We start from the raw sequence: 144179 nt of genomic DNA on the forward strand, positions 1-144179 counted from the left end.
CATATATTGTCTACAAAAGACTTTCCTGTGCTTCTAAGTAGCTGGACGAAAGATGTCCGAGGCAAGGACCACAGCGAAGAGGTGCCAAAAGAGATGCCAGGACGTGTCGTCTAGATCATGCACACGTTTCGCACATGGCTTCATCAGCTACATGTATCAAAGAAGTTCATAACAATCATACCAATTTCAAAACGGGACCAAAAAGGATTTCTGTAAGGTCTCCAAAGCATATGGGTTGTGTGAAAAAATACTTCCTTTTATCTGTTTTGAATCTCTCACCCTCCAGCTTCAGCAGATGACCCAGCGTTCTAGTATTATGGGAGAGGGAGAAAAACTTCTCCCTGTCCACTCTCTCCAAACCATGCATAACAGACAACAGACACCCCTGTGAGGTAGGTGGGGCTGAGAGAGTGTGACTAGCCCAAGGTCACCCAGCTGGCTTCCTGTGCAGGAGTGGGGAAACAAATCCAGTTCACCAGATTAGCCTCTGCCACTCATGTGGAGGAGTGGGGAAGCACCCTCATGTATTCCTTCCCATGCCTCAGTAGGAGAAAGCCTGCCAGGATATCTCTGCCTTCTGGGATAGTGCAAATGCCAATCAGAGGGCTATCTTCACTGCAGCACCACTCCTTGGGATGCTTTGCCAAGAGACCCTGAGTGGCTCCTCTCCTCCCTTCCTGTATTCAAGGGACTGATTAGGACTTTCCTTTTAATTATCTGACTGCTTTACTGAAGCTAATTATTTCTATGTTTTGCAGTGTTGGTATATCTTAAGAACGCAAGTCCCCTGTGCGATTGGACCACTCGTCCATCCTGTATCACACAACAGCTAACCAATTGCATAGAGCAGCTAACCTGAGCATAGAGGGCAAGGCCTCCTCTGATGTTGCTTCTTAGTACTGGTCCTCAGAGATTTACCGCCTCTGAATGTGAAAGTTCACCTTAGTCACCATGACCAGTAGCCGATCATGGACCTTTCCTCCAGGAATCGGTTTCAAACCACCTGTTCTCCTGGCCAGCACTATATCCACTGGTAGCGAATTCCACTACTTATGCATTTGTTAGGTAAAACTTTCCTAAATCCATTTGCCCATCAACTTAATTGGTGCCCCCCCCCCCAGTTCTATTATGACGGAGAGGGATCTAGTTTCTCCATCCCATGCATTACATTTATAAATATCTATTATTCCCCTCTCCCCAGCAGTTGTCCTTTTCTAAAACTGAAAAGCTCAAGACTCATTAGCCTTTTCTCTTAGGAAAGATGCTGCAACCCTCTAATCATCTCATTATGGCTTTTAAAAATTATCCTGTATATGTTTTATCCTTTATCAACCTCCAAGCTTCCACATAGTTTAAATTTGAAAGAAAAAATATTACCAGATATTCTATCATTCATCCTAAGCTTTTCAACATCTTAAGATTCACTAAGAAGAAAAAAAATATATATTTCAACCTCTAAGCCTCCACATCAGCTAGACTTAAAAAAAAATCTAATACCATAACTTCTATCAAATGTCTAAAACGTGTATATCTTATATGTCACTGTAAATTCTCTTATAAATTACCTTCTGCCTTATTAAATTGTTTATTTGCCACCTAAATAGTAATCATAAAAAGGCTGCCCTTTTCAACACAAAACCATGTTAACTTCATGTTAACCAGTTGCGTTAGTTTGGCCATCAATGCAGTGTCAGGAAGTTTGTTCCACTCTTTGATGTCGGGAATTATATTGGATTTCCAGTATTTAGCATACGCAATTCTGGCAGCTGAGATTGCATATTGATAAAGCTCTTTATGGGTAGAATTCAGTTGAGGGGGGATCATGCCCGACAACATATATTTGGGTTCTAATTCAAAGTCCCCCCCGAAGCATTTTCTGAAGTTGTTCCTTCAGCTAGAATCAGTATCTGAAGAAGTGCGCTGTGGCTCACGAAAGCTCATACCCTGCCAGAAAATATTTTTGTTAGTCTTTAAGGTGCTACTGGACTCTTGCCCTTTTTTACTACTGCAGACAGACGAACACGGCGACCCACTGTGAAATTTCTCTTAGAAGGATAGCTTTTCCTTGCTCCCTCCCTCTGTTGTGGCTGCTGTCAAAGAGGCCAGAGCGTGGGTGGCCCCAGTGTGTGCGATACGTGTCTAAGGACACCGTGCTCCATGGCTGCTCCACCTGCCACAAGCTCTTCCTGCTTCCTCTCTCTGCATAAATAAGAGGACCAAGCACAGGCTGTTTATGGACAGCCCTAGCAGGGGCCAATCAGAGCGCAGCAAGGCAGTTCGCACCGCATGTGCTCTTGTTTGCGTACGTGCAGAAGCCGGCTCCCAGCAGAGAGGGCAGGACTCCAGCCGGCCCAGAGGGTCTCTTCTTCAGCCGGTCACAGCTGGGCTCGCACAAGATGCAGTGGGGGTGAAGAGGCAGTGCTGAACAATTCCATCCCACCACAGCTCTGGCCCCAGTGCAAAAGGAAGGATGTTGTTACTGTTGGATGGCAACGTGGAGGTAAGTCTTGGAGCGCTTTAGCATTAGAATTCCAGAGGCTGACTTGGAGATAGCCAAAGTTCTCACGGTACCGCTGAAGATCAATGAGAAACCACAAAAGCGTTACCTTTAGCCCTCTTCTGGATTGAGAGCTGGCTGAAAAATAGGAAGCGGAGAGTAGGAATCAACGGTCAGTTCTCACAATGGAGGGATGTGAGCAGTGGGGTCCCTCAGGGATCTGTGTTGGGACCAGTGCTTTTCAACCTGTTCATCAATGACCTGGAGTTGGGGTTAAACAGTAAAGTAGCCAAGTTTGCAGATGACACCAAATTATTTAGGGTGGTTAAAACAAAATCGGACTGTGCAGAGCTCCCAAAGGATCTCTACAAACTGGAAGAATTGGCATTAAAATGGCAAATGAGATTCAATGTGAGCAAGTGTAAAGTGATGCATATTGGGGCAAAAAAATCCCAACTTCACATATACACTGATGGGATCTGTGCTGGCAGCAACAGTCCAAGAAAGGGATCTTGGGGGGTAGTGGATTGCTCGATGAAGATGTCAACCCAGTGTGCAGCTGCTGTGAAAAAGGCAAATTCCATGCTGGCCATAATTAGATGAGGAATAGAGAATAAAACTGCTGATATCATACTGGCCTTGTATAAATCTGTGGTGAGACCACACTTGGAATACTGTGTACAGTTCTGGTCACCACACCTAAAAAGGGATATTGCAGAGCTTGAGAAGGTGCAAAAATGAGCAACCAAAATGATCAGGGGGCTAGAACTGCCCTATGAGGAACAGTTAAAACGCTTAGGGCTGTTCAGCTTGGAAAGAAGGCTGTTAAGGGGAGACCTGATAGAGGTCTGTAAAATTATGCATGGTATGGAGAGAGTGGACCGGGAGAAGCTTTCCCCCCTCTCATAATACCAGAACACGGGGTCATCTGCTGAGGCTGGAGGATGAGAGGTTCAAAACTGATAATAGGAAGTACTTCTTCACACAACGCATAGTTAAATTGTGGAACTCCCTGCCCCAGGATGTGGTGATGGCTGCCAACTTGGAAGGCTTTAAGAGGGGAGTGGACATGTTCATGGAGGAGAGGGGTATTCATGGCTACTAGTAGAAATGGATACTAGTCATGATACATACCTATTCTCTCCAGGAATAGAGGAGCATGCCTAATATATTGGGTGCTTTGGAACAGAGGCAGGGCAATGCTGCTGCAGTTGTCTTTTTTGGGGGTTTCCTAGAGGCACCTGGTTGGCCACTCTGTGGACTTGATGGACCTTGGTCTGATCCAGCATGGCTTTTCTTATGCTCTAATGCTTGGGAACCTTGGTTTCAGTTAGTGTGAGTGTGATGTATCACTTTTCTGTACAAGCTGGACATTTTGGTTGCTTCTCCACCTTGCAGTCGGAAAGCCTGAGCCACCTGCTACAAGCAGGGACTGAAGTGAACACACCTGCCGATGCTGTGGGCCAGGATCCAGCTCACCTGGCTGCTCATGGAGGACATGCTTTCTTCCTGCTTTGGCAACTGCAGACAGGAGCCGATTTGAACCGACAGGTACAAGTTATTATGCTTTCTATTTCTTATTCCAGCAAGGCTTTCTTGTCTTTTATTTATTTGAAAGATTTATATCACACATATATGAGTGGTTACTGAGGTGGAATAGACCTCTATTGCCTGGCACTGCAAACAAGATGGTTTATTGTGAAGCTAGCTCTTGGAGCGGTGGCCTCTGATCTGTAGAACCGGGTTTGATTCCCCACTCCTTCTTCATGAGCGGCGGAGGCTAATATGGTAAACTGGATTTGTTTCCCCACTCTTCCACATGAAGCCAGCTGGGTGACCTTGGGCTAGTCACACTCTCTCAGCCCCACCTACCTCACAGGGTGTCTGTTGTGGGGGAAGGGAAGGGGATTGTAAGCCGGTTTGATTCTGCCTTAAGTGGTAGAGAAAGTCGGCATCTAAAAAAACCCCAACTCTTTTTCTTCTCTGCTGTTGTAGGTTTTACAAGCTCTGCTTCCTTTGCACTGAACAGACCGAACTTTGGGTTTTCATTTAATAGTCAATAAATTATTAAGAGGACAGCAAGTGACAGAGTTTTGTTACAGGAATTGACTCTGACACTGCTAAATTTTGTGCTGCCATGTTCAAAATTAGGTGCAAATTGTTGGGATGACCTGCCTTATTATCTATGTACATAGTAGTATCCTCTTAGGATTTTATGTACTCTCCAGTGTATTTTATACTAGGAATTCCTGGTTTTAATGTTTAATGTTCAAATGTTTTTTGTATATGCCTGGCTATGTGCCGTACCAATAAATGACTGACTCTCTGATTTGCTGCTCACATGGAAAGCAACAAGCCCAAATTATTCATGTTCTTAGTAATGGGTTTTCACTCACACCGGAGGAAGATTAGGAATTAAAAAAAGAAACACACACCCTTGCTTAGTCTTTCCGCAGACAGCTTTTCTACTTTTAGATAGTAATCTTGAATGGATGGGGTCTCCCTTGTTTAATTTTAAGAAGCAGCTAGTGCACTCCTAAAATGTAAGCTCAGCACCTTTTAAATGTACCCAAATAACATTCGGAACAGGTGCAGAAGTCACTATTTTCTTAGATCTACACTGAAACAGTACAAGAAAATCTGATTAAGGTATAGGTTAGGGGTGGGGAACGTCGGGCCCAGGGGCCATTTAAGGCCCGCGAAATCATTTGGTCTGGCCCTTTGTGGGTCCTGGCAGATCTCTAGCTCAGAAGGATCTAAGACTGGTGATCCGCCCCTTCCCGCGGACAGGAATAGCCTTATTCAAGGCGGGTGTGAGTTTGTTTTGCGGAGAAAAGGAACCTTTTCCCCCCTTGCAGAAGAGTCGTTAGGACCACCCAAGAAACTGGGTTAACCCTTTCCCATCCGGGCCGTGGAGAAAGTATTCCCTCTGTACTACAAGAGGGCTGGAGGCGGAAGTGGCTAAAGGGGAGCTAAAGTGGGCAGGGCCAGAATGCACTGGGACGATTTCTTAGCCAGTGTGTCCTCATTTCATCCCTGCAGGCGGAGGTAGAAGGAGCTGGCTGTAGAGCAGTAGCAACTCCAGTATGTGGCTGGGCGGCTACACCCAGCTAATGCAACAGACCATCCTGTGCCACCAGGTGGGCAAATGTACCACCGGTTGAATGCCTGCCTTCTTGCCCGTGCCGGGGGGGGGGTCATCTGGGGCAGCTGCCTGCTTGTGGCTTGGTCGGCTAATTTTTAAGTTGATAATTTTGTATAGCCCACAAATGATGTTATAAATATCCAAATGGCCCCTGGCGGAAAAAAAGGTTCTCCACCCCTGGTATAGGTATTTATCAGTGGACCTGATCCAGAGACCATCATGAAAAAGCCTGTCTCTGTTTGTTCATTGTATTGGCTGGATCAGGTTTCTGGTATTTAAGATTATGATGACAACATGAGTAACAGCAAGCTAGAGATCAAACCATTTCATTCCCTGGTGCTTTATTATCTGTTTATAACAATTAAGTGTGGCTGAGATTACAAAATATAACAATTACGTGTGGCTGAGATTACAAAATGCAACATCTTTTTTAAGGATTGGCTTGGGGAAGCTCCAATACACAAAGCTGCTAAAGTTGGGAGTTTGGAGTGTCTCGCCTTACTTGTTTCCAGTCATGCCACCATCGAGTAAGTACACCTTCTGCAATACTGATCACTAGCAGATAATTTATCCAAGCAACATCCTATGGTTTATGCTGAAAAACTGTGAATGAAGTATGTTTCAACATGAATTTCAAAGCTGGTAAAAATGTCGGGTTATCCCAGTTCCCTCTTGTACATATATGAATTTGAATTTCAGTTTACTTTACAAAAAGATCACTTACAAACTGGTAGAAGGAAGTTCCACATAGTTTTGGTAGAAAATGGAACTTTAGCCCCTGGTCAGTGGAGGACCTACATTTTTGGGACCCTGAAGCTTGAACTGTTATGGGGGGCCCTTCACACTCAGCAATAATAGGGCAACATCCAACAAGGTCCAAAGGGCCTTGCTGCCCTTGCAAGGACCTCGAGGCCCAAATGGCGGAGAACAGGGTAGTGGGGTGGAGTCTTTGAAAATAGGCCATACAGTGAGCCCCTTCTCACCAGCAATGAGGTCTGGGTAACCGGTTATCTTCTTCAGTAGGGTTGTTCTATGGCAGATGTATTAGTTCATTCTCTAATAGAGAGGCAGAAGATCATCATAGGGGGCTCTTTAGGATAAAGAGGTGAACATCTGATTTTTTTGTGTTAAAATGCAAAAGTGAGATGAGTGCAGCCTGAATTGAGAATTCAGATGTCCTTTTGTGGTTCCGATTGGCTCTAGCCTAAGGGCTGAGCTATAGAACTATTAAGCCATGCACCAACAAAAGATTTGAGGATCCAGCTGCCAAAATGTTGGCTATGAATAGATTCTGGCAAGCTCAGCAAGCCCATACAGTTGGGGGTTCAGGCATAGCAAGTCCCTGAGAAAATTTTGAAATTTGACCAATTACAGGGACATTTTGAGGCCATATGAAATCGGTATTAAAAACATATTCTAAGGTCAGTATTAAGTACTTCAACCCATTGGCTTAAAATAGTCTTATTTTAATAACAAACACTTTAAAATACTCCATCTGTTTTGTTGAAAAACCCACTCATTAAACAAAAGGGCCCCTGAACTTAAGCTTCATTAGTTTCATAGTAGATCCGCCACTGGCCTTGAGTCAACTAAAACGAATTGTTGTTAAGCCTCCCACTGAAATCAATGGCTTCATCTGATACTTTGAAAACAAAATGTTGGTATGAGAAATATCAGCCGTCAAATGTACTATATAGTCTTCATTTTGTATTCTAGTTTGCGCAATAAGAAGGGACAAACTGCAGAAGACCTGGCACTGGCTTTTGGATTTGTGGAATGTGCTCAGTTCCTTATGACAGTGAAAGAGACTCAAAATAGGAAAGCAACTGAACAAGTTTGTGATTCCCTCAGTAACAGGGATGGCTTGCAGAGAGAGGCAACAACAAGACGAAAACGAGCAAGTGAAAGCAAAAGACCTATAAGCAGGAAGACAATGAGATCAAACGGTACAGTGTTTAGCTATCACCAAACAATAGACTTGCTTTGAAAAGGCATCAGCTCCAAACTGCAGCTTTCAGTCAGAAGCTGCTTCAACATACAGAAAGTGTGTAGATCAATCTCTGCCTACTTCAAAGTGAAATTTCAGGGGTATCGATCAATGACAAGTTACCTTTTCTAGACACGGCCTACTTGTAGGTTCTGTTAGTTGTCTAGTAGCACCACCCATGCTCCTTAAATACAACATCCATTCAACTCTGCCCTCTCCAACAGAGAGATGTTCCCCTTTCAAAGATGCCTAAGCCATGCGGTGCTTCCAAGAATAGTCAGGACACCTCGAAGAATTAAGGAATAGGGCGCCTTCTGGATACCCAGGTTCTTGTGCATCTGCCCAAGCCAAAGCATCTCTCATATTAATGTCAACCTTTACTGCCACTTTCCATGACATTTTGAGAACACAGAGCCAAGACTTAACAAAATAGTTTAAATAGTTAAACCATAAGCAGGTGCACTGTGCCTGATTGTACCCAACTCACTTGTGTTGCTCAAAACCAACTATTCTGAACCATTCCTTCTGAGAAGGAGAGCAGTTTACTTCTTGAAGAAGATACCTTTTAAAACATTGTTGATTTGTGTACTAATAAACATGCATAAACCGTGCCTGGTCTTTTCTACCATCATTTCTACACACAAGAGTGTCATATTTAGTACTAACTGTGACGGTCACTCATCCCACTAAATAAATATGCTGAACTCACTTGCATAACACCTGCATAGGGAAGGCAGAGGAGATGGGATGGTGTCTTTAAAAAATAGGATATTGCTCATTAAAACAACTATGCATAGTCACAAGATTCTACTTTACTTCAACACAGCACTGGGCCCAACAGATACTTTTAGACAGTATTCAGGATGCAATAATGTATATCTTGAGGATCAGTGCATGTGCTGATCTGAACATGTGTATCTGCCTACAAATGTCATGGGACATCACTGGCAACTGTGATATACTATCCTCTGCTGTCACATCATGCGCTCCCATGAATGTTCCAATCGACAAATCTTAGGATCAGACAATAAACGCAGAAAAAAATAACTATTCAAAAATGGCAATGTTTAATACTCATTTTATTTAAAAGATCACCATATTCTTAATTTACACTCTAAAAATAGTGGAATTAACATTTATATACTGACTGGGCCTCTCAACAATAAGGTGATATTTTAAGTGAAAATATATAACCATTACTTAAAAGCGTGTACACATGTTTCTAGCTACCACAGCTCATTTTCCATTATCTTTTAAATATACATTCAGATAGTTTTTGGGCACTGAGGTAGACACAGGTTATAATATGCATCTTTGCTCCAGAAATCTGGGCCCTTCCATCCACACCATCCCTGTACAATAGAAGAAAGAAAAGTACTGTCAGATATATCAATTATAAAGGCACTACCTGGCATTTTGGTCAAACTGATACAGATAGTATATTAATGCAGGCTTTGATTAATTTTCTTTCGCTCTAGGAGCCAGTGCAAAAATTTAGGTGCCAGACTTAAGCTTTCAGCCTTCAGGGTTTTGTATTTTGATGACCATATTTTCTAACTATTGCTAGCACAGAACCTACTACTATGCAGTTCCTCATAATTTTATTCAAATTCTAATATGACCAAAGCATTGTGATATATGAATAAGGGGGGTAACCCTGGATGTCATAATAAAATCATTGCTGATATACTAGGCTACAATTAAAGTTTTAGGCAACATGGTGACCTGGGACTTGGGATTTGTTAAACCCTGTACTAACATCAAAAGCTTCAATACATTCTGTGATTTACAGACTTATACAAGTTACACAAAGGCTCCTTTGTTTACTCAACAGCTATAAAAACTGCTCAACTAGCAGCTTCAGTATCTGTTATGTATTTTCAAGGTATCAAAAATAACTATTTAATGAAATGGAAAGTTATGTCCAATTTGTGTCTGAATTTTATAACACTTGGCTTCCCTTCTCCCAACTATCACAGTATATGAAAACTTTGTAGGAAAACAAGAGATTAACCTATACCAGCGATGGTCAGCTTTTGCATTGTCATGAGCTAGTGCATGAAAGGCTGTGGTGGATCAATGTAGCAGAAAGGTTGTAACAGATTATAGTACCCTTATCGATCAATATTTGTCCACCACTGCTTCAGGTAGTAAATAAATCAACCATTCTGAATAGAATCAGAAAACGTATCTTAGTCTACAGTTCCACCCTCCACAAACATTCCACCTTCATACTGCAGAAGGTTCCATAGCTTCAGATCAAACATTTCCTGCACCTTACACTTGATTGGACAGTAGTCGACAATGCAAAAGAAAGCATGTTGAGGTTTATCAGTAAAATTAACAGGAACAGTCAGTTGGTCCTCTGTCCCTCCAAAAACACACACAGTCAATAGTTTTGTCTGCATGTATATATCTGTCTTGTTATCCGTCAGTTTGTCTCAGAAAAATGCTCCCCTGGATAGTGTCTACATGATGATATCCTGCACTGGGAGAAGAAAACAATGGAGGAAGCAGCTTCATATCTGCTGCCTTCCCTCAGCCTCTGAATGTATGTTTTTCACATGGTGAAATGCTAGCTTTGAAGGAAAGTCCAGAAAAGCAAAAGGAAGGAATGGTCCAGTATCTCAGAGCTCCTGGAGTGGTAATCCCTGAAGAGGCAGCTCTAAGCCTATCAGCAGTCAGTGTGGCTCTTCCATCCGCTGTCAGAAACCTAATCTCCACAACACAGCTTTTCAAAGCCAAAGATATAATTAAAAAGGCTGCTGATGTGCCAGACATCATTCCCAGACAGAGGGAATAAGTTTAAATTACACAAGCAAGCCAAAACCTTCACTCCAGCTGAGTTATTTCCTGTGCTAAAGCAGAAAATTGAACTTGATGAGGCAGAATGAAGACAGACTGACAAGCAAAAACTTCCTTTGCCTCAGTAATATGGGGTGAATTTCTATGACTTCACCTGCCATGGCAGATTTCTCTTGCCTGGAATCAAATGAGATTTAAATTGCAGATAACAGCGACCCGGAAGACATGATATATGTGGACTTTCAAAAGGCTTTTGACAAGGTACTTCACCAAAGACTCCTGAGTAAACATAGGAGTCATGGGATAAGAGGATGGGTTTTCTTATGGATTAAAACTGGTTAAATGACAGGAAGCAAAGAACAGGAATAAATGGACAGTTCTCATAACGGAGCGAAGTAAGATGTGAGGTCCCACAAGGATCGGTATTGGGACTGGCACTAGTTAATTGGTTTGCAGATGACACAAAATTATTCAGGATGGTGAAAACCAACGATGACTATGAAGAGCTCCAGGAAAATGTCCACAAATTGGGTGAATGGGCAACAATGTGGCAGATGGGAGTTCAATGCTGGTATGCGTAAGGCGATGCACATTAGAACAAAAAATATCCCAACTTCAAGTATAGGCTAATGGGGTCTGAACTTGCTGAGACTGAGAGGGGAAAGATCTTGGGCTCGTAATCGATAGTTCAATGGAAGTGTCAACCCAGTGTGCTGTAGCGGTGAACAAGGCAAACTCTATGTTGGGGATTATTACGAAAGGAACTGAAAATAAAATGGCCGCTATTATAACGGCCCCTTATAGATCTATGTTGCGGCCTCATTTGGAATACTTTGTGCACTTCTGGTCATGAGATCTCAAAGAGGGCATCACAGAGCTGGAAAAAAGTGCAGAAGGGGGCAACCAAGATGATTAGGGGGTTTGAACACCTTTCCCTTTCAGGAAAGGCTGAAGAGTTTGGGGGACTTTTCAGTTTAGAAAAGAGATGACTAAGGGGGAGACATGTTAGAGGTTTATAAAATTATATACGAGCTGGAGAGAGTTGACAAAGAGAACTTTTTCCTCCCTCTCCCAAAATACTAGAACTCGAGTATCTAGATAATTCAGTGTATCTAGCACATTTGATTAACCAGCAACCCCCATTCTCCATGACTGCAAGAAAATAAAGCTTTACCTGCATTTTGTTTCAGTTGTGAAATGAAAACCTGATGTATAATCAGTCTTACCTTTTCTAGTATAAGATGCATATCCTCTGCTCCTGTGTAATGTGGGTCAAGAACCAAAAATTTTATGTGTCCTGTGATCTCATTCCATGCTACTCCTAGTATTGTGTGAGCCAAAACTCCCCCACCTGAATTGGGAAAGAAATGTTGAGAAAACATGAAACACAATTTAAAAATTGGTAGAAAAGAGTAGGAGTCCAGTAGCACCTTAAAGACTAACAAAGTTACTGGCAAGGCATGAGCTTTCGTGCGCCACAGCTCACTTCTTCTGATACCCATCGTGATCTATCACAATTAAAAATGGTTCTCTAAAGCTAAGTAGGAAGTTTCCAAACATCTGAATATTCCTTAAAAAAATAAGTTCAACTTTTCATGGAATGCACAGCAGAATAATTCAAGAAATGGCTGAAATAAGCCAAAATCATACTCTGCAGAATATACACAATTATACATGGGCTTAGACTGGAGTAATTCTTAGGAATGCAAGGTAAAAGATATGATGGTCTATAAGAAAGATCTTCATAAAACAAAAGAAACCGGTGGTGTTTTGTGTCATCAAAAAGTGTGATTAGCATGCTGAAGGGATGAATAAAGAACAGACAAGCACGTTTACTGTCTGTGGAAGTTTGCATAAGAATTCTTGAAGTGGGCACATTAGAGTGAGATGTGGAAAATAAGAACTTAAAAGTTTGGCTTAAAGCCCAATTAATACATTATTTGGAGGAAAAATAAACTGGAACCTTATAGCACCTTAAAGATTTAAGAGATTTCATTCCAGCATAAGGCTTTGTGGACCCCAGTTGTTCAGATGTATCTGGTGGGGCTTAAAGTGCCGCTAGACAAGTGTATTTTTGCCGTAACGCAGCAAAATTCTTCACTCATTTTTTTGCAGGAGGGAAAATCATGCAAGTGGGGTAACTGCTGTCATATTTTTAACTCCATCCATCCTCCAAGAAGTCATGAGCTGTGTACATGGTTCATCCCTCCTCTATTTTATTCTCGCAACCACCCTATGAAATAAGGGTAGGCTGACAGATAGTCATTGGCCTCAGGTCACCCACTAAACTCAACTTCACAGTAAAGTGAGGATCTGAACCCAAATCTGCCTGGGTTCTACTCTGACACACTAATTACTACACTCTACACACTAATTGCTGGCTCTGTATGAAGCCAAAAGAGCTCTCAAGAGGAAGAAGAAGAAAAAAAACAAGCCAAATATTTCCTTACTACCTCTAAGATATTTCAAAGTGATCTGAAATGTCTGCTGGAGGACGGAGGCCATGATTCTCAATCATTTGACCCCAGAGATTTAATTAAAAAAAAAAAAAAGAATCCTGACAGTCTCAGCTTTCTCAGCTGTAACTGAGTTTCTAAAAACGATCAAGTACATTTCGAAGACTCAGCAATCAGCAAGATAAGAAAATTCCCTGCGGGTGCGTGTATTTATGCTCCCTCGTTGCTATTTTACTATGCCAATAAAGGTGTTGGAATCTGAATCTGAAGGTAAGAGAATGCAGTCCAGTCCTGGTTTTTCTAAGCCATGGATGGAGCCACATTAGACATTAGCAATTAACAAAAACAGAGCTCGGCTGTTGTCTTTTCCAATTGTTGTCAGTTAGGGAGGGCAAAAAAAAGAAAGAAAAAAAGATAAAAAATAGAAGTCTTTATTATTTCAAAATTAGTAGCCATATATATAATACATGGAATTGGTGGGCCAATTTAGGCAGATTTACTGTTCCAGTGTTCATATTCAGTAAAAGTAGAGAAAATAAACAGCACCCCTTGCTCTACGTGTCAAACTACATCTCATGGCACAGCACTCTTTCAAAATGCAAATGGAGGATCACACTGTCGAATAAACTCCCCTATAAAAATGCCTGTAGGAGGCCACTATATCAGCAGCAAGGGCTCTAGCCTAACCTTCCCCACGATGTGTAATTTTTCACAGGCATGGACTTTTTGTGCAGGGGAGCATTCAAGGGTCCACTTCCATAAGTGGCGCAGTCCCCGGAGGAAGGGAAAGGGAACATAAATCGCATTAGCCTAGGGTACAGAACCTCTTAAAAGTTCCAGAAAACATTTGAGAGAGAAGTCTTGATGATAAATACTTGTTTGGTCTTAAAAGGCTTACCGATCATAACTGGTGTCCCTTCGGTTTTGAAATGATTGGCAAGTTCTCTTCCCTGAGAAGCCAGCTCAGAGCCTTGGCTGTAAGGGACGGGGGAAATCACCATTAGTATTCTTTGCATTTCCCATCTGGGACAATGTTGCTATGAATTCAGGGATTCATGCAGCCCTGAGAACTGGCTCAATGCACATTATCAGCCATTCCGTCTCCAAGAGTCACAGCACAGTTCGCTTAGAGGAACCCATTTTGCCTCCAAGAACAGATGCATGGAATAGCAACCTTGTCCTGTCACCCATGACAAATAGTTACCAGGTGTTATCTTGGGTAAGTGTAAGATGGGCCTTAGGTTGCATGCATCCCATATTGTACAACCTGTATTTTGCACTGTGAAAACACATAAAACAACCTTTGGGCCTTCTCAAGAGTAAAATTTCTGGATTACTCAATGTTTCTCAGCACAAAAATACAACTGCTGTAGAGTCTTTATCTGTAAATATAAACTCCAAAGCAAACTGTATGTTACTTCTAACACTAGCTATAAAATGACATTAGAAAACAAATTGTTTACCTGGCATCAGAAATCACTTTCATCAAGATGGCATTTATTATTATCAAAGAAGTGGTAATGGTGATACCATGTGGTTCCAAATGAAACTGAATTCAATAAAATGTTCTCTCCCTTTAGAGATTACCGTCATAAAATGTACTTCAGAATCAACAGACTTTTATAGGATTTTATATAGTATTAGCATAACAAGATTCCCAGCCTCCTTCTACAGATGCCAGCTGCAAACCTTGCATATGAGCGCTGTTGACTGATCTGTGTTTTAATAGCAAATACAACTATGTACTCTGTATGAATCAGACTGAATAATGCACTTTCAATGCACTTTAACAATCATTTGCAAATGGATTTTGCCATTCACAGTAAAATCCAGCTGCAAAGTGCATTGAAAGTGGATTGAAAGTGCATTATATTGCATGTGTGAAAACACCCAAAATATTGTCAAATGCTTTCACAATCAGAGTTCATCGGTTCTTGTAGGTTATCCGGGTTGTGTGACCGTGGTCTTGGTATTTTCTTTCCTGACGTTTCACCCACAGCTGTGGCAGGCATCTTCAGAGGAGTAACACTGAAGGACACTGTTACTCCTCTGAAGAACACTGAGAGACACTGTCCTTCAGTGTTACTCCTCTGAAGATGCCTGCCACAGCTGTGGGCGAAACGTCAGGAAAGAAAATACCAAGACCACGGTCACACAACCCGGATAACCTACAAGAACCGATGAACACCCAAAATGTTCACCAGTTTTGTTTCCTTTGAGCATTCAGGATAGTACACGTACACACAAACCTGTAATCTCACAACAATCTTGCAAAGTAGGTCAGGTTAAGAGTGTGCGACTAACCAAAGTTTCATGGCTGACCTGCAATTTCAACCTGGGCCATCTTCCCGTTCGTAGTCTTTAGCAACCCGCCTTCACCAAGTTACTTTGGCATTACTATGGCTCCCTTTGAGATATCCTGTTCTTATCTGGATTCTTATCATCTTTGTCTCATTAGCAATTCTTTTCTGAAATAGTCTTACCTGACAAATAATATTTTTGAAGTTATCCCTAGTAGCTGGTTCAGTACAAGATGCACTTCAATAGAGCCAATCCACTGGCGCGATCCAACAAACAGCGGTGGCTTGTCTCCAATGTCAACAAGAGCCTTTAAAACCATCACCATGAGCAAAAAAATAGAAATAGCACTAATTTTAGTTACTATAGTTATCTATTTGAAACTGTTTTACATCTGATTTTCCGGAAACAAAACAGAGAATCATAGAGTTGGAAGGGGCCATACAGGCCATCTAATCCAATCCCCTGTTTAATGCAGGATCAACCTACAGCATCCTTGACAAGTGCTTGTCTAGCCTCTACTTAAAGACTGCCAGTGAAGGGGAGCTCACCACCTCCCTAAGTAGCTGATTCCACTGTTGAAGAACTCTTACTGAAATTCCCGCCCCCCCCCCCAATATTCAGCCGGTACTTTTACACCTGCAATTTAAACCCATTATTGAGAGTCCTATCCTCTGCTGCCAACAGGAACAGCTCCCAGCCCTCCTCTAAGTGACAGCCCTTCAAATACTTAAAGAGAGCAATCATGTCCCCCCTCAACCTCTTCTCCAGACTAAACATTCCCAACTCTCTCAGACTTTCCTCATGGGGTTTGGTCTCCAGGCCCCTGATCATCCTCATCGCTCTCCTCTGCACCTGCTCCATTCTGTCAACATCCTTTTTGAAGTGAGGCCTTCAGAACTGCACACAATACTCCAGGTGTGGCCTGACCAATGCAGCGTACAGTGGAACTATGACATCTAGACCAAGCATGGTACTTTTTTTCTTGGTAGGAATACCTCTTGGCCCCAAACAGGTATGCAATATCATTAACATGAGACATGCTGCAGAGAACATTTCTTAGGCTACAATGGCATGAGCAACTGATTTGTGAGATCACACACCAATTTAACACCAAACCTCTCCTTATCACCACAGTATAGTATTACTATTAAAATGGTGCTTTAACTATTATACGAAAAACCCACAAGTAAAAGGATTATTTTTAGATTTTATCACTTCAAGCCAATTTCCTTTTGATGTTGTGGAAGGATCTCCACTGTAATGCTGCTGCTGCTTCTGAACATTTATTTAGGCCAACAACATATCTGGTGCTTAACAAATTATGTACATTAAAAGGACCAATCGAGAGCAGGTGTTCTATATTAATACAGCTGAGTTAGCCTTTTATTCTGTCCTACAATTTGGCAAAGGAGAATCTTGCTGAAAATGATGCACTTTGTTCAACAGGGAGCAGAAGAGCACCAGAAAGTTCAGAAAGACCAACCATGGAAACAATCCTTCTATGGACTCCTTGATGCAAAGAAAGGGAAGGCCGTCTTGCAGAAAGAAGGGTCCCTGGTCCCCTTGGCGCTTTCCCATCTGGCTTTATGTTATGGAGGACTGTGTTCAAAATGCAATGGGCAGAGGTGGGCTGTCATGAGGGCCAGTCCCCCTCTGAAACAGGTGAAGCAGAACTGCATTTGGCACAGCATGATAGATACAGTGGATGAAGCAATGTGATTTCCCTGACTTGCCCACGGTGGCCTCCACCTCTGCCACACACAGCGTGGAAGGCAAAGGCAGAACTGCCTAGTGAAACATGCCCCCACCTCTGTTTGTTCCACAACACTGGTGTCCAAGCAATGGAAGCAGGAAGGAAGGACTACCATTAAATGGACATGCTTCACGCTAGTGTTCATATGATAAAGTTTTAGTGTTTTTAATACTAAAATGAACACTAATTTATTCTCGCTCTGATTGAGGTGGCACACCTGTATCTGGGCTGCACTGCTTCAGACTTCAGGTGTGGCCTCAAAAAGCTGTATGCTCCTTCATACAAAAAAAAATATCCACTGCACACAGATCACTATGTCAGGCCTGAGGGTCCAGTCTTAGCAAACCCCTAGCTGCAGAAGTGTGGTGGCCCAGACACAGGTTTACTACCTCAGTAAGAACTAGACCCCCAAATGTAGCAGGGAACAAAACACCTCTTCCCTTCAGATCACTCCCATGCTCGACAGAGGACTCCAATAATTGAGAAAAACCACAGAGTGGAAAATAAAAAATGTCAGGCCTGCCCTGACCCCTCTTAGACAAACTTCAGCAATGTGGAACCACAGTGCCCTGTAAACGAGAGCCAGCTAAATCAGAATAATCAATTCCATCAGCAGCTGTTTATTCCCAAAGGACCCATATTTGGAAGAGATCTTTACCTGCTGGATCTCCTTGTGGGTGGGTACTGATCTCTCTGTGTACCCCTGGTGCCTGAACCACGAGCATATAGTTTGCAGTGACCGATAGGCACAACCCCAGCCATTATCATCAACACGATCCTGCATATAATGATGATAACTGTATGTGCCATAAACCAGATAAACCTGTGATGAGAAGGGAAAAAAAGTCAACCCAGCTCATAGGTTTAGCATCATTTCTGCAAAGATTAAAATATGCTGAGTTTCAAAGACCAGAATAATTTAGTGGCCTGGAACCAATATTCCTCTAAGAGAGTTCTAGAAGAGCCAGGGATGTTAAAACTGTAATGTGAACTTCCACAAGGTGACACCCCGCAATCCCCCTTGGACCCAGTTTGGTATGAACCTACTTGTTTATTGAGCTAAGTGATGGAGCTGTGGATTTCTCATTTGTTTTAAACCGATTGATAGTTACCAGGAGCTGGTCAGACATACCTCCTTATTCGTCTGCTTCTACGGATTCTGTTCTCCTTATTTTTGTTCTATCAGTTACTCCATAAGATACAAATTAGAGTGAGAGCAGCACAAATGAAACTCACCATACCAAACTCTATGCCAGGTGGATTGAGATGTATATGTGGATTTCTGAGATAGCCATCTTTGAATGGTTCATCTGGAAAGTGATAAGCATTAGCCCGTCGAAAATAAGGTCTATCAAATGGCAGGTTAAACCGTCCGTGCAATTCCTATAAGCAAGGCAGAAAGTGAGAGTTTTGTTTCCTCATTAATTTCATTATTCCTTACAGTATTTTTAAAATAATCAACAGTTTTATTAGAGGCATATTGTTCCGCGCTCCATCAGCACTTAAGTGCCACACTTAGGTGATTTTCTAACAATAAGTACCACACCGAGGGACTTCTGTAACTATCAGAGAGTGCTTTGATTAGCTAGGCTCAGAACAAGCCCATGAATAAGAATGAGATTGTATGTGTGTGTGTAATGAAATCACATGCACACAATGTTAAACAAAGTTGAGGAGAAACAGGAAATTTACTGCATAGCACTTTTCTTCACCAAGAGTTTCATACACAGGGTCCGCGATCAGGTGGAAAGGCAGCATAAAATGTTTTAAATAAATAAACAAACACACACATAGGGGTTTCCTCATTCTCTTGGGATGGAATTGGACGATATGCTAAATATGTTTCTCTCCTCCCTCTTCCTCCTCCCTCCTCTAGTAATGCACTGGGAAAGAAAGTGCGCAATGGAAAGTTATCACACTCTTGAGTTGCCCCAGCAAGCAGCAACTTATGCCTTAGAGAGCAACTACAGAGAAACATCAAATGTGGTGGAGCCCATCATATTCTTTGTTTCCCTACACATTGCCCAAGGAGGGAGGGAAGAAGACTCAACTGAACTAGCAGCAACAGCCTCGCGCTTCTCATATCATGTGCTTCCAACATCAGTAACTGAATGCTCAGCAGACAGAATAAGGAATCCCTGTGTATACATGGGATTATTTGCCCAGATAAAAAAGAACAGGAAGTCCCTGCACATATGGGGTGTTCAGTCACAACCTTGTTTAAAAGAAGTTATGTAATATGCCAGATGTAATATGCCAGATGTAATATGCCACAGAGAGAAGGATGTAGGCTCTTTATTTGGGATACAGCAAAAATTAGAAAGACAGGCAAACACTGTATAGCACCTGTATGCATATAAACAGAAACTTCCTTAAAACAATGAACAGTTAAGAGAAATCAACAGAACTCTGTAAAAAGCATATTTAATACAATTAAAGACAATATAGATCAATACTTTATATTATTACTGGTTATTAATTTAAAAACCCTCAATCATCTACCATATTTTGACCCACATCATCCAATGTTTCAGCATAAGTTGTACCTGTCTGTAAGCCTCTAACTGATTGTCAGATACGCCTGTAGGATATGAAACTGTCACCAAGTGTTTTTTTCCTGGTAACATGAAATGAAATTGTTCAGGCACCACAACTGAGGTTCCTTTCATATATTTCAAAATGCACTTTTCCATATCAGTTAGCTGTGTGTGAATTGCATTCACCAGAAGACTTCGTACACTGCAAGACACAGAAGTAACAATTTAAGCACCAGGAAAAGAAATACCCCATCGCAAATATAGGAAAAGAAATACCCCATGCGCACACAATGGGCTGTGACTTACTGCCCTTCTGCTGGCTGAAGTGAATCTTTCCACACCTTCCCTCTTCCCCAGTAGCCCGCAGGCCTTTTTTGGGGGGAAGGGGGATACTCACAGACAAAAAGCCGCATGTTGGGGACCTAACCCTCTTCCATCAGCAGAAAAGTATCTATTTACTTTGTTTATGCCCTGCCTTGCTCCCCAAGTAGGTTTTCAGTTTATTTCTGAGTGCACATCATCTGCAGCAACTATGCTTGCTTGTGTTTACAGCTAAGGAGCTGCCATCTTGCTGGAGCCAACAAGAACTTAAACATAACAATCACAAAAACCTTAAAAATGCATACAGTCTTTCATCTCCTTCCTTCAACTCTCCAAACACGCTATTGACAGCTCAACACTATTGTAACTACTTCTTAACAATCTTCTGCTTTTTTGAGGGACAAACTTCTGAGTTACTCAAAATATATAACTGTATACTTATGAATGTTATAAAGTTGTATGCCATTGCCTCAAGAACGTACAGACAATCATACAATGGAAAAAAGTTAAAGAAAACTAATACATACATTCTTGTAGCTCTGATCTACTTACTTCCGCCATGGTTCCTCTGGAGACACAGAGACAACAGCATCAACAGGCAAGGTCATACTTATGTAGTGATGCTCTTTGTTCTCTCTTTCAATAATTGGAGCCAGGGCTTCCAGCATAGTCGTCATTTCCAGCATAAGATCTATATTTACTATAGGCTGCTACAAAAATAAATAAATAAATAAATAAATGTGCCAAAGTACCAGGTTCAAATACACATAAAAAGATGGAGAGAAACAGAAAGCCTAGGAATATCAAGAACAGTCACAGATGGCCGAGAGCTGAGCAAGGTTGAAAACACACCCCAGAAGCAGAAAACAAACACTTAAAATGTGACTGGTTGCAGAATTAGTGCAACTTTGTAGTAGCACTGCAGGAGTACTGTTACAGAAACGTGTGCTGGGGAAAAACATTTAAGTTTTGAAAGACAGCAACTGCATATTTGAATCTGTGAAGAGATCTGTAAATATCAACTTCTACACCTGTGCTAAATAGATCAGGTATTTATTTAACATGTCCGGATCATTTCCATTTTAAGAAACTGTTCTTTTCATACTCATCTCTACAAAGCCATGGTAAGGAAAAGCATACCTACCAAGTCTTGCAACTTTTTATCCTTCTTTTTCAAAAACCTGCGTTTAGTCTCATCTTGCTCAAATCTGGAAAATACCAGAAAAACACCATAATAAGGAATTCATGCTCTCAGAAAAAAGCCAGTTGCGTTCTTATTTTTCCCAGCCATACTCACTGAATAAACCGCAGTATCTCCTTACAAGCAGAGTCATCAGTAAGTTCTGATGAAACTGAGTTCGTTCCACTGTTCGGCCAAAGATACACCGAGCTACGGCAGATCCTGAACACCACCACGTCCGAAGCCAGTTTGGCTGAAAGGTCGCTGAAAACATATTTTAGTGCCTGTTTTGTTGAAGAATCTGAAATAAACAAAAAAGCGGAAGATTGTAAAGGATTTCGGGGGGGGGGGGGACAGAGGAAACAACTGCTCATTCTGTCAATTAATAGGCCAGGACAAGAAACAGTATTTTGGAGTTTAGTTAAACATTACGAACAACATTCAAACTAAAAGAACAGTAAAGCTATGGAGCAAACTGCCTGTGAAAGTTTTTCAAGCATCTACCACTTGAAATTTTCAACATACACATTTATGTCTGTGTGGCATTTAAATACTGTGATAAGATCAACGGTTAAGCACTGGGGGAGGGGGGAAACATCTAAGGTTGCTGCTACACTGGTATAGGGCCATGTGTTGCACTCCTGCCTCTGTAGCAGAGCTATTAAAATTCCCTGACTTACACAGTCTAGTTAAGATGACTACAGTTTTGCTGACACAATGATTTCAAAGTCACTTCAACATTGTGCAGTGACTTCAGAAAAATTACTAATATTATAATGTAACACACAAGATGTTTATAGACATACCATCTGTAGTGGCTAACTGAAATGCCAGGTCCAAGCCTCCTCTTATTCTAAACAGTATATCCATAGTTTCCAAGATAACCTATAAGGCAGGAAAATACAGTTGATGCTTAACATGAATTGAAATTCTGCTGCTTTAAAAAAGCACGCTGCCATGGGAACAAAGAATGGTCCCCACATCCTGGCAACCTAGTCCTCAGACCTATTCCTTGCGGTTTCTGCATGGAAATGAATTGAATCTTCTGTCTTTTATATCGACTTGGTTTGATTTATTTATTTACTTGGATTGTGTTGCTGATATGTTTTATTGATATTATTTGGGTTTTTATGTCTCTGGAGTCTTTCTTTCATTGCTGTGAACAGTCTCTCAGGAGGCAGCATAAAAGTTTTAAAAATAAAATACACTCTTATATTCATATGATAGCAATAATACAATTTCTTTTACTAGGGGTCCATCAGTATGTTGCAGCATCTACAAAGGAACAGAACTGGCCTCCAAGATACTTCACAAAAGCTAATATGAAATTCTAACCTTGGGGGTTACCGCACTTGTATATCCAGCGATGTATTAAGAGTTTGAAAATGTTATAAAAAATACTGTTCGCACTTTCTATGTATTCCCACCGATGTATTAAGAGTTTGAAAACATTATAAAAAATACTGTTCGCACTTTGTTTGGCCCCTTTAACTGTGAAGATGTCTTCCAACCATTTATAAGCCGTGGTATTCAAAAACCCTTTTAAAGCGATGTTTTTTATAACATTTTTAAACTCTTAATACATCGCTGGGAATACAAAGTGCGGTAACCCCCATTCAGTAATCTTGTATACATTTATATGTAATTCAAAAAGAAATTTACTTCAAACTAAAGCTGCTTAGGATTGTACATGTGTAATAACGTTTACTCAGATGTAGGCTCCACTGGACTGAAAGAGATTTACTTCCTAGTAACTATGCTTACATTTTGATTGCATGTATGTTTAACCAGAAGTAAATCCCGTTGAGTTCAATAAAATTCAGTCCCAAGTGTGCAAAAGTCTGCATCATGCCACACCCTCATACACTCATAAAGGTGGGAGGGGAATGTGGTCTAATGGATCCAAGAAGCGTTGTGCTCAAGACCTTTGGTCAGATGAGCCTGAAATAAAAAGAAAGGATCCAAGACGCCCAAGTTTAAACCCCTGTTCTGCCATTTACAGTTTCCCATCCTAAACTACCTGATAAGGTTGCTGTTTAGATAAGGAAAGTTGGACCATGTCACAAGGGCAGTATAAAAAATGTACTCAATACAGAGACATGTTTCAAGACATAATGGCAATAATCTCTTCCTCAAATAGGGTTGCCAGGTCTGGGTTGGGAAATACCTGGAGATTTTAGGGGTAGAGCCTGAGGAGGGCAGAGTTTGGGGAGGGGCTTCAATGGGGTAGAATGCCATAGAGCCCACCTTCCAAAGCAGCCATTTCCTCCAGGTGAAATGATCTCTGTTGCTTGGAAATCAGTTGTAAAAGCAGGAGATCTCCTGCCACCATCTGGAGGTTGGCAACCCTAGCAGTGAACATCCAGCCTCATGAAGAGTTCTGTGGAACTGAAGGGACTCCTTAATAATTATATTTCTACTATTGCTGTTCGGGGGGGGGGTTTCTTTGGACTCTGCCCACTCATTTAAAGGCTGCATCTGACAGTTGCAGGTGCTAACCCGGGACAAATAGCCAGTGACTCCATGCTATGGATAAGCGAGTCAATGTGATCACCTGAACAGCCAAGGTCCGGGGGTGGGGGGATGCTTCCTCTTTCCCACTAAATGAGACTATTTAATTCTTGGACTGGGGGAAATCAGCCACAACCTGCAATGCCCAAACAGCTGCAGCAGCAATGCAATGATGCAGAGCCTGGTACTATACTTAAGATTAACTTTACCAGGGAACACTGAAGGGAACTGATCAAGACCTCACCTTGCATATGACCTAGAGCAGAGGTTCTTAACAAGGGGGGAATTCCCCCCCCCGGGAGGAATTTTAGGGTTCCAGGGGAGGAATTGTGACCCACTATTCAGCAAAATGCATATTATTTGGAATGCAGCTTTTGAGACAGGCTATTTTGGTAAGGGGGGGGGGGATTATATTCTGAACAATGGCGAAAGGGGGGAACGGAGCAAAAAAGGTTGAGAGCCTTTTACGTTTAAAAACGTAAATATATGAATTAATTAGTTATATAGAATAGAGAAATATTGTTTATATCATATAATTATCTTAACGAATGATGGAAACTACTGTAATATAAAAAACAATTAAAAATGTTATTAAAAAAAGGTTGAGAGTCTAGAGAATTCAAACACAGAACTCTATGTGTTTCCTGCATTGTGCAGGGGTTGGACTAGATGACCCTGGGGGAACCCTTCCAACTCTATGATTCTACCTACAACGGAGCTACCTAGTATGTTGCGGAAGTAAAGGAAGGCCGGGACTAAGCTCGAGGATCCTGCGGGGCTCTGGACGGCCAGCTGCGGCCCTCCGAGCTCCGCAGTTGCCCGTCCCTTTCTCGCCGGCCGGAAGTAAGACGACGCGCGTCGTAGGAGACGCGTTCAGACGCTCCCTCTTACTGCACGAAGCCTCCCTCGGCCCTGAGGGTGACGGCAGGAAGAAGGGAAGGTCGGCGTTCCCTTCCTGGTCCCCCCAAGAGGGCAGTGAAGGGGGGGGGGAAAGGCTGCCTCACTTACGACATCTGTCAGCGGCGCGCTGAGGGCAGGCGACCCGGGCAGCTGCATGCTCCTCCGCCGCCTCAGGCGAGGCCGAGGTCGCTCCCCTGCGCGCGCCCACGGCCAACCGTCCCTCTCCGGCGACGCGCGGGGTGCGTGCGTGCCTTGGAGCCTCTCCCCTCCCTTGCGTCGAGCGACTTGGAAGGCCGGATAGGCGCTCGAACTACATTTCCCGTCGTGCGCGTCGCGTAGCTGTTTGTCCCCGGGCTGTACCAAATGGAGACGGGGGAGGGGGGGTAGCAATCCCCTCTTTGTTGAGCGTTTGGGCTTTTCCGAATCCAGGGAAACTTGGCGTCAACAAAAGACGCTCGCGGGGCGGAAAAGTTTCGCTAGGAGGAGCGGCTGGTGGTGGCGTGGGGAAGGGGGGTGGGCGGCGGAGGCGGCTGCTTGGGGGTCCACGTGCATTCGGTCTTGCTGGGGGAAGAGAAAGGGGGTGAGTGGATTGTTCAGAGGCTTCAGTAGAGAGTTGGGCGGTCTCTTTTCCAGGCGGTGTTGGTTTCTTAATCCCAAACATTTGTTTGTGTGTGTATATATACATACATATATATATATACACACACACACACACACACACACACACACACATGTGTGTGTGTGTACATCTATGTGTGTGTATATATATACATACACACAAACATATACATATGTGTGTGCATATATATATATATATGTGTGTGTGTGTATAAATAACGCTGGGACGGTAGTTATTAAACAAAGTAACAAACTTTGCCCTGACCTGGATGGCCCAGGCTAGCCTGATCTCGTCAGATCTCCGAAGCTAAGCAGGGTCAGCCCTGGTTAGTATTTGGATGGGAGACCACCGAGGAAGACCAGGGTGGCTGTGCAGAGGAAGGCACTGGCATAGCATACCACCTCTGTTAGTCTCTTGCCATGAAAACCCCAAAAAGGGGTCACCATAAGTCGGCTGCGACTTGACGGCACTTTACACACACTCAACAAACTTTATCTAGTCTATAGGGAAAAAGGTTAAACAGAAAATTCCTGATAAAATAATAAAACTCCTAAGCTCTACATAGTCGGCTTACTAAAACATTAGGTTACATACCAACAAGCAATTAGGCGCGGCCGGCAAGTGGCTATACGACTGAGTTACAAATTAGCCGTTTTACTAAAATCTCTACAGGAAACCGATTGAGCTCGTTAACCAACTCAAACAATGACATAATTCAAATTGGCAAATCAGTTTCTCAAACAGACCAAATAATACATAGGATTGGCTAGGATTATACTTTGAGGTCAGGTCTATGATGTTGCTAAACAAATACATTAACCCCATAATGACTAAATTTCGATTATGAGCCGGCCAAAGCCAGCTCAGAGCGGGTAACATCATATAAAAGCATTACTACATCAATATAAAAATCTAAACTTAAAATAATAAAATCCCAATTAAAACTTAAAACACAAAATTTCAAATGGCGCCTAACCACACTCGTATTCCTGGATATTTGGAGCAGGTTACCCCTCCGTTGACATTGATAATATAACAGGAAGGAGGGGGAATAGGGAGGCCAGCAGATGATATTTGCGGCTGTCCTCAGCCTTGGTTCCAGGCATCAGCTCTGAAGTGTGTGATATGTATTTTCTTTCCCTAGATTTAACAGCCACTGGCTATCCATCAACTGCTTCACACTTCAAAAAAGGGGAAATGAAATTTAATTTTCCCTTGGCACTGTAAAGAGAAAAGTGGCCACATCTCTCACGCAATTGACTAATCTATTTGACAGCAGATAAGGCTGTATCCGCTTCTCAGAAAGTGTCTTTAGCTGTGTTATCCAGGGAGTGATATATTTATTTCGTGCAATATTATTTTGTGGACATGCTAAAACAACGTGGGCTAGGGAATCTATTTGATCCGGTCATAATGGGCGTTTTCATTCTTCTGCAGTAATTTTATTGTATCACCCTTGTGTCTCTGCTGAGTCTAGGGCATTACATCTTGCCAATAAGAAAGCTTGTCTGTGTGATATGTATTTATTTCAGAAATTTATTTATATTCTGCTTTTCTCCCCAGTGGGAGAAGAGTCTGAAATTTAGAAAGCAGTGCACAGGGCAGGTGGGCGGGACTATATGGGAGCAGCCGAGCCTTTGGGGTACCCTGCTTCCAGGATGAGAAAGCCTTGTATTGAGAGTAGAAATTAACAGTATTATATACTATTTGTAGTCCACCCCAGCTAGCAGTCTTGCTGCTGTGTTAATGGACTAGTTGTATATTTTCTGAACCATCTTCAATAGCAGCCCCACATAGAGAGCACTACTGTAGTCTAACCTGGAGGTAACGAGCATGGATTGCATCAGCTGCTTGAGGAAGGGTTGGTGGAACAGCTGAAGCTGCTTATAGTGCAGGATGCTACTGTTGATTTCAGTAGTCTGAAGTGTGCCTGTGCATATTCTTCATGACTAGGTAAAGTCAGCCTGCACACTACTAAAGCATGCCGCTTGCCCTGAGTTGTGGAATTCACTGCCAGTGGGGCAACGAGCATAGATTGCTCGCAAAAGGGGCTAGACAGATTCATGGAGGAAAGGTCCACCAATTGCTACTAGCCATGGTGACTGCCTCTATCTACAAAGGCAGCAAGCCTCTGAATATCAGTGCTGGGAGGCAGCATTAGGGAGGGCCTTGGCCTCTATGTCTTGTTTGTTTGATCCTCCAGGGTAATTGGTTGGCAGCTGTGTGAAACAATATGCTGTACTAGATGGACCAGTGGTCTGATCCAACAGTGATGCTCTTGAAAAACCTTTTGCTTTCTTCACCAGTGGCTCAAACAGCACTTTGCAAGTAGATGAAACAGAAATTCCTCAAACCCAAAGCAACAATTCTAAGACTTTTGAAATGAAGGCTTATTTTTAATTAGTAAACAATCCCCTTCTTTAATATTATGGCGTAGGCAAGAGTTGCAATTGCTGACAATGTAGTTCTCATAAGGCCTCCCTGGTTCCTATGACGGGACTGTGGAGTTGTTGTAGAAACAGGCGACTTTAGGTTTTGCATTTTGGAACAAGGCATTTCCCCCCTTTTTATGTTATCTCATCCATCTGCTATTATACAGAAGAAACACCAGTGCTTTTTCAGACCCTCTTGATCCCCAGAGGGCATATATTAAAGCATTAGGAGTCATGAACACAAGGCTGGCTTATTGATTTCAGCAATTGAGGAGCAAGTGGTATTTCATAAACCAAGTGGTATTTCATAAACGTTTGGGTCTTTTTGTACTCTGTGCCCCTCTTCCAGTGGAAGACTTCCACTGAGTAGACAGTAGGTGATATAATTGCTGATCATTGTAAAGAAATTGCTAATCAATCAGACGCTTTAAATTTTAGTTTTTTCTTGTGTGCTTTATGCTTGAATTCTAAACTGTGTACTGAAACCTGAAAAAAACCCAAACAGTATATTTTAAAGATCGATAATGATGATGATGATAATACTACTTAGCATCTTAGCATACGTACTTCTCTATGTTAGTATGTATTTTTTAACATCTAAGCTTAATAAAAAAACAGTTCCTGGAGAACATGAAAATGTTCATGCTATTTTGTTTCATAACTGATGATTGCAAGCCCTTTCCCTCACTCCAGATACACAAGGGCTGGTGAAGGTTGAACAGTAGTGGGGAAAGACAACCCATCATTCTCAGAGGTAAACTGATAATTAAAAAGGGTTGTATTATAGCTATATTTTGTTGTTTGTGTGTGCGTGTGTTCTCCAGGCATGCAGTAGCCATGTGGCTCTTTTGGTTGATGAGAATTCCCAATGTAGCTCTCCCAATCTGTGGAATGAGTACCACTGGCTTAAAGTTACAATTTTGATACATCAGCTATCTTGGTTAAATGGTTTATTTTGGAGTGCTCGTATTAGTGGTTTGGATTAAATAAGTTGAAGACTGAAACCTGTGTTTGTTTCTATTCTAATCCTTCTTTCTAGGGATCATAACGCTTCTGCCCATTTACTAGAGTAATAAATTATCACACAGAATCAGCCATGCCTACAGAAGGGAAATCAGATATGGAGAGGATTGGCCTCTTTAGTGAAATGGAATATGTTACAATCGGGGATAAGTATGTCTCGCCCTTTGCCCGTACGTATATATCCTCTGATATTTTCACCACTGTGCAGTAGAGCTGTTTAAATATATATATACATATATATATATATTTGCTTCTTGAAAAATAAGTCCCTTGAAACAATTTGTAGCAAATGGTAAGAATATTTTAAACATCAAGCAGTCGCATTTCCAATGATCCCATTTGTAGACTAGATATTTTTTTTGGAAGATTGCTTCATGTATGATTCTCCACTGGCAAATGAACATGCAGAATCAAGGTCAATATGTTACCCTGTAAAGTTGTGCCCTACTAGCTTTCCTGCTAGCAAGTTGAGGTTGTTCATTTTGACCAACAGGCTACGCTGGAGCCTTGCAACTGGGCAACTGCCAATGCATTGTTGCCCTAAGCCGAGAGCTATCCGATCTCCCCAAAAGGAACATCTGTGACAGATGATGACGGAACTCACTTGAACAAAAGCCACACAGGACAAGGGCTGCAGGGAGAAGGGGAACTGGGCAAAATCAAGCAGGGAAGCTGGTAGGGTAATCCAACATTATCAGCATGTCGTGCTGGTATAGAAGCATGAGTTGATGTCGCAGTGCTGTCTGTGGCCTTTGTCGCCCAATGCACCAGAGAACTGCATGCAAACAATCTGTGGAACAGGAGACTGGGAGATGTGGAATCATTCAAGTGGGAGAATGGGTCTAGGATTAGGTCAGTATACCATCACAGTAGGCCAGCTACACTGGGATTGTAACTAGCAGGCAGAAAAGCTACAAGAAAGATGCCACTATAGCTCAGCACTGTTGCTGAGCACCCTACAATTGGGGCGAGCCAGTCCCTTTCCCCCTTGGCGGCTTTTCTTGCAAAAGTTACTGGGTAGAAGGCAACTCTGTCATAAGTCATTGCGCCCAGCATCTTGCATGAAACAGCGGTAGCTTTCTACTGAGTCCAGCTTCTCTCAGTAGAAACTTTGCCTGCTCCACCACTTCACCAGCCATTCCTCCAAAATCCATTTTGACCCTGTTGGGCTAAGGCCCTTTGAAGACTCTGTGCCGGTGAAATGTTTTGTGTCCCTACAGACTCATCTCTCAAATTCTGTGACAGTAGTCTATGATCTCAACACTTTTTGCCAATGTATACAGCTGATGGTGCTAGTAATGTCCATAGATGGGCATTCCACTTTCATCATGTAGTGTTGCTGGTAGTGGTTGTGGGAACTGGTTCAAATCTGGCTGCTTAGGTATTTTGTGGCCCATCAAGCACATTGTTCTGTATCATTGTCTGGATTCTAGATCCAAGGACTTTCAAGCTATGGGCCTTCTGGGGTGGTGGTAAAGAGCTTCTGATGCTATAAATACTATTCCTAACATCTGTTGCCCGGAAACACTGAAAGGAGAATCCAAAAACAGAAGCCATGTAATACTTTTTATTAGGACTAATCAAAATGACACAAAACAGTGTGGAAGATTTTCTGTAGAGTGTGAAAGCTTGCACACTGTTTTGGGTCTTTTTGATTGGTCCTAATAAAACTACGTAGCTTTGTTTGGGGATTTTGCTTTGGACTAATATGGCTACCTGTGACTTCTGAATACCCCAAGGAGAAGTGGACCAAAGGCCTTCAACTCAAATTTTCCATTCCAATGGTGTGGCTACTTAGGCAAAAAAGTAAATTAGTATGTATATTTTTCATCTGCCATGGTATATGCTTTTCTTTGTGGCCTTCCCAACAGCTGGGCAGGAAGTGTCTTTAAATCTTCATCAGCATGTGGTGAGTGTCTGAAAGCAAGAAGTGAGGAAGTAGAGATAACACACACTCATAATGATAGTCAAAAGCCAGGTGGACCCTTAGGCTGGTAGTGATACCACCTACTCATTTTCAAGGCCCTTATAATGAAGCTGCAAGCAAGAACAAGCAAATGCTGCCCGGGGGTGTCAAAGAGAAGTGCGCTCTTCAGGTGGGGTACTTTGAACCTGTGTATGGAAGAATTTTTGAAGGTGAAGGTTATTCAAACCCCGTCCAGCTGCGGAGAAGATATCGAATTGAAGAGTCCAAGAAAAATTTGAGCAAACCTTTCCTTCCCAGTAATGGAGAGAAGACACCGTAAGTTCTGGGGGAAAAGGCATGAAAGTTTTGTTACTGATGTTGCCATAAAAAACTGGCAAGAAGTTATTTTTTAATCCCTGTTGAATTAAGCTTTATTTATTCCTAATCTTTACGATTCATTTTTGCCAGGAAAAGCCACCACAAGGTGACTTTTTGCTATTTTTTCCTCCTGGTTGCTAGTTCTAGAACAAAAAGCAAATCTTTTCTACCCTGCCACCACATGTGCTGCTACAGCACCCTCCTCTCCAAACCAGGGTTTTAATTCCTAATATGTTTCCTACACATGAAGCCAGCTGGGTGACTTTGGAATAGTCACAGCTCTCTTAGAGCTCTCTCAGCCCACCTACCTCACAGGGTGTGTGTTATGGGGAGGGGAAGGGAAGGTGATTGTAAGCTGGTTTGATTCTTCCTAAAGTGGTAGAGAAAGTCGGCATATAAAAACCAACACTTCTTCCTCCTCTTCTTCCTCCTCTTCTTCCTCCTCTTCTTCCTCCTCTTCTTCCTCCTCCTTTCTTAAATTCCTCATTTATATCTATTTATATACCTATAAATTGTTATTTCCATTTGGGGGGATATAAGCAACGAGATTGGGGAATCTGTTGCTTTGCACTTCCCTAGAATAATTCAGGCTGTACTCTGTGACAGATGAAGGATGGATCTCTGGTCTTATGTTGTCTGTTTATTCTTCCATTATTAACCAAGAAAATGTCCCCAAAATATTGACCAAAACAATGATGAAATGTAATCAGCCAAACACTGGCATAAGCAGGAATCCATACAGTTTTGTATATCCTAATGCTGATTATTTCATCTGCTCTTGATTGTAACGTAAGCAGACAAGCATCTTATATCAGTATAGCAGATTGCACATGCAGCAAAGAAATAACATGTTTTATCTCTCAGTTGTGGTATAGGAACCTATTATGGAACCATCGGTGGTCCGTGTCCCTTCTTTAGCTCCCAAAAAAAAGACAAACTTGTCTATGTGCCACCTGGGAAGAACCTATACACGAGTCCAGGAAAGAAAGGAACGGGCTATGGGTAAACCATTACAACTACTAAATTGCAATTTGTTATCTGTTTCTTAAACTTTGAAAATTGTTGAATATTGGCATCAACCGCGGTTTCGTTTTCTCTACCCAGGTATACAAATCTCACAATAGGTAAACCGTACTCACACTCAGTTGAATTGTATGACATAGGAAGACTAAACTTTAAGGTACAATTCTGTTGGATGATTTCCATTTAATGATTATCAGTATGTAGACAATATACCCCCCCTTTCAGATTATTAGGTCTTATTTGATGGTGCACCTGCATGGTTGTATACAAATTCTTTGATTTCTAAAGAAGCAGGATTTTACTCTGATGCTTTGATATATTTGCAGAATCACAGGTAGGAATTGCTTGAAGGCAATTCAAAAATGATCTAACTAGTAGGGCTTACAAAGCAGTGATAAACAACTATTTTGTGCCAGCAATGTTAGGGAAGCCAGTCCTCTAGTCCCCTTTCACTTTGAGGCTGATTCCATAAGTTTAAAAAGATGTCCTGCAGAGCAGGAATGAGTGTGTGTATGTGTGAGGCTGCATATATCTGAATTTGTAACCTCAGTCTGACCTGAACCAGGTGACATAGAAGCTTGACCTCACCCTTATATGTTTGAGAGAGGTTTTTTGTTGTTGCTGTCAAGTCATATCTGACTTATGGCAACCCCGTAGGGCAGGGGTGGGGAACCTTTCTCCCGCCAAGGGCCATTTGGATATTTATAACATCATTCGCAGGCCATACAAAATTATCAACTTAAAAGTTAGCCGACTAAGCCCCAAGCAGGCAGCTGCCCCAGATGACCCCCCCCCGGCGTGGGCAAGCAGGCAGGCATCCAACTGGTGGCACACTCACCCACCTGGTGGCACAGGATGGTCTGTTGCACCAGCCAGGCATAGCCATCCAGCTGGAATTGTTCCTGCTCCACATGGCCAGGGGCGGATTCTACAGCCGGCTCCTGCTACCTCCGCCTGCAGGGATGAAATGAGGACACACTGGCTAAGAACTCCCCCCCCCCCACGCATTCTGGCCCTTACCCCTTTAACCCCTCCGTTGTAGCCACTTCTGCCCCCAGCCCTCTTGTAGTACAGAGGGAATATGTTTCTCCATGGCTCGGGTGGGAACGGGTTAACACAGTTTCTTGGGCAGTCCTAGCATCTCCATAGCTAACAACTCTTCTGCAAGGAGGGGAAAGGGTTCCTTTTCTTGGCAAAACAAATTAACATCTGCCTTGAATAGAGGCTATTCTTGTCTGCGTGAGGGGGCAGATCACCAGTCTTAGATCCTTCTGAGCTAGAGATCTGCCAGAACCCACGAAGGGCCAGACCAAATGATTTTGCGGGTCTTAAATGGCCCCCAGGCCTGACATTCCCCACCCCTGCCCTAGGGTTTTCAAGACGAGATGTTATGAGGTGGTTTGCCGTTGCCTGCCTCCCCGTCACGACCCTGGTATTCCTTGGAGGTGTCCAAATCCTTGCTAGGGTCAACCCTGCTTAGTTTGCGAGTTCTGACAAGATCAGGCATGTTTGAGAGTAGTTTATTCCTAATACAGTTCATGGAACTATTAATTGCTTTAGGTCCCTCTGGGAAGAAAAGGTGGCCTGAAAATGTCTACATACTTAAAAAAAAAACTTTATGGAGCTAGACTATGTAAGGACAGTGCCTTCGACAGTGCCAATAGTTAAGAGAGTCAGCAATCCTTGGCCTAACCCTTGTGTATGGAGCCCCCCCACCCCATCCCCGATAGGCCAACAACTGTCTGTTAGATGGCTGGAGCTTATAATGCTAAACTGATGTGTTTTTGTTAAAGGGGAAGATGACAATGGGGAAGGGGAAAGTCCAAATATGCTTTCAGCGCAGTCCCTACTACTTCATAGAAGTACATATCCCTTTCTTATATAGCTATCTGGGATGATACCGCATGTGAAACTATGGCAAAGAGGTACAAATGCAGTGCCTACAAGTTCTCTTCCTCACAGCTCCTGGGTTTAGTGAACTCTTCATAAACGTTGATTATTTGAATCAAGAAAGACCATTCTGTTACTTGCTTTCTGCAGCTCTTCCCTTGGGATGTGCATGAAACATATTTTGCATTAACAGTCTGGTACATTTCCTAGAATTTACTATCAAATGTAACCTTTTTTTTCTGATTATTTCCCCAATATTTACCTGAATTTAACATGTCCAGTGTAATCTCTTACAACTCCGGTTTTCATAGAAAACATCTGAAGACCACCACCGACTGATGAAAGGCGGGCCTTTCAAATTGGACCTTTATCCCCGAGAGTATTTTGACATGAATCCTTACATCGATGAAGGATCGGCACCACCGCCAAAGAAGCCACCCGCCCAAGTACCAATTCAAACTGCCTTTAAACCAAGTTCTCCAGGAAAGAAAGTAAGATTGTTTTCCAAAAAAAATCCAACCAAATCTCTTCATTTATCTTATAGAAAGCTAAATATTTTTAATCAACTCTGGTTTTTTAACATTGCATTTTTTTTTCATTTAGCAAGAGCTAAAAGAGACGATGTGACAATGCATGTATCTTTTCAGTACATACAGAGAAACAGGACAAATTCACAATGTGGTATAATAACTAAGACAGATGGTCAGTGGGTGCATAATGCAGTTACAAATGAGTATGAATTGCCTGTTTCAAAATGGTCAGTAGAAAAATATTGTTCAAACTAATTATTTCAGTTACAAGCAGAGTTGTAAAATTACCTGTCTGGAGTGATAATTAGGATGAAGGAGGTTTGAGATACAGGAGAATATCAATTCACAAAAGAAATCAAGGGGTGCTATTTTGTAATGAAAATAATCCGCTTGGTTAAACCTTTAGGCAGCCTGCTTTGATGTCAAAGCTTTTCCATCAAAGCAGCGTTCTAATGGGGATCCAAAGCAGCTTACGTTGTTCCCTCCTCCTGCATTTTATCCTCACAACAACCCTATGAGGAAGGTTAGACTGAGAGTATCTGACTGGCCCAAGGTCACCCACTGTGCTTCCATGGTACAGTGGGCATTCGGACTTGGGTCTCCTAGAACCTAGTCTGATACTCTAACCACTACACCACAAACTGTCTATGACTGACAGATTGTGGGAGGTGATCAGGCTGTTCGAAAGAGAGACACAAGGGCCAGAAGTGATTAACTAGTTCGTTATTTTAGCAATTTCAGCATGTACTCAAGCCCACCAGTTGTCTAGTGCCTCACAGCTGTACCACATATGATAAAAGGAACCCTTCTTTTCCCAACAGTAGAAAGGCTGGCTTCTGTCTGTGTCAGAGAGCTTGAGTGGTGTAAGATAGCATTCATGTACCAGTTTTTAGAAAAGAGGCAGAATTGCCTCTGAGCTCCAGCAACACAAACTGCAAGCAGAAGAGGCAGAAAGAAGCAATTTCATCCTTTGTTGCTTCACTGTCCCATACTGTGGCCCATTTTGTTTGTGAGTCTTTCCTATCCTCAAAGACCAGACTGCTTGGGGAGCTGGAAACTGAAGAAAGATCGGCTCTGTCAACTCCTTCTGAGGTTTTTCGCTGGATTCCACCCATGGCGATGCATCTGTTAGAATCTTTCTTTGAGTCGAATAGGTAAATAAAGGTAGTCCTCTGTGCAAGCACCAGGTCATTTAACCCAAGGGGTGATGTCACATCATGACATTTACTAGGCAGACTAAGCTTACGGGGTGGTTTGCCAATTCCCTTCCCCAGTCATCTACACTTTATCCTCAGCAAGCTGGGTACTCATTTTACCAACCTTGGAAGGATGGAAGGCTGAGTCAATGTTGAGCCAAAACTGACTACCTGAAATTGACTTACGTTGAGATCAAACTTGGGTTGTGAGCAAAGCTTTGACTGCAGTCTGATAGAATAAGCATATTGTAAGTGTATAATGGATTTATACTTCTCTGTGTGATCATAGGCATACTTAATGAGAGGTGAAAATCAGTAGCACTTAATATTGTGTTGAGGTTTTCAGTATGACTCAAACAATGCACTCTGTGATCCTCAACATTTTTGTGGGCCCATCGGACCAAAGTGCGGACTTATTTGTTTATACTTATTACTTATATCCTGCTTTTCTTCCTGATTGGGGACCCAAAGTGGCTTTTCACATCATTCCCCCCTCCACTTAATCTTTACAACAGCCATGTGAGGGTAAGTTAGGCTGAGAGATTGTGACAGGCCCTAGGCCACCCAGCGGGCTTGCATGGCTGAACAGGGGATTCAGACCTAGTAGTCCCAGGTCCTAGTCCCACACGCTAACCACTATGCCACGCCTGCCAACCCTTCTATTTAACCAGCAATGTTTGTGAACTGTTACATTTTTCAATGACGACTTTGTGGAACATATGGTATACCTCCTGCTTAAATGGCTGTTGGTTGCCCTGCCATTTGACCCTTATCCAACCCATTCCTTGGAACCATACAGAGTGAAGCTGCCTAAACCTATCACAACCAATAAACAAGGAGCATATGGTATATCTCCTGCTTAAATGGCTGTTTGTGGCCCTGCCAGATCATCAGCAAGCTTTATTGTGGTCAACGAGGCCAATTAAGATAGTCAGAATCATAGTCTCGAGATAGAAATTATTATAATATCTTGGGCAAGGTGCTTGAGTGTCGGCAGAAGTTTAGCTCCAAGCTGTGTTGGGTAAGATCGATTGGTTCTAGGTGGTGCTGGGAGACCTTTGCTTGACCCTGGCTTGTTTATAGTACAGGCTCCTTTCTGTCCCCCCATACTTATTTCTTTAAAATATTGATATGCTTGCCATGTTTCTCATGAGCATCTCCAGATCCAAGGATGGTCATTTTTAAGCATCCCTGTCGTCAAGAGAGCTGGAGTTAAATGTCAAATAGCATTTTTGAACTTTTGTTGAGTGTCTTTGTATTAACTAAGAATTTTTATCCAGTGCCTTCTAATTGTTAATATTTCTTTGTCCTTCCAGCCAGGTGGCATGAAAGCAGGCACATTTGACCCTTTTCCAACCCATTCCTCGGAACCATATGTAACGAAGCTGCCTAAACCTATCACAACCAATAAACAAGGACGAATATTTAATTCTGCTTCTACCTCTAGGAGCAGACCAATAAGAAGTGTTATTGCTGCCAATGTTGAAAAGTAAGTATTACTTCTTTACAGGGCTAAATTTCTTAGACGTTATGCCAAGGACTCAAATCCTCTGATCCCGGTGGGTGGTGGCTCTTTCTTGCTTATGCCACGAGGAAGGAAACATACTCTTAATTACCTTCCAGGGTATTCTCATGTAGCCTTACTTGATACATTCCATGGTTCAGCCCTTGCACTGAAAATGTGGTCCTTCCTGGGCCAGATAAAAACTGTAATTATTATTTCATAATATAATTAACCCTGCTATTGTTGCACACAAAACATGTGATCTGCCAGGCAAAACTCAGCCCACCCAGCCATGCTGGTAGCTTCCTGTTTTTCCTGCCTGGCAATGTAAAAGTAGAGAGGTGGGGAGGCTTCTTTAATTGCTTCTTAGGCCCCACAATTCATGGCCTGGTTGCAGCTGCAGCCTTAAAGCCATTCTAAGCTTCTTCACGCAGGGGTGGCTATCACAGGCCAAGATGCTTTGTTCACAGTCTGTTAGTGAGCCGTTCCATGTTGTTTTTCTCTATGCCAGTGCAAACATCTGGAAGGTTTACACAGCAGGGGGGGGAATTGCACATTGATGGCTTACTACATAACAGCCACCACACAGCAGTCTAACGTGGCTTTAATACAGTGGCTGTAGCATACAGACTGGCTGCATGATCAGTCTAGGTTGGGAGTTTTGTCAGACCTGCTGTTCCAAATGGTCCATTCTGCCAACAACTGCCTTGTTCCTTGAGAATAAAAGCAGTCTCCCTTCCTCTGGTACACATAGTAATGTGATGACCTTTAATGGGTGGTATGTAAGAGGAGGAGGAGTTGGTTTTTTATATGCCAACTTTCTCTGCCACTTAAGGGAGAATCAAACCAGCTTACAATCACCTTCCCATCCCCTCCACAAAGGACACCTTGTGAGGTAGGTGGGGCTGAGAGCTCTAAGAGCTGTGACTAGCCCAGGGTTACCCAGCTGGCTTCATGTGTAGGAGTGGGGAATCCAACCCGGTTCACCAGATTAGCGTCCACCGCTCATGTGGAGTAGTGGGGAATCAAACCTGGTTCTCCAGATTAGAGTCCACTGCTCCAAACCAGAAGGGGCATCCTTCTGACATTTTCCTGATCAAGGAATGCAAATAGTGTGTGCCTCCAGAAGGTACTGTTAGCACTGAGCAGAAATGGAATTTCCTTCAAGTAATCTTGAATAAAACGTCTAGCTCTGGTCCAAGATGCTAGACGAGTCCAGGAGGATGTAGTTTGTTACTTGATCTTGGCAGGGTTTCACCTACTTCATAAAAAAGCACTATATTACACATGAAGCTGCCTTATTCCAAATCAGACCATTGATCTGTATTGTTTACTCAGACTGGCAGTGGGTTGCCAAGGTACAGGTCTTGCCTACCATGCTCTCTCTGGTCCTTTCAGTTGGAAATGCTGGGGGTTGAACCTGGGGGGCCATCTACATGCAAAACAGATGCACTACTTCGGATCCATGGCCCCTTCCTAAAAGCTATGCAACGCTCCCTATTCACTTGCTATTTTTTAATCAAAAATTGAAGAATAGTTCCGGGAGCAGTGATACTAAGTACCCCATAAGCCTCTCTAGAGATTGCTTGGCCGGCAATACCTTACTTAGGAGACATGGGGATGAAATGCAGACATGCCTACAGATTGTTCCAGACAAAGACAGTAAGCCATGCTTCAAGTAAATCCTTCATTTTCTTTACATTTCAGATCATTAAACGTAACAAATTATAAGGATCCACAGGTGACGTCATATTAACTGTACAAAAACAAGGTGAACAATCTTCTGGATTCTGTAGCATTTGAACAACCCAGGGGGGCTTTTGAAATAAATACATCAAATACTGTAACCCCTTGCCACAACTGTATCCCACTTGTGACTATATTTCAATATATAAACAAGCAAATTGATAAAGTATTTACCAATAATGTCTATAAAACGTGGATATTTTGATGCAAATTGTATTTAGGTTGTTAGGTACATGTTTACATGTTAAGTATTCATTGAAAAACATATATAGTGTTAGGAACAATAAAAATACATCCTTTGCTGTGTGACTAATGTCAAGGTGGGTTTTTTTGTTTTTTTTTTAACAATTTATCACCTAAACTGAATTGAAGTTGAATGTTTTTTCAAAGGATTTAGTACCTGCTTCTGGTTGATAGATACAAAATTTAGATAAATGAAAGTGTTTTACTGGATTTTTTCCCTCTAGCAATTGTAAATGTTCTGAACAGCATTTATGTGTGAAAACATAGTACAACAAGGAAAGTCCTGTTCTCAAACTCTTAAATATTCAGATTTTAAAAAAATGAAGACTGGTTTTGTATTTTCATTCATTAAAGTTTTGCATTTTCTTAGAAATGCATTTTATCCTGGAGTTTCCTCATTTTCGGTGAACAAGAGTAATGACTGACAACAAAACTCAGGTGAATACCATATTTGTCAGAATACAATAAGATTATAAATAACATCCCAAACTGTTCCGTTCTTCAGAAAAGGCAAACGAGGGAAGGGGATAGTAATGTCATACATATTTGTACAGATTTGAGTTTTCCCCATCCAAGCCTCAGGCACATTTCCCAGTTTCGTTGTTCTTGATTTTCAGATAGCTTTGCTCCTTTCTGTTTCTTGAGCAAAGGGATCGGAAAGATATTTAGCCTTTTATTAGTGGTGGTGGTGGGGAAAGGTTGTGTGTGTAAAACTTGGGCGCGGAGCTCGCAAAGCACTAAGTTGCCGGGCAGAGAGTACTATATTTCGTCTTGACAGCAGTGTGAAGGCTTGACCCCTTGATGACAGAGGTGGTGCAGCTGACTGAGACGGTGCCGTAACACTGCCGGGAGTTGCCGGGCCGCTTTTCCTTGTGATGCTGCTTCTCTTCCAGTTTCCTTCGGATCTCAGCAATCCTGCCACATTCTAACAAATTGGAAATTTTGGGGGGGAAAAGTTGTTAGGATAGCATCAGATCTAAATAAACCACCAGTTTAAAAGTGGTGGTGTAAGAAGCTTTTCTTTTATTGCAGATATGCAGGGACAGGAAAAAAAAAGAGCATGCGGCAGAAAGCAATCCTGAACAAAGTCATTGGATGGCAGTGTAATGGCCTTTCCTTTTTCCCAAGCGGGATGGCCCAGGCTAGCCTGATCTCATCAGGTCTCTGAAGCTACGCAGGTTTGTACTTGGATGGGATGGGAGACTACCAAGCAGGTCTGGGGCTGTTACACAGAGGCAGACAAATGGCAAACCACCCGCTGAACGTCTCGTCCTGAAAACCCTACAGGGTCGTCGTAAGTCGGCTGCTACTTGATGGCACTTTCTGCTACTATCTTCATACTGGTTTGCCATTGCCTTCCTCTGCATAGAGACCCTGGTATTCCTTGGGGGGAGGGTCTCCCATCCAATTATTAACGTAGGCTGACCCTGCTTAGCTTCTGAGATCTGATGAGATCGGGCCAGCCTGGGCCATCCAGATCAGGGCATAACTAAAGAGCATGAAAGAAGCCAAAGAGTTGTAAAGGCCCCAGTCCACTATGCAAACCCTAGAGAGCACTGCCTGCTACAACCCACGTATGATTTTTTTTGGCCAGATTCTGCACTGCATTCAAGACCGTTGTGTAATGTTCAGAATAGTGCAATGCTACTAGCAAAGTACAATCCTGGACTTCAGGCTTTTCATCCCAATAAAGTTGGCCTGGCTGAAGTAATCTTGGAAAGAGGGGGATATCTTTGTGAAAGTAGTAGAATCATTGGCGGTGGTGGAAAGTGCTAGAAAGTCACAGTTGACTTATGGCGACCCCATAGGTTTTTCAAGTCACACTTGACTTATGATGACCCTATGGGATTTTAAAGGCAAGAGATGTTCAGAGGTGGTTTGCCATTGCCTGCCTCTACATGGGCTGAGAGAGTTCTGAGAGAACGGTGATTGGCCCAAGGTCACCCAGAAGGCTTCACGTGGACGAGTGGGGAATCGAACCTGGTTCTCCAGATTAGAGTTCGCCGCTCTTGACCACCATACCGCAGTGGCTCTCATAGAGTAATTAGGCCTGGGCATTCATTCAAAACTGTGATAACTCTCTAAATTGATTTATTCTGGGAACTTGAATTCATGGAGACAATCACACCTCTTCACAGTAAACTCAAACATCCCAGCACAGCATGAATGGAGCAGCATTCTGCTAAGTGAGGAAGATTTTACTACACAACAGGTCCATGTGTGTTTTCTTATGGCCTCTGTATTACACCAATTCTCATGGAATTCCATAGTGGCAAACATTAAGGGCACTTCCACATGAAGACAATACCCTATTCTGAATCAGGTTCAGTGCTGAATGTAGTTTCAAAGGGAGCACCTTCAGACAGGCTCTTTAAACTACGCACAGCACATTTGGATCAGAGCTTTAATTTTCAGTGGTGCCATGTTTTCCTGCAGTGCCCAGCCTTTTTTTGGGGGGGGGGGGTTTCCTCTCTCTCTGTTTTGCATTATATCAATCTATCATTATATTGAAAATCTGCTCAAACACAGAAATGAGCGGGAAAATAATCACACGTACAGTTCAGACTGCATCTCCCATAGCTCAGAAATGCAACACCACCACAAAAACCTAAAGAAAAGTAATTTCACAAAAACAGATGAAACCTTCATAAAAAAAGAGAACAACTTTTTCCCTTTAAGATGTCTGAAAATTTTTTAAAAACCCATTTGCCACCAGAATCAGCAATGGTTTAAAGAGCCTGTGTGTCTGAAACAAAGGGGGGAAAAACGGTCTCCATCAGATGTCAAAATGGATTAGAGTCCCATCTGAAAACAATCTAAGTGTGCACTCATTTTTACTGTACAATAGTTTACTCCCTAGCACACCTAATGTGTGGTGTACAGTAGTTTAGACAAAGCGGTTGCTGGGAAGGCACTCTAGAGATAACAGAATGGATCTTGGTTAAAGTTTGGTACCACTTAATGTGAATACATTGGCCAGTTTTAAGTTCTGGCTCAATAGGCTACAGCTAAGTGTGCTCTCAACGTAAGGGTACCATCACCAAGATAACATGATGGGTTGAGAACGTGGAACAATAGGAATGTGTGCATTAGAAAAATGTGGCGTCTGTGGTACTCCTCTCCTAGAAACGAGCAATTCCAATACTAAAGCATCCTCTCTGTAATATTCACATTAAATTGGATCCCACGGAGAATTTCTGCAGAAAGGGGGGGGGGTGATTTTCACTGACTCACACATTGCCCAGGAACAGAATTTGGGACTACAGCAGGAGACAAGGAAATCATGATGGAAATCCTTCCATCAGTGTAAATGTTCAGATTATGTGCAGTGCAGCAGTTACAACACGTTGCAATAATACTCCCATACTAAGGATGTGTGTGTTAGACCAGTCAATTTTAAGATCAAGCCATAAAGCCTTTAAAACAGCGGTGAGCATACTGGGAATAGACATGACCAAATTTGGCAGCTGTTAACCGGAGTCACCTACCAGGGTTTAATATCACAAGGAAACTTTGGACCTTTCTCCTGACTTGTCATCCAGAAGCAAGGAGAAATATTTTGATTCAAGAAAGATGTTCTACATAGGTGAATGTGCTGGTCTTAGTTCATGCTGTTATGAGGACAAGGCCACTGGCTAGTTCGTGCGAGTGCCTTGCTTACTTACTACCAAAATGCATGGGCAAAATGTGTGTGTTTTAAAAAGTGACATTTCATTTATCCCTGATTACCTGTGAAAAATCATCCCAAGTGTTTCTTGAAGGCTTAAGGAAAAGAGATAGTAATTAGATAGGAGAGTTTTAAAAACTGTTTTCAAAGAAGAAAGGTTTATTACAGTTTCTTTGAAGGACAGATTGTTGCACTTTGTCTGGAATTGCCTGGAAAAAAAGACAGTTTTATTTAAAACATACTCACGTGCACGCGCACGCACACACAAAACCAATGGGAAGCATTCACTGCACAAAACCTTTTGTGGGAAAACTCATACAACCATCATGCCTCACAAATTAATCCAACAGGTCCCTGAAGTTAACCTCGATGTCTCCTTGATGGTAATTCAGTGCTTAATTTACACTACCGTATATACTCGTGTATAAGCCGACCCGCGTATAAGCCGAGGTGCCTAATTTCTCCCCAAAAATGGGGAAAAATTAGGCACCCGCGTATAAGCCGAGGGTCGGCTTATAACCCCCCCCCCCCGCAGGCTTACCTGACCGGGCTCTCCAGCGGCGAGGGTCCGGCGGCAGTGCGGCCGAGGGGGCCTGGGCAGCCTTCCTGTGGCTGCAGGAGTCTGCCCTAGGCCGCTCCCGGCGGGAGGAAGCGGCGGCGAGGCCCAGGGGGACCCGGAGCAGCCTTCCTGCGGCTGCAGGAGGCTGCCCAAGGCCCCTCCCGCCCGGGAAAAATGGCTGGGGGGCGGGAAGGGCCGGGGCAGCCTTCCTGCGGCTGCAGGAGGCTGCCCCAGGCCGCTCCCGGCAGCAGGAAGCGGCACGGGCCCGGCGGCGGCGGCAGTAAGTTTCCCCCCTCCCTCCTCCCTCCCTCCCCCCGTATTGACCCGCGTATAAGCCGAGGCCAGCTTTTTCAGCCCATTTTTGGGGCTGAAAAACTCGGCTTATACGCGAGTATATACGGTAATTGTAAAAGCAGACAAACAAAACCTAATGTCACACTTGTAAAATATTTAGTCTTTTTTCCAATAAAGATTTCTTCAGTTAATTTTCCCAACAATGTTTGTTTATGCTTTCTAATAAATTCTCAGCATAATGTACGCCCATAAGCATTTAGCAACTGAGGGCATGACTCACTCCCATTGCCGGCCCAGGGCTCAAAAGACCTCTCCCACTCTAAGAATCACTTGGGGGTCAGGGTCACCCTGCATAAAAGCTGGATGACTATATGGGAAGTGTTCCTGGGGCTTCCCATTAAAAGTAGTGCCTGCCTTCAGGTATGCCTTGAGAGCCATGCTGGGAGGGGGAGGGAAGAATAGGGACTCCATACACAACAGCGCATGACAGATTGTATCATAACATTTCAGGCATGTGCTGATCTCCCTGATTTATCAGTGATTGTAATCTAAGTATGTCTTGTCAAATATTAATCCTAACAAATGCATTGTTTTCCAAAACAGGTTTGAATTAATCTGAGTATATCAAACAGCAGAACATACCTGGTGAATTGTATTTTACAGAAATATGCTGGAAACTAGACATTTCTTCACAAATTTCAGTGGGTTGTGCAGAATCACCATCCGGCCTTTTGCTTCCCAAATTGTACCTTGGCTTATAGCGTTCATTAAATAAAGTTGTGACTTGGTCTCTTAAGCTACCATTATTCCTATGGAGACGATTAACTTCAAACATCAGCCTATCTCTTTCATTCTCCATTGTACGTATTTCATTTTCCAGCAGCAAGAGTTCCTCGCTCAGTTTTCTTATTGTAGCTTTGTATTCTGAAATGTCCTGTTTGTATTCAAGCAGTTCCTTTTTAAGAACCCAGTTGTCTTCTTTCATGTCTCCTACCACCCCTGTCAGCCTCTCACACTCTTTTTCCATGTTGGACAAGTTGGTTTTTAAAACTCCACTTTCCGTTCTTGTATTTTTACATTCGTTCAGAAGTTTTACCTCAGTATTAGCTCTCTCTCTCTGGGCCTCCTCAAGCTCCTTCTGGAGGACTTCTCTAAGGCCAGTTGACTCCTTCAAAGCCTTTTCAAGTTTCAACTTTTCCTCTTTAAGTGACTGTGTCATCCCACGGACAGCTTCCATCTCAGACATCCTGGTCTTATCATTTTCTTTCAGTTGCTGTATTTCCTTCTGTTTTTCCTCAAGCTCCTTTTCAAGCAAACTCTTTTCCTCTGTGAGGTGACTTACTTTTTCTGCTAACAAGTCACGCTCTTCTTGAAGTGGTGTAATTTGACTGTCCAAATTCCCTAAGGCTACAACGAGATCACCCTTTTCTTGTGTGACAGCTGCCAGACTTTCTTGGGCTTCCTGCTCCTTCCTCTGAAAATTATCCATGTTCCGCATCATTCGCTGGTTTTGAGCATACAGCTGATCCCGTTTTTCTTCCAGAGTTCTCTTCTGCTCTTGAAGCTCCTCGCATTTCTTCAGTAAGTTTTTAACTTCTTTAATACATTCCTTGCAATCTCTGTCTGATTTCACTAGCCTCTCTTGAATGTTGCTTTTCTTATCATGTAAATCTTTAATTTGCTTCTGATATTTTGAGTTTTGCTCGGTCAGAGACTGTATAATGCCAGTCAGAGGCTTCATTTGTTTCTTGAGATCGAAGTTTTCACTTTGGAGATCCATCAGTTTTTTTTGCAAGGCTTCAGGCTCTCTTGGAATCATCTGTAGCAATCTACTTTTTTTACCGTAGCTGTCAAATCCAGCATCGATATCCCAGTATTCCAGATCTTTGTGTTTTTTAAACTCTTGCTTTGAGCCTAGCTGCTGCAGCTGTTGCTCCTTTTTTCTCTCCTCTGTGTGTTCCAGAATATCTTCTCCTGTTTTGGGCAAGAAATTTAGCTGCAACTTCTCAAACGTTTTACCTTTAACAAAAAAATCTTTATTCCAGTTCTTGCTTTCAGTATCTGATTGTGCTGCAATCTGATTGTTTTCTTTAAAAGGAACCGTGGCAATAAGCAGCTTGTCTACTGAAGCCTCCGATTCGGAAGGCCTCTTGGATTTAAAATCCTCACTTGACATACTGATTGCTTTTTCTGTTGGATCCTGTTCTGATAGGTAACCAGAATCGTTGTCTTTACCATACAAACTAGTGGAAGTGTTTTGAACTTCAAAGGGATATGGAAGTTCATGCCTAGGAGTCTTTTTACTATCCTCTTTCATGTCCCTGAAGGAAGAACTCACACTCTCTATAACATGGTCATCCTCATCTGCATGGGATGCCATGGAAATGTTAGATCCAGCATAGCCTTTAATCTCACTAAGGGCAATTCTTGCTTCTGTTTCTGGAGAAAAAATGCCGCTAGTAGAATTATTCAATTCATGGTCATTTTTAAAAGCTGGAAGAGCTGTTTTTCGAAGTGTTTGGGCAGGGGCTTCAGCTTTTCCAGCTAACTGATATTTTGACAAACTGTGATGTGAAACATTTCCATCTGTAACTGGGCCTCCAAAGATCTTGTTGGAATTCGTTTCTGGACACTGCGTGGCACTTTTATCAAGATTAAGTTGGTTCTTTAAAAGTGATGCTTCTTGACACCATCTAGGCTGAGAGAGAGAGAGAGAGAGATAACAATCCTATTGGAGTTTTCACTATTTAATACACAGAATGAGGCATAACATGGCACCATAGATAGGTTGGATGGGCTGTGTAGTTTGAAAATCTGGTATAGATTTTATGTCCCAGCAGCAGTTAAATGTAAAACATAGAAGAAAAAATGGAGGTGGTAGCAAAGAGTCCTTATTTTATTTTATTATTTCCATTTTCTTATTTTAGCTGTCCAGTCCTAAACAGAGTTACACCCTGCTAAGTTCATTGACTCCGGTGGGCTCAGAAAGGTATCACCATGCTTAGGACTGCACTGGAAGTTTCTTAACATTTCTCAGATTTTCAGTTTTTCCTTGAAATTTTTTTAATGAGTTCCCTACCCAAACTCCCTGACAATATACTTTTTCCATTTAAGCAAAGAAATCTAAAGCAATAAAGTTCAGACACATTTGTGTTGACACAGGATAACCATTAAAAAAAGGTAAAGGTAAACATCCCCTGTGCAAGCACCGGGTCATTCCTGACCCATGGGGTGACGTCACATCCCGACATTTTCTACGCAGACTTTGTTTAAGGGGTGGTTTGCCAGTGCCTTCCCCAGCCATCTTCCCTTTACTCCCAAGCAAGCTGGGTTCTGACCTCGGAAGGATGAAAGGCTGAAACCGACTTCCGTCGGGATCGAACTCAGGTCGTGAGCAGAGCTTGGACTGCAGTACTGCAACTTACCACTCTACACCATGGGGCTCTTAGGATAACCATTACCAAGGGGAAAATGATTAATTTCCACTTTATTCAAAGGATAAAAAGGAGTAAAGAACTTTTTAAGAGAGAAAGAAAAAGAGTCTGAATTCCATGAAGCTGTAGGCTAGGTTTAGGTCAATATGAAACCAAATTTGAAGTGATGGTGTATTCGATCCACAAAGAATGAAAAACACCTTTTGAAGAAGAAAAAGCTAGAGTAACTCACTGAAATTTGTCCTCCTTCTAAAGAGCCTTACTTAAACTGACATCTGAAGCATTAGTCTGATTTGTTTAATACAGATGGAAGGGAAGAAAACGCATGGTCTCTTTAGCCTCCTTTATTCCCTGTTTCAGCCAGGATCCAGCCAGGATCGAATGAATGCGTTTCGCTGAACGTGCGTTCAATCCTGGCTGAAACAGGGTATAAAGGAGGCTAAAGTGACCATGCATTTCGTCAAAGGATATTGAGGAACATATCCTTAGCAGAACTAATTGAACAGATGGTTTTGCTATAATTCTGTGCTGGTTCATTTGTTGGACTGCAGAGCTCAAATACCCTGTGATTCTTCTACCATAGGCATGAAGTGCTTCAACTGTCCTGACTGTCATACTATGAATGATTCCAATAATATGGGAAATCAGAGAGAAAAGCACAGATGCCATCAACTGTTCATCAGTCAGAGAATTCGGTGCCCTATGCATTTCAAACCAGTACCCAGAAGCAGAATAAAATCTGGGAAAAAAGCTTTCATCCCAAAATCCCTGTGGTAGTCCCCATTCCAGCCAAGAGAGCATGTCCCCTGGGTTAGAAAGGTGCTCCCTTGACCGGACTGGGGAAGACCAAAAAGCCTTTCAGTAACTTTCTTCTGTTGTTTTATCACGTAATGTACAAAAGACATAAAACAGATCTGCCTCCTTAAAATCGCTACATTTCTTGTAACATCATAGTCTTCTATGAAGAGGCCTTCATCCATTCTGTCTTATATGTCTCTTTTCAAAAAGATTCATTTTATTTCTTACACATATTCATCTCCTCTTCCGAGAACCTCAGAACAGATTAGATAAGCCTCCTGGTATTCTTCTATCTACACACCAGCCAGGGTGAGAGCTGTTCAGCTTGAACAATGAAATAGCAATGTGTACTCTTGCCATTGTCAGGGTCCACAGCAATAAAACTTAGTGTTTATATAGTGCTTTTCTGTTGATTAACTCATAATAATGAAATATACACATGAAGCTGCCTTATACCGAATCAGACCTTTGGTCCATCAAAGTCAGTATTGTCTATTCAGACCAGCAGTGGCTCTCCAGGGTCTCAAGCAGAGGTCTTTCATACCACCTACTTGCCTAGTCTCTTTAACTCGTGATGCCAGGGATTGAACCTGGGACCTTCTGCATGCCAAGCAGATGCTCTACCACTGAGCTATGCCCCTTCCCCATAAATATAAACCCTTCACATTGCCATCAATATGCAGGCGTAAATGTGGGCAGGACGGCAAAAGCATTAGGGGTTATCTACGTTAATGGGAACACTGGTAGCCATCTCAGCACTATTCATGTATTACATGGTTAGCAGGAGTCTAATATCTGATGGTTCCTCTCCTGGTTTAAAACACTGCATGTCTGTCCGCACTTGGACATGAGAAGTCCTGAATTTCAAAATACAGCTCTATTGGTTGAATATTCTCCTTAAAATTATTACATTGAAATATATACTAACGAGGCAGCTGTGGGTGCATTTCTATCAAGAATTCTTCTTAGCTTTGATTAACATATATGGCATCCAAGATGGCATGCAAGTTGGCGCACTTGTGCAAGTCCTCTCAAGCAATCTCTTTGTGAAGCATTCTTCAAAGTTGCACCTTCTCTTTACTCACAAAAGAGTGGTCCCAATTACACAGACTGAGCTCTGCGTCTGAAGTGGTGGAGTGGGTCTGATGGATCTTGGGAACTGGAAAAGACATCTTCCCCGCCCTAGGATCTCATGATTTACAATGCCATCCTAAGTGTCCCCATAACAAGAGACAAAATAGTCCCCTTTTTGCTGATGGATAGAGATCCAAATATAACATTGGCTGTGTCCAAATATCTCTCCATCATATTTTCCTCTAAGAAATAACTGCTCAGGACCTATGGGTCATAGGAGCAAAGAAGAAAAGAAAGACTGCCATCCTAAACAGCAGAAAAGAGCAAGCGTCCAGTAGCACCTTAAAGACGGACAAAATTTCTGGCAAGGGATGAGCTTTCGGGAGCTTGTACCCTGGCAGAAATTTTGTTAGTCTTTAAGGTGCCACTGGACTCTCGCTCCTTTCTACTGCTAGTGATAAACACGGCTCCCCTTTGTGATCTATCCTAAACAGTGTCACTTTTCTGCATTCCTTGACTTTAATAACCCTGGAAGGGTGTAACTCTCTTTAGGGTTGCACTGGTAATTCCCAGCAACACCACAACAGCTGAAAATGCACTTTCACATACATAACCCTCATTTGGCAGTAAGAAGAAAACAACGTACCATAGCAACGCTGACAGGCGCGTTGGTCAAAAGTAAAGGGTCTGGATTAAATTCAGGACGTTTCATATCAGCAATATTTTTATTAAGTATTCCGCTGATTTCAGACTGAACCTGAAGAAACATGCAATAAGATGGTTATCCTCCTCCCTTCATCATCCCTTACCCTTTCTGTCTCACATAGATTTAGAGCTTGCTCTTACCATGCTGACATTCTGCAAAGTCTGTTTTCGAAGGGCTTGAAACGATTCCAACTGATGTTGTAGGACCTACATTTTGCACAAATAGTTAAGGAAAAAGTAGAAATCTTCAGTCAGAAAGCTTGACGTCTCGGAGCTTAGAAGGGTATATCTCTGCTTAGGACTGCGCTGTCAAGTAGCTTGTGTTTAAATGTGCGTTCCAACTGCTGTTTGTTAGGACATCTATCTATTGCATTCTTAGCATGCTTTTCCTACAAGAAGCTCAGGGTGCCATATAGAGTTCTCTTCTCTTCTCTGTTTTATCCTCACAACAACACTATGAGGTAAGCGAGGCTGACAAAGAATGATTGGACAAAGCCGAGTGGGAATTTGAAGCCAAGTCTCCCAGGCTCTAGTCCAACACTCTAACCACTATACAATCTGGCAGAACAGGATCTGCAAACCACTCCAGGAAGGCATCACCAAATGACTGCTACATCTGCCATTTTCTTGCCAGACTCATTAAGCTAGATGATATGGCATGAGATCCGTGATCAGTATTGGGGCGTTCCTGCAATTGTCCCCCTTGCCATGCTGTTTCCCACTTTACTCCATCTGTGTTGCTCCAGAAGCAGATCCCTGCAGCTGCTTTTATTGTGTAGTTTGGCCCATAATGCCATCTAAATTAACCTTTAGATGCAACATTAATACAAACTGAAAAAGTCTGCTCAGTGTACCCTTGAGCCAAAAACAGGTTCTAAAACACTCAGCATGATTCAGCGGCTTTTCTAAGCCTATTGCCTCCAAACATTTTAAAGCCTTGTACTCCTTTATAAATAACTGGCGACCCACAAAATACTTGCAGGGAGGGTGCATCCCTTCTCCCCCTTTGCTTCTTTCCCCCTACCTTCTAACAATCTTCCCCCTCTTTCTTATCCCTTCCCCTGCTGTCAATCTTTCCCACCTTTGTTCTTCCCCCTCCCTTTCTCTGTCAATCTTCCCCCCTTTATTTCTCCCCTCTCCCCGTCTCCAGCAATCACCCCCCTTCTCTGTCAACCTACCCCCTTTATTCCTCTCCTCTCCCCTTGTCTGACAATACCCCTTTCCTCCCCTCCCCTTTTCAGAATTTCCACCCATCACCTTACCTTATCAGCCACGGCAGCTGCGGTGTCTGAAAGCTGCTCTGGGCCTTGAGCAGCTCCTGGCATCTGCTGCCACCAACTCTCAAGAAGAAGGAGGAATCTAAACCCCCAATATACTTTTTAAAGATTTCATTTTTTTCTTAAACATGGGCGGGGGGTCACCCAAGTTTACAGGAAAGTCTGTTTAGTGTCAGTGTGGCCCTGATCCACAGATTTAGATATCCGCAGATGGGGGCACCACTTGAGAAATAGATATATAGATCAGTGGAAACTGATATATCTGCTCCATCCTATGCATGAAGGAAAATATAAAATTCTAAACTACATGCACTGCATTGCTGCCAATAAACAGGCTGGCATATGAGTGGAGTTGGTGATTCAAATGCCCTGCTGGAAGAAGATGATAGACCTCTTTTTATTCTAATGGAGTATGTCTGATGGTTCAACAAATTTTGCCTTTTGCCTTTTTTTTTTTAAATCAGCATCACCTGGGGTATGTTCTAACATTTATTAGCCAAATGTTAAAAAGAAGCAAATGTTCACAGTCATGTGCCTGACATGCACTAAAGCTACAACCAGGTTACAGAGAGACAAAACAGGTTTCCCCCTAGGTAAAGAAGGGTGGCAAAGAAGAAGGTAGTGTGTTAGGATCATCACTGTGTGTGGTGCATGCTCTCAATATTTTCTATACTGCAGATTGTAGCTGGGTAAATAAGGGGTTTTAGATTTGTGCAGTACTTCAAAACACTTCCAGAATCTATTTGACCAGAGACAATACCTGGACAAAAGAAACTGTCTACACAAAGGTTAACGAAGATTCTGTCCTGCTTCTTTTAGTTCTCTTTCCCCATCCTAAAAAAAACTGCAGTGTCTGCAATCTTAGATCTTGTGTCGTGAACCTGAAATGTATCAGAGAAAACCCTATTCATTTCAGTGGAGGCTGAATGGAAGGAGATATGGTCAATTTGACTGCCCCATTTCATAGCTAAGAACTCTTGACCCAGCTTAATCAACCCAAGCAATATAAGTCAGCAGGGGAAATTTTTCATCACGTGGAGACAAAGGTTATTTCACCTGCAAATGTCTGCAAATCAAGCTACTGTTAGACTAACATGAGTAGGTAGCAGTTCCAGTGCAAAAAGAGCACCTGTACGCAGATGAGCATTTAGGCATAACTTGGTTATAACTTTTGGCGTATCTTCAAGACAGCTGTTAAGTAATAAACTACAGATAGAGTAACAGCCTTATCTTTAGAGTAGGTAGCAACAAGAGCAACCAAGCTGCCAACCCTAAAAACATCTACTGTAAGAACAAGATAACATCCACAAAAACTATGGTAAGATTCAAATCTGAACAAAGCCACAACCTTCTTCTTTGCCACCCATTACACAGGTATATTCACAAATACATCACCTAATTAACCAAAGCAGAGTAAGCTTACTTTTAATGCAGATTGGCCTTGGCCTTGACCATTTCTTCCTGAAGCAGATTTATCTGAAAAATTAATGCAACAAACCTTGCAGATATAATGTCTATACATCTGGAGACTTTGTCCATAGAAAAAGAAAGTATGCATTAATTAGTTAAGGTTTTATTGCTGCCATAGGGAATGGCTACATTGCTACATCTTCATTGCTCCTCCTGCTTCTACATTCAGTGGTTTTTGACAGCACCAGTTTTTCTTGGAGTCAACCAGCTCTCCAGCAGACCCTGAATGGCCCAGCTGAGTAAAGAGTCCTTCAGTGTTTGAATTGCCAGTTGGTCGAAAGCCTTGTGCGCTTGTGCTACCAAATGAGAAGTGTAAAGTCTTGTGATGTTTTGTAAGCGTTGTATTGTGGTATATTTTATGTTTTGTTCTGTATCTTATTAAAATGAAAATAAACTTTTAAAAAGATAAAGGAAGGAGGTGAGAAAGCAGAAAAGGCAAAGAGACTGATTCTATTTGGATTGCTGTTAATGAGTCTAATAGATCGTCCTCTGCTTCAGTTTTTACGGAGGCTGTTAAATGCTGCTGGTGTTGTCCTTTGTTCTGAGTTTGGCCAAATGTCTCTTGAAGCTAGGACATAGTTGGTTGCCTTTAAGCTACAATTTAGGCTGTTTTTTTCGCACTGAGGGATATCTAGTTTTTTTGAAACATGGTTTGTATAGATCCTCATGGCAAAAAAATTCTGACGACAAATTGTCATTGATGGGCATATTAAGGGATATGATAAGAGATCTTGGTAAATCAGAGGCTTTCTTTGAAATAAAGAGATTATGTTAGCATGTTAACCTGTCTATGGTTATGCAAGGTAGATATATGAACCTACCATATTCAGAAAGGCCCTGCCCATTTTCTTCTTGTTCTATTGATTCTCTAGTTATTGTTTTCCTAGCAATTTGGACTAGTATCTCTAGGTCTCAATTAATACCCTATTTGTTAAGTGACAGTGATCCTTAGGTTACATTGGCAGTGGCAAAATTTATCTCAGTCCTTATATCCCTTAAACAATAGATTTAGAATTATGCTGCTCAAGATTTATGAATCAAGGAGCTTCTAAGGGAGAAAGGAAAGGAGGAAAAGGGACAGGGACAGACAATTAAGAAACCAAAGTGCCGAATGGAAGTGCAGAAATAAGGCATGCTGAGATGAGAGAACAAACACTATGGACTGCAGAGAGAAAACAGAGTAACTGTAGGGGATACTATAGAGAGTGCTATGGAACGTAAAAAGAGGGGGTAAGAAAGAAGATACGCTATATGTGAAGAAAAAAGGGGAGCATAGATGAAGGTACAGACTTGTGATGGTGCAAGGAGACCATAAGCTATAGAAAGAAGATCATAAGCTATAGAAAGATGTAGGGGTTGATGGAGCAGGGGTGTCTGAAAAATGTGTTTGCTACAGAGACAGAATTGGGACCATGGATTTCAAAAGCATATATCAGGTTAAAAGTAAAACAAAAATACCTTTGCATAGTGGTGCAGGATTGTTGAGTTAAATGCAAATGAATATGTGCTGTTGCCACTATGTAATTTTTACATTAATAACCTGTATATCCCTTAACCGGACATTAATAACCTGTATATCCCTTAACCAGACATCTAAAAACCGGATTGACTCAAAAACTGACGTTTTGAGTCAATATGCATGCAGATCCATGCTGCCAGGCCTCTCCTGACTTTGGAGAGGCCAGGCAGCATGTATCTGAATCAGACTTTGTCCATGGGAACCTACCTGTTGGAGACACAAAGAGAGACAGCCAGCCAGAGGGAGAAAGCACTGCTTCCCCCCTTCTGCCGCGGCGCTCTGGGAAAAGAGGAAACAGGAAGGAGGTTGGGAAAGGTGGGGATATAAGGACAAGAGGGAGCCAGGGGAAATAAAAATATTCCACAATATGGAAAGATCTGAAATACTGTACACTTCTGGTCCCAAGCAGTCTGGATAAAGGATACTAATCTGTACCATGTTAATACTTATGCTTTGTTTCGTATTTGTGCAATCCTAATTATTTTACATTGTTCATTGGATGTCACATCCTGTTCATTTGAATGACTTGCATTGTGTAATCCCCTTCGAGTCTCAGTGAGAAAGGTGGACTATGAATAATGTAAATCAAATCAGATCAATTCCTGGAGATTTGTTGGTGGGACGTGAGTAGGGGAGAAGCTCAGCAGGGGTATGATGCTCTAGAATCAGCACTCCGAAGTAGCCATTATCTCCAGGGGAACTGGTCTTTGTAATCTGGAGACCTGATGTAATTCTGGGAGAACTCCGGGCCCCACCTGAAGTTTGGCAACCCCAGGTGAAACGACCGCTAGAGAAGTAAACCGGTGCTGTTCAAAAAGTTAATTATGGTTCTCAAGTGCCAGTGTTTCAAGATCGCATTCTTGTAGTTGTACACACTTTTTTGATGGAGTATTGTTTTGTTGTGCAGTTTTTAAGATTCTTACTTCAGTTTGCATTGGTTTATGTAAAGTCAGGAGAATTCTGAACACCTGATTTCCTGGTGGATACTAATAAAGAAATAATTACCAAAAAAAAAAAAAAAAGGCAATGTAGGGTTACACTAAGGCCCAGGTCACCATCAGCTAATGACAAAGACCACATTATGAGGCAGGAAGCATTGGGGAAACATCCCATTAGCTCACAGAGAAGGGGTCCGATGACGTCATGGTTCACGCAGCCTCACGTACAGGTGCGCTGACGTCACAGACAAGCACAGCATCCACTAAACCGGCCGAGAGAGAGAGGAGGGATGGCAAGTCCCCTCCCCCCAAAACAAAAAGGTGGTGACGTCTGTTTCACTGGAAACCCGCTTCACCTGTTGCTCCCGTGTCCTGGATCCCTGCGTCAGAGGCCAGCACCGAGGGCGAGAGCGTCTCCTTGTCCCCCGTCCTCCTCCAGCTGCGGCTGCCTCCGCGGTCGCACTCCTGGGTCCCTGCAGCAGACCCCGCCTCGGGTTAATGAGATTTTACTGCCTCCGCGGCCGCCATTCCCCTGCCGCCCCACCGAGGAGGCGTCGCTCACCGGCTTTCATCCCGTCTCGCGCCCGCCCGCACTCCGCTCTGCCTCGCCTCGTTCAAACCGCCACTCTGCCGCCCAAACCGCCGCTCCGCCCAAGGCAGCCTTGCGTTGCTAAGCAACGAGCGTCCCAGGTGACCAGAAGAGTAGGGGCGACGCGTCCTTGCCGGAGTCCCTTACTGCGCATGCGTGTCCGTGCGCCACCTAGCGACCACAGGCTCTTCTTGCAAGATTCCTTGTTTTTAGGTAGCAAAGGGCAAGAGTCCAGTAGCACCTTAAAGACGAACAAAAATATTTTCTGGTAGGGCATGAGCTTCGTGAGCCACAGCGAGAGCCTCATACCCTACCAAACAATATTTTTGTTAGTCTTTAAGGTGCTATTGGACCCTTGCCCTTTTCTACTACTGCAGACAGACTAACACGGCTACCCACTGTGAATTATCTTTAGGTAGCAAGTCTCTTGTGTGTGTGTTGTGTGTGTGTGTAAAGTGCCGTCAAGTCGCAGCCGACTTATGGTGACCCCTTTTTGGGGGGTTTTCATGGCAAGAGACTAACAGAGGTGGTTTGCCAGTGCCTTCCCCTGCACAGCAACCCTGGTATTCCTCGGTGGTCTCCCATCCAAATACTAACTAGGGCTGACCCTGCTTAGCTTCTGAGATCTGACGAGATCAGGCTAGCCTGGGCCATCCAGGTCAGGGCCGTGTGTGTGTTAAGTGCCGTCAAGTCGCTTCCGACTCATGGTGACTCTATGAATCAAAGTCCTGCAAAATGTCCTGTCTTTGACAGCCTTGCTCAGATCTTGCAAATTGAGGGCTGTGGCTTCCTTTATTGAGTCAGTCCATCTCTTGTTGGAGGTCTAGGGAGGATTTAAAAAACCTTTGCAAGCGACGCTGCTTTCGGAACGCCCTTACTTCAATGGCTTTCATCGTCTCTGATCGCAGCCACAGGAGCTTGCAAACTACACACTCTTAATTCCAGGGGGAAATTGCATTTTTCACCTGTAGCTTGTCCCTCTAGCACACGCAATAAATAAGGCTTTGAGGAATGTTTTCTTCCACCCGCTTCATTTCGACAAACCGAATAGAGGATGTCCAGGATGTGAATGCACACTTAGGGCGAAAACACATGGGAGGTTTTGCCTTGCATTTGCCACTCTTTAAATGCACATTTCCCCCAGCCAAATTCTCAGAACTCAAAAATAAGCCCCCATGCAGAGTTTTGAGAATTCAGATGGGGAAAATATGCATCTAGAGAGCCGCAAACCCAAGGAAAAACCTGAGTTTTCGCCCTTAACTAAAAGAGAAGCTCAGTGTCGCCCTAAAGACTAACAAAATTTATCCCAGCATTACCTTTCCTGACTTTAGAGATCACCATTCCGTTTCTGTGCTGTTGTTTCTAATGTTTCATTATTTTAATTATAAAAAAGGGGGAGCTGGGGGAATAAGGTCAGATGCGGAATACCTATAATTAGATCCCCTTTTTCTCCTCGCTCCCTGACCCTGGCTAGTTAATTGGATGAGAGACCTCCAAGGAATACCAGGATTGTGATGCGGCAGGCAATGGCAAACTGCCTCTGAACGTCTCTTGCCTTGAAAACCCTACTGGGTCGCCATAAATCAGCGGCAGAAAAATAAAATAATATATATTTTTTAATCTCCTTGCCAGCAATCTGAATTTTGAATTTGGGGATTACAAACCAGGACATTTTATTTGTATTCTTGGAAAAAAGACTAAATGCTGCTTGGAGTACCCCTGTGAGGGTCTCTGTGTATGTGTCTCTGCTTCCCATCACCTGCTATCAGTGAACTCGTAAAAGCAGTTCACACCTTCTGGTCTCAGGCGCCAGGCCTGATTGCCCCATGTATCTTCCCCCCCGCTGTTCTTCCTGTCAGTACTCCCTCAGGCCGATGCGGCCTTGGAAGTGTGATAGCTTCACCAGACTTCCTGGGACTCGTCTGATGTTTTGTATTATGCCAAGCTTGTAACTTCCCATAACAATAAGTGTGAACCCCAGTGCCCCAGTGCCCTGGAGTCAATATATTCTGTAAACCCGATTAGCCCCTCACTTGCAACTTGCTATCTGTGCCTGTCTCAGCTCCTGATGTCTTCAATAAATCCTTTGTTTCTTTATCAACGTCTGAACATTTGATTTTGAGAAGTAAACTCAGAGAGAGGGGATCTCTCACATTAAGTTGCAAGACTTTGCCTCTCGAACTGCTGCTGTACCTTTTGGGACAGAATGTCAGGCGATGAGGAAAACACCCCTACTACCCCTGACGCACCGGACGGACCGGTGGTACCGGAGAAGCCGGATCCCAAGGAGGAGGGTGCCAAGCCGAAGAAGCCTAGGGGTCCCATCCCCGACCAAGGCCGAGGACTTTTTAACAATTGGCTGGACTCCCCCAAGGGTTGGTCTCTCTCCCGAACCGCGGCGAAGGATCGCCGTTTGGCCTTCCCCAGCACGGGACTTGAAGGGGACCCGGCGCGCAAGGAGGCCCTGATGGAAGAGGAACGCAGGCAGTGGCTGGAGGATCGCCAAGCCATGCAGGAACAGATGGAGTCCATGCGGCGGGTGATGGGTGAGATGGCCGCGGCCCTGGACGCCTTGAAAGTGCAACCGCCTGCCGGCAACCCCCCGGACGGAACACCGGCAGCCCCCCCCGCGCCTCCTAGCTTCCCGTCCCGTCGGGACCTGAAAGTCACCTATGACGGTTCAGGAGACCAGTTGACCTTTTTCATGGTCCAAGTGGACATTTTTATGCGAGAACAAGGCCGAACCTTCACTTCCGAGGAGTCCCGGGTGCAGTACGTGGCTTCCCTGCTGCAAGGGGAGGCGGCCGCCTGGATGGTGTTGCAGTATGAACTCCGCTCGCCGGTGCTACGAACCCTGGATGAGTTTATGGTAGCACTCCGAAACCGCTTCGAGGACCCGACTCTGGGTGAGCGGGCTAAAGCCTCCCTGATGCAACTGCGCCAAGGGACCAAGTCGGTGGCGCAGTATGCAAGTGAGTTTCAATCACTGGCCAGCCGAATCCTGGACTGGAGTGAGGCCACTCTGGTACAGTGCTTCAGGGAGGGCCTCAACCCGGACCTCCAGCATTGGGCTTTTATGCAAGGGAACCCCCCGGATGTGGAAGGTTGGGTTCGCCACGCTGCCGACATCGAGAATCGCAAACAACTCCTGACCTTGTCCAAACAACGCGTTGGACGAGACCCGAGACCCCGGAGTGACCGGGGCCGAGACTTCCGACCGGGAGGGAGCGGGGGTCCCTCGGCCGCTGAACGCCGTAAACGTTTTGAGACCGGAGTCTGCCTGACCTGTGGAGGAAAGGGGCACTTTGCGTCGCAATGCCCCTCTCGTGTGGGTCGTCCAAACCCCCCTCGCCAAGCCCCGGCCGAACCGCAGAAGGCGGCCGCTGAGGACCAGCCCCGCCGCAGGAGCGGGCCACCGGGCCGGCGTTCCGGCGCACCCTCCGCTCTCCATGCGCGCCCCCAGGATGTGATCTCCACCTCTACAGGCCCAACGGGGTCCCGGATTACAAATGCTACTTTTGATTCGGACGGATCCCCGAATGCCACCACTCCATCCCCCTCTTCCAGCGAGGAGGAAGAGTGGGAACAGCCGGCAAAAAACGCCGTCGGTCTGCTGTAAAGGGGGCTCCGCAGCAGACCGCCCCTGTCGTTGTGCAAGGAGCTCCACCGATGGTAAGCGCCCAAGAGGACAATGTGTATGTACGTGTTCACCTGTCCCTACCCAAAGGGGGTCCCGGTTTAGAATTCCCCGCTTTGGTTGACTCGGGGTGTGCCCGCACTATGATTAGTGAGGAAGCCGCCAAGAAACTGGGAGTCAGGCGCAAGCGGCTTCCGGGACCCCTCCGCTTTTCCCAAATGGACGGGAGCGATTTTAAACGGGGCCCAGTGACCCACCGAACTGCTGCCGTGATTATGTCGGTGGGAGAACATTGGGAACGCTTGTATTTTACCATCGCCCCTATTGTAACCCCAGTGGTGTTAGGGATGAACTGGCTACGGGGACATAACCCCTCCATTGACTGGGTTAAACGGGTGCTCTCGTTTCCCGACAGCCCCTGTGGGTTGCATGACAAGGAACGGGTACTCAGGACTCCGGCCGCCGCATTGGTAGGGTCCCCCAACCCGATCCCCATTCCTCCTCAACTTCCCACGGAATACTCGCAGTTTGCGGATGTCTTTGATGTTAAAGAATGTGACGAACTACCTCCCCACAGAGAGACGGACTGTGCCATTGAAATCGTGGGGGAAGGCAAACTGTCTAAAGGGAAGGTCTACCCCATGAGCCCTAGTGAGAAGGCGGTGTTGCGGGACTATTTGGACGCTAACTTGGCGAGGGGTTTCATACGCCCTTCCAAAGCTCCTTATTCGGCCCCGGCCTTCTTTGTGAAGAAAAAGACGGGAGATCTAAGACTGTGTATTGACTTTCGTAGGCTAAACGCGGTCACCCAGTCTAACGCTTACCCTCTCCCTCTTATTCCCGACCTTTTAGCACAATTAAAGGAGGGCCGAATCTTCACCAAACTGGACTTAGTGGAAGCATACCACCGCATCCGCATTAAAGAAGGAGACGAACCCAAAACGGCCTTTTCCAGCTGTTTTGGAATGTTTGAATACCTAGTCATGCCGTTCGGACTTTCGGGGGCCCCCAGTGTGTTTATGCAATTGATTAATGAGGTTTTACATGATTTGCTGTTTCGGGGGGTGGTGGTATTTCTCGATGACATACTTATTTACTCTGAAACCATGGAAGAACATGTGCGCCTAGTGCGAGAAGTGCTCCAGCGGCTGCGGGAGCACAAACTGTATGCTAAGGTATCCAAATGTGAGTTCCACCAACCTTCCATAACATTTCTTGGGTACGTGATCTCCCACCAAGGTTTAGAAATGGACCCCGCCAAGGTCCAGGCGGTGCGAGATTGGGAACCCCCCACTACCCGCCGCCAGCTTCAGCAATTTTTGGGATTCGCTAACTTTTACCGAAACTTTATTCCCAACTTTGCTCAAGTTGCGCTTCCTCTCACCAATCTGTTGCGTACCAAAGACAAGGGGGCTAGTGCCGCACTTCCCTCAGCCCGTTTGCAATGGTCCCCCCAGTGCCAGCAGGCTTTTGAGTGTTTAAAACTACTCTTTTCATCCGAACCCGTTTTGGCTCACCCTGATTGCACCAAGCCTTTCGTGGTGCAGGTGGATGCTTCGGATGTGGCCATGGGTGGGGCCCTATTGCAGAGGGATGAAGGGGGGCGGTTGAGACCATGCGCCTACTTCTCCAAAAAGTTTTCCCAGTCCGAAATTAACTGGGCTATTTGGGAGAAGGAGGCGGCGGCGGTCAAACATGCCCTCACCATCTGGAGGCACTTTTTAGAAGGTGCCGAACTGCCGTTTGAAGTGTGTACCGATCACAAGAATCTCGAGGCTCTCAAGGGAGCTAGAAAGCTCAACGCCAAACAAATTCGGTGGGCCCAATTCTTCGCCAAATTCCGGTTCACTCTCAAACATGTCCCGGGGAAGGACAATGCCCTAGCCGACGCTCTGTCTCGACTCCCCCAGTATCGCAATGATTTCGATCGCCCTGTCGACTCCCTGTTCACGCCCGAGCAGCGTGGGGAGGTCCCCGGCTTAGCCGTCACCACCCGCTCCCAAGCCCATCGACCAGAGACCCCCCCTACGCTCAAGGGTATCCCAGAAGCCTTCCAACAATGGCTCCGGGACGCTTCCTTACAGGAGGAGGAGCACCATCTCCTCCCTACTGGCCTGGAACGAACCAACACTTGGTGGATGCAAGGGGGGAAACTGTATGTCCCGTCCTCCCTTCGCAAGGAGGTATTGGGACTTGTACATGGTGCCAGATTGGCAGGTCATTTTGGCTTCATTAAAACACTTCACCTGGTACGGAGGCAGTTCTGGTGGCCCGGTATGAGAGCCGATGTGGAACTGTATGTGCGCAGCTGCCCCACTTGCGCCACAGCTAAGAAACGGATGGGAAAACCCCCCGGGCTTCTCAAACCGCTGGAGAACCCCTCCCGCCCATGGGAAGTCATAGCCATGGATTTTATCACCGACCTACCTCCTAGTCGGGGAAAAACGGTTCTCTGGGTAATCACGGACCTTTTTTCCAAACAGGTCCATTTTGTTCCATGTGCAGGTCTTCCTTCAGCCCAGGGTTTGGCTAAACTATTTGTTACACATGTCCTCAGGCTACACTCGGTACCGAGGAAGGTCCTCTCCGACCGGGGGGTCCAGTTTGTTGCCAAATTCTGGCGAGCATTTCTAAAGCTCATGGGGGTGGAGGAACAGGGTTTGTCTTCCGCCTATCACCCCCAAACGGATGGTCAAACGGAACGAGTAAACGCGGTGGTAGAATGTTATTTGCGTTGCTATGTCAATTTCCACCAGGATGACTGGGTCGACCTGCTGCCATTCGCCGAATATGCGTACAACAATGCGCCTCATTCCTCTACCGGCTTTAGTCCCTTCCAAGTAATATACGGGACGGAATTCGGTCCTTTCGGTTCCGCCCCCGTCACGCCAGAGCTCCAAACCACCCCTGATCTTCAGGAGTGGGTCCAGGCAGTTAAATCTACCTGGCCGTGGCTGCTCAAAAATCTTGAGAAGGCAAAAAGCAAGTACAAGGAACAAGCAGACAAACACCGGTCTCCGGGATGGGAGCTAAAGGTGGGGGAGCAAGTGTATCTGTCCACCAAAAACCTCCGCTCCCTTCGGCCCTGCAAAAAACTGAGCGACCGTTATGTGGGACCTTTCCCCATTACCAGAGTGATCAATGAGGTTACCGTGGAACTGAAGCTCCCAAAGACTCTCAAGGGAGTCCATCCGGTTTTTCATATTAGTCTTCTCAAACCGTATGTGGCAGCCCCCCAGTTCCACCCCCCTCCCGACCGTGAGATTCCTACTGTGGTAGGAGGGGATACCCATCTGGAAATATCCAAGGTCTTAGATTCCAAATGGAAGAAGGGGAAACTGTTTTACTTTGTTCGTTGGAAAAACCTTGGGTCCGCTCACGACGAGTGGGTGGCCGCACCCCACATGGCGGCCCCTCGCTTGGTCCGAGAATTCCACCTCGCTTATCCCGATAAGCCTCGCCCTCTCGAGGACCCCGGAGGGGGGCCTTAAGGGGGGCAGAATGTGAGGGTCTCTGTGTATGTGTCTCTGCTTCCCATCACCTGCTATCAGTGAACTCGTAAAAGCAGTTCACACCTTCTGGTCTCAGGCGCCAGGCCTGATTGCCCCATGTATCTTCCCCCCCGCTGTTCTTCCTGTCAGTACTCCCTCAGGCCGATGCGGCCTTGGAAGTGTGATAGCTTCACCAGACTTCCTGGGACTCGTCTGATGTTTTGTATTATGCCAAGCTTGTAACTTCCCATAACAATAAGTGTGAACCCCAGTGCCCCAGTGCCCTGGAGTCAATATATTCTGTAAACCCGATTAGCCCCTCACTTGCAACTTGCTATCTGTGCCTGTCTCAGCTCCTGATGTCTTCAATAAATCCTTTGTTTCTTTATCAACGTCTGAACATTTGATTTTGAGAAGTAAACTCAGAGAGAGGGGATCTCTCACAACCCCCTCCCCACCTCCTCTCCGTTCCCTTTGTACACAATTGCGCTTATCTGCATCAAGGGGAAAATGTCAGCATTGGGGGGTGGGGAGGAATTGGAGGAGGATGTTATAGGGCATCACGGGGAAAGCTCAAACTTTGCATTTCTGTCCTCTTTGAATTATTAGATATTGCAAACTTAACGAGCAATCCTAAGCAGGTCTACTCAGAAGTACGTCCCATTTTATTCAGTGGGTGTTATGCCCAGGAAAGCATTTTTAGGATTGCAACCTTAATTAGATTGCATAGTGCCCGGTGAAAGTAGATATCAAGATGTATCAGAGGCTGCTGGGCTAGAGAATCCAAAGAGGGGCATGCTCATACTGAAATCCACACCTTAATATTTTGGGTTTGTATGCTTTATCTGGAGCTTCTCTAGTTTAGCTAAACCATTTTGTCAAGATGATTCAAGCATTCAGCTCAGGAGACAGTACATAAAAACATAGGGTAATCCAATCACTGTTCCTTTGAATATTGTCATGAACAAGAAAAAACAAGGTAAAAATAAAGCAGATTATTGTTGGCAGTCATTAATAAAAGGTGGTCAGTCCACAAGGATTCACAAAGACTTTGCCATTCAAATCTATAGGATTTCCAGATCAGATTAGGACCACACATCTCAATCCACCAGAAATCAGTAGCCACATTACTGAAGTTCTGTCAGCCTCTTCAAATAGTTCTAGTGTTTATGTAGAAGATCATGGTTAGCAGGTCCCCTTTACACCTGTTCAGTAGCAGCTGAGAAATCCAGCCGCTGGGTTTATTCCAGCAATATTATACAACAGCAGCCATGTACAGCTATATTTAGCAGTCTCTAATCTGTACTGTAATTTTACTGGTACTTTGATTGGGAGGGGGTTATAGTGTTTTAGACCACATATGAGATTGCAATTTGTGCTCAGTTTCTCATTGATCTCATATCACCATAAAATTTAGGCTTTGGATCAATTGGGATTATATAAAAAAAATCTTGACATCTGAAGTGTGATTACAAATCCCATTTGTTTGAATGGGACAGGACTGCACGATATTTGTCAGCAGATTATAAGAACAGCAGGCTAAATACGTTTGTTGAAAGCCAGTGTGGTGTAGTGGTTATAGCCTTTCTCTAAGATCAAAGGAGACCCATAGGGTTGAATCGTCACTCTGAAATGGAAGTTTGCTGGGTAACCTTGGGCCAGTCACATACTGGTAGCCTAACTTATTGCACAGGGTAGTTTTGAGGATAAAATGGAGTAAAGGAGTGTGATGTAAGCTGCTTTGAGTCCCCATTGTGGGTGGGGGTGGAGAAGGCAGGATAGTAATAAAGTAAATAAATTTCACTGGAAAAGACTTTGTTGCCCTTCCATCAGTTTGCTCATCGTAGTTGAACTAGGGGTCCACCATTTGTGCAAAGGAGCCATCTAATGAAGAGATCCGCCTCTCTGAGAGGTGGGACTGCACAGCAGAAACTACTACCCAGTTGTCCAATACTAGCAATGCTTTTCTTGTGGTGGACTGAGGTTGCATGTATGTGCTGCCCTGTTATTCAGAGCTTGACTGTCCCAGACTAAAGGGAACCCCCACATCCAGAGACAGTCGACGACCTTTGAAGATAAGTGCTAGGAGGCAACAGGGCAACCGGTTGGCCACTGAGTGATATGGGATTCCAGACCAGGTGGATTACTGGTCTGATCCAGCAGAGTTATTTTCTTAGCATACAGCAGTGGGTAAGACTTGAGTCAGCTAGAGTCAGCATTTGATTAAGCAGCATGGTTGTCGGACAGTTCAGCCGTAAACCTCTGAATACCAGCAGGGCTGAAGTACTGGCAGTGAGCTCTTTTTTATATATCTTATCTGTCTTCGCCCATAGACAACCAGAGGGCTAGTCCCTGTGGTTAACAATTTAAGTTATTATCAGTGAGAAAGGACATTGAGGTGGGCAAGTAATCCATGTGAGCAAAGTTGCACACAGCTAAACTGAGAACTGGATTTATTTGGAACAGTTCACAAAGATGCCAGCATTAATGCTGATAATGCATTCTTCCAAATATTCTCTCTTCTGCAAGAGGCAGGGAGGAAGGGAAGAAACGGACTGAAATGTCATAATTTTTAAACCATTAGGTCAACAAACACACTGCTTCTGCAAAGTTCATGCACACACACACACAGAACTGTTCCCCACTTGTGTTCACCAGTTCATGGAGGACTTTGGAGGAAGTGTTCACTCTTAAGAGTGGGAATCTTTATATTTGTGTTCAATGAATGGGAATGGATACAGTCAGCCATTTTAGTGGCTGAGGAAGAAAATCCAAAGAGCTGTGGGGGCTGTGGCATAGAGCATCTGCTTGGCACGCAGAAAGTCCCAGGTTCAAACCCTGGCATCTCCAGTTAAAGGGACTAGGTGTGTAGGTGATGTGAAAGGCCTCTGCTTGAGACCCTGGAGAACTGCTGCTGGTCTGAGTAGACAATACTGACTTTGATGGACCAAGGGTCTGATTCAGTATAAGGCAGCCTCATGTGTTCACTATGCAGTGTGATAAAAATACCTAAATAATTAAAAAGGTGCTGCTCTTTAACGATACCCCACAGAATGCTACTTTAAGGAGAGCTGCCTGCAGGACTGGCTCTGGGAAAGATGATAGCCTCTGTGTTTTTATTCCTCCACTCCACCCCACATATACACCAGAGGGGAGGGGATGGTTCAATTCTACCTCGGTCTTATGCTTCTGTTTGTCATTTTATTCACTCTGTCGGCAAGTTGATCCAGATGATCAGGGTTCCCAGAAGTAAAAGAGCTCTCCTTTGGGTAGTTTGGCAGTCTGTATGAGCTCTCAGATTGGCAGTTTACAGACAGCAAGGGCACAGTGTGGTGAATGATTTCTAAAAAATCAAATGCAGACATAAGCCATTAACCCTAAACCATGGTTAAATTTTACCTGGCTGTTTATCAACAGAAGGCCAGAAATTGGTAAGATTTTGATTATTATTATTATTAGGCAGACCAATGCCTGTTCAGTGAGATAATTTTATAAGTGTTGATCTGCCAACATTGACAGCCGGTTTTAGTCTCTGCATTTAATTTGGAGAAGGGCCACGTGCTAGCACAAACCTTTGGCACAGACTGAAGCATAATTCACATATCTTCTGCTGCTTTGGTCTCTTTAGGAAAATGATACACAGCATGCCCTCACATGGCCTTATTCTCCTGCTGTTTTTACTTTCCCTGGAGAAATGAATATGCAATATAAGGTTTCTGGCCTTTAGAGATAATGTGAGCATTGCTGCTTTTTCCCCAGGCGAAATCAGAGATTACATCGTCTCTACTATATTAACACCTGAGGGAGATGGAATAAAGTGGGCTCTTCTTAACATGGAGACATACGTACCTCTTAGTTCTAGACATCACCCGTCTTGTTGCTTACTAGGTACAGATAAACCCTGTTTCACAGAAAACTCTCTTGGAGCAAAACAAAGTAGTATTTTTTTTAATGTCCACAAACATTTTTGGTTGGGATTTGCAGGACTACTTAAATATGCTTAAGGACTTGCACACACCTGTGAGATTCCCCCCTTTTAAGTGCAAATTGTTATGCTAGGTCACAAGCAAAGGCCCCGTTTCAGCTGTATGTGTGGCTAAGTAGCCTTGGTTGCAGTGCATGTCCATCAGAAGACACACCAAGCCAGTCCCATAGGGCCCAGATAGGCATCATGATATGGATGCAGATGTGCTTTCAGCTACATGTGGGGTAGACAGTTTGCCCGAGTATGGACAGCTTCTGTCAATGGGTGAAAACACACAGTCGAACGCACGATCCTGGCTGAATCCTGGCTGGAACAGGGAAGAAAGGAGGCTCAAATGACCGTGCGTTTTCGCCCCAAGACAACCCCTTGCTTCTGTTACCCTTGGCTGTATGGAAATAATCACATTTTGGGGAGGGAGATCCTGGCATTTTCATGTATTTATTTCTGTTCAGATAGACAGCATAAGGATAAACACAGGCAGAGAAAATAAACGTACAGTAACAAAGCAAAATGTTTCAGTCGGGGGTAGGGGGAGAGAAAACCCTTTCTTCTAATGAAAATGATCCAAGTACTTATTACATTGGCTTCATAAGTTCTAGGTTTAACACATAAAAGTTGAGAGGTAAGGTATGGAAAATGAAATCCTATCTCATAGTGGGCATAATATTGTGGCTGTTGGATATAAATGATATATGTGATTAAAAAAAATAATGCATAGATGTCTGAGTGAAGATACACACACTATGTTCAGAGCACTTCACTGCACTGGATGTAAATAAGACAAACAGCTCCATCTCAATGCACGCAAGTGAACCATGTCCAGCTCCACTCCACTCATCTGCCCAGTCACTCCTGCCATCATCTCCAGGAGGAGTGACATGTCGCCCGGTCCCTCTCAGGCAGCCCCCCCCCCCAAGATGCTTTGTTTTCCAGTAGGAAGAGACCGCAGTGAGGAGGGGGAGTATTGACAGATGATATAAAAACTACCCAGTGTGTTCACAGCACAGCGAGCTTTATATAATATCTTCAGCTTAAAGGATTTCTTTTCAGAGGTCTGAGTACTCTGGACTGGATTCCTTTCTAGTGTTACTCGTAAAAAATGGAATTTGAAGATTTGGACAGAAATATAGTTTTCTCATTGTAAGTAGCTGTAACCAAAACCAATTCAAAGGCTCTTAATCTAATACAGCACGTTATATTAACTTTATACGCCATCAGATTACAATGGTAGTCGTGATGATAATAAAAAGACAGAGATAAAGGATACTAGAAATGTCATCCTTCTGCCTTATCGTGCCCCCCCACCCCAAAGCAATATGTTGGATTCAGGGATCATATTGCTGCTGTAAGCTGATAACGGCTTGTGCGCATGCAGGTATGTTTGTCTCCAGACAGTTAAGCCCTGGGATAAACCGTGACCGCTTCATATCCCTCTGGTGGCCTCATGCGGGATCGGGCATGAGTTTCACAGTATAACTGCCCCTCCACGAAGAAGTAACCTTTCTGCTTCAAGTTGAGGTTGCAATCTGAGCAGACAAAACATTCCGGGTGCCGGTACTTATCACGTGCCTTGACGACTGGGCCACTGAAGAGAAAATAAATAAAACCAAGGGGCTAAAAGTCAGAACATTAGGACTATGATTTAAGAAGCAAGATTAAAACTTTACAATACAACTAGAGGCATGCATTCAAGGACTTGCAGTGCAATCCTATGCAGAGCATACTTATGCTCTGTTAAATCCAATCTGCATAGCACAGAGCTATTAGGCACTGTACTAAGATTGCATTTCAATAGGAGCCATGCAGGTCACGTAATAATTCAGCAGGTTTGCCAACTTTATAGCAACACAGAATGGGTAGATGTTATTTATAGTCTATGCCTTGCTGTTGCCCTAGCACCTTCAACTTGTAATATTTAAAAACAGTGTATTGCATTGAGGTTTAAACACACACACACACACACACACACTTGTCTATCCAAATTAGTTACTTGGAATTTTGAACAGTTTAGTTTATGAGTTCTCTTAAGATGTGTGAATGGTCTGAGTTTCGTTCTCAAGAGAAATCTCTTCACGTTTCCCCTCTAAGTTTTTTGGGAGTTCTGAGTCCCTATGGCATGGGTTTGTTAAAAGTGAAATGAAAATCTTACACAATTCCATTTCCACACTTGTCACACAAGGGAACCTTTGGAACACTTCCTGCACCGGCAGAGGCCTTTGTGAGTGGAGCTCTCACACTCCTTGTACCAGTTGGCCGTCCATCTGGGGAAAAGAAGAAGACATTTCCATTCACAGAACAGTCCAGAGTGCTGGGCTTCTTCTAAATTTCTAGAACCAGAGGCTTAAGCAATACACTTTTGTTTGTAACACTGTATACAACTCCATCTCCTTATTAACAAATATTTCATGTTTTAGGGCCAAAGACTGCATGCATAAATCTATTTCCAATTATTTGTCAGTCATTCTTTCATCTCTCTTTTTAAAGAGTCATCAATTGCTGTTTATTACTACATGCAGATAGCTCTACAGTTTGTTAGTATATCATGACATATTAAATATTCATTTAATATTATTACTAACATGTTTTAATTTTGGTTACAATACCCTCTGTACAGCTCACTGCCTTGGTATACATTCATTATTGTTATCTATGTTAATGTTATGTTTAAGCTTCTTTTACCCACTGAGTACACACTGTTGATATAGTACTTTTAATATATAGTATATTTATAATATAGTACACAAAGAGTTTTGAACTTTATCACAATGATTCTTACAAAAGCCCGATTAGGTAGACCAGTATTATCTATATATGTAATTCTGAAACTGGCCCGAGTGCAGATTTTAAAATCTGCACAATTGGGCCAGGGACAGACATAGGAAATATTTCTGCAAGCCTTGGGGAGCCCTCAAGTATGCAAAAAAATTCTTGAATTAAAAAGGGGTGGGGTTAAAATAAAATTTAAAAATATTTAAGATGACCAAATTTCCTCATGAGGTCTTAGCAGCCATTTTGGATTGCTGCCACAGCGTCACTTTGAAATTGGAAGTGAGTTGGGCGGGGATGAAGGAGCAATCTGGCTGACAAGTCAAGAAGGATTGGGGTTGAAGCTGGAATAGAGGTAGGTAGAAAAGAAAATGTAGCAAAAGAAGGGAATTGGAAGCTAGAAGTAGAGAAGGACCCAAGGAAAGGGGAGAACCTGCAGGACTGTGTTTGGGAGGGAAGGAAGGAAAGTAAAGACAGCATGGGGAGGAGTGTGTGTGTGTGTGTGTGGGGTGAGATTCCCCAGCTTGCTATCTTCATATTTCAGATGAGGAACTGAGGCTGAGGGAGAGTGGGATGTGTAAGTCTACCTTATGAGTTTGTGGTAGGAGCTAAGGTTTTAGCAAGTGATGGCCAGGGCCACCATCTCATTCTCTTAGCCACTCTGCTACACACACTCTGAAGACCACACACATACCAGCATGAAAATCAGTGGAGGATGGATATAAACTTGAACTAACCAGATTCGTCAGAGACCATATCCTGGAGAATCTTAAAGGAACCAGACTGACGTGGTTGATTCGATACTTCCTGGTTATCATGCAGCATCCTATAAACATCAGAGTTGGGCACTGACGTTGGTACTGGGTCACTGCAAAGTCAACAAGGGTAAGAAAGATGGTTAACCAATAAAGAATGGAAGGAACAAATACTAGCATGTCAACAGAAGGGTATAATATTCTCAACTTCTACACAGAATTTCTTTCAGATAACTTTTATACAGATATACATATAAAATTTTTATTTAAAAAAATTAAACAAATGCTTAACATAACTGCCTAATTTTATACAAATGAGAATTAATAATATCACTATTTTTAAAAAGTTTTCCCCCAGTTAATTAAGATAAAAATACTAATTTTCTTATTGGTTATCTACATAATTGTTTATACATATATCGTTCTTTTTCTTTAATTTTGATCTTAGAGTGACACCATTCAGGGCCGAATTGGCCATATGAACAGTATCATTAAAGTAACATATATTGGTTATATTTTCAAGCCAGGTGTGGAGCAAGGTCTACATATAGCCAGAGTTTAGATTGTCAAGATTAAAGACCTGACCTCCTATTTTGGAGCACCCTTTTTTCTGCACGCCTGCCAACGGAGCACACAAAACCACTGTTCAGACAAGCCCAATTGTTGTTTAATGTCCAGCAGTGAGGCACAGATACAGTAAAAGTATTCTTTAATACATGCTTAATCTATAGACACACATTAAAAAACTTTTTACTTCTTGCCAAGAGAAGTGGCAGCTAATGGTTTCAGATTCAGGGCTTAGTTTTCAGTAGTCATCATTAAGGTGATTGGAATGTCCCACAAGAAAAGGGACTTGAGGCTACCAGACACAAAATACTCCAGCATCAGGATAGCCCTCCCAAGTTCATGCCTAGTGAAAATGAATCCCACCAACAGAGACATCTCAAAGGTCCTTTTACTGGAACAGTTCCCAAAAGCATGTTAGCAACTCCTTGCAATGCAATCAATGTAGATTAGCCCAGGATTCTAGAGTGAGTAATGTCATTTCATTTAATATTACCAAGATTCATTTTTGGTAATATTACCACGATTACCAATATTATTACCAAGATTACCAATAAGATTACCAAGATTCATTAATATTCATTTAATATTATCTAGACAACGGAACATCTTTGTCAATGGATCGACAGTTCCAAATTTTAAGAGAGGGTTTTCATCTTCCAGAAGATTAGTGTAAGTGGCTATATTTTAGTAATTTTAGAAGTAGGGTTGCCAGCTCTGGGTTAGGAAATACCTGGAAATTTCCAGGAAATACCTGGAAATTTGGGGGGGTGGAGCTTGGGGGAGGGGGGGACCTCAGCAGGGTAAAATGCCATAGAGTCTACCCTGCAAAGCGGCCATTTTCTCCAGGGGAACAGATCTTGGTCGTCTGTAGATCAATTGTAATAGCGGGAGATCTCCAGATGCCACCTAGAGGCTGGCAACATCCCTATTTATAGTCTATATGGTTCAATACAGTGAAGATATGAATGTCTTTAGTTTCTACTGAAACCAGTGATGGAATAATCCATTTACATTATTCTCTGTGGTAATTTAAAGGCAATCCTTTAAAGAGTTTTAGCCTATTAGAGGAGAAGCAACAGAAAACTGATGAGTAAGGAGGTGAAAAACTGAATTATATATCATATTTAATGGAACAGGTACTGCCCACTGGTCTATTTTAAGGCATACTTTGCTTTAGTACAGTAGAAAATAAAAGGATATTGTGCTTTTAGCTGCAGAAGTACAAACTGCTAACCTCTGAAAAAGCAAACTTGCACCTGCCATAAAAGTTTAGTATCTCATAACAAAACAAATAATAGTTGACAAAATAACGGCACAAGTTAAAGCCACACAAAATATAAAAATATACAAACATAGATTCTTTTTTATCATTTGCAGACTCATATAAGATTGACTTACAAGCATATAGTCTGAAAGTTTGAGATATGATAGAGTTGCAACGCTTTACGTAACTTTTATGAAGGCTACAATGCCACTATTAATACGTATCCATCCGATAACTACTTTTTGCTATATTTGCCCTGCGATAGATGGCATTTCTTTTGTTGGGAGCTTCCATTCAACATTGTGCTCATTTCAAGCAGTTCTTGTGGGGCTCCTAGGTAATGGAGCTGGAGCAAAAAACAAACAAACCACACACACACACACACACACACACACACAACCCCCCCCCTACTCTATGTACACCAGTTCAGAGGTTACTGGGGAGAGCATCTATGTGGATGCATTGCCCACAACCAATCTGGGGAGGGTGATGGGGCTAAGCTCCACCTTCAAAATAGCAGAGCTAACATCTGCTTTCCCCCTCTTCCTTTCAGCCCTTTAATAGGCTTTTTGTCATTTTACAGCTGAGCCATGATGTGGTGTTAACACACGGGCTCAGCTGTGATGGGGAAAGAGGTTGCCGGACTGCAGAGGGGTACCAGTTCATCTACTTTCACCCCACTCACTGCTGCCCCTGGGAGCCACTTCATGCCCCTGATGAAATTCTAAATCTTATATGATATTGTAAAGTCCTGTATTGAGACTAACAGTGCAATCCTAAGCAGAACTACATCCTTGGCTTTGGTGGACTTAGAAGGGTATAACTTTGTTTAGGATTGGATTAAAAGGGTCGTAATTACCTTTTGCCAATCTATACTAAAGAATGTTATAAAATTTAAAATAAGGATATCCCCTATTTCTGAATTAAAATATGCAGAACAAGCAGCGAATATACCACACCATCTATTTAAAAAAACTGGCATCTGGCTTTTGCAGGGGTCTCCAACCTTTTTGAGGCTGAAGGAACCTTTGCAATTTTGAGAGGGGGTGGTGAGTGCCACCCCAAAATGGCTTCCACAGAAGGCCGAGACAAACCTAAAATGACTGCCTCAGGAGGTGGAACCAAGTGGAACACCTCCCTCTTTACACCTCACGGGAAGAAGGAAATCCTGAAGGGGGATAGAACCATACACGGACCAAGGAAAGTCCAGCTGCTTACCAGTCCTCTTCATCCTCCATTGGAAAACTCTCATTTGAATGAGGGAAGCCAATAACAACTCGTGCCAAGGCCCTACCTGCTTTTTGAAAAGGTCAGCAGGCACCAAAGGAGGTAATGGCAGACACCGTGGTACCGTGGCCACCATGTTGGGGAACCCTGGCTTGACCATGGATATATGCACAATTTGATTTATGTTCTGAAATGCCTTTTGTCAGGTAATAAGAGAACATGACAGAAAGTCACATGGACTAAAATGAGAATGGATTCTTTTCTAGCATATTTTGAGTATCTCCGTTTGCTGTGGTAGGATATGGACTTGCAATAAAGGGGCTGAAGACTTTTTTTTGTCTTAGATAATTCTTAATGGGATATAAAATTTCTTTTACTATCTGTTTTAGTAAGTTTTCAAGTAGAGTAATAAAATTCCTGTAAAAATATTTTTGTTCAATGGGAGTGAGCTTTGATTTTTTCTGTTTTATAATATTATATATTAATGTCTGTGGCTTGGTTGTGGTAAAGAGAGTTGTTTGAATACAGAAGCACAATTTTGATGGACTGAATGTGGGTAGACAGATGGAATGAAGGACTCTCTATTGGCTAAGGACTTGGAAGCTTGGGGGCGCAGGATATGTGGGGGGACTGGCAGCGCATGTGCCCTGATGTCACCTACGGAAAAAAACAGAAGTGACGTTGCTCTAGAAATTGTTAGAAGCTCTATGGTAAAATAATCAAATTTCCTGTGGTTCTTAAACTCATTTCTGAGTTTTCCTTGGAAATGACATCATGGCGCATGCAACAACAGCACTGTTTTTATGGGTTTCCCACCACCACTCAGAATGGCAACAAGCAATATGGGTTGCCAGTGGGATGTCTTCTGCCACAGTGGAAGACTTGGCAACCCTATAAGTTTATGAAACTCTTTTAGTATTGGTGGTGTTAGATACAGAATTGATTGGTTTTTCTTATTACTTTTTTTTTTGAACACATGAACTCATGAAGCTGCTTTATCCTGAATCAGACCCTGGGTCCATCAAAGTCAGTATTGTCTACTCAGACCGGCAGTGGCTCTCCAGGGTCTCAGGCAGGGGTCTTTCACATCACCTACTTGCCTAGTCCCTTTAACTGGAAATGCCAGGGATTGAACCTGGGACCTTCTGCCTGCAAAGCAGATGCTCTACTTCTGTGCCACGACCCTGCCCCATTCCGTTTAGTTATACTTTGTCTCTATTTCAAATAAAGTATATTTTTGTGTTGCCTTCCACTGTAGTTTGATAAATCTCCACATACCCCAGAATTAAATGGTAAAAACCAAGATGGTTTGGCAATACCCTTGATACTGGGACATTTAGTGAAAAAAAGTAATTGACTACCCATGTATATTTGAGGATACAGGTTAAACAGAAAGGAATTACCTCAAGTGGTGGTAGTAAAGTTGCCAACTACAGGTTGGGAATCTCTTGGAGATTTGGGGGGTGGAGCCTGGGGAGGGCAGGGAGGGAATAATGCCATGAACTCCACCTTCAAAAGCTGCCATTTTCTCCAGGGAACTGATTTCTGTGGTCTGGAGATCAGATGTAATTCTAGGAGGTTTAGAACCCTTGGTGGTAAGGGATTAGAGGATTTAGGAAAACATTTTCTCTATCTCCGGGGAGATACTACAATGGGTAATCCAGATAGATTAATGAAAACATTCTCTTGCTTTCCACCATATTCATCCTGAGGCCACTGCAGGGCTACAACTATTTCCCAAGGTATTTCTAAGGGAAACTTGAAATCTTCAACTTATGTTACATTTTTGTCTGTCAGTGTATTCAGTACTTCTTCCATTAGATTTTCTCACTAAGGCTGCAATCCATATTCTATTGAAATTAATGACCAAGTGATCACCTGTACTAATGCTTAACGATTAGTTATGCCACGACTTAAAAATTGCATACATTCACTATTTTTAAAAGTCTTAACAATGAATGAAGTAAGAACCAGTAATGGTAGCAATATCAATCTCTCTCTCATACACACACACACACACACCTCTGATTACCTGATTGGAGGAATCTCCCCCAGTGCTGTAGAAACCTGACCCTGCAGCGTTTCCATAATATTGTCATCTGAATACATCTGCATAGGTGTGTTAAACTGAGCATGTACAATCTTGACACCGGGAAGTTCCATTTCTAAGGGAATGTTGGGGGCCATCTTAGCCGCCGCTTTCAACTCAGTAGGGCAGATAGTGCTAACAGTGCTAACTGAAGAGGGTGTGCTACGTCCACTGCCGCCGTCAATACCAGAAGGAGTACTGCAAAGGCTGTGCCAAAAACCAGTATACAAAAGAACATGTGATGCAAACCAGAGAGGAAAAACAGAGATGAAGAACAGGAGCAGAAGCATTGCAAGGGATTAAGTGAATCAAATGCAAGGAAAAAAAGCAACAGCCAGAATGTGTCATTTTTCTTTTTTTTACTGCATACTATCTCCCAGAAGCTAATATGCCAAAAACTTTCATGCCTTGTTTTTCAGCCAAGGTTGCATTAAGCCTCATAGTTAGGCACCTAATCATGCCAGATTTGCAGACAAGGTACAACAAAATTTAATAATCCTACCGGATTCAGAGAATAATCAGAGCCAGAAGAAAAATCCAGAGAGCAAACTTTTTTCCAGTCCTGCCATGTGTGCAAAGCAACAACTGTCTGATGAAATGCTTAAACTCGCTTTTCCATCCTCAGTCCTATGTAGCATTGTGTTAGTGCACAATGTATCCACACATCACTGAATACTGTGCTACTTGTATGCTATAGCAATCATTTGCAACTGGATTCTCCGGTGCAGACAAGTTGCTATAGTTGCAAATGACAACTGTAGTGCAACAACAGGGCAATATCTAATGATCTGTGGGTGATCTTTGGTGTTGGCATAACACAGCAGCAACACTGGTAATATGTCTCAGAGGAAAGGGTGAAGAATTTGGGGGCTTCAAATTTAGGAAATAAAGATTTGCAGGGGATGGCACAAGAGATTTATAAGATTACTCATGGCATGAAGAAGTGAATGGAGACAACTTTTCTGTAATACTCGAATTCAAGGACATTCAGTTAAATTGATGGGCAGTAGACTGAAAACAGACCCCCCCCCTCAAAAAAGCATTTCTTCACACAACACATAATTTATGGAATTCACTGCTGCAAGATATGAGAATACCCTCTAGCCTAGTTGGTTTTAAAAGGAGATTAGATCAATCCATGGGGTTGGATCCAAAGGTGCTGTCCTGCCAGTGTCAGCTGTTATGCTGGTGGAATGGCAATTCCTGTTGGCCAAAGATGGGAGGGTGGTTTCTGTTTATTTATTTTATTCAATTTATGCCCCATCCTCACCCAGCAAAAAACGAGCTCAGGGTGACTTCCAACAACAAATACAATCATAATCATAACTTATAGACTTCAACAATATTCTATATATTACAATGATTTTCTGTTCCATACACTCATTCACCTCCATGATGTTACCGAGAGTCCTTTGATTCCCCCCCCAAACATCATTTTGTGGGCTCAGTGACCACAGTGGAAGTCAAGAAATCCCATTCTGCCAGTTTTACTCTGCTAGTGGTACTTTGGGTCCAGCTCATGAAGGATAAATCTATCAATGGCTATTAGCCTTGATAACTACCATAAATAGAATCTCCATAACAACAAAGGAGAGGGCTATTGCCTAACTGCTCAGTTTATGCACTTGGCAGGCCTCTAGAAGAAAGGATGCTGGACAAAATGGACTTTTGATATGATCTAGCAAGGCTCTTCCTATGTGCTGGTAATAGAGGCACAACTCACCTTAAACACCAATTTGGTAGTTAAAAATAAGCATTAGGATCAGGTGCCTAATTATTTAGATGGCGGCCACAAAATATTGAAAGTCATCGGATACATTTTCTTGCACTTGTTTCAAACCAGCAAAAGAGGCAAGCTTGTGCAATGTTCAGACTCCCCAATTTAAGTACCCAATGGTCCCAGATGAAAACTAGATAGGCAGAGAATGTTACATAACTGATCTCATTTTGTGTGTGTGTGTGTGTATGTGCTTTGGAATTGCTGTGGGTCTTCTTCATCTATTCTTTAGACAGACATCAGAACACTTCAACACTGAATATTTCAGCTAGAATCTCTTCATTGTCATCAATTTTATTACACCTTCCTAGATTTTAAAAGACTCTTTACAGCAATAAATGTCCTCAACAGTACTTTCTGCTGGAAAGTCATTCAATAAAGGTGATATAAACTCAGGCTGTCTGTTATTCATTGAACCCTGATGTGGTACTTTAAGAAGCCTTTGGTGAAATTCTAAAGATGCTGTTTGTTATGCTAGAAGTTAGATGAAAGGATTATGGTACACTTTTGGCCTGTGAGTGGAAACAGTTTCAATACAACAGCTGGATTTATAGATCTGTTTTATTGAATAACTCTAACACCTAGTTCCTAAACACGTTAGAGGGATGTAAGTCTCTCTGATTTCACCTAGCGTTAAGTATGTAAAATTAGAATTTAAGAATAGATCTGCACGTTGCAGGAAGCAGTGACGGATAGGCCAAGAATAAAGGGGGAATCTTTACCCCCCCCCCCATGGTGAGATGTGCACATTGTGGTCCTGCCATGCATCTCACAGCAGCAGAACTGTGCAAGGTCTCCCTCTGTGAACATGACAAAAGAATACACAAATCACACGCTCATTCTCTGAAATACATGAAGCTGCTCGAACAGCGCAATCCTATACAGAGTTACTCCAATCTACGGATTCAGTAGACTTAGACTGGAGTAATTTTGCATAGGACTGCACTGCAAGATTATTAACCTGTGCACACTTACTAGAAACTGCACAGAAATAACTACTTCTGGGTCAGTGTATTCTGGGATTAGTATGTAAATGCTACAGTGAGTATCTGCAATTTCATGAACACCAATATTCACACGTGAATTCTGGCAATGCCAGAAATCAGATATTTGTTTTGCTACTTTTCAGACACATACCAGTCCATGACAATATTCAGTGATCTATCTCTGGTTTTGATGTTCTTGAAATTAATCTAGGATCACCAGTGTTCACATGTGAATCCACCATTCGGCATGGTGCATTTACTGTAATAGAACTGAGAATTAAATATCACCTACAACTTAAGGCACCAGTTTTTTCTCTGTCTAAGGGATCCTGTTTCAAAATGCTGGCATCAAGATACAGAGGTACCAAAGCTAATTTCCTTCCCTGGATATCATGTGGAATTTGTCAGACCATATTGTCAAATGCATTAAGAAAGACACATTCCTTACCATCAAAGGCAAGACAAAGGAAATGAATTCCAGAAGAGGCACACATGTTCCAAAGCCAGTACGTAGTTTTTATACTTGCCAGCTCACCCAGCCAAATACCCATACAAGGGGACAGCCATGCTGGCACATGCCACCAGTCAGAAATAAAGTGAGAGCCAGTGTTCGGAAGAAAAGGGCAACACTTGTCAGTAATGGAAGCATAAATGCCAAAAGCAGAACTGAGTTGTTACAAGCCAAGCCTAGGTATTGTTACTAGCATAGAGTGCACCTTACACTGAACGCAATTAGCAAAAGTATTTCAGTCCACTTTCAGTAGATACCATGGGTAATGTAAACTCTTAAACAGTGCTCAACACAGAATTTCATTATTCTCAGTTAGTTATTCTTGTAACAGTCTTTCCCAAGCAAGACTGGGTAATCAATATATCTACTTCTCAACTTGGCCCCATATGTGGAAACTTAAATCCAGAAACTTGGGTCATGAACAGCCAAAACAGATATTACTACAAAACTCAGAAAAAAACCCCAAGTCTGCAGAAAAATCTGAAATCTTAAAAAAACACCCCAAATAATAGAAGCAGTATCTGTAGCTTTAAGAAATAAATGCCTTTTCCATAGCTGTTGTGGTGGCTGCTAGGCAACCAAAAGAGTATTGGCAGCCTTCAAACTTTGGTTTCTTTTGGTAAAAGGCAAGTAGAGAAGGTAGGGGACTTTACAAGGCTGTTTTGACCTTTGAGGGAGGATTCTTCATGGCCAGGGCTGGCAGAAATCACTAAGGGGATTAATATCACATGACTCACTCAGAAGTGGCTGCTTGCTGCTGTTTAACAGCAGCCATCCCACAAAAGCCAGTATGGTGTCATAATTAGAGTTTCAGACTAGGATCTGAAAGACCCAGGTTTGAATTGCCACTCTGTCATGAAAGCTCACTGGGTGACCTTGGAGCTGTTATACATTCTCATCCTAATCTCACAGCGTGGTTTTTAGGATAAAATGGAGAAGTGGAGAATGATGTTCCCATTGTGGAGAAAGGTAGTTATAACTGAAGTAAGTAAATAATAAATACAGTTGAAGATGGGGGTGGGAATAAAAGATAGGCTGGTTGGTGGAAAAGAGGAAGAGAAGGGAGCAAGGAACATTGAAAATATGGAGGTGGCCAGGAGAAGAGGAAATGGGGGAGATAATATAGGGAAAGTGAAGAGCCCACAGCAAGTCCCTGCCACACAAGTGGGCCCACCTTGTGGCTGGTGCTCCACAACTAGTCAGTGGTTTTCTGGGGCTACCAGGGGTAGGGAAGGAGCAAAAGCTGAACAGGGAGGTAGATGAAGGTAGGTTGGCTGGTGGGTGGGAAAAGCAGAAAAAGGATGTGAACTTTCAAAGAAGGGAAAAAGGAAACAGTGGGAGAGGAGAAAATGAGATGCCCTACCCCACATGTTTTTGTGGGTCCTCCTTGTTTAAACTAAAGAGAAGTAAAAGAGGAGAACCATGGTGTTACACCTGCTAAACACCAGCTGCTACTTTCAGAAATATCCCCATTAATAGCAAATCCTCTCCTGCTCTATAAAACCAGAGTACCAGTTTGTTCCTTTTTCTCTTTCCAAAACCTATGAAATCTTTCATTTATATTGGTGGCTGATGGAACCTGTATGTATGGTTCTCTTTAGTCTTCCTTCTGGTCTGAAAGACCTCCTGGGGTAGGTTCCACAAATGACACTCTCTCATACTCCCTTCTAGCTCACAAACCCTTTGTTCTTTAAGGCTTAAAGAGAAAGGAGAAGAATGGTAGCAGTGCTGCCCCAAATTAGTACTATGGCGGTTATGTGTGTGATTTCTTCTCCCTCGTTGGTTCTGGGACAGGACAGGCACATGGGTTATAATGTGCTTGGACACTAAAAGGGCTGTAAAAATTTCCAAGCAGTAAGCTTGTAAATGTTTTATTTATCTTCTAGTCTCTGTTCTCCTAGGATGCAATGTAACAAGCCGTCCTCTTGTTCAAGAACCAATTAAATGAACTGTATTTGCAGACTGCTTGGCAGAGTGTTTTATCCATATATTCCTGCAAGGTTACATCTATTCCAGTGTATTATTTATTCTCAATTTAAGAATTAGGGGTCCTAAACACTGCCTTGGCAAATGCCAGGACATACTGGGGAGGGCAGAGCTTGGGAATGATGTGATGTTTACTTCTGGGTGATACTTTAGGCTGCCTTTCCTAGTTTCTATGGTCTTTACCATCAAGAACAGGGGAAATTCCTAGAGTGTCAACTATGTCAAGGTCATTTTTCTCTCCTGCTCCACAATTACTTAGGGGATGGGAAATTGGGGCTGCGGTGGATAAATGGGAGGCCCAATAAGAATTTTGTTGTTTGGGAATGGCATTTTGATTTCTGGTTTACATTTGCTATGAAACAAGCGCTTTATTCATTAGAAGTCAACATACCAAAGTAGCAGTGTTATTATTTTCAGTTGAATTGTGAGTAACCATTAAAAAATAAAACAACAACATGCATTCAGTTACAGCACACAGAAAGAATTTATAACCTGCTCTGGCCTGAGACTATGAAAGGTTTGGGACGAATATTATGCTTGTGTTCAAAGTAGCCCAAGTCCTGCAAAAAAAGGAAAGGATTACAAAAATGAACTTCAGCAAACCACTGTTTGTTCTCAGGTAATGTTTGTTGCCAGGTAAAATAAGTTAACACTCATATTGCAGATTATTGAATTGTTATGGAGTAGTAGTAGTAATAGTAGTAGTAACAGATTTGCAGTTACTGGGTGAAATAGGGAACAGAGGGCACAATCCAGCCCAAGTAAAGCACTTTTTAGGCTGCAAGCCTAAACCCACTTCCTAGGGTGTAAGTCTAGGGTGTAAAATTCCAAGCGGACTTTTTTTGGAGTAAACATGTTTAAGGCCAGGCTGTACATCATGTGCTAAAACCTTTTCTATCGATATCCATAGGACTTGCAATCTGATCCTAAGCATGTTTACCAGAAGCAAACCCAAATCAGTCTTCCAGGTTTCAATCCTAGATGTGTATACACATGGTCACAGCCTTACGTGCTTAGAACTGGCCGAATCATGCCCAATGTTTCTCAAAAGAGGACTGCGTGCACCATCTCAGCCAACCTTCTATAAAGGAAATATCTGTAAATCGGTCTTGCCTGAATGAACATTGATGTTCAATGTTTTGAACAACATTTCTGAACGCTTTGGACATTGGGAAAGAAAAAGGAAAAAACAACAACAGCAAGAGCTGGACTCCAGAGCATGAAACCAGAAGCTGCAACAGAAGACCATCTTACAACATAGTACTTACTGGTCAGGAGAGTTAGGAATTAGGCCCCGCAGTTGTCCATGAAGAGCATCTTGTATATTTCCAGACGAATACAGCCCAATGGGAGAGTTATAGGAAGAACTCACTACCTGTCTTTTGTCATCAAGATTTGCTGCTGCAACAAAAGGCTGGGCCTTTCGGTTGTGGGCGGTCCCAATAGGCTTGAATTCCTGTGCACAACAAGCAGACAAAAGACACAAAGCTCTACAATGCACACTGAAGCCCGGTGACAAGCAAAACCAACATCGCCACTGATTATTAACAAAATGCGTCTCACGGCAAGAAGTGTCGAAAGGCTTTGATTTAGTAAGCCACTGAAGCGAGCTTCCTGTGCTTCCCCAATTAAATTTTTACCAGTTGTATGAAGCAGAAGGGAGGAACTGAATAATGTAACTAATTAAGGGGATACCTTTAGTCTTTCCCAAGTTGCTAAATTTTGCTCTGTGGCTATTAAGGTCCATTTGAGAGAGACCACCAATGGTAACGTCAACATTGGTCACAACCAACCTTTAGGTAAATTTTAGTATATTATATTTATTGCAACTATTTTAGCATTTTAATGTATTTATGTTAAGCTATGGAGATACTTTTGATTTGATACCTACCCTTTTAAAATCCTTTTTAAGATTGTAGTTGTATACTATGTTCTGGCAAAAGCTGTAATAAATTATTATTATTATTAATGTAACTCATTATAATAGGAGCGTTAAGAATATGATCAGAGCTTGATATTTAGGAGGTGGAGCTATTGCTAAAACCCAGCAACCCTGTACTACACACATGAACACATGAAGCTGCCTTATCCTGAATCAGACCCTTGGTCCATCAAAGTCAGTATTGTCTACTCAGACCGGCAGCTCTACCACAGAGCCATGGTCCCTCCCCTACTTCTTCTATTTTCTCCTGGTATGATCTAATTACCCTGTATCCTCAAATGTATATAGGTAGTCAATTACTTCCCCCCCCACTAAATATCCCAGTATCAAGGGCATTACCAAATCATCTTGTTTTTTACCATTTAATTATGAGGTATGTGGAGATTTATCAAACTACAGTGGAAGGCAATACAAGGATACACTTTATTTGAAACAGAAACAAAGTATAACTAAACAGAATGGGGCAGGGTTGTGGCTCAGTGGCAGAGCCTCTGCTTGGCATGCAGAAGGTCCCAGGTTCAATCCCCAGCATCTCCAGTTAAAGGGACGAGGCAAGTAGGTGATGTGAAAGACCTCTTCCTGAGACCCTGGAGAGCCGCTGCTGGTCTGAGTAGACAATACTGACTTTGATGGACCCAGGGTCTGATTCAGTATAAGGCAGCTTCATGGTTCATGTGTGTAGTACAGGGCTACTTCTTCTGTTTTCTCCTGGTATGATCTAGTAATCAAAAAATGTGTTGCTATTAGAGAACTTTTTCACAATACTACGTATTTTGTGATGGGAAGGAGGAGATAAAGGTTTCATGTTTTTGCACATATCACACCTCCTCAGGAACATCTAATTCCAGCCTTTCTGCTAGAACAAATGAGAACTTCTATTATGATTGCCACCCTATGTACACTTACACTGAGTAAGTCCCATTGAAATCAGTGAAATGCACTCCTAAGTGAAAATGTTTAGGATCAATGGTAAAAATAGTTTTTTTTTAAAAATGTGATAACTGAAAGTATAATTCGTTTTATATCTGTTATATCATCTATTATGTATTAAAATTTGGAAACATTTCTATGGACTTCTGAATACCTGCTGAATACACTTTTTAAAAACTGTTTCTTAGAAGAATCTAAGCAACATTAAAGTGAAAAAAGACAACACAGAGGCAAATCTGGGACATTTCTCTTACAAGGTAGTGTTGTCCCTCTGAAGAGAAAATGCAACACACTTTAACGTTTGTAAATTCACTTTGGTTTGGTTTGCAGGAGTGCACATACCAGAGACACAAGAAAGCACAGCAGAGGCACAAAATTCCATACTGGGCACATCATTCAGCATCCTAAGAATTATTCATGTATAAAGAATCATGAGTTTGGATCCTATGGCTGAAGAAAGAGGATGGAAAGTAATGTGAGCATTTTGGTATGTGTTCACTGTGCACTGCCTGACAGCATTTCAAAAACCAGTTGAGGATTGAGCAGGATTTCCAGTGATTAAGGCTAGGGTTTCAACTTTCTCCATAATTTATTGCCTGTCCCCATGACTAGCAAAAGTGGAATAAATTACTTGATGTGAAAACCTTGTATTTTTTTAAAAAACTTTGAGTACTTTATATATCATAGCTTTCAGCTTTTTACAGAATTTATGTGCAAGTGCAAATTTACAGCTAAAACTATAAACTGGAGGATATGGGTTAATCTGTAGTATGCGGATATGAATTGGGATAGGGAGAATCCTTCCATGAGCAAAGGAGTTAAACAGGACTAGGAATTAACTGGAGAATAACTAGGATTCCTTGGGGAAGATTTACATAGATACCAAAAATTGTGGCACATACTGTCTGGATATGATCTACTTAATAATGAAGGAATTAAAAAAAAAAAACACAATTTAGACATCCTTGTATGTAGAAAACTAGCATGCCAGAAAAAGGACTCTGCCCTAAAATGTTAGTTTTGTGTGCATCAGCAGAGCATCCGAACTTGCTGTTCTGCTACCTACAAACCTAAATGCTGCAAACTTGGCAAAAAAAGGTGTTGGACAGCCCTCCTAACTGTGAAGATCAGCTCTGAGTTATCAGTATTTTAGTCTATTTTGCTGAATTAAACAAAAGTTCAGGAACTGCGCCTTTAAGGACTAAAAACCAATCTCCCGATACTACCGAATAGTGTCACTAAAGCAACACTACACTGCTGTCAATGGGACTTACTTGCGTTTAGGATAAAAGCTGCTTGAAGTTCGGACCCTGAGTCAAGTTAACTTCATAAAGCCATGTTATATTTAAATTACATTTCTCAAAGTTAACGTCATCAAGTTTTTCAAGTGATATGGGATGAAGAACTGGAGAAAAAGCATATGATGATTTACTGCAAGAGACCATATGTGTTGCCGCAGCTAAGCTTGACTTAATTTATGTTTTGATATCACCAAATGCGCAGAATGTAAGTGGCAAAGCAAACAGCAGCAGAATACGGTGTATATATATATATATATAGTCCAGCTCTTGTGTTTTTCGTATGCCAATGAAAACAGAAAATTTGGCTGATCTGTCTGGCAACTCACTAAGAACCTCAAAACACATATGACGCCTGGTACAATGGAAAGCCTTGTAATCAATCTAGGTCACACGTGGACACATGAAGCTGCCTTATACTGAATCAGACCAATGAGCCATCAAGGTTAGTATTGTCTACTCAGACTGGCAGTTGCTCTCCAGGGTCTCAGGGTGAGGTATTTCCCATCACCTACTACCTGATACTTTTAAACTGAAGAAGCCAGGGGTTGGATCTGCAGGCCAAGCAGATGGTCTACCACGGAGCCATGGCCCTCTCCTAGGTCCAACTAACCCAATGACAAATGTTCTTTTGATGTTTGTAAATACATAAGATATTTTCAAGGAACTAAAAAGACTGTTAATCACCATACAATTTTTTAAAAGGTTAAGATGTTTGTTTTAAAAATACAGTTCCTTATTGTAAAACATTATTGTGCCCCTGGCACACATCACTATTTTACTTCATATGAATTTATCTGGGCTAACTATGGGACTTCAGTGTGACCAGAATAAATAACAGAGCCTTGCTTGCACTCTATCAATAAATACCCATTGAAAGAACGACACTTAAACCATTTTACCCTGACCCAACTAAGGACACCTATTGATAAAAACATAGGCATCCCCTGCTGGACTGGCCAATAAAGACATGAAATCAGATGTACCCACATGAGGAGGCAGTTTCTTTGCACACTGTATTTCTTTGAATAGAACATGACCACAGCTAGACTATAGCATCCAACTTTATCCTGAGAAAGTAAAAGCAGGGTTCCCCAATGTGTTGCCTGTAGGCACCATAACGACCACCAGTATTCCCCTGGCTCCTGACAAGCTTTTTAGAAAATTGGTGGGGCCATTGTATGGCAGGGCTTGTTACTGGCTGCCATCATTCAGATGAAAGGCCTTTCCATGGCTGGAATAGCAGCAATAGGAAGATCAGGAGGACTGTTAAGGCTTTCCTTCTTTTTATTACTTATCTTTCTCTCATTCTCCCTTTTCTTAATTTCTTTGTATTCCCCTTCTGTGGTTTGTTGGCAGCAAAGAGGGATGTATTGGGTATGGCTGTGCCTCCTCTGGCTGCCATTTTGGATTTGGTGCTTACCACCCCCTCCAAAAATTCCAAAGATGCCCTCAGGGTCAAAAAACTTGAGGACTAGGGTTGCCAACTGCCAGGTAGTAGCAGGAGATATTCTGCTAATACAACTGATCTCCAGCTGATGGAGATCAGATCACCTGGAGAAAAATGGCCACTTTGGCAATTGAACTCTATGGCATTGAAGTCCCTCCCCTCCCCAAACCTCGCCCTCCTGAGGCTCCGCCCCAAAAATCTCCCGCTGGTGGCAAAGAGGGACCTGGCAACCCTATTGAGAACCCCTGGGTTAAAGCATGGGAAAGATTAGTGTGCATTAACCAAATGAACCCTAGAGGATGCCTTGCCTACACCGGGATTCAAAGATCTTTGTGCATGTTTCTATCTATTACATATTTAGAGTGCCTGTGCTGTGTAGTAGTTAGCGTACTGGACCAGGAAGGGGGGAGACCTAGATTCAAATTCCCTCTTAGCCACAGAAGCTAACTGGGTGATGTTGGGCCCAATGACCCTATCTCAGACTAATCTACTTTACAGGGTTGTTGTGAGTACTATTCTGTAGGACAACCCGGCATACTGCCCTGAGTGTGTAATGGAAGTGTGACATATTTATTCTGTTCTTTGACCAAGCAGACACAGGCAGGTACACAGTCCCCTCCTCCTCCCTTTTATTTTTACATCACCCTGTGAAGAATTTTAGGCTGAGTGAATGTGACTAACCCAAAATCTAAATGAAAAATTGAACCGGAATCCTATTCAGACACTTCTGTACCACACTCCCATCTTCTGCTTGTACCAAACATGTTCATGCACAAGAGATCTTTCACCCATTTTCACTTCTGACTACATTTTCTCACATTGCACCTGAGGCTGTTCCCAAGAGTCCCTGAATTTCCAGAGCAGCTTTTCAGGTATATAAGGGCTATAGCAAGAAGAGGTTTGAGCAGCCCCAGTATGACCTACAGATATCCTGTATGCTGACTTGGAATCTTGCTCATTGGCTGGATACTATCACTCTTTTCCACCAAGTCTTGTCTTCTTCCAACAGAAAACAGACTTGCTCCACCAAAGAAAGACTGTTCTCCATAGAGAAAGTCTTTGCATCTTGAAAAAAAAAACTTAGCAGAAGAAAATCATAGGATCCAGCTTTCAGACTATGAGTCCTGGGATCCAACCCATAGTACTTTTGATGTTTCCTAAATAGAAGATGGCTGACTTTCCTTATATGTAAGAATACAGGAAAAGATGCCATTAATTGCATCAGAACACATATGCCATAATGTATGTTAAAACTACAGAAAAACCATTGGTTAAATAGGTTAAGTAGACTTAATTTTGAAGAAAACATAAATAAGGGAACCAGTAACTTTGAGTAAGTCTAAGCGAAAAGCACAGGGAAAAGAATGTTAGAGCATTTCAATCTATTAAAAGTCTAAAACAGAAATATGTAATCGAAATATGTAACAGAAGCAGCATGCAAGATCCCTTCTGGAGAGAAGTATTTTTTTCTACAGATCAATTAAATTACAATCAGATGTTCAAAATTTGTTTCTTAGTACTGTTTGATTTTATCCTTAATAAAATATGCTGTATTTTCAGTATTTATCCACCATAATATATGTTAGTTCAATAAGGAAAAAATCCACCAAATCTACTTCTAAAGACATACACTGAAGCCAATAACCACCATATCACACGGAAGCATTGTATGGTGCTATTCATATGTTAGTAAGTGCCTATATAAAAATAATTTTAATATAGAAGCTGTACAATTTCCAAATGTATGTCATAGTATGAAAAGTTCCTATGTACATATATTGGATAGCCCCTGTTGATAGCAGATTCCCGGCACCCATTTCTAATTGCAACTGACAATGGCATAGCAGAGTTCTTAAATAGATCAGCTTACTATGAGCCAGGAAACCCTTCAGTCATAGCTCACCTCAAGTATAAGATCTCTGGGTAGCCTGAGACAAAAAGCTGCTTTCTCAAATTTAGTGCCATCGTAAGTAGAGTTATGTCCTCCTAAGTCGATTGAAGTCAATAAAACTTAGAAGGGTGTACCTCCACTTAGGACTGAACCATCTCCTTACTTTTGGATTTGCAATACAGATAATAACTGTGAAAGAAAGAAGAGAAGGACAGCAGCACCAAATTCCCAAAGTATCCAAATGAGATGAATTTCAAAACACGATAAAAATCCTCTATATTTTTTGAAAGTATTTATAAGCCACCTTTCTGCCTGAGAACAGGCTTCCAAGTCAGCTTACAATCAGGCAAAATTCCATTATGTAAGTGTGTGCTTATATATTATAAAACAGTGACAGACATAAAGTCACTAGTGGTTCAATGTAGTGTACCCTCTCCTCAATCCTCTTGTTCCAACTGCTGCTCTTTAAAGGTTCTGTTGTAGCCATCTCCCCTGAAGTGTGCCAGCCAACACCAGATGTTTGGGTCCCAACAAAGGCCGCTCTTTCCCAGGGAAGATGGAGAGTCCACAGGACCCAGATTATATATAGAAATGCTCCAGAAATTTTGTTGTGCCTGACCTGCTTTAAGTATAAGGTAACTTTTTGTTCTTTTTGTGTCTTCTGTATTACAAGATTTTTGGGGGGGGGTGAGGTGGGGGGTGATTAATTGTGGCCTACTCTACAGGTCTACTGTAAAGATTAGAAAAAAACTATGTGCGTGGAGCACATAAGAATAGGCTCTACACATTCTAAGCACTATTAGAATACTTCTGTAGGGTTGTTACATATCGTGTTCTAGGGGAATAATCCTATTTCATTTATGAAAATGACGTCCATGTAGGAATTTAGTTACTTATGCCTAAGTAGTTTCAGGACTGTTGGTAAAACAATCCTCCAGCAAATGAATCATTTCCTAAACCTGTCCAACAAGTGAACATATAAACTCTAGAAAACTCATGTAATTCTCTCCCCCCCGGAAATCTCTGCCCATGATGCACCATATATTACTGTTCAAATTCTAGTGTGTTCTGCCACACAAACTGGGGGAGGGGGGAGTTAAATCAAGCCAAGTGTGCCCACTACTTATGAACAGATATGGTTCTCTTAATGAAGAATCTTATCACACTATCCACTGAAAATAAACTTTATAACCCAAGACTGTAGTCCTAGAAAGAACCCAGTTGTCCAAACAAGTCTTGAAGATGGGAATTTGACATTTAGGTAATGATCCCTGATGAGGTAAGGCAGCAGAAAATCCCTTTCTTCAATTAAACAAAGAACCAGAAGTTACAATGCTACTATCTGGAAGCATGCTGCAGGATCACATGTCCTCTCTCTCAACCTCTCCTCTCTCCAGCATTAATTCTTCTGGTCCCTAGGTGCTGTTAACTGTGATCAGGGATTATATCACCACCCAAAACTAACAAGTGCTCATGCTATATCCTGGACTTAAAGGAACAGTTTAAGCAGGCGGGCAAACCTTATTAAGAGGGAATGTGTTAATGTTTAATTCAGTACCAATATAATACAAAATTGGGGCACTGGTGGAATTTGTGTCATGGGTGCAAGATGCTAGGGGAGGAAGGAATCACATAATCCTTAAGTCCACTCACAATCACCTAGCCTTGATTTCTCCCTCTCCCATAATACTAGAACACAAGTCACCTGCTGAAGCTGAGGGTGAGAGATTCAAAACAGATAAAAGGAAGTATTTTTTCACACAACGCATAGTTAAATCATGGAACTCTCTGCCACAAAATGTGGTGATTGCTGCCAACTTGGAAGGCTTTAAGAGGGGAGTGGACATATTCATGGAGGAAAAGGGTATTCATGGTTATTAATTAAAGTGGATATTAGTCATGCTGCATACCTATTCTCTCTAATATCAGAGGAGCATGCCTATTATATTAGGTGCTGTGGAACACAGGCAGGACGGTGCTGCTGCCATCGTCTTGTTTGTGGTTTCCTGGAGGCACCTGGTTGGCCACTGTGTGAACATGGCTACTAGTTAAAATGGATACTAGTCATGCTGCATACCTATTCTCTCCAGGATCAGAGGAGCATGCCTATTATCTTAGGTGCTGTGAAACACAGGCAGGATGGTGCTGCTGCAGTCATCTTGTTTGGGGGCTTCCTAAAGGCACCTGGTTGGCCACTGTGCGAGCAGACTGCTGGACTTGATGGACCTTGGTCTGATCCAGCAGGGCTTTTCTTATGTTCTTAAGAATGTTACATCACCAGTGGTAGGTTGGCATTAGTCTAAGTAGAACATGCTCTTAGGGGTTTGCTGGGGAAAATGGCCATATCTTGCTAGGGCCTTGTCCTGTGACCTGTTTTCAGTATTAAGATTCAGCTACGGAACGTGCTGAGAAATCAACAGAATAAATGCCTCAGGGCCATGTTCAGAGCAGACGAAGCTATTCGATAGTTTCCAGTGGCTCTTCATCCAAAAGGTTTGGGAATCACTGTTTTACATTTGTAGCCACAAACATTGAATTATGGTTATAGACTTCCTGTACCAACTTCCTATGTCAAAGGAGAGGCAGGTAGGTTAAATCAGAAATGTGTCAGTATGCTGGTGTTTTGGGTTTTGTTTGTTTGTTTTAAAAAATGTTACCTGGGGTTCAGCTTCCAAGTTTACTTTGAATGGATGGGGCTTGCCATCTTCACTTATTTGCGGAGACCACAATTTTGTTTCTGCCCTGGAGGTGAGAAATGAAAAATGCATAAATAAGGGGTATCTCTGATCAGTGAGTTATACAATCCTAAAATCCAATATTTTTCCTCACTCCTTTTACACGGCATGACAAATGTACCTTTAAAAATGTTAAAAATTTAAATCTATGTATTATACTCTTACATGGGCAGTATTGAATCAGCAGATAAACAGAAAAAGATGCAAAAGAAAAAAAAAGAATAAATTTCGATGTGGTAGGAATAATCCCAAATACACACTTCAGCAGGAGCATTGTGGCACCCAAAAAACTAACCATTTTTATTACACACTTGTAAGCTCTCATGGCCAAAGAAGTAATAAATAGGAGGAACTGTGAAAGTCTGATACAATAGTACACGTTTTTCCCCCCACAATATGAAAAGGAAACATACAGAAAATTGCGGGAATCGACATCTAAAAAACTAGCTGTGCTTAAGAAGGTATACAATGGACTAGCCCAAGCATCTAATGTAGGGTTGCCAACCTCCAGGTACTAGCTGGAGATCTCCTGCTATTATGACTGATCTCCAGCCGACAGAGTTCAGTTCACCTGGAGAAAATGGCTGCTTTGGCAAATAGACTCTATGGCATCGAAGTCCCTCTGCTCCCCAAACCCCGCCCTCCTCAGGCTCTGCCCCAAAAATCTTCAGGTATTTTCCATCCCGGAGCTGGCAACCCTAATCTAATGACAATGCCCTGCATCAAGGCAGGTTTCTACCTTACATTACAGTTAAGAAGAAGCTGTTCCATTTTCAGTCCCTCGGAATACATCAGAAGCAGTCCTATCGATTAATGGGACTATTTTGAAACAAACACGTCACAACAAGGGTGGGCAGATTTGAAGCCATCTGGGTAATCACCTGACATTCGTTGTCAGTGGACTTTGTCTGTAGGAGGAGGGGACTGTCTACAGGCCTATTGTGCGGTTATAATATCTAAGACATTCCATTATAGGCAGTTTTGGGCAAGCCAGGTGGCTTTGATGGGATCACGGACCTTAGCTGCCTCTGGTTTAAAGATTGAAACAGATATAGGAAGAGTTCGATCCCAACGGAAGATGGTTTCAGGAAGCCAGCTCAAGGTTGACTCAGCTTTCCATCCTTCCGAGGTCGGTAAAATGATGACCCAGCTTGCTGGGGGTAAAGGGAAGATGACTGGGGAAGGCACTGGCAAACCACCCCTAGTAAACAAAGTCTGCCTAGTAAACGTCGGGATGTGACGTCACCCCATGGGTCAGGAATGACCCAGTGCTTGCACAGGGGACCTTTACCTTTTTTAAAAAGGGGAATGCCTAGAAACAGTTCCAGACACTGCACATTTTCTTCCTAAGATAGGTGGGCATTTTTATAGTAGTCCTCCCCTCCCACCCCGCCAGTGTAGTCTATTCCCAAAGCAACTTAAAATGCTCCCCAAGGCACTAAAAACATAGGTTTATTGGAAGGGGTATGCCAACCCCTACTTAAAATACATTTATGCAATTATACCATCAAAGATGGTCCAAGTATTTCAGACGCAAGGCCAGAAATCTGTACTGGCTCCATGACCAGGGTTGCCAGCTCTGGGTTGGGAAATACCTGGAGATTTTGGGGGTGGAGCCTGAGGAGGGCAAGGTTTGGGGAGGGACTTCAGTGGCGTATAATGCTATACAGTCCATTGTCCAAAGCAACCATTTTCTCCAAGGGAACTGATCTCTATTGCCTGGAAATCAGTTGTAATCCTAGGAGATCTTCAGCCATCACCTATCCATGACTAAGTAAAAAAACTAATTTTACGTTTGTATAGGAAACATAGTGTACAACCACAGTCTAAATGTGAAATTGTACCTTTCAATTTTCAGACACAGCTGGTGCGATGCTGTTTTAATTCTCTCCTGTGCATCGTTGTGAGTCATGTTCTCTGTGCCATAGCCATCAATAGCAATAATGACATCACCAGGACACAAATTGGCTTGCGAAGCTTTGCTTCCTGGAGTAATCTGAGAGAAAGAAATACAGAATGCTTTAATGTTTCAAGCCTGTGGTTCTCACACTTTTTGCAGTTAGGCCCGCTGCTTTGGGAATCACTTGTAAAGTAACTTCATAACACGTTCCCTCTATCCCAACACAGAATGAAGGAATCTCATATCACTTAACACTGAATATTTATACTTTGATCTTAGTTTTGAATGTTTGTAAATATATAGCAATATTAAAAATAATTCAGCAAAACACAATTCCAGATACATTTGATTACAACACAAACTTAACAAATCAGCCCTTGGGAAGATTTGTCTAATGTTCATACTGGACCTAGTGCTCAGATTTCGCTATTATCTTCAGTCCTCTTTAGGGTTGCCAACTGCCAGGTAGTAGCAGGAGATCTCCCGCTAATTTAACTGATCTCCAGCCGATAGAGATCAGTTCACCTGGAGAAAAATGGCCGCTTTGGCAATTGAACTCTATGGCATTGAAGTCCCTCCCCCCCAAACCCCGCCCTCCTCAGGCTCCACCCCAAAAACCTCCCGCCGGTGGCGAAGAGGGACCTGGCAACCCTAGTCCTCTGGTTTCTGCATTGGTTGTCTTCCCTTTTCTGTATATCCACGTTGCATGCCCCACAAATCCCACCCACCTCCCAGCCTTGTGGGACCCTCCTGTAAGACATCAGGGTCTCCCAAGTCTGGTTGAGGTGCAGAGGTTGCCAGAGTGACTTCAGCATCCTGTGAGCTTCTCCAGCATCAGTGGTTTAATGGCTGCCATTCTTAGTAGGCCTGGTGGTGAAGAGACCACTTGAGAAGCTGCCTAGGATGCACGTAGACCTAGGCTCCAGAGGTCTCATGAGAGCCTGCAAGACTATGGGTGGAGTTGAGGAATGTCACGCCCCATTCAATTCAAGGTACTGGGGATTCCATAGGCCATGCTGCATTCATTCTTGCAGGATGCAAGTGGGCTTACCAGGTATCCCGCTGTGGCAGGAGGCTTCCCACAGTCTGCCTGCTGTTCCTGCCACTGCTTGTCAGGGCGGGGGGGGGGGGAGAAAAGGGGGGGGGAAGAGTTGTTGCAGTGATGTTGTGATGTCACTTCCAGTTCAAACCTGGAGTGATCTCACCTGTGTGTGTGTGTGTGTGTGTGTGTGTGTGTGTAAAGTGCCGTCAAGTCGCAGCCGACTTATGGTGGCCCCTTTTTGGGGGGTTTTCATGGCAAGAGACTAACAGAGAGGTGGTTTGCCAGTGCCTTCCTCTGCACAGCAACCCTGGCATTCCTTGGTGGTCTCCCAGCCAAATACTAACCAGGGCTGACCCTGCTCAGCTTCTGAGATCTGACGAGAGGATCCCCCGAAAACCATCAAGTTTGGGTGGGATCTTAGAGTGTCATGCTGGTACACTGATGTCACTTCCAGTGCAAACCCTGAAGTGACATGGTGTCATTGCCACAGCATGATTCCCTTTGTCCCTTTCTTCCTCTTGTTGCTAGCCAATGGCTGGTTACCCTAGGTGCAAAATACATACCCCTGAAACAGCCCCTCAGAGGAGGAGAAGGAAGGAAGAAGCAAAATGCAGCAACTCAGAGTATGGGTGAAAAAGCACGGTCGCTTTATCCTCCTTTAATTCCTGTTTTAACCAGGATCGAACACACATTAAGCGAAACGCATGCGTCTGATCCTGGCTGAATCCTGGCTGAAACAGAGATTAAAGGAGGATAAAGTGACCATGCGTTTTCACCCAGAAGCTTTGCTTTAAGATATTAATCTCACTGACTTTCACCTAAGCATTCACACAAATAATTGTGCTAAATACCCCCAGCTTTATGAGATGTACACTGATGTCAATGAGTCTTTCCCATGATAAGTTTAAAATCAAGGAAGTAGGATGTAGACTTCTCTCTTCTCAACACTAATTTAGTCTTCCTGAAGGCAACAGGATCTTCCACAGTCCTAAACTCATTTCATTCAGTGTAGAGCTGGATGTTCATTTTGGGGTTTATAGAATGGAGGATCTCCATTCATTTCAAGGGAGGGAACTAATCCAAAAGCACAGGCTCTGTAGATTGGCTGCCTCTATTGAAATGAATGCTGACGCCTGTCTGAGCAGTAGATTTACATATGTGCATCAGAGTTTTTGTACCTGCAACAGATTGCTGGGTTAGGATTATATAGAGCGGACCACATTCTGTTGCTTTCAACAGGAGTTATTTCTACATAATGTTCAGGATTGTGGCAAAACTGGTTTAAATCCAAGTTTATGGATTTAAATGATCCATGAATCCTGTTGACAGGCATTTAAGTATTACTTTCTAAATCTTTTGTGCCTGCTAATATTTTAGAAGAATCCAGAGCCCAAATGGCATTCTATTATACACCTCGCAATCATTTGCTTGTAAAAACAGAAGAAATTATGCGAACACAATCTGCAGAGAAAAATATAGACCTTGTTTTGGTCACGATCTTGGGAGGGGGGTAGTTGAAAAGAATTAGCCTAGCACTGATGGGGCCAAAAGCATTTGTTCCTCATACATTTTTTTATATGCTGTGTTACGATTTATACAATTTATACAGAATCCTCAATGCTTGCAGCAGAAAAGTTACCATTTTGTATTAGCATAACAAAATCTTTACAAATGCTGACACAATATTGTCATTAGTGAACTGGGACACTGTCACAACAATTGAGCAAGAGCAGCTCATTCACCGTATGGAGAAATCATGCAGGTAGATCACAGCATGTGCACTTAACCACCACCTTCGTTTCATAGCTAGCATCCCCAGTTAAAGGATCTTAGAAAGCACAGTTAGGAAGGACCTTTACTGAAGGGAAGTAGTGTGGTTTGCAAAGGCTGATATATTCCTATTAAATCTCACCTAACCATGGATGCCTTGTAAAGAAAATTTTAGGATTGACCCCCAAAGAGTACAATCAACACAAAGACCCGAAATCATTGGGGGGCGACTGCAAGTGAAACAGCTATGCATAAAAGACCCTAGTGGCCGAGAGGTTTGCTATGCTGCAACCAACATAAGCACAGCTCTACTTTTTTGAAGAATACTTTTATGTATGCATGGGTGATACATGAGACTGGAGACGGAGTTCCAACAACAACCACTTTATTCACAAACTAGAGTTGAACTGTGCTGAACTAGAACAGATTGAGTGAACTGAACTGCAAGTGCACAACACCCTGGCTTATATGCCAATCCCAACTATCCGGAGCCATGCCCCCACCCAAGTCCACGATTGGCCGGTTGTAGTCCATAGTCCAGTGGGAACACAGGCGAAGAAAAGTCCGTGATTGGGCGGCTATAGTCCATTGTCCAATAGGAATCGCAGGCGAAGGAGCCTGGAGAAGATTGCAAGCTCAACATGAGCCTTGCTTCCTTCTGCATACATAACAAATACCTCCTTATTTCAGCAGGAAAGCTCACTTTGTGCAAGCTGCAATGAAAGCAAACCCAGAAGAGCCGCTGTCAGACTTCTCAACTCCCCCTCCCATCTTTTGGCATTCCTACTGTAATTGGGATACACTTTTAAGTATATAGCTAATATTATTATACAAGCAGCAATGTGTTTAGAAACAAATGCATCATAGGGGTACTCTCTTCAGAGAATTAGAATTGGCTACACCTTCCTGCTGTCTATGAGCTTGTTGGCAAAACCCATGCTTGCTGTCAAATGTGGTAACATAATTTGAAATTTCTCTCTAATTATGCAGACTAGAAACTTATAAAAGGAGAGGCTGTAACCTTAAGTATACTGAACCAAGTGGTCAAATGAATTTTGGTGTGCTGGTGTGACAAATCCTCTCTTCTGTATTGGTTATTATTTAGGAAAATACATTGACAGGAGTCATGAGGTATAAAAGAACAAGTAACTTTTATTTAGTTACCTAGAAAGGATTAAAGGATATAAAGAGCAGTGAAACATCAGCAAAAATTACTAATGAAATAGCATATTCTGAGGACATTTCCTGCACAAACACGCAAGCTAATTCCCCTTGTCAGTCTGAATGTATATTTGTGTGTTTGCAGGGGCACGGCAACAAGGACAATGAGCAAATATCAGCCAATCTTTGCTTTGAGAGAAAATGATGAATGACTGGGCCCAGGGTTATTGAATCCCAGATTAGAATTATCTGCATGCTTTACAATAGGACTACAGTTTGACCCTTTCGTTTCCCTCGACCCTGGAAGACTAAAGAACGAAACTAATCATTCAGTGTGAGCCTCTCCTGGACACCACACTCTACCAGCCTTAGGGTTGCCAGATCCAGGCTGGGAAATTCTTGGAGATTGGGGGATGGAGCCTGGGGAGGACAGGGACCTCAGTGGGGTACAATGCCATAAAGTCCACCTTCCAAAGCATCCATTTTCTCCAGAGGAACTGATCTCTGTAGTCTGGAGATGAGCTGTAATCCTGAGGGGATCCCCAGGTCCTACCTGGAGGCTGGCATCCCTAACCAGCCTTCTTCTCCTGAAGACAGACTCTGGGTTTTTCCACATGCTTGACTTACCGGTACTCCAGATTTTCTTGGCAGTCAATCCACAAGCATTGGAATTGGTTTGAACACTGTTCTTTTGCACACCTGCCCTCTCTCTGCATTTTCACAATTGTGGAGTCAGTTTATTTTCTTCTGCACATGCCTTAAATAGGGTTGCCAGGTCCCTCTTCGCCACCGGCGGGAGATTTTGGGGGCAGAGTCTGAGGAGGGCGGGGTTTGGGGAGGGTAGGGACTTCAATGCCATAGAGTTCAATTGCCAAAGTGGCCATTTTTCTCCAGATGATCTGATCTCTATCGGCTGGAGATCAGTTGAATTAGCAGGAGATCTCCTGCTATTACCTGGCAGTTGGCAACCCTAGCCTTAAATAATGAGGAATTTCAAGAGAGGGTGCTGTTGTCATCAGGGTGTCACAGAAACCCCCTTTATTTTTTGCACATGTTTATATCGACATAGTGTTGTAATGATAGTTTAAGTAGCGTCTCTGAATTCCCAAAGAACCGGGGGGGGGGAAACGAGGGGGAAAAACTGAAATGAAAACTAAAGGCACAAAAGTGTGTGCAGAAATAATGGAGTAAGCCGACACACTATGGGGCCATAACCAACAGAAAAACCCCATGCCGAAAAGCTCTCTGAGACAAACATGCTCTCCTGAGACCAAGGTTTCCCTAACCTGTCTCATTTGGCAGCTAAACCCTGTCTAAAGGAAAATGGTGGTTTATAACTGCTTTTTGCTCCGGTTTCTCTGTCCCATCTCCCGTCAAAGTTGTCTGTTACCAGCTCAGTGAAAGTTCAGCCCACACTGATTCCACATGGAGGGTTTTCTCCATTTCAGCAACTCTAGACATGCACTTTTCCCCCCACATGATATCATCCTCCATTTAAATCATGAACAGCTCGTTCTTTCTACTAAAAACTCTCTCCCCCCCCCCTTAAATCTTAAAAAAAACAACACAACATATTTCTGGTACGGCATTGTTGGGACAATCTTTTTCATGTGGCCAGAAGGGAAGGTACACCTTCAGTTTGAATTTTAAAAATGCCCCCATTCTCTGCCTTTTCCCAGTGGACTACCTTGTCCTTGCTAACACCCACAAAACGAAGATGGAGGGAGAGGACAGGTATGAGGGCAATGTCGTAATGTTGTTAATACATTACAACAATACAAATCCCAAGTGTTTTTCTCCGCCATCTTGATTATTATTTGAAAAGTCCCTGAAGTTCTCTTTCCCCTTTCCCAAAGCAACAGGGGGATAATTAGTCTTTTCAATGTAGAGGGCCACAATTAGGGTTGCCAACTGCCAGGTAGTAGCAGGAGATCTCCTAATAAAACTGATCTCCAGCCGATAGAGATCAGATCACCTGGAGAAAAATGGATGCTTTGGCAATTGAACTCTATGACATTGACGTCCCTCCCCTCCCCAAACCCATCCCTCCTCAGCCTCCACCCCCAAAATCTCCCACCGGTGGTGAAGAGGGACCTGGCAACCCTAGCCACGATAGGACACTTAGTAACCTCCTTGCATTATTGCGAGGATAGGCCTCAGAATCATGGGTTTAAATAGTGGGTTGAAAGGTACCGGCTGGATATTAGGAAAAAATTTTTTACAGTAAGAGTTGTTCGACAGTGAAACCAGCTTTCTAAGGAGGTGGTGAGCTCCCCCTCACTGGCAGTCTTTAAGCAGAGGCTGGACAAGCACTTGACAGGGATACTCTAAGCTGATCCTGCAATAAGAAGGGGGTTGGACTAATGGCCTGTATGGCCCCTTCCAACAATATGATTCTATAATTCCAGTAATTAGCATTACCAAAGGATTCAATATTGTGTTGTTGTGGGGCAGCACTATTCAAATGCACAGTTATAGTACTGCATTATTCTTGAGCAGCCCTAAACATTCACTAAAACATTTTTTAAAAAGTGGATGGAGAATCATGATGGTGCCATAAACAGTGTGATGGGAGTGATGCAATCCACAGCTAGTATGAAAGGGAAACCATGGCTAACAAGGGTAAAGAAGAGATTATGCTGTACCATGTGTGAAACCTCTGTTGCAAGTACAAATTGAGCAATGATCACACTGATAACATGACCACCACAGGAAATAAAAAACCTCATGTGGAATCAGACCAGGTTTAAAAGGAAACTGATAGCTTTCAACAAATGGGCAGGACTTTGACCCATCTATCACATAAGCATATTTAGGATCAGGTTGTCAGGATGTAAATGACAATGTACACACTGAAGATTGCTTAGCCCTGCACAAAAACTCTTCCATATTTCATAAGATTTCCCCCACAAATCAATCATTAATGTTTAAACTTCACTAACAGAAGTCCAAAGTCTTATGTATGACCTGGTTTTCTGCTGCTGCTATTTACTATTAAAGGTGAAATACCCTCTTTTACTTATACTTCATTAAATACTGTTAGCTGGCATTAGGATAGGGGCACCAATATAAAACAAGAACCAAATATGAAAATGTTTGTTAAGCAACTGAATATTTTAAAGGGATGATATATTAAACTGGACCCTGACCTGGATGGCCCAGGCTAGCCTGATCTCGTCAGATCTCAGAAGCTAAGCAGGGTCAGCCCTGGTTAGTATTTGAATGGGAGACCACCAAGGAATACCAGGGTAACTGTGCAGAGGAAGGCACTGGCAAACCACCTCTGTTCATCTCTTGCTATGAAAACCCCAAAAAGGGGTCACCATAAGTTGGCTGCGACTTGACGGCACTTTACACACACATGCATATTAAATTGGACCTTTCCTGTAAGGCAAACTTTCTGATTGTTTCCTTCAGCATTACTAGAACTAAAGGAGGTAACAATCCCTGATTCTAATCTCCCTTCCAATATATTTGAACAGCCAATAGCCTCCCTCTATCTTCTACCCCAAGTCAGCATTACGGCTTGGTTACTACTAAGTCTTCCTTTTGGTAAGGCTGTTTGCTGAAGACACTGGCAAACAAAACATATGAAGCTAGAAATTTCCCACTGGTCAGGAATGTTTGTTAAAGATACTGGAATAAGAACACCAAGGCACTGCTTCTGGAAGACTCCATATCTTCCTCAGCAAACCCGCTATCATAGCCTTTTCCTTCAGACATCTCTTCTCCTACAGTCCTCACCTTCAGCTCTTTTATTTCAATTATACCCTACCTTTCTCCCCAATGGGGAACCAAAGCAGCTTATATTGTTCTCCATTTTATCATCACAACACCCTTCTAAAGTATGTTGGGCTGAGAGTGTGCAACTAGCCATACAACAAGCTTCCATGGTCAAGCGAAGATTTGATCCTGGGTCTTTTCCAGTTGTTTTGGGATGTTTGAGTACCTAGTCATGCCGTTCGGACTTTCGGGGGCTCCGAGTGTCTTTATGCAATTAATTAATGAGGTTTTGCATGATTTGCTGTTTCGGGGGGTGGTGGTATTTCTCGATGACATCCTTATTTACTCTGAAACCATGGAAGACCATGTGCGCCTAGTGCGAGAGGTGCTCCAGCGGCTGCGGGAGCACAAACTGTATGCTAAGGTGTCCAAATGTGAATTCCACCAACCCTCCATTACATTTCTGGGGTATGTGATCTCCCACCAAGGGTTGGAAATGGACCCCGCCAAGGTCCAGACAGTGCGGGACTGGGAACCCCCCACTACCCGCCGCCAACTTCAGCAGTTTTTGGGGTTTGCCAATTTTTACCGGAACTTCATTCCTAACTTTGCCCAAGTTGCGCTTCCCCTCACTGCCCTGTTGCGTACCAAGGACAAGGGGGCTAGCGCCGCGCTTCCCTCAGCCCGTTTGCAATGGTCCCCCCAGTGCCAGCTAGCTTTTGAACGTTTGAAGCTACTTTTTTCATCCGAACCCGTTTTGGCTCACCCAGATTGCACCAAGCCTTTTGTGGTGCAAGTGGATGCCTCGGATGTAGCCATGGGCGGGGCCCTATTGCAGAGGGATGAGGGGGGACGGTTGAGACCATGCGCCTACTTCTCCAAGAAGTTTTCCCAGTCTGAAATCAACTGGGCCATTTGGGAGAAGGAGGCAGCAGCGGTCAAACATGCCCTTACCATATGGCGACACTTCTTGGAAGGGGCCGAACTGCCATTCGAAGTGTGTACCGATCACAAGAATCTTGAGGCCCTCAAGGGGGCTAGAAAACTCAATGCCAAACAGGTTCGGTGGGCCCAATTCTTCGCTAAGTTCCGGTTCACTCTCAGACATGTCCCTGGCAAAGAAAATGCCCTAGCCGACGCTTTGTCACGACTTCCCCAGTATCGCAACGATTTCGATCGCCCAGTCGACTCCCTGTTCACTCCCGAGCAGCGAGGGGAAGTTCCTAGCTTAGCCGTCACCACCCGGTCCCAAGCCCGACCACCGGAGACCCCCCCTACACTCAAAGGCATCCCGGAAGCCTTCCAACAGCGACTCCGGGACGCCTCCTTGCAGGAGGAGGAGCATCATCTCCTCCCCACTGGTCTGGAACGTACCAACACTTGGTGGGTGCAAGGGGGGAAACTGTACGTCCCCTCCTCTCTTCGCAAGGAAGTATTGGGACTTGTACATGGTGCCAGGCTAGCGGGTCATTTTGGTTTCATAAAAACGCTTCACCTGGTTCGAAGACAATTCTGGTGGCCCGGTATGAGATCTGATGTAGAGTTGTATGTGCGCAGCTGCCCCACCTGCGCCACAGCCAAGAAACGGATGGGAAAACCCCCAGGGCTTCTCAAACCGCTTGAGAGCCCCTCCCGTCCCTGGGAAGTCATCGCCATGGATTTTATCACCGACCTACCTCCGAGTCGGGGAAAAACGGTTCTTTGGGTTATCACAGACCTCTTTTCCAAACAGGTTCACTTCGTTCCATGTGCAGGCCTTCCTTCAGCCCAGGGCTTAGCTAAACTGTTCATCACACACGTCCTCAGGCTACACTCGATCCCGAGGAAGGTCCTCTCCGACCGGGGGGTCCAGTTTGTTGCCAAATTCTGGCGGGCCTTCCTAAAGTTAATGGGAGTGGAAGAGCAGGGCCTTTCTTCCGCCTATCACCCCCAAACGGATGGTCAAACAGAACGAGTAAATGCGGTGGTAGAATGTTATTTGCGTTGCTATGTAAATTTCCACCAGGACGACTGGGTCGACCTGCTGCCATTTGCCGAATATGCGTATAACAATGCGCCTCATTCCTCTACCGGCTTTAGTCCCTTCCAAGTTATATACGGGACGGATTTCGGCCCTTTCGGTTCTGCCCCCGTCTCGCCAGAGCTCCAGTCTACCCCTGACCTTCAGGAGTGGATTCAGGTGGTTAAATCCACCTGGCCATGGTTGCTCAAAAATCTGGAAAGGGCAAAAAGCAAGTACAAGGAACAAGCAGACAAACACCGGTCTCCGGGATGGGAACTCAAGGTGGGGGAGCAAGTCTATCTGTCCACCAAAAACCTCCGCTCTCTTCGCCCCTGCAAAAAACTGAGCGACCGTTATGTGGGACCTTTCCCCATTACCAGAGTAATCAACGAGGTTACTGTGGAACTGGACCTCCCAAAAACTCTGAAAGGAGTCCATCCAGTCTTTCATATAAGCCTCCTCAAACCCTATGTGGCAGCCCCCCAGTTCCACCCCCCTCCCGCACACGAGATTCCTACCGTAGTAGGAGGGGACACCCATTTGGAAATATCCAAGGTTTTAGACTCCAAATGGAAGAAAGGGAAACTGTTTTACTTTGTTCGCTGGAAAATCCTTGGCTCCGCTCATGACGAATGGGTGGCCGCACCCCACATGGCGGCTCCTCGCTTAGTCCGGGAATTCCACCTTGCTTATCCCGATAAGCCTCGTCCTCTCGGGGACCCCGGGGGGGGGCCTTAAGGGGGGCAGAATGTGAGGGTCTCTGTCTTTGTGTCTCTGCTTTCCATCACCTGCTGTGTTATCAGTGAACTCGTAAAAGCAGTTCACACCTTCTGGTCTCAGGCGCCAGGCCTGATGGCCCATGTATCTTCCCCCCCCCCGCTGTTCTTCCTGCCAGTACTCCCTCAGGCCGATGCGGCCTTGGAAGTGTGATAGCCGCCCAGACTTCCTGGGATCTGTCTGATGTTTTGTATTATGCCAAGCTTGTAACTTCCCATAACAATAAGTGTGAACCCCAGTGCCCCAGTGCCCTGGAGTCAATATATTCTGTAAACCCGTATAGCCCCTCACTTGCAACTTTCTACCTGTGCCTGTCTCATCTCCTGAAGGCTTCAATAAATCGATTGTTTCTGTATCAACGTCTGAGCAACTGATTTGGAGAAGCAAACTCAGAGAGGGGGATCTCTCACAGACACTTAATCACTACACACACTGCCTCCATCAGCAACTGCTGAATCTTCTTCATACTCCCTAGGTGAGCGACCCTAATGCCTGCTTTGTCTTTTCAGACTCCTCCCAACTGACTTATTTTCTCCCTCCAGCCCCTTCCACAATTAAAGTTCATGATGGCTCATGCCCTTATCTCATTGATTCTAAGCTAAAGGCCAACATACATTCTTAATTCTGCCACTCACCAACCAATAAGAAGCTTGACCAATCAGAGACACATTTTGAATCTTTCTGTATAATTATGAGAGAGACTAACTGAAAACTTCAGAGACAAAGTTATTCCCTTGGTAACAATAACTAGGGGAGATGACCGGGGAAGGCACTGGCAAACCACCCCGTAAACAAAGTCTGCCTAGGAAACGTCGGGATGTAACATCACCCCATGGGTCAGGAATGACCCGGTGCTTGCACAGGGAACCTTTACCTTTACAACAATAACTAGGCATCGGCTCTGCTGCTTGTCAGGCTGCCTGGAAGCCTATGTACTTTGTAGCTTTGTTTTCCTTATAGAAGAAAAAACACCTCACAAGGTTACAGTTTGTTAATATCAAACATTACTTTTCAAAACAGATTCTATTTATACTCGTATGTTTGACAACTTTCCACACATGATTTTAGCTATTTCTTTACATAAGAAGCCCTGACCTGGATGGCCCAGGCTGGCCAGGTCTTGAGATGCTTGGAGAGCCAGCGTGGTGTAGTGGTTAAGAGAGGTGGACTGTAAACCTGGAGAACCGGGTTTGATTTTCCACTCCTCCACATGAAGCCTGCTGGGTGACCTTGGGCTAGTCACAGTTCTCTCCAAACTCTCTCAGCCTATCCTACCTCACAAGGTGTCTGTTGTGGGGAGAGGAAGGAAAGGAGATTGTGAGCCGGTTTGAGTCTCCTCAAAAAAGGTAGAGAAAGTCGGCATATAAAAACCAACTCTTCTTTTACTACTTGGATGGGAGACCACCAAGGTTGCTGTGCTGTGGTATGCAATGGCAAACCACCTCTGTTTGTCTCTTGCCTTGAAAACCCTAAGGGGTCATCATAAGCCAGCTATGACTTGACAACACTTTACGTATATGCTACACAGGGGAGGAAAACCTTTCCCTTATTCTTTTAATACATATGAACATTAGGGGCAACTTTGCTTGATTCTATTCCTTTCTTTTTTCAGTCACCTATATACCATATTTGAACCACCCAGAGTTACTGATGGCTGCTGCATTGCAATTAGCCATACCAGTACAGGAACTTGAACAGCACTGGCTAATTTCTGGTGCACAAAATGGTACAAGTTGATCAAAGGAGTTTAGCCACTAGAAATGAGCCAAGTGGCAGGTTGCATTTTGCTTGCATGTCTGGGAGGCTGCCAATGCGCATAGGAAAGAGGAATCTGACTTTTGTAGGGCTGGAAAATTTCTGTCTCCAGTGCCAAACAATGCAAATGGTGGGTAACACCCATAATACCAGACTGCAGGATTATGCGTAGAAAGTGATTGGCAGGACAATCAAGACAGGCAAAAATAAGTTTTTCACACTGTGTTGTATAATGATCCAACAGAATTAGCTGCTTACAAGGTTTGTTGATTGCCGGGGGAAAGGAAAACAGACATATAAAGAAAATCAAATTCTTAATAGCCATTAGCTCACAAAAATGTTGGTAGCTTATCTGCCCAGATCATCCTAAAAGAAAGGGAAAGGGGGAAGACCCAACTTACTATTTATAATTGCTCCCCTTGCCTGACAACCTGGTGATGATGCTTATCTACCATGCACAACCATGTGAGTGACAATTTGTCAATCCTCAATGGATATATACGGTTTAAAAAGCGACTCATATGTTTAGATAGTCAAATATGTGTTCTGGGTCCCAAAACATTAAAGGCGGTTCCTTGAAGCATTCTCTGATTGAGAATGTTTTTTCTTGCTGAGACATGGCAATGTTTAATCTATCCTTCAGTTGTTCATTTTGTCAATCCTACTTTCCAGAGTTATTTCAATTATTGCTGATGGATTGTTTTGCTTATGGCCCGGATGCTTTTATCATCTGTTAATATGCTTTGACTGATCCATGATCTGCTCTTCTCACATTAGTTGCATTCATTTCCATACCTTTCAGCATAGCAGCCTGCTGAAGATTGAATCACAGCAGAATCAACTTCTATACTTAGCTCATCCCGCTTATCTGCCCTGCTATTTCACATTTACTTGAAACCCTCTCGAGGATTGTCTTACTGTGTTTGGTTTGGTAGTCACAGGTCACTTTTTTGATATGACATCAGTTCTGTAGATAGGCCTCTAGTGACTCTTTCTGTCTTCCCTTGTAAAGGTTTTACTCTGTTAAGCATGCTCATTAATCAGTTACAGCCTATTTAAAGCTGTATGCTTAACTTCAAAAATATTTGTTTCTTACTTTTAGAGTTTTGAATCATCATGCTGTCTTGTGTAAGCGGGACAAGCACTTCAACTCAAGCTTAAAGGGTTGTGGATTATGGAATTTCTTAAATATTAGCATGATTTCCCCCCACCTTGAAACTGTAGCACCTAAGCACCTTTACCTAGAAGGGGCAATGGCTCGGTATTAGAGGGTTGTAGTTGAATGGAAGACCTGTTTTGTGTTCAGAAGGTTCCAGGTTCAATTTCCATAATCTCCATTTAAAAGGTAGTAGGTGATGTAAAATACTTCTGTCAGATCCCAGAGAGTTGCTACGGCTCAGAGTAGACAATACTGACAATGACAGATCGATGGACTGACTCAGTAGAAGACAGCCTCACATTTCAAGTAAAACCCCATCACTTCTCCTTCAATTGAGTAGTTTGAAACTTTCTATTATGGTACGTAGCAGATGTTGCCCTGATCAACTGAACAGATCTTTCCCTACATTTAACAAATACGAAGCCTTTATTGGTATTAGTTATACAACATCTATATAAACATGATAAAAACAATTTAGAATCATCTCCATAAAATTGACACTAAAGCAGGTTTAGATACACAGCCCTAAAATTACCTCATGAGTTGCACAAGCTTTCACGCACTTTAATTGCCCTCAGTAAAAATCTTGCCACCACATCAATTATTAGTGGATCCTGCGCGTTCATAAGGATGGAGGCCTTCATGCTTACAGGTAGCCATTCTTTGTCCGCGAAGATTGGGTCGATTAATTGAAAATGACCTCTAGCATACAGAGGACAGTTGATTAAAACGTGGGAGACTGTTTCAATTTTACTCTCCCCACAAGGACATACCCTTTCTACAAAAGGGACTTTATTATATCTCCCTTGCAGCACGGCAGAAGGGAGAACATTTAGTCTAGCCAGAATATAGGCTCTTCTTTGATTTGGATCAGTTAGGCATGTTAAATATTGGGGTCTAGAAGGGCTGTTGAGAGAAGGCTCCCAGCAGAGAGCTGAGCACCTACTGTTTTTGCCAATCTCCTAAGGTCCTGTTGTTCTGTGTCTAGAAATCTGCGCTTGATCAGGGCATAATCTTTCCCTACGTGCATTCACTTCAATGAGAGGTCCGTTCCACATATGAAAAGGGGAGGCATAGATAATTGTGTTCCCTATTGGACTGAATGGGGAAGTCAGATTGCTAGATTTTTAACGTAGTGGACTTTTGTAGGAACAGTGTCTGCCATTATGTATTATTTATTAATGTAAGAACAGGACTTCTCTTGAGATTGGCCTGCTGGATGAAGTCAATATTTCTAAAACTAAGTACGTTCTTTAACGACAACTGATACCCACTTACTCCATGTGAGACCTACAAATTTTACGTTGATGACTCTGAAAATTTTAGGCTTAAATTTACACCTTTAGTTGCATACTCGTAGTTCTATCCACAGTTCATAAATCTAACCCAACATAGGACAACTTTTTAAAAAAAATTCTACAGTCCACCTCTAGCCTCAACAAAAGAAGCAGACTATAAATGAAGCAAACAAATAAACAAACAGTTTGTGGCTCAAACTATAAAGATCGTATTGGACTAACTTACAGATCTCAACATACTTCAGCATACGTTGCTAATATATATTGCTGGAGAGTCATTTTACGGTTCTGAACTGTTATACATAAACAAGAAAAAAAGATCCAAGTTGGATTATACAGAAAACCAGATGTTCAAATCATAGAGATCTACCACCAAGATACAAGATACTGATCTTAAACACTTGCCTTTTTAGGTAAACATGTCATGCAGTATTAGACACTTCAGGTCTTGTAACAAACTCTTAATGAGACTTGTCATGCAGCTACTACAGCTACCCTTCTTAGAGCGACTCAATAGCTAAACAATTTACCTCTTGGTCATTTGCTATACATGCAATTCATCTTTTGTTAATACAGCTTCAAACTCCACTGAGCTTACTCTAAACAAATGCAGAGGAGAAGCCAGACGTTGCTAAAATACTTTTCTTTAGAGATAATGGAAACTTTTCTTATAATTCCAAAAAAGGCAATGCAAGTCCAAAAACATCTCTATATTTTCTGTTATATTTGTTTTCTTTTTCCTCGTGTCCATCTCTCAAATGCCATACATGTGTGTCAGACCTGCCTAAACACGTATCTTAGCATTTCATAGAAGGTTCAACTGTTCAGACTGATAAGGTGAAATAAAAATAAATTGCTAACTATTTGCAGAATTTTTAAAGAGCCAAGCAGCACACCCCCTATCCAAAGTTAAATCTGCAGAAACCAATCGAAATCAGTGCTAGAATAACTCTGCGCAGGATTGCACTGCATATGAGCTAAAGATAATGCAAGCTGATAATACTTGTAATACTTAAGCCTTTCCCAGGTGACCATAATCCTTCAACTCTTTGCTCTGAATCCCTCGATAGTTCTTTGAATTGAAAAAAGATAATGAATTCTACCTGTAATGTTGTTAATTAAGCAGACTATTTATTTCACAGTATCCTATGAAAATAAAATGGTTTAAATTAGAAAAATAGCAAAAGTGAATTTTCTAAGAATATTTACCTACATGGGACAGCATAATTTAAAATACCCATTAATTTCAGTGAGAGATAGCTAAGCAGGTCAACTTTCTTCCGTTGAAGCCTGTGTGACTGACTGGAACCTTCTCATTATTTTTTACATTTATACAGCCCTCTAGATGATGGTCAATAATAATTCCTTCAGAAATGGTGAGGGAAGAATGATAGTGTTGTAGAGGTTGGCATGATTAAATGCTAACAATAAACGTATGGTATATTAATTGAAATATTTGGATGGGAGACCACCAAGGAATACCAGGGTTGCTGTGCAGAGGAAGGCACTGGTAAACCACCTCTGTTAGTTTCCTGACATGAAAACCCCAAAAGGGGTCACCATAAGTCCGCTGCGACTTGACGGCACTTTACACACACACATATTAATTGAAAACTGCCAATTACAAGAAGAAATAGGAGAAGGAATGGAAAAACAGCAGACCAAGCAAGCAATTGTTGATGCCTAGAAATGGCTATTAATATAAATGTAAGCGTTGTTACATTGCTGTTATAAGAATAAGGGGAAGTATAGCAATGTGAATTTGAAGACAGGTCTCACTGATATTGCTGACAGGGTCAACCATCCATCTCCCTCTGCACATTGCCTCAGGATAAACACACAGCACTGTATACTAATTGGGTCTGCTCAGGATGAGTTTTGGAGTGGTCTGAGTCATAGCTTATTAAGTGCACATACACTTCCAGAGAACATTGTGCACAGACATTTCTGGGCTTAAAATAACTTCTTTGACTTTTGGCCAATGAAGAAGTTCCTAATTTTTTGGTCTCTCGGTCAGCCTCATTAAACACAAGTGTGCAGCTGCTCTCAGATGAACTCAAGCCAACTACATGAGGGTGTGCACACATCCAAACCAGGTGTCCGCACTTGATCTTTCAGATGCCCCTAGTGAGGAACAATTACACTGTCACTATCCCTACCTTAACTCCCTCCTTAGGCCCATTTGGTAATGTGCGAACGTATAATATACAGAGTAACATGTAGAGCTTCACAAAGAACTGCTGCTAAAATTCCTCATTTCACTGGAGTAATAACTAGTAAACTATGGTCATTTATGCATGGGAGATTTTGCCTTGGATTTGCCCCTCTCTAGATGCATATTGTCCCCATTTGAATTCTCAAAACTCTGCATGGGGGCTTATTTTTGAGTTCTGAGAATTCGGATGGGGGAAATGTGAATCTAGAGAAGGGCAAATCCAAGGCAAAACTTGCCATGCATAAATGGCCAATATCTCAGGTGAGTTGTTGTATGACCAAATCCTTGCAAATGTGTGAAAGTTTTGGGGGAGAAAGGGGGGGCAGATGCCTTAGCAGAAAAATAGCAAGGGGGGGATAACAGTTAAGTACCACCTGCTTCTCCATTTCAAGTTACCTTCATGACGTGCCTTTTCTCTCAAAACAAACAGCTATCAGGATTTTAATAAAACTGTCTACATGTCTTGGGCAGGATTGTGTCCCATTCCCTAAATACAGCACAACTGTGACAGAATAAGTAACATGAAGTGGGAAGACTCACAACTGGTTTTAATTTCACAGGCACTCCCCCCAAACACATTACAGAATCCTAACCCAGTACACCATTAAAGTAATATATTGTTACCAGCCCCTGTTAACCAAGCAACCCAGACCTATGCTTGATTACTGTTTAAAAGTAATTCCCACCAGGTTCAACAATATTTACTTAAGTGAGCTTACGATTTCAGCCCGAGGCTACCATGCAATTTATATACATAATATACATGCAATTTACCTTTGTAGGGCTTTCTTCTGTGTAGAGTTGCATAGCCTTTGGGCAGCATGTGCTTTTAGTTACTCTTATTCCCCCTCCCCCAAGGAGCTCAAGGTGGCTAACATGGTTTTCCCTTCCTTTAGTGTATCTTCACAACAACACTGTGAGGTAGTTTAGGGCAAGAGAGAGAATGACTGGCCCAAGGCCACTCAGTGAGTTTATGATGAGTGGGACTTTGAACCGGGGTCTCCTCAGCAACCTTCGTGCTTTTTTAAAAAAGCTATGTCCTTGGGCTGTTGAAGGGGAGCTATGCATGGTACATGAAGATGTGTAATAGTGTCCTCATGCCTTTTAAAAAATCAAAGCCATGGGGTGGGGGTGGGGGCTTAAAGCAGAGAAACAGCGATGAAAAATGACGGAACTTAATCCTTTCCTTGCCCAATGTTTCCCCACTCCAAGCGGCCCAGTCAGACAGTTCTCTGGCCTAGGAGACTCAAACTGTGCCTTTGCAAAGGAAAGCAATCGTCTTGAAACCCTACAGCAGTGGTACTCCCCCAGTGGATCAGAATCCACCTGTGGCTCTTCGACATGCCACCCGTGGTTGTTCTGAGCACTGTTGCACAATATGACACCTGCCACGAGTTTCAGGTAAGTGGGCCAGGCCCTTAACTAGTGGGGCTTGTCGTTGGTAGTTGGTTCCCATCCTGAAACAGCTGCCTCTAGAGCAGTGTTCCCCAACCTTTCTACCCTTGAAATAATATTCAGGTCTCAGGGAACCGCTACGTATGGTTAGCCTATTCATCACTATTACTTGCAGAACCCCCAGCGATTTCTCACGGAACCCAGGTGGAGAAACACTGCTCTGGAGGAACAGGGACGCTGTGAGCCTCCCTGAGGTACCGGCATCATGCTAGGGATGGAAATAAGCGTGGCTCTTGTGGTTGATGGTAATGGAAAGCGTGGCTCTCATGAGCTGCGGAGCGAACACCCCTGCCTTACAGGACCTCGGTCAAAGCCACTGAAGAGAAAGCTGCAGTGGTATTAGGCTGAAACAGAGAACTGGCAGGTGAAGAAAGGGTTACACCACTTCTCTTCACTATGCTATTGTCCTCTCTCAAAAAGACAATGCTGCATGCATTAGTAAACCAATAGGCACCACACATACCATGTAATAAAGTAATAGAAAAGGGCAAGAGTCCAGTAGCACCCTAAAGACTAACAAAAATATTTTCTGGCAGGGTATGAGCTTTCGTGAGCCACAGCTCACTTCTTCAGATCTGCAGTAGTAGAAAAGGGCAAGAGTCCAGTAGCACCGTCAAGACTAACAAAAATATTTTCTGGTAGGGTCTGAGCTTTCGTGAGCCACAGCTCACTTCTTCAGATACACAGCTCATACCCTACCAGAAAATACTTTTGTTAGCCTTTAAGGTGCTACTGGGACTCTTGCCCTTTTCTACTACTGCAGACAGACTAACACGGCGACCCACTGTGAATTATGTAATAAAGTGACAGTGTGTTTTGCTATATAGTATATAGGAGCAAGGGGGTGGGGAGAGTAACACAAGAGAAAGTTCCAGGTTAAACACTACATTGAAATACATCAGAACTTTATGCTAGTGCACAAATGCACTAAGAAAATATTGTCGAAGGCTTTAACGGTCAGAGTTCATTGGCTCTCGCAGGTTATCCGGGCGGTTACACAGCCCGGATAACCTACGAGAACCAATGCACTAAGACAACATTAACTTTTTTGCCCTTGTCCTTTTAACTACGCGCAACATGAAAAGTTCCTGCCTGGATCGTGCGCTGCCCGGCTCGCATCCCCTGGCACAATCCATACCTTCACAACACAGCAGGCACCAAGAGTCGAGCAGAAGCGGAACGGAAAAGGACCTACCCTGGATATGATGAGCGGCTGGTTAAAATCGAGGCCGCCTGCCAGCCGGAATCCCCAAGGGGCCGGCCCGGGGAGGACCACGTTCTGCGGCATCGTCCAGCAACCGCCTGCTAGCGCCTCGGTTCAACCTCCCACCTACCCACCCCTCTCCCTACGGCTGTGCAAAGGGGCCGCTGGAAACCCGGCTGCGTTGCAAGGCTGGAAGGGCTGCGTCAACGCCGCAGGGGCTTCCCGGCCAGAGCAGCCGGCCAGAGCGATGCTGACTGCTCCGCCGCCGGCTGGTCGCCCCCTTTCATAGCGCTGAGCCTGCGTGACGTCATGGGTCTCGGGTTTCCCCCCAGCCCGAGGGGAAGCTCCAACTTTGGTCAAGGCAAACCTGCCCTTCCCAGGCGGCTCCTCCTGCTGCTCCCAGCGGGCTTCGGGTTGCAGCCCCCGACGTGGCTCTTAAAGCAGCCTGGCCACTCTTGACCGGAGGGCCTCTCGGGCTACCTTTCCTTTATCCCTGCACTGGTTCCCAGCCGGGGGTCCGTGAGAACTAAAGCAAGGCCTGCGAAACAAAGTTATAAACCCACGATAAATTAATATTTTCAATTAAAAGTTCTCTATGATAAAAACATATATTCAGATATTATTCGAAGTTTAATGTTGAACTAACAGTTATGATTAAAGTTTAGTTTTCAAATTCTCGGAATTTTTATTTTGAACCTTGGGGGTCCCTGCACCGAACAAAAAAGTCCTAGTGGTCCCGGGTCAAAAAAAGGTTGGGAACCACTAGGCTCCTCGATCCGTTGATCTCGAGCAGCGTAATTCTAATGTCGGAGGGATGTAAGGGCTGAAACAGTTCTCGCCACTGACAGTGTAGCCTTGGGATCCCTGTCACTTAGTAAAAAAGTAGAAAAGGGCAAGAGTCCAGTAGCCCCTTAAAGACTAACAAGAATATTTTCTGGTAGGGTATGAGATTTCGAGAGCCTGTGACTCACGAAAGCTCATACCTGCCAGAAAATATTTTTGTTAGTCTTTAAGGGGCTACTGGACTCTTGCCCTTTTCTACTACTGCAGATCTGAAGAAGTGAGCTGTGGCTCACGAAAGCTCATACCCTGCCAGAAAATATTTTTGCTAGTCTTTAAGGGGCTACTGGACTCTTGCCCTTTTCTACTACTGCAGACAGACTAACACGGTGACCCACTGTGAATTAGCTTAGCAAAAAAGGCATTATGTCGGAGAGAGAGGTGTTAGATTTATGTTAAAAGGGGAGAGATATAATGTGATCGAAGTTCCTCGTAAAAGGGGCATTCCAAGAGGGCATGAGCTAATGAATCGATAGAGCCAGAAGAGCAAGGACAGGTCCTGTCTGGGTATGGTATATTCAAAATCCTGCCCTGCCACTCTGGTTACTGTGCTGGGTTATTGCACAATAGGAAGATGCTGAGCATAGTTTGCAAAGGAGGTGGCTGGCAAAACTCCTCTCTCTTTAGCTCCCCCCCCCTTGCATTAAACATTGAATTACTACTGTTATCTTTCTTGCCTTCAGCTAATGGGCGTTTCACCTTTCTTCCACAGAACTCAGGATGGTATGCAGTAAGGTTGCCAACCTCCAGGTACTAACTGGAGATGTCCTGCTATTACAACGGATCTCCAGCTGATAGAGATCAGTTCACCTGGAGAAAATGGCTGTGTTGGCAAATGGACTCTATGGCATTGAAGCCCCTCCCCAAACCCTGCCCTCCTTAGGCTCCACCCCCAAACACCTCCTGCCAGTAGTGAAGAGGGACCTGGCAACCCTAGCACGCAGGCATGTATTCTGCTTTATGCCCACATAGGGCTGCCAACCCCCAGGTACTAGCTGGAGATCTCCCACTATTACAACGGATCTCCAGCTGATAGAGATCAGTTCACCTGGAGAAAATGGCCGCTTTGGCAATTGGACTCTATGGCATTGAAGCCCCTCCCCTCCCCACACCCTGCCCTCCTTAGGCTCCACCCCCAAAACCTCCCACCGGTGATGAAAAGAGACCTGGCAACCCTATGCCCACAACAACAACACTATGCGGAAGGGCCAGGAGGACCTTGGTTCAAATCCCCTTTCTGCTACCATCAAGTTAGGTTTCCCCCCCCTCTCAGTCTTGTCTATGGTTGTTGTTAGGATACAATGGGGAGTTCATGTGCACTGCCACAGCCAACTGGTGAGCTGCATGACTGAGAGGAAATTTGAACTCATCTCTCTCCCATCTGTACTATCTACCATGAAAGCTCTCGACACAATTTGTGCAAAAGTGTGCTTTGTGCAAAATCCCCACTTCTCTGTTTATTAACAAAGAATGAAAGTTTTGGTTGACATTGCTACTTGAGGGGAAAAAAAGTGAGGAAGCAAGTGATTCTTTTAAAAATGGGCCAACTAGTGTGGTAGACCAGAGAAGTGGACCAATCTAATGTGGTATAGTAACTAGAGTGTTGGGTCAGTCAGTCATAAACTTGCTGGGCAATCTTGAGCCAGTTGTTATCGCTCGGCCTAACCTACCTCGCATGGTTGTTGCGAGGAGAGAATAAGGGTAAGGACAGACTGTGTACACTGTTAGGCTAAATTGCTAATGATGTAAGATAAACAGTGCAATCCTAAAAACAGTTTCCTGGAAGTAAACCCTATTGAATAGACCTGGATTCTCAGTAGAATTAGGGTTGTTCCCCATACGCCTAGTGTACATGCACCATTCTTATCGCTGTATGCAAAGGTTTAGTTTGTCAGAATTTTCCTCCATCCAGCTATGCTCTTTAGCTCACTGTCACAATACAAACACCTGAATTAATTGGTACACTTTTGTTAATTTGTGGTATTCTTTTATAACTGACAATTTTGTAGAAATGGTATGGGAATTATGTTGGCATGATACAAAATTCAACTTTTTTTTTTTTAACCTTATGACCAGGCTACTGACAAGAAGTGAAACTTTTTGGGCCAGGATGACGTGGCAAGGATGAAGGCGGTCTTGCGGTGTTAGCCGATGAGACTGGCTTTGATACTTAATTTTCAGTGGGTCCTGTTTGGGCTGTGACAAAGTTTTTCTTTCATTGGAGAAATCGGCTTAACACTTCAGTCATTGTTGCTATGGGAAAACGTCCATGTTTATTGGCTCTTAACAAACAGTGGCAGCTGAACGTCAAATATGGTGGCAAGTTTTCAGTGAACGGATCAAATGCAAGCCAGCAGGTTGGCAGCCAGCAGCTCTGGTTAGTCATACTGAGGCTTTTGAGCGAGCTGACATACACCGCAATCATTCAACTTTCTCTAGATAAGGTGCAAGAGTTTCTTTTGCAATTTGGAACTGTGCAGTTAGCTAATATTTGTAGAGTTTCAGAGTATATCTGCACTGGAGCCCTGCAGACCCTTTCCCTCTCCTCTCCTCCCTAGCTGCTTTTGTAGGGTTGCCAACCTCCAGGTACTAGCTGGAGATCTTCTGCTATGACAACTGATCTCCAACCGATAGAGATCAGTTCCCCTGGAGAAAATGGCTGCGTTGGCAATCGGACTCAATGGCATTGAAGTCCCTCCCCTCCCCAAACCCCGCCCTCCTCAGGGTCCACCCCAAAAACCTCCCACTGGTGACAAAGAGGGACCTGGCAACCCTATGCTTTAGCTAAATGTTAACTATGTTGTGGGATGTGACAATGCCGAAACGTATTTTATATGCTGTCCCTGGAGGAGATTGCCTAGGTAAGTGGTACAGATTCCAGTTATGATGACCTTTTTCTCACTTGCACAGAGTGCCTACCACCCTCCATAACCTCTCTTGCCCAGGTTCAGGGTTACAGGTAGGTCAGGCAGTCACATGTCACTACCTGTCTTGTCTCTTTTAAATATAGATAGAGAGCCATGGGCATTTCAGATGTCAGGTCCTCCTTCTTAATCACAGAGATACCAACAGAGTAGGCCAGTCCCCTTTAATAATCAACCCTTGGTCAGACACTGCACAGTTATTGGGGTTGAGGACTCAAACACTACTTCATTCACATGCTGCCACCATTTATTCATATCCTAGATAGATAGATAGCTAGATAGGTAGATAGATAGATAGATAGATAGATAGATAGATAGATAGGTAGGTAGGTAGAGATCTTAGCTTTTGTGTCTCTGTGTGTACTTCTTTCCTTGAGACAGCCAGCCCACAGGATTAAACAAACAAATTTTATTTCTGGTTTGAACATAACATTGGAGTAGATCATGTAGAGATTACAAAGTTTCTTTTCAATTGAACCTTTGAACTGTTTCCCTATTCTACTATTTGGAATCCTTCCTTACAAACTGACCTTTTCAGTCAGCTTTAAGCTGCTCTTCTCTACTCAGCTGGACTCACTCCCAATGCTCCTAACTGCTGCGTTCAACTATCTCTCTTTCCAACTTCTTGTCAGCTCCCATTGGCCACTGTTAGGGAGAAGTGGAAACTAACCTTTCACACCAGTCTATCCATATTTTCTGTCTGGTAAACACCACTGTCAGGTAGTTTTGGAAGAGAGATGAGACCAGTTCCTAGAGGATAAGTTGATCAATAACTATGATGACTAAATGCCACCTCCAGGTTTAGAGGCAGTAAACCTCTGAATATGAATGTTGGGCAGGGGTTGAGAGGAGCAACAACAGTGAAAGGGCTTGAGCTCCAGGCGAAGCTTGTGGGCCCTCTGGGTAGGGTTGCCAACCTCCAGGTGGTGGCTGGAGATCTGTTATCACAACTGATCTCCAGCTGATAGAGATCCGTTCACCTGGAGAAAATGACCCCCTTGGCAATTGGACTCTATGGCACTGAAGTCCCTCTCCTCCCCAAACCCTGCCCTCCTCAGGCTCCACCCCAAAAACCTCCCCCCGGCGGTGAAGAGGGACCTGGCAACCCTACCTCTCGGGGCGTCTGCTTGGTCACTGTTTGAACAGGATATTGGACTAGATGGACCATTGATCAGATCAAGCAAGGATGCACTTATGTTCATATTTAGTATTTAAAAGCCAATAAACTCTAGATTCCTTCAGACTCCATCCATGATGGAGCAGATTTTACCTCAGCTCCGTCCATGACCAGGCAGATTCTGCACTACCTCCCCCTTTCTCCACACACACTCCAGCCAAGGAAGAATATATTTTTGAGATCAAAGATGGCAAGGCTAATAAGCAGTTGCACATAATAAGTTTGTATGTGTGTGTTTTGGTGACAAGTCACAAATGACTTATGCCGACCCCGAAGGGCTTTCAAGGCAAGAGACATTCAGAGGTGGTTTGCCATTGCCTGCCTCTGTGTCACGTCCCTGGCATTCCTTGGAGGCCTCTTATCCAAATCCTTGCCAGGGTCGAGGCTGAGAGCGCGTGACTGGCCCAAGGTCACCCAGCAAGTTTCGATGGCAGAGTGGGGATTTGAACCTGGGTTTCCCAGATCCTAGCCCGATACCTAACCACTACACCACACAGGCTCTCCTAAGAAGTGTGAGCACAGCACAAAAGGAGATGAGTGCAATTATCCGTCTGAAGGGGAATCGTACCCTATTAAAGGCGGTGGGGAACCATAAACAAAATAAAAACATTTTATTTTAATGTAGTGGAGATACACCCATTGTAATCTTACTGACTTTACTAGTGGTTGTTATTTGTCCTAGGCCCTCAATTAACACCTTTATGAATAAATGTAAGTTAAATTGGTGTAGTGGACACATTCAGTTGTTGGATTCCATGGATCTATTTTGCTAATCTATTCCATGGATCTATTTTGCTTTCCTCTGGCATGAGGAGTCTTCTGCTGAGTTTCTTCTATTGGTGGAGAAGTCTCCTAAGTCAGATCAAGGCTCCTTGTACTGGGGGAAAACACTGCCATTAGCAGTCTGGATTTCCAGGATCAGTAGGGTTGCCATCCTCCAGGTGCTAGCTGGAGATCTCCTGCTATTACAACAGATCTCCAGCCGATAGAGATCAGTTCCCCTGGAGAAAATGGCTGCTTTGGCAATTGGACTCTACGGCATTGAAGTCCCTCCCCTCCCCAAACCCCACCCTCCTTAGGTTCCACTCCAAAAACCTCCTGCTGGTGGCAAAGAGGGACCTGGCAACCCTAAGGATCTGACCCTCTAAGTATATAATATAATTACTAACAAACAATAATGGTTTACACCCTCAAGAACCTTGAATTATTTGGTTAACAGACTGATGACGATAACGGCGGGAGAATTAGTTGGACCCCGTTACTGGTGTGGGTGACCAGATACTGTAGCATTGTTGAAGGTCTGAGATGCAGAAGGGTTCAGGGCCTGGACGAGAGAGCAGGAGTCCGCTTATAAGCTACTCGTAGATGTCAAATGAAGATCAGAGAATTAACTGGGTATTCATTTGGGCTCATTTGTTAACTGTTAAAAGATTCTGTACTCCTCCTGTATAGAGTTCGTGGTCAGTGGCTAGAATGTCTGGTGGGGCTATTTAGGATAAAGAACAGGATTGAGAGAGCCAACTTTTCTCCTCCATTTACATACTCGCCCCTGTCAGTATGCTTGTAGACAGCTGAGGCAGAAAGCTTCACCTCTGTTGTTGCTGTTTCGGTGGTGGTGGGGGGGAGAGAAACTGCAGGAAAACTGGTCAGCATAGTTTGTGTGTGTGTGTGTGGTAACTTCCTGTCCTTCCAGAAGCAGCCTAGAAGAAGTTCAGTTGGGCCTGTTAATGGGATCCTAACGAATATATTGGGGTAAAGGTAAGTTATGTAAATAATGCCAATTTATAAGACAATTTGGAGTATTCAAAGCATTTCATACTTATTATCTGAGCCAGTGTGGTATAGTGGTTAGAGTGTCAGACTAGGATTTGGGAGACCCAGGTTCAAATCCCTGCTCTTCCATGGAAGCTAGCTGGGTGACCTTGGCCCAGTCACACACTCTACTTAACTAACTTCACAAGATTGTTGTGAAGATAAAATGGAGAAGAGGATAATGTAAGATGCTTTGGGTCTCCACTGGGGAGAAAGGCCGATATAAATGAAGTAAAACAAACAAATATTTTGACATAATCATGACAACAGCCCTTCAAGGAAATGATTATCGTTAACTCCATGTTTCAGATAAGTTTACCTAAAGCCTCCTAGCACTTCCATGGGACAAACAAGATTCAGATTAGGCTCTTCCTGATTTGTACCTGGATCTCGGAGCCGCTACGTTACAACAGCTCACTTGTGACTGTTGAGGACTTGTAATTTCTATGATTTCTTGCTTAGGTAAACAACTGAATGTCTGGCCTCTGGGTCACCATGTAACTGTCCCGGAACAAGAAGTACTAGTGGTCAACTAAGCATGCAGAGTGAAAAGAAACTTAACAACACATCCCAGGCTGTCAATCAAAAACTGTTCAGTGGTGATGTTCAGCCATGAATGCAATTTTGCTCCAGGGAAATATGTGTGTTCCAGAACCTAGATTAGATATGACATAGCACTGCCACAAATGACATTCTCAGCATGCCTTATTGTGCAGAGGATACAAGAATCAGCACATGCTGTGCTTGTCATGGCCAGTTCTCTGGCCAAACCACCCAAATGAGTGTGTGGGGTGGCATAAAGAAGGTGTTGGCCTACATAGGGGTGGACTTGCTCCCAGCTGTTGGCAATGCAGTAAGTAATGGGCATTGCCTTTTGGTCTTATGCCATTGCTGGCTGGACCCAAGACAAGCCCCTGTGGGCTTTGATCACACGTGGTCAGGGGCACACAGGAGGAAGCAATGGGTGCGTACATTGCTTGGGGCAAGGAAATACCTTGAACCATCCCTGGTGCATGTGTGAATATGCAGAGAATACACAGCTCTTCCATTCAGTGCTTATACATTGTCAAAGTTTCTTGTTGGGAGGGAAGGAGGCACGGTATAGTCCAATCTCGTCAGCTCTTGGATGCTAAGCAGGGTCAGTACTTGGAAGGGAGACCACGCAGGAAGGTTCTGCAGGGGAAGGCAATGTCAAACCACCTCTGCTTCTCACTTGCCTTGAAAGCCCCTTGCTGGGGTGGCCATAAGTCAGCTGTGACTTGACACACACCCAAGTTTCTTGTTGGGTTCAGTGGTTTTCAATAACATGTAGCATGCACATATATTAGGGTTGCCAGGTCCCTTTTTGCCACTGGTGGGAGGGTTTTGGGGCAGAGCCTGAAGAGGGTGGGGTTTGGGGAGGGGCTTCAATGCCATAGAGTCCAATTGCCAAAGCGGCCATTTTCTCCAGGTGAACTGATCTCTATCGGCTGGAGACCAGTTATAATAGCAGGAGATCTCCAGCTAGTACCTGGAGGTTGGCAACCCTAACATATATAGATTTAGCAACAGCATGTATTAATATATATTTGTGGAATCACAGGTGCCAGAGTGGAGCTCAGGGGGATTTCCTTAACCAGTATGGGATTCATGTAAGCCATTATGGGACTGGTGGCCCCATTCCTCCAGCACAGTTCGCAAATAGAACTTCAGCACAGTTCTCACCACACACACTAGGCTGGGTCCTTTGATCGTCTTAGCAGAAGAAGCTCTCACAACAAGAACCTCTCCCTTTCTTCCACAGTCCCCCAAACCTTGGAAATTCTCTGCTCAGGAAGGGGGAACCCATAGGGACAAAAGATTTAACTGTAGCCCCCAATACACTTTGTCCAACGGGCTCCCATTCCCTCACCAGGGTTGAATTTGGGAGGTTTTTTTGGAATGTTTATGACTTTGCTGGGAAAAGGGAGAGAAGAGGAAGACTCTCCTATTGCACGAACTCCTTCCTCTTGCACAAACATCAAATCCAACCCAGTGCATTGATACGATGAAGAGCAGGTGGAATGCTTTCCTGTTGCACAAACAGCTTCCTCTTTCAATATTTGGAACAAAAGTTCCCAAAGAATTATTATCCCCAACCCCACCCAAAAGAGCAAGGTGAGGGAGTGGTCTTTAGAGTATAAGAGAAATTAGATCCCCCTCACGCGCATTGTTCTCTCAATATTTCACAATTATCTTTATCACAATTTTTATTGGTGGAAATAATTTAATAATTTGCCAGGAATCTGGTCATGCATTATGACCATGAATGGTAACTGGTGGCCAGCTGGCCAAACTGGGAGGATCAACAACTGTTGTGCAGTTTATCCTATGTCCTATCTGCCTGTCTGCCAATGTACGTAGGCATGTTCTGTCAAGCTGCAACCGACTTATGGTAACCCTAGCACGGTCTTTCAGGACAAGGGCAGAAGCAGAGGTAGTTTGCCATTTCCTTCCCATCCAAGCAGCAACCCTGCTTAGCTTCCAATATCTGGCGAGGTCAAACTGTGCCATGCCACCTTGTTGTCTCCCACCTGTCTGTCAAACTGCTTTACAATGTTTTTAACATTACTAAATCATTGTTCTTATGGATTTTCTTTTTACAGCTAGAACATTACATTAGCTGCGATGATTCCATGGTTCTCAGAAGGAAAGTATACAGTGTTCCTATAACACACCAGGAATTCTAAATCTTTCTATGATTTGTCTGCTTAATCTGCTTAAATAAGAGTTGGCTTTATGACTCTTATTTTCAGTTTTGAAAACATTTAAAAAACATTTTTACAATACAAACCTAATAATTCATTATAAATCTGTCTAATAAACCTTTAAACATTTAAACAAGAATAACAGTACAATTCTAAGCAGAGTTACACCCTTTGAAGCTCATTGACTTCAATGGATTTAGAAGGGTATAACTCTGTTTAGGATAACACTGTAAAAGACTTGAATCAGTTTCCAAGGAAGAGCATGTGCACTTTTAACAGTGATGTTTACACATATACATGGAACTAGAATCATTTCCCCAGTGATTTGGAACAGGTTTATTATTTTATGAGCTTTAATTGCAAAAAAGAATGAAAAATGATGCTTAAAGAAACAGCTGACCGTATAGCTTTTGTCTTAAGAATCAGAAAGTGCTTGGTGCATATTTCATTAAGTTACTAAATAGCTATGTTTTGTTGGTCTTCATAACTTTTGTCAGTTTCAAGTCTACCCACCTCATAGCTGAAGATCCCCTAAGTGAGTAAAAATAGCAGTGACCTACAGTCCTGTTAATAAGATGCTTGCCTAATAGTTCAGCAGATAGTTCTCAACTGTTTCACAGTAGGGAGCAGATGGATTTTTTTTTTTCAAGATGGAGAAAGAGCTCTCACCCCATGGCCCTGTTATTTGTAGCTTGGCATTCGAAGGCATTCGAGCACCCGAAACATAGGGCAGCATGCTTTACTTCAGTGGCTGTCAACAGTTTATTCAAGCTACACTGAACATGATGGCTCTGTGGCTTTGCTTTTTTATATTTAAAGAACTGACACTTTCTCTCCAATTGGTGCACTTCAAATGACAGATTGTTACTTCCTCTTCAAGCCTAAGTGGAAATGAGTCCTTCAGAACGCGGATGAAATTCCTATGTGGTAAGCATCACACTGTATGTCTCATTATAAACAACAGGATAGGACTTAATGCTGACTGAGGCATGGTGATGACAAAGTCCTACCATGACTAATTTTTGCTTACGTCAAACCCTGTTTTGCATCGGTGTGATCATGAATGCCATCCTAAGCAGAATTACACCCTTCTGAACCCATTGACTCCAATGGCCTTAGAAAGCTGCCTCTGTGCTTTGGACAGCAGTGTATGGCTTGCAGTGCACTCCTAAACATTTACTCCCTTCTAAGCCAGTTGAAATCAATGAATTTAGAAGGGTGTAACTCTTCTGTTTAGGAATGCCGTGCCGGGCTCCCACTTGCTCAGAACAGGGATGACCAAGTCTGACTTGGAAGGTCCCATATTGCTCAGGCGATACATGGTCTATAAGAGCAAGGAGGCTTCCTCAGATGTTATGGTTTCTCAATAGTTCCTTCCTGTAGCCCATACCTGGAAGACAAGTGTGTATTTCTGGTTAGTATCTCTTGGATCACCACCCATTCCTAACAATTTCATATTTTATTTATCTGATAGCACAACCCACTGTACCTTAAGTACACAGGCTTTAACTTTTATCCTTTTATATACTGCAAATTGTACTATGCCAATAAAGGTATTTGAAATTTTGAAGTACACAGGAGGGATGCATGCTTGAACTGGAGATCAGCAGACTGCAGTTCCTCTTTTGCACAGAACATATTACTTTTTTTTTTGCCTGAAAATTTTATTTTGAATATTTCTGTCTTGCTTTCCTCTTATTTATATAGCACATGAAGCAATCAACACGGCACAAAAAATTAGAGACGCTCTAAAATAAAAAAATTAAATACAAAAGATCCAGAATGAAAACTGGTCAATTTCACACAGCAATACAAACAACAGAAAACAGAAATATCAGACACTTACCCATTATAAAATACCTGCCAGATTAAGAATATTTCAATGAATGTCAGATGGCAGAGGGATCCTCCTGGGCTGGGGAAATGTTTTACTGACTGGATGCAGTAGCAGAGAAACACCCTGTCCCTGTGTGCCGTTCAATCTCACCTTTGGCAGGAGCCCTGCTCTGTGTGGTCGTGTCAAAGACCTGAGATTGTGATGACTTTCATATGGGCTTCGGGGACCACAGTCTTAAACTGTTGTGAGCTTTCTGGATCATCATCAGTGTTTTTGAATTGGCCTAGAACCAAAGTAGCAAACAGTGAAGCTGACACAATACTGAGAGTTGTAAGTTCTCTCCATGGCAGGTTCTTATCAGGACCCAAGATGCTTCAGTCTTCGGAAGCAGTCCCGTACAAACCATATTGCAGTAGTCCAAACTAAGGCATGTGAACATGGCCAGATCTGCTTTCATTGCCTCCCAGGATTCAAATATGAGATATAAGACAAGAGAGAGTTTTGTTCAAGAGGGGTTTTTTTTGTCTTTAAGTGGATCACAGAACTACTTCTATTATTTATTATAGCCTCAGGTTTACAATCCAAAAAGACAGGATACCCAGGGGAAGGGGAATGGATGAAATGCATAAGTAATTTTATCTGAGTAATAAAATATATTTTTACCTGCTTTGCACCATTAGCCTTGGCCTTATTTTTATCTCCTGTGATTGCTGCGGCCCTTTTATTTCTCCTTAATTTAGAAAAAGTGACATTGTTTTGAAGGGAGCTCTTTGCACAGTTGCCATTCATAAAATTGCCACACCTAGCATATGTGTTAAGGACAGGCATACAAACCCATTCCGATGTGGGAAAGCTTCGGAATCCAGGAGCTAACTGTATCAGAGCAACGCTGTAGAACGGACAGCTTGGGTGTTAGCAAATTGCTTAAATCACTGTTTTGTTAGCATAAAATGGAGAAGGGGAGAATTTTGTAAACCACTTTGGGGCCCCATTGCCAAGAAAAGTGGAGTACAAATGAAGTAAATAAATAAATAAAATACATTTTCTCCATTCCCAATCTCGAGATCAGCCACGTGCAGTGGGAAGGAGGGGTAGCTATTTCTTGCCTATGCATTTAACAACCAAATAAATCACCTTATCCATTCTGCAAATGCCCTATGTATTTAATTCAATATCCAAGAATATGGCCTTACCTGTGTCTCTTGTTAGCCTTTTAATTCATATTCCTGGGAAAGCGCAGGGAAAACTTGGAGCTGAACTGTATACTAATCATCATCATCGTTTGCCACCATGCAAACCAGTGCCCATTTTGCATGACATTAGAATTCCATATACTACCGTTTCCCCCTAGATAGGATTAATATGGCTTTTAGAAGTGAGTTCTACATTTACAGGGCTTTAGAAAAAAAAACATATAGAGAGAACATTAAACTTACTCTCCTTTACAGTCCAGAGTTATACAGGTCCCCATAAAGACTCTATCCCATGGTTTTGCAGAGCAGCCGTGCACGCTACAAATCTATATGGTCTATAATCATGTCTATAATCTGGATGAGCAGAAAGGTACTTACAATATTCCAGGTTTTACGACGTGCCTGTTTCACAGGATGATCCAATCTGCTTCTCAGTTTTCTAATACCAATCTGTTTACATTTTAAGTTCGGTAAAGGTGCAAATAAAAAAGACACAACAGTGTACTCCAAGCAAATTTTATTAGAAGTCTATTCGGGGGTGGGGGGAACACAGAAACTCTTTTGCATGTAAGAATTCAGAGTCAAGTACCTGAAAGCCAGGTATGAAGAACCTGTTCTATTAAAATCAGATACAAACAGTGCTTTTTTAAAAAATATCACAGGCAACAGACATTTAAGTCTTCCATCATAAATGGCATAAAAGATAGGTATTAATCTCACAGCTAAGCTGCATGCACATCTAATTTATAACGGAGAGCCTTTGAAATATAAAGCTTTTGCCATGAAATTTGCAGTAATAAAGGTATGCTGCACAAAGATGTTTCTTTATCTGGCTTATTGACATTGCTCCATAATAAAAACATATGTACATTTTTTTTTAAAGATTTGGCTGGTAAAACCATATTATAGTTTATTATTATTATTGCATAAAATGCTATTTTACAGAATTGCACTATCCAAATGTGCTTATAAGTGGGAGGGGGGCAAGTAAAGAAAACGAGATGTTTTTTTATTAATGGGATGGGGCAGGCTGAAGATCAAATAAGCATCTCGATTTTTTTCTTTGAAAAAAATCAATAAATGGCTCTGTACAAAAAAGCAAAACATATGTACAAAATGCTACAAGACTACAAACATTTGTAAGATTTGTTCTTTACCACAAGAGAAACGCAGTAAATGTATTCTTCAACAAGGTGCCAGCAAAAACAACTTTAAACTGTTTTACATAAAGCCATAGACCTGGCAACTTTTGTGTTTTTCATCCTATGCTATTTATGCCTATCTTTGCATAAGGAAAATGAAAATTGTGTTCAAATATTTGATCCTGTTTCGTGACTAAAAATCCACCCATGTGTATTAGTTTTCATGTTTGTGACTTTAATACTATATTTCTAGGAAAAAGTATAGTTTTGATGCATAATCTATGTTCCTTTATAAGAAGCAAAACAATATCAGCATGTGAAGCTGTTGTGGATATTTTGTGCCTGGTAGTCATGTTAAAAGAAAACCAACCTTGTATGAACTTTTTTTTTTTTTGCCAAAACTTTGTAAAAACTTTAAATTTCAGACAGATTCCCAGATTCTGTGTTGTTCTCACAAGATTATTTTTCATATAGCAGAGAAATGTATGACATCAGTCACTTTCACTCTTGGTGTGGTTCATAATTGTTCATGATTTCCCAAGACACTGGGCTTTCTGCACTTCCTTAATGTCAAGAAGTAAACTCAATTTCCTTTGGAGATGATTCAGATATTAATGATATGCCCAAATGTAGGATATATTAGTGCGATTCTCATTTCACACATAACATTAGTGCTGGGAACAGGAACTTGGGTCTCTCTAGGGAAAATGCACATAATGTACTTTCATTGGTAGTACCCTCTTCTTCGTACAAAGAGGACCTTAACATACCTCAATGCCAAGAGTGAGATGCCTTTTTGTTTCCTGCTTTTCCTACGTACATCATTCAAGTATGAAATGAGGACTTCCACATTTTCCTTGTACTGCACTGGGAGCATCTGCTGCTCCTCACAGGGAGATGCACACACCTCACCTTCAGGTCTTATTGTGTGCCAATACAGGAAATGCAATTTTGCATCCAGTATCTGTACAATACAGCCTAAGGCTCGGTAAAACAGGCAAACCTGTGACATAACAAAGTGAAAGTACCATATGAATAAAAAGAACATGTGAAAAAACTCAAACAACAATTAAAAAAGTAGAACACTGCAATATGCTGTATCTAAGTAGTGCACTTTTTTTTTCACCTCAAGGATAGTACTGCGAATACTCCAAATGATATTCCTTGAAGCGTCATGCTGTCCCTAAGCTCTTTTTCCCCCTCTTATTTCTGTGTTTCAGATTGGAAGGGGCAAAGAAAATGTGGTGCTTGGGGGAAAAATGTCCTCTATGTTGAACTAATTCCTTGTTTCCTATAAAAGCTCAGTTATCCAATCGTAGACATTAACGGTAATACTGCTGGGCTGGCAGATGAAGATGGAGGTGGTGAAGATGAACTAGATGGCTTCTACTCGGTACTGCAAAGCAGGAAAACAGAAGGCTGGTGGAGCATGTTTTTCTAGCAGCTTTATATGCAGATGTGTTGCAGAGATGCAGCATAAATAAAGTAGGGGGGGAATAAACGAAACAAAATTTCACAGCCTCTTGACATAGTTTCCAGGAAAAGTACCAAAGAATTTTGTTCTTCTGGAGGTTCCTGAAAGTAGAAGTAATAAATGAAATATGGCAGCAGTAGCAACAGTATTACTCTGTGAAGCTGGCCTATTTTAAATATTTTAAAATACTTTACTAGCATACTTCATGTTATCAGGTATGGGAAAAAAATAATTACATGACATCGCAAAAAGAATTTAGATGCCACAGTTATTGAATGATACTATAGGCATGCTTAATATCAGAGGTGGCAAAAGCTTCTGTTGCAGCTGATGAGGCAAGCCACTTTAAAAAGTTTTGCCTGTATCATATAAGTGGCTGAAGATAAAACCTCACAGAAACCCATGGTAACATCCAGAGTTCTTCCCCACACATACATACATACAAGCTTCACTGGAAGGTAGCCCATTACATGGAGAACCTGCTAACCTAACAAAAATGTTTTTAGTTATGATCCATGTAGCTTGGGGACAGATTATAACAGCTTGCTTATTAATATAACAAGTGATATAGTTCATTTTAAGCTATTACAAATATTTTGGTTCACCAACTCTTTGTGTAGACACATCCAGTTTGTATGAGTGGACTTGGCAGTTCCATGCATTCATCTCACTTTTGAGTATGAGGGAGAGGTGTTTCCACCAACAAAGTGAATGGCACAGTCTACTATGACTAGATTGTACCTGGTAGCATGGTCAAGTACTTCTCAAGGACCTGACTGATTTCATGCCTTCCAAGAGCGCTGCTATTTCTATGATACAGGGGAATTCTGCTTCCAGGTTAGGCACGTTTTGCCCTACTGGAAGCAGAAAGGTGAGCATGTGCTACCTTTGACTTGGCACAACGCATGCCAGGAATGCATATGGCATGCCTATCTCTTCCTCCTGCTCAAAGCTTAGTACCTTAAACAGTCTACGATGGCAGATGTGCTGCTGGACCACAAGGGATGCTAGTGGGCTCAAGTGCAAATGCTTATGGGAATATGGGGAGGTTAGATATGGGCAGACCACTTGATGATATCTAGCAGAGTGACCTCAGAACCTCGGTACTGACCTTGTGTGAGAACGCTGGGTGAGAAGAGCATCTGTCTGGATCAGAGTGATTTATATTGTATGTGAAGGGATTAAAAAGGTAAAGGTCCCCTGTGCAAGCACCGGGTCATTCCTGACCCATGGGGTGATGTCACATCCCGATGTTTACTAGGCAGACTTTGTTTACGGGGTGGTTTGCCAGTGCCTTCCCCAGTCATCTTCCCTTTACCCCCAGCAAGCTGGGTACTCATTTTACCGACCTCGGAAGGATGGAAGGCTGAGTCAACCCTGAGCCGGCTACCTGGAACCAACTTCCGTTGGGATCAAACTCAGGTCATGAGCAGAGCTTTTGACTGCAGTACTGCAGCTTACCACTCTGCGCCACGGGGCTCCTCATGTGAAGGGATTAATGAATGCTAAATTCTGCCCAAAAGGTTCATACACAGGTCATACTGAAAATTGTTGATTTGGCCCCAGAAGATGTTGCCAATAGGATTAATTTTACTGCAGTGATTGTATTGTCTCATTTTACGGCTCTAAATTAGCAGACTATTCAGCTATGCAGTCTCCAAAGCTGAACAAACATCCTAGAGCACAACCAAATGTAAAATGAACATACCCACAAACCATCCATCATCACACTTTTCCATCACATCAATGACATCTCCCTCTCTGAGCTCCAATTCATCTTCGTTCCTAGGAGTATAGTTATACAGAACCTGAAACCTTAAACAGGACAAATGGATGCACATAAGGGGAGGGAAAACTGTACACTTTGCATTTTTACTATGCTAGACAAGCTTGTTAAATAGCAGAGACTGAATTTTTAAAAATTATCTAATCATAATATTTATGTAACGTATAATGACAGAAGCAAAGCCCATTTTCAGTCCAATCCACATACAATCCACATATTTGGACTGAATGTAAAGACAGTGGAACAAAATGCATTCGCTCCAAATGCTTCTGTCTTTAAATTTCACTCGCTATAAAAACAAGAAAATCTAACAGAAAATCTATTACAGTACCCAAGAATTTTTTTAATGTGTATTTTTGGTTCAAATATGTGTAATGCACAGAAAAGTGAGAAAGGAAGAATTCATGTTTGTCATAAAAACTGAAGTAAACATCCATTAACAACAGGAAAACCTAAGGGTACATTCCGTTATTGGCTGCCTGCAAATTTCATCCCATTGGTTTGGGTGAATCCCATGGGAGTACCCTACAGAATGCCTTATGTGTAGCACCACCACTGATGAACATAGAACAAACCTTGTTAGGGCAGAAAGATAGGATATAAGTTTTATAAATGAATAAAAAAAATAAATCTTTGCATATTCATTATTTTACAGGTATAAACACGTGGGATTAGCCACGTCTATCCCAAGAGCGTACATATTTTACATACATACTTGGGTTTTATACATCAAAATTACTGCTTTATTACCGCTGGTAATTTTTTTTACTGTATCGTTGATGTTTATTTATTGATTTAATTTGTATTTGTAACTACCTTAAACAGGTATCTAGAGAGGTGGCATACAAATGTTCTAAATAAACCAATACACTAATGTGTAAAATGGGCCACTGAATATGCTACGTTTTTATGGGTGCTCAAACCATGCCCACACTGGAAGCATGGATCGGCCATGGCTTCCTAACAAACATAAACCTGTTTGCTGCTGCTTAATGCATGGTGGCTCTCAAATGGGAATAGTAACATTAGGAATTGTGTGCACAACAAGAGCAGCTCAGCAACACTGATTCCATCTTGTCCAGCATGACAGGATGACAGAGAGAAGCTCTCTCCCTCCCTCTCTCTCTCTCCTGGCATCTACGCCAAATCGAATCCTGGGATTTTCCTTTTTTAGGGTAAGCAACAGTTCCAAGATAACAAAAATAATAATAATAAAAAAAATTGACAGCACGCACTTCAATCTTAGCGCACTGAGGCTCCATGTTACAGGTAGAGTACAAGGACTTACCCCAGTTGTACTTTCATGGGCTAAAAGGAACTTCAACAGTCTTAAATCCTAGACTTTTCCTTATTTTAGCTGTGGTAAGTGTGCTATGGCGGGTGCTAAATTTGTATTCCAAACACTGATTAATTAATAAAATACTGGATGGATGAGACTAGGCTGAGAACATTACATTCATTTCCCTTCCCATGTTCTCTCCCAACCTATCCTAACATTGGCTAGAAGAGAACATTGGCTATGCTTGCACATTTTATCTTCAGAAGTTTCATGCCTTTCAAAGGAAAGGGAACTTCTTTTGTGCCACCTTACTTACAGGCAGCTTGCACGGGTACATTAACAGACAGTGTGAAAACGTGGATTTAAGATACTATGCAGCTCTACGTTATATGTGTTTATTTGGAAGCAAATCCCACTTTGTTCCATGGAACTTACTTCCAAGTCAGTGCATATAAAACTGTTGTTGCAGGGAGCAATCTTAAGAAGGTCTTTTCAGAAGTAAGTCCCATTTTATTCAGTGAGGCTTAATCCAAGGAAAGAGTGCTTATGATTGCAGTCTAAATTAGTTTAAATCTAGTAACTTGTTAAAATGGAGCTTTTGAGACTGGCCATGAATATGTTTGTATGTATCATTGTTCACATTATAAATATTTAGACTTTCAGTCAAATAGTATGCAGATTGTTCTTTGCTTGTAATGGAGAAATAAGGTCCAGTAACCACCAGTCCTTGCTTCTGGAAAGTTCTGGGAACTTACACTACAATCCTAAGCAGTTGCATGTTTTTAAATCCACTGAAGTCAGTGGGCTTAAGAAGGATATAACTCTGTTTAGGATGGCATTGTTAGTCTTCAAATAAGTGATTTTGCTTAGCATCCTTACTTTTCACACTTTCTCTCCTAAGTATTTACAAATCCTGTAACGCAAATGGCATGTGAACTGTGTGACCAGATGTTTTTCTTTATATTCCTGGTGGGATAAAGATTTTGTTTAGTTGCAAATGGATATGTTTTGTTTATATCAATCAATTAGCATGCATGCATGTTTAGGAAACTTATCAAATGCCAGAATCCATTGGCATTTTATCTATAAATTAGGACTCCAACAGAATAATAGACTGTGCTTTTACAAGATCAACTGTTTCCCCCCAATAAAAATGCTGCATCCAACATGCTAACCAGGAATATTTTCACAGGATATTTTCATGTAGTTCTCAAAAGCTAATTCACATCCTAAAAGTTAAAGGTAAAGGTCCCCTGTGCAAGCACCGGGTCATTCCTGACCCATGGGGGGACGTCACATCCTGACATTTACTAGGCAGACTTTGTTTACGGGGTGGTTTGCCAGTGCCTTCCCCAGTCGTCTTCCCTTTACTCCCAGCAAGCTGGGTACTCATTTTACCGACCTCGGAAGGATGGAAGGCTGAGTCAACCTTGAGCCGGCTACCTGAAACTAACTTCCATCGGGATCAAACTCAGGTCATGAGCAGAGCTTGGACCGCAGTACTGCAGCTTACTACTATGCGCCACGGGGCTCCTAGCATGATTAAACATTCACATCCTAGCATGATTAAAATAGAAGGCATCATTCTGCAATGAAAATTATGCTAATCCCCCCCAAAAAAACCTGGATCAGTAATTGGGCAGTGCCCTGACCCAACTAACAGAAGCCAGAACATTCAGAATAGCAATTTAATCAGCGCGGCATTTACTTATGTGGGCTGAAATTTCAGACTCTGAACTTGTTTTAGCGGTGAGGAAACATACTTTTTAAAGGTGACACACAGCACTCACAGTTCACTTTCCTCAGAAAGGTTTGCTGCCACTAAAAATAAAGGAGTAAAGAACTGTTGTGCCACCTCCGTTCATTTCAATTGTGATGTGAGAAGGCCTGGCGCACTAAGTTCAGGCTACCACATATTAAAACAGAATCCCCCCATTATTGTTTCTCTACAGGAGGACTTCAATAAGTTCTTAGCACTAATGACAGCTTGAGGGAATAATGTGTGCCTCAAAAGTGGGAATTCTACAAAAAGGGAAAGAGAATGGTTTGTTGTGGAGATGGTACTATAGTTTTACTGAGTGTTTGGGAAACTACCTTATACTGAGTAAGATCATTGGCCTATCTAGTCTAGTACAGTCAATGCTGACTTGTAGGAGCTCTTGGAGGTCCCAGGAAGAGGGTCTACCCCAGCCATGAAATCTGATAACTGAAGATACCAGGGATCAAACTGGGCGTGACCGATTACATTTTAAAAAAAGTGTTCACCATTGAGGCATGCAATTACACCCATCTATCGTGTTCCTGACCAAAGTGCGTGATCTATCCTGGAGCTCACTTTGAATTGGACATTAACAGTACAAAGAAGAGTTCTGAGTTTTAGGAGCATTTTTAATGGATGGCAATATGAGTCATGGGTCCATGTATGATCATATGGCAGGAATCAGTGGTAAGGTGACAGGGCGGGGGGGGGGGGCAGAATGCGGCCTGCTTGGAATGCAAAACCCAGGTCCATCTAATTTATTACATGCAATTGTCTCATGTGCACTGCTGTAATTGACATAAAATCCTGGGTGTAGATGGCTTCCGGGGATTGGAAACTGTTGCCTTCCTTACCTAATCAGAAATTCAATACCATTATTTAGAGAAGAACTTTAGAAGACAAAATACTTACGGTTCCCCCCCACAGTGTATATTTTCATGAGCAAGCACAGGGCGCTGTGGCTGAAATGAAATGAGTTGAAATGTAGTAAGAGAACAGACGGTCACAAGTGTTGATATAGTTTAGCAAGGTCCTGTAACATGTGCAGCCCATGGTTTACAATTAGGGTTGCCAGCTCCAGGTTGGGAAATACCTGGAGATTTTTGGGGCGGAGCCTGAGGAGGGCGGGGTTTGGGGAGGGGAGGGACTTCAATGCCATAGAGTCCAATTGCCAAAGCGGCCATTTTCTCCAGGGGAACTGATCTCTATCGGCTGGAGATCAGTTGTAATAGCAGGAGATCTCCAGCTGGAGGTTGGCAACCCTATCTACAACACACACAGTGCAATCCTAAGCAGAGTTACACCACTGCATGGGCTTAGAAGAGTGTAACTTTGTTGAGAATTGTTCTGACAGTTTATCAGGCCATGCACTGCTGCTCACCAGATGCTTGATTCACCTCTTGCCTTTCTGGCCCTGGGGCTGCATAAAACAGGGTCAGTCAAATGGCTGAGGGGGTGGGGGTCACATAGCACAGCTTGCTGCACTGCAGACAGCTCAAGCATTGCACAACTATTTTAACTATTGTCCATTTAATCGTATTGAGTGCTGTGTAAAAAAAAAGGTTAAAACATAGATGAAAAGAGCAAACACTAGAAATGTCTTCAAAACTTTTTTTGGGCAGCTTTTTAGTCTTTTATCTTCAGCCAAGATCTCACCATGCCAAAGTAAGCAGATAAGGTTCAGCCATTGGCATCATACAGGCAAACTTCAAAAAACAAATGTACACGCGGCTAAATGGGTGCTGTACGAATTCACACTTGAAATATCAATCTCAGACTGATGCAGAAAACAAATCAGTCTGAACTTCACCAACTGGACAAGCAGTCATTCTTTATGATTGCTCAAGACCGCATTCTTGCAGACAGAACTCTCTTGTAGACATCTAACCATCAGCCAAAACATGTTATGCTGTTTGCCTCCTCTGAAAAAGACTGAGGAAGTGATTTTTTTTTTTTTGCTAAAAAAAGAAACATCCTCAGGGAATGAGAAAAGAGCAAAACAAATTCTCGAAAGAATGCAGATAATTTATGAACATAACCTTATAAGGGAAAATGGAAAACCATTGCCAGAATAATGAGTAGATGAGAAGAAATGTGCCCTCTTTTGTTCACAGTTAGTTTAGCATTAATTTGAGTTCTGAGGAAAGGATTTATTGCTTCCAGTGCACTTACTTGTAAAAGAAACCATCTTTAATGAATAGAAGGATATGTTAAGGATATACAAATATAATTAGGTTTAGGAAATACACAGTGGGACTCAGTTGTTTAGAATTACATGGTTTATTGCCTCTCCCACATATAGGCTCAAGAACTATGTCTTTAGCATTCATTTTCACAACTGCTTGGCAATCTTCCCTTGGTTAAGATTCATATTATTCCAACATCATGCCTGTTTCACAAATGGGCATGATTCTGAGTGACCTGTGATCAGCGTTATAAATTATACCACAAGAGGCATAAGGCTGCTGCACGGAGATGGTTGCAGGTAAATTCTTCTAGATATGTATGGAATCAGTTGTGTGTATGAGAGAGCGCTGTAGAGACAGCTAGTTGGACAGGCTGCCTCCACAACCAACTGGACATGCAAAGTAACAGGGGACATACCAGAATCTGTTATAACCATAATTAGCATAAATTTTATATGGTCCATAAGGTAAAGGTAGTCCCCTGTGCAAGCACTGGGTCATTACTGACCCATGGGGTGACGTCACATCCTGATGTTTACTAGGCAGACTATGTTTATGGGATGGTTTGCCATTGCCTTCCCCAGTCATCTACACTTTACCCCCAGCAAGCTGGGTACTCATTTCACCGACCTTGGAAGGATGGAAGGCTGAGTCAACCTTGAGCCGGCTACCTGAAACTGACTTCCATCAGGATTGAACTCAGGTCGTGAGCAGAGCTTTTGACTGCAGTACTGCATCTTAACAGTCTGCATCATGGGGCTCCTCTACAGTCTATAGGTTTCTAATATAAATCCAATTTTATATTTCTTTAAGTGAATTATACAACCTTTTGGTAATTACTGAAAACGATATAAAATACAGAGTAAAGTCCAATGTCACAGGTCTTTAAAAAAATTATAGATTAAAATTACTTTAAAATAAACATTTTTATTAGGAACAGATGGTATTTACTGATGAAGTAATCCAATGAAAAAGTACAACCCGGGAACTTGTCTTCTGAATTTTACCTGAAGAATTAACTACCTGATGACTTTAGTGAACAAGATTTCAATTTATAGAGAAATTTCAAACAGTTATAGAATATATTCCTTGTTGAACCTATGTGATACAGTATTTTATTCTGTAAGTCCTCTGAACTTTACCTGATGAATTAACTGCCTGAAAATATTTCAACTTGTAGAGAAATTTCAAACAATTAAAGAAAACAGTTCAGGTTGAACTTATGTGACATTGGACTTTACTTTGTATTGTACATTGTTCTGAGTAATTACCAAAAAGTTGTATAATTGACTTAAAGAAACATAAAATTGGGTTTATATTAGAAACCTATAGACTGTACAAAATTAATGCTAATTATGATTATATACACATACATTGTAGGTACTACTATTTTTATACTTTTATGTCAAACCTCATTATGTGGCTGGATGGTATAGGACCACCCATATAGTTCCAAGCATTCTACACTGAATTTACAAGTGGACCCTAGATCACAAACTATTTTCTGTGTTCATCCAAAGTTGTACCACCCTGGGAAAACCCTGTTTTGTGAATTCATCTTTAGGTGCTCGCATTCAGGATTCAGTACCTTCTGTAACCATTCACTGCTCCAGTTACCAGTCTCAATGCCACTCAGAAGAGTTGGTTTTTATATGCCGACTTTCTCTACCACTTAAGGAAGAATCAGACTGGCTTACAATCACCTTCCCTTCCCCTCCCCACAACAGACACCCTGTGAGGTAGGCTAGGCTGAGAGAGCATGACTAGCCCAAGGTTACCCAGCTGGCTTCATGTGTAGGAGTGGGGAAACAAATCCAGTTCACCAGATTAGCCTCCACTGTGCATGTGGAGGAGTGGGGAATCAAACCCGGTTCTCCAATTCAGATTCCACCACTCCAAACACCACGCTGGCTCTCCTCAGGAAGCTGCCCAGCTGTAGAGCACCCAGTTACCCAGTGACCCCTGATGCTACCTTGTTCCTGCTCATAAGAAGCCCTTTTCCTGTTCAAATGGGATCATCTGAATGCACTTCTTCCTCCCTCCAAACCCTTTGTACGGATAAATGAAGTTCATGAAGAATACGGAGAAATTCAGATAAAAATACGAGCAACATTTGGTTATGATATACAATGCATTAAAAAAACATGCTTTTTAAAAAACACAAAGGCAAACCGTATGGACCAAACGTTTCAAAAGAACAGGCTGAACTTTAAGGAGTATGCAGTTCTAGGCTGATATGCTAGGAAAAGCTGATGAGAGTGGCAGTTCTGAGAAGCAGCACTATGTGAAAGGATGGTGTCAAGTGAGTGCAGCTTGCGTTGCTGTAGCAACAAAATATTTTGAAAAGATCATGCACTCAAAAACAATAAGGTAGAGCAGCAGAGACGTTATGAAACTCACAGAACATGCAAGGAGGCCCTCTCGATTAGCCGCCGATGCAAACGGGCTCTTAAAAGAGACCCTTTGAAACCAGAGGAGCGACTCCAAAATTCAGGAGTTGACTTCTTTTTAAAAGGACTGTCCCACAGACCTTTGCAACAGCTCCTCCAGTGGGACCACGCAAAGAAGCGATTGCATACTATGGCCTCCAGGCTGTTATCACACAATCCAGTTCTAAGCAGCAGCACAACAGAAAGGAATCAATCCATTCAGACTTAAGAATTAATTGCCAAATTCCTAACGCTGAAGGAATAACTGGCAACGGGCACGGGCCACACAGTACCATTACCCTATGTGAACTGCTGTGGTCTTTGATAGGTGACCCGCAAGATCTCCTTGTCGTAACAGGGCTACGAGGAGGTTTGCCGATGACAAATATCTCTCTTTTTAAATCGGCCTGGAAAAACCACAAACAGCAGCACATAAGCACATTTTTTCATGGTCAAGTGTCTAGTTGGGCATTATTGGCAGTTCCTGTTTTCACCTCATGTACGAGCGGAGCAACCCAGTTGTTTCCATCAGCCCCCCAAAAAAGCCCTCTGTGCAAAAGACATGCAGATGTGGTTAGTGCAATGCGCTTGGAAAGCTACTGATACCGCCTATATTATTACTATTTTAATAAACAGCATTCAAGATTTACAGGTCCTATAATGGATTAACTTTCAAACACACACAAGAGTCTTCCGCTGTACATGTTCAAACTGCAGCTGAATAATTAATAATGAAGGAAACCAAAACACACAGCTAGCTGAAAGTTTCCAGCCATCATGAAAATACTACTAGTAGCTAACGTTATAACTCTTTATAAAAGCATAACATTGCTTAAAATGTGACCTGTTGTTTAATTAGGCGTTTTGCATGGGAGGGGGACGGAAGTGATATATGATAGATCAAGCAGATGCCTTCCTTAAATTAGATTCCAAAGCTTGCCTGCTCAGAAGAGGGGGGAAAACCAGGGGGGAAATGTAGTCAGGATTCAGATTTTGCACATTACAAAAGGTGTTGAAACAGACAGTATGAATCACATGATGCTTCCACACACTTCTGTAACATTTGGCAGCACTCTAAGGCTTGGGGATTGTTTTGATTCAGACAGCAAATGCCTGATAATTTCAATGGCACTATACCAGTTTCTGTTTGGGATATAATTCTTGCTAATGATGGAAAGGCTGAATTGTTAATTGGACTCCTAACTGCGTAAGTGGTGGGTGAAAAATGTGAGCAGGAATTCCTATGCGGTGGTTTGGAATCTAGGTTCAGACTGGGTCACCCTGGAAACATTTTGGGTTGACCGTAACAATTTGTTATTATAATACAATGCAATGGGAGAATTGACTTGAACAATATTTCCATAGTGGTCTTCCTGCTAGCTTCCAACTACTGGTCTTATGTCTACACACAAGTTCAGAGTTGAGAAAGACGGCATCTACCTTGAGTTGACTCTGTTCCAGTCCCTCCAAGAGCACAACATTGGCCCAGCCACACTGGTACATTCTGCGTCCTATGAGGTTGGATCCAGCCAATCTTTTCAATCAGTTTCCTCCTTACTCCTGCTATCTGATGTGGCTTTTTCCCCCCAAGGAGGTCTCATAATCCCCACCATAACCTTCTTGGTGGTCAAAGGGGGTTCTCTCCTCTCTTTTTCAGCAGTGTGACTGGTGGCTGGATCAAATTCATGGAATGTAAATGTAGCCTTGAGAAGACTCACATCATCAGCTGTAAGATGGTGGTTGTGATGATGTCTCCTGCTTGCCTGTTCTTGATAGGTTTTCCCGGACCATAGATCAGCCCTGCCCCCCATCCCCCATAGAGGCCTCCAATTCTGACTTAAACACTTATCTGGCAGGACAGAAGAACTGGGTCCACAGTTAGTATTAGTATTATATTAGTGTGACAGAGATCTGCTGCCTGGATGGATGTTGAACTGGTGTACTAATGTTGCATGAAGCAAATGCTTTGAGATGTACAATGACCCACTGAGGGCCTATTTTCAATGTGATGATGACCATGCACAACATTGCACAAATATACTCTTCTTGCCACATGAGTGTGGAGATGCCAGTGTGGGTCACTTCTGGCCCAGTTTTGTTTACTTCTGGTTGGGTTGGCCATGGCACAGAGCAGCAGGAGAATGCTACAGCTCCCAACAAACAACAGGAATTCGTACTTGCGATAACACAAAGGAATAAATGGTCGTCTGGATAATTTATTCAGCCCTTCAATGAGTTACCCAAGTTTATGTTGCAGTACAGCCTCCTTAACACAAATGAATTCCAAAGCAGATAACAGTATTAAAAGTCTACGCCATAAAAGTAAACAGTGGCTTTCTGGTAGATTTAACAGGCTCTGGATGAGACTTTTACTGAAAAAATTATATAGTGGACAGCTAGCTAGTATGAAAGGGGGAATCAAAACTTTGATACAGACAAGAACAACTGTGGGAAATATTAACTGTGGGTGATACTGAGCAGCAAAAATTTATCTCTGCCAATTATTTTTTTATCTGTAATATCTTAATTGTGACATATTGGTTTCAAAGACATGATTAACTTTTGCAGAATTGTGCTTAATACATTTAGAATTAAGTTACTTTAATACATTTAAATAGTTTACCTTGCAAAAAAATGTATCCAATTGCATGCTTAAGTTATTAAATGTTATTTATCAGCACATTTGATCTTTAACAGGTTAACTTCTCAGTTTTCTGCTTGTCAAAGCAATTCAGAAGACATGCAGTATTCCATAGTAAGTAGACTCTGTTACCTTTAACTTTGCTGAATTTTTCTCTTGTCTGTATGACAGTTTGGAAAGGAGAGGGGGCGAATGGGTAGCGGCAGACTTGGAAGATGTGGAGACACATTCAGAGAGAGATACTTTGTCTGAGTGAAGTGGAGGGCTAGAAGCAAGGCAGGCGGCAGAAATGGAAGGCGCTTGCATCTCATACGGAAGTGAAGCTGGCTTAAACATTTAAAGAAAGACAACAGTAATTGCGTGGAGCAGCAATTACAGCGGAAGAGGCAAAGCTCAAGGAAGATAAAAAGGTAAAGGTCCCCTGTGCAAGCACAGGGTCATTCTTGACCCATGGGGTGATGTCACATCCCAACATTTTCTAGGCAGACTTTGTTTACGGGGTGGTTTGCCAGTGCCTCCCCCAGTCATTTTCCCTTTACCCCCAGCAAGCTGGGTACTCATTTTACCGACCTCGGAAGGATGGAAGGCTGAGTCAACCTTGAGCCGGCTACCTGAAACCGACTTCTGTTGGGATCGAACTCCGGTCATGAGCAAAGCTTTGGACTGCAATACTACAGCTTACCATTCTGCACCACGGGGCTCCCTCAAGGAGGATGCACCACTGTTAATGAGAGGAAAACTCTCTCTCTCCTTCCCCCCCAACTACTGGGTTTAGTAGGGTGCTAGGACAAGGTGTTGATTATTTACTATAGTTCTATCCAGTGTTTCTTCCACAGAAATGAAGGCAGCATACACAGGATTTCTAAGATGTTTGCCATCTAGGCATTGATCAGACCCAGACCTGCTTAGCTTTCAGCAAGCTGGCTGTGTTGTGTGCCTTCAAGACCATGTGTTAGAACCATTATGAGAAGCACAAAGTTAGATCCTCTATGCTCAGCAGGACGCTTCCCATCCTTTCTAGAACAGCGGTTCCCACTTCTTTCCTGGAAAGCAGTACACTGTAGCTGTTTTTAAATTCCTTCCCCCACCCCCATTTAAGCTAGTGTATGACTAGCTGTTCAAAGAAACAGAAAAAAGTCTCTGCTGCAAACAAGCAAGCTCATGCAAGCTCAAAGAGGTATAATTGGTTGGATGGCCATCCTTCTCTACAAGACTTAAAGTAAGGATAACCAATGTCCAGATAAACCAGCATAGAGATGGTTTGGAGATCCATCGCAGATCCAGTTCCATCAGCACAAATCTATGTGCGAAAGCTGTAAATCTTTCAAAAGTTAGTGAATGACCCAATTTCTGGCTCGGCTTTCTTCTGGGCCAAAAGAGACCTCATGTAATAAGCCATTTACTACGAGCACTGAAGACTTGCTGAAGACACCTGGCAGTGGGCTCAATTATTATGGAAACTGGCCCTGACCAAAAGCATTATGGGTCAAACATAGGCCATCAGCACCTTTCATATAGTTAATTGAATTCAATCTTATGCACCTTGCAGCATTAATCACTTTGATGCTTCATGTATAGCTAGCACAAAGCAGCAGCAATTATTTCAGTGGGGAGTTTGAGCAGGGGACTGTGCCTTAGAAACCTGTGGAATTTAAATTACCAATATAAAGGACTATAAATAAACTGGTGCTATTTGGGAATAACTTACTGTGAGTTCTCTTGAAGTTACATTTGAAGGTTTTCCATCAAAGGCTTATAAGAAGAAGCCAACTATGGTTTTGTATTCCTGATAAAAGTCATGGTTAATAGGAGCTAGAAGCTCTAGGAAGGAGGAACATTTAACTAAATAAGAGTACTATGTAGCTCAAAACAATATTTGTTCCTCACACCAAAAGGGAGGACATGGAATAAGCGAGGGTTTGTGTGTTAGTATGCTTTTGCTGTTCCTGAAAATTCTAATTCTGAGGTAGACACATGCAGAAACTCATACAAGGAAAAGATTAGACTTTAATTAATTATGTAAACGTAGGAATTTATCTGAGGATGTTTAAATACCTCTTTTTTAGTGCCTGATGAACTGTCCCCTTCATAAAATATCACAGACTGTTTCTTAATTGTTACTGGTGATTCTAACTTGTCATGGCTTGGCTCTTCCTCTATATGAAGCCTTGTCAGCTGTTCTGTTACATCAGGGGCACGTCGGTAGAAACCTGAATCTTTACATTTTGACTGCCCCCCTTGGATTATTGACAGCAGCTCTTCACAGATTTCTTCTTCCTGTTCATCCATCTCTATCAATGTTCTAGATAAAGGGTCTGCTATTTCATGCACTTCTGAAGTTGTGTCTGTGAGGCTTTTCCTTTCCTTGACAGTGGGGGAACCTCTCGTTTCTTTGAAATTGCTACATTTGCTTTCATTCAGGTTTATGCCATTAATTTCAGGCTTCTGTGTTCTGTCATGAGATTGGGTGGCTGAGGGTGGTGATTTACAGATAGATGAAGAAAATGGCATAGGTGAAGCAGGAGATTCAGGCAAAGAGTGGGAGGCCTTTGGTGAGGAAATTGGAACAAAATGGCCATGTTTTACTTGAGCAGTGATACTATCTGTGAGCCTTGGTGCATTCTGAGAACCTGCTAATGCTAGAGAGTTGAGATCTTCTAAATCAGAAAGAAAGCTGTGAGGAAAAGGTGGAGGAGAAGGAGGAGTACTTGAAGGTGAAAAGCCAAGAGTTAATGACAACCATTCACTGGTGATAGCCTGAAGATTCCCTTTATTAGGCTCTGGACAAGGAGAGGACCGATACCTGAGAGGAGAGGATGATGCTTTGGAATCCAACTTGAGAAATAAGGGAAAGCATAGGAATTAAAACAATGGAAAAAAAACAAGACATTGGCTAATGTATGAGAGCTAAAATAAAGTTCAATGTCATATCCTACCCATAGGATATTATTTCATTGAGCATAAACTTGTGAAATCATTAGCACATGAACCAGAAGAGCAAAAAGAAGCATATCTGAAAAGTGAAACTGTATCAGGTTCTTGACTAGGGCTTAAATGTCAAACATCAAGACATCTGAATCACTGAGTTCATGAGGTGAATTTGATCCATGAGAGGAATGTTCTTTACTGTCCTTTAGTAAGCCTATGACTAATAGCCCAGATGTGATTACCAGAACTTCCTAAGCCATAGCTATTATTTTGAGAGTAGAGCTGAGTTATCCAAATGAGCAAAGGCAGTTCAGATTGGGCTATCTTTAAGTATTAATGAAAATTAACCCAACCGGGCAATCTCAGGTTGTGTAAAGTTTAAACCATTCCTGTCTCTTGACCCAGAAACTTTACAGAAACATCTTACATACAGTTGCATACTTCTATTAAGGCCTGTGCAGCTAAACAATGTATCTTGTAAATTAAAATTCACAGCATGTTGACAAATAATTACATTTTTTTAAGTACACATCATTCAAATCCTTCTTAGTGTAAACTATAAGACAATCATTGTAAACACAGAACTATATCACACAGCCATTTATTTTGAGTATCATTATTGGCTGAATAATATTGCAATATAAAATATTGATTGAAGTTTCCTTCTGGTAAAATAAATGTCCTTTTGAATTAACGGCAGAGGTGGGATTCATACATATATCGCATCGGTGGATATCCATTGCTTCAATAAATACTGAAAATGTAGTTTATGTTGTTATTAATTCTCAACATCAAACTTTCATTTGAAAAGAAATCTGAGTATTTTTAGAATGATTGAAATCAATTTCAAGTCAAATATTTCTGTAGCCCTAGAAATAAATACCCTTGGGGGTGTATTTCCCCACTCTGGTTGTACTTTTTCTGGCAGAATGATGAACAAGTTGCTCTATAATATTTTCATCTTAGGACACTGTCACCTATTCAGCAGTAAAAAGCTTCCCCAAAGTAAAATCACTGAACTCTTACAGTTTGTTTTCTGTAAACCAAAATGCACTCAGGGTTAAAACACACACACACACACACACACACACACACACACAGATATATATATATATATATATATATATATATATATATATATATATATATATATATATGCATTTGGCCATTGGGATAGCCATTCTACTCCAAATCCATTTAATATATTGGGGTAAAAAAATCCCAGGAGTTAATTACGAAAATTCTAACCCAGGGAACCATTTTAAGGTGTCTAGAGAGACACAGCCCTTTATGATGACCAGAAAACCCTTCCAGAAAACCTGGAGAACATTTACCTCATCTCAGAGAGATATATTTGTGAGGAAGAAAGGCACCGAAATATTAGAAATTATTAATTTTAGATGTTTTAACATGTTTTCTTTTAAAATCCATGAAAGCTTATTGTCTAATATCTTAGGTTCAAACCATAATTCAAACCATTAAAATATATATGTAGCTTTGTAAAGGAACTATAGTTATTCACTGTGCAAAAGAGGAGGGTGAATCTATGCAAAAGAAGTCCTTGGTTCCAGGATCACCTGGAGCCAGGTTTGCTGGGGCCAGGCAAGAGGATGGCATTTCTGTGCCGGACGGGGGGGGGGGTGTTTGGTGGGCTGCTGCCTGGCAGCCAATCAGCTCTCTCCCCTCCGAGCAGGAAGGAGGGGGTGGCAAAAATAAGAGCGGTTATGACCACTGAAAAAAGGTGTGTGTGGGGGGGATAGAATGGACTGGGGGGATAGTTCCCTTCCCAGTCGGTCTATGTAAAATAAAAAGAGAAGCCAAGCAGAGGAGGCTTCAGTCTGTTGCTAGCTAAAAAAACCAGTTTTGTGGGACTTTTTCTATCCCAAGATACATTGGAATTTGGGTTGGAGCAGAAAAATTCCCCAAATGCAAAATGTAATTTACAGAGCAGTTAGAGGGGATGTTACATATCTGTGTGATCTCAAATTTCTTGTTCAGAATTTCAGCTACTGATACTAAGGAGAAGGGGACTGGATGCCTGATTCCACTTTAGTAGAAAGAGATTCTCCTTAAGAACATAAGAAAGGCCCT

At 42.7% G+C, this 144179-nt stretch overlaps 6 protein-coding genes across 10 annotated transcripts in view; 2 read left to right on the top strand and 4 right to left on the bottom strand.

The window, feature by feature from the left end:
• The first annotated feature begins 2470 nt into the window (after positions 1–2470).
• ANKRD37 (ankyrin repeat domain 37) lies at positions 2471–7629 on the top strand. The gene is made up of 4 exons (XM_056855069.1): positions 2471–2500; positions 3896–4048; positions 6078–6169; positions 7359–7629. The coding sequence occupies exons 1-4, from the start codon at positions 2471–2473 to the stop codon at positions 7627–7629; spliced, it is 546 nt and encodes a 181-aa protein (XP_056711047.1).
• A 1061-nt stretch (positions 7630–8690) lies between these two features.
• On the bottom strand, positions 8691–24549 carry UFSP2 (UFM1 specific peptidase 2). Its single transcript, XM_056855294.1, has 12 exons — positions 24502–24549; positions 21789–21867; positions 21100–21283; positions 20947–21010; positions 20355–20512; positions 19491–19683; positions 18181–18327; positions 17603–17767; positions 15374–15498; positions 13789–13865; positions 11661–11785; positions 8691–8981 (listed from the first exon to the last, which is right to left on the bottom strand). The coding sequence occupies exons 1-12, from the start codon at positions 24547–24549 to the stop codon at positions 8895–8897; spliced, it is 1452 nt and encodes a 483-aa protein (XP_056711272.1). The 3' UTR covers positions 8691–8894.
• A 382-nt stretch (positions 24550–24931) lies between these two features.
• CFAP96 (cilia and flagella associated protein 96) lies at positions 24932–38670 on the top strand. Its single transcript, XM_056855810.1, has 8 exons — positions 24932–24973; positions 28484–28637; positions 30490–30709; positions 31616–31753; positions 31856–31931; positions 33976–34155; positions 36707–36879; positions 38602–38670. The coding sequence occupies exons 2-8, from the start codon at positions 28541–28543 to the stop codon at positions 38648–38650; spliced, it is 933 nt and encodes a 310-aa protein (XP_056711788.1). The 5' UTR covers positions 24932–24973; positions 28484–28540; the 3' UTR covers positions 38651–38670.
• A 950-nt stretch (positions 38671–39620) lies between these two features.
• On the bottom strand, positions 39621–55190 carry CCDC110 (coiled-coil domain containing 110). Its single transcript, XM_056855863.1, has 7 exons — positions 55163–55190; positions 54975–55091; positions 52115–52167; positions 49556–49621; positions 49356–49466; positions 44046–46101; positions 39621–39808 (listed from the first exon to the last, which is right to left on the bottom strand). Exons 1-7 carry the CDS (start codon positions 55188–55190, stop codon positions 39621–39623), a joined length of 2619 nt encoding a protein of 872 aa, XP_056711841.1.
• A 12444-nt stretch (positions 55191–67634) lies between these two features.
• PDLIM3 (PDZ and LIM domain 3) lies at positions 67635–112039 on the bottom strand. Of its 2 annotated transcripts, XM_056855233.1 has the most exons (8): positions 111947–112039; positions 92339–92490; positions 90417–90501; positions 80741–80808; positions 74932–75195; positions 69824–69954; positions 68470–68581; positions 67635–67905 (listed from the first exon to the last, which is right to left on the bottom strand). In XM_056855233.1, the coding sequence occupies exons 1-8, from the start codon at positions 112037–112039 to the stop codon at positions 67716–67718; spliced, it is 1095 nt and encodes a 364-aa protein (XP_056711211.1). In that variant the 3' UTR covers positions 67635–67715. The 2 variants fall into 2 exon arrangements, with proteins under 2 accessions (XP_056711211.1, XP_056711212.1); XM_056855234.1 differs by lacking the exons at positions 74932–75195; positions 80741–80808 and adding an exon at positions 81517–81704.
• A 14841-nt stretch (positions 112040–126880) lies between these two features.
• SORBS2 (sorbin and SH3 domain containing 2) overlaps positions 126881–144179 on the bottom strand; it is a 101508-nt gene continuing 84209 nt past the window's right edge. For 3 of the 4 annotated variants that reach the window (XM_056855139.1, XM_056855136.1, XM_056855138.1), the window contains 3 exons: positions 132817–132866; positions 128789–128895; positions 126881–127181 (listed from right to left, as the gene is read on the bottom strand). In XM_056855139.1, the coding sequence (XP_056711117.1) occupies positions 127120–127181; positions 128789–128895; positions 132817–132866 (219 nt within the window). In that variant the 3' untranslated portion in view covers positions 126881–127119. Of the gene's footprint in view, positions 127182–128788; positions 128896–132816; positions 132867–136818; positions 136927–139292; positions 139488–141215; positions 141996–144179 lie in introns of all 4 variants that reach the window. The other variant, XM_056855135.1, reaches the window with a different exon arrangement.

This window comes from Euleptes europaea, chromosome 9, assembly GCF_029931775.1.
Source record: "Euleptes europaea isolate rEulEur1 chromosome 9, rEulEur1.hap1, whole genome shotgun sequence".
In the NCBI taxonomy this organism is placed as follows: Eukaryota; Metazoa; Chordata; class Lepidosauria; order Squamata; family Sphaerodactylidae; genus Euleptes; species Euleptes europaea.

Coding starts and splice junctions, on each gene's coding strand:
- ANKRD37 (XM_056855069.1), top strand. CDS start 2,471: ATGTTGTTACTGTTGGATGGCAACGTGGAG. Junction 2,501..3,895: donor TGTTGGATGGCAACGTGGAG/GTAAGTCTTGGA, acceptor TCCACCTTGCAG/TCGGAAAGCCTGAGCCACCT. Junction 4,049..6,077: donor GAGCCGATTTGAACCGACAG/GTACAAGTTATT, acceptor ATCTTTTTTAAG/GATTGGCTTGGGGAAGCTCC.
- UFSP2 (XM_056855294.1), bottom strand. CDS start 24,549: ATGCAGCTGCCCGGGTCGCCTGCCCTCAGCGCGCCGCTGACAGATGTC. Junction 18,328..19,490: donor AGTTAGAGGCTTACAGACAG/GTACAACTTATG, acceptor CCTTGCTTATAG/GAATTGCACGGACGGTTTAA. Junction 15,499..17,602: donor CCCACAAGGAGATCCAGCAG/GTAAAGATCTCT, acceptor ATGGTTTTAAAG/GCTCTTGTTGACATTGGAGA.
- CFAP96 (XM_056855810.1), top strand. CDS start 28,541: ATGCCTACAGAAGGGAAATCAGATATGGAGAGGATTGGCCTCTTTAGT. Junction 30,710..31,615: donor AGTAATGGAGAGAAGACACC/GTAAGTTCTGGG, acceptor TTTATCTCTCAG/TTGTGGTATAGGAACCTATT. Junction 36,880..38,601: donor ATTGCTGCCAATGTTGAAAA/GTAAGTATTACT, acceptor TTTACATTTCAG/ATCATTAAACGTAACAAATT.
- CCDC110 (XM_056855863.1), bottom strand. CDS start 55,190: ATGAAAGCCGGTGAGCGACGCCTCCTCG. Junction 55,092..55,162: donor CGGTGAGCGACGCCTCCTCG/GTGGGGCGGCAG, acceptor GGTCTGCTGCAG/GGACCCAGGAGTGCGACCGC. Junction 49,622..52,114: donor AAGGCCAATCTGCATTAAAA/GTAAGCTTACTC, acceptor TGCAAAATGTAG/GTCCTACAACATCAGTTGGA.
- PDLIM3 (XM_056855233.1), bottom strand. CDS start 112,039: ATGCCGCAGAACGTGGTCCTCCCCGGGCCGGCCCCTTGGGGATTCCGG. Junction 69,955..74,931: donor GGGGAGATTCCTCCAATCAG/GTAATCAGAGGT, acceptor TTGACTTTGCAG/TGACCCAGTACCAACGTCAG. Junction 67,906..68,469: donor AAGTGTGGAAATGGAATTGT/GTAAGATTTTCA, acceptor TTTTCTCTTCAG/TGGCCCAGTCGTCAAGGCAC.